The sequence below is a fragment of the Cinclus cinclus genome, chromosome 16 (assembly GCF_963662255.1).
Source record: "Cinclus cinclus chromosome 16, bCinCin1.1, whole genome shotgun sequence".
In the NCBI taxonomy this organism is placed as follows: Eukaryota; Metazoa; Chordata; class Aves; order Passeriformes; family Cinclidae; genus Cinclus; species Cinclus cinclus.
Window position 1 is genome coordinate 7,949,304 of NC_085061.1, and position 119,754 is coordinate 8,069,057.

The following is a 119,754-nucleotide window of genomic DNA, read 5'->3' on the forward strand; positions in this document are numbered from 1 at the left end:
AGACAGTGCATGACAAATGTTTATAAAATCTGGTTGTCTTTTAACTATCAGTAGAATAAAGTAAGAAAGGGTATAAATTATTTTTTCCCCACCATGTAAGGCTTTTGAGACTTCTGGACGTTTCATTTCCTTATTTGTCACACACGGTGTTATTTTCACACAAAAGGCAATCATTGTTACAAGAAATAAGTCTCTCTAAGACGTTTACTACAAGTTCACGCAAAACCCACTCTCGCTCTCAGATGGGAAAAAAGATTCAGCATCTACTGACTTTACTCACTCCAGTTCACATCAAGTTTTCACATGCAAGAGTAAAGCTGTGCTGTTTCCACTGCAGCCTGTGCTACTGGATCCAGTCACAGAACAAGCTGGGAGTTCAGGCTTGTGACCTAACGAGAGTTGTCCAAGTATCAGAGTTTGTTTTTACAGCACCCAACACCAATACTGACGGAAGGCATTGAAACAAAACTTATTTGCAAGCCAAACGTCGGTGAGAGATGCCCAACAGCCAAAACACCCCCAGCCCCGCACCTGGGATGCGGGAGCCCCTTCTAGTGGAGAGGGCAGGCTGGTGGCAGGAACCTCTACACCCTGCCGCATATCTTCACGGAAAGTTTAAAACAAGCCTGGGGTAAGAGGAACAGAAAGCCTCCGATGTCCCAAAATGCGATCCCGTCGGCTGGGGACGCCCCCGACGGGCGTGGGCCGGGGGAAGGCGGCCCCGGGGCAGCCTCACCCCGCCCGCCAGCCCTGCTCCCGACTGCCGCCGCCCCACGGCCCCGCCGCGCCCGGAAACGGCAGCAGCGGCGCGGGGCTCCGGCTTCCCCGCAGACATGAGCGGGCTGCGGGCCGCCGCGGGGCCGGGCTGGCAGCGGGACAGAGGCGGTGAGAACGCGGGGCAGGCGGGGCAGGCGGGACGGCGGCAGCAGCAGCACCAGCACAGGCGGTCCCCGCAGGTGGCGGGGGGATGGAGGGACGGGAGCGGCGCTGCCCCCGCCTCGCCCCTCGCGGCGCTGCGGGCTCCCGGCTGCCCTGGTGCGGCGACCCCCGACCCGCAGCGCTTGTCTCTCCCTGGCAGGGCTCTCTCTCCTTGCCGAGGAGCCGCACGGCGCCGCACCTGTGGATTTCCTGCAGGAGCTGCCCAGCTACCAGTCGGCGCGGAGGCGCCGCGGGGGCACCCAGGAGCGCCGGCCGGCCCTGCCGGGCACCGCCGGCAGCTGCGGGACCGCGGCCCGGGCGCTGCTGCGGGAGAGAGGCGAACCGGGTGATCGCCCTGCCAGGGAACACCCGAAGTGCATGGCGGAGAAGAGGAGAATAAGGTTAATCTTCACGCGTTTCTTCCTTGGTGTTTTTTTTTTTTTTTTTTTTTAATTACTATTTCCTAAATACAACCCAGGTGCCATGGAAGGCTGAAGCAGAACTGAGTTTGGCTGTATCTGTTTCATCCTGTGGCGTGTGTTTCTGACAAGGTACCCGAGTGCTCTTGTTTGGCACACGAGGGAGTCGCTGACTGGGGGCAGAACCAGGTTGCATTGGAAGAAATTAGTCAAAATTGGGAATTACCTGTAGCAAACAAAGGCATTTCTCACTACTTGCCGTTTTGTTTTTCTTGTAATTTTTTTTTTTCTCAGGGTTTTGTGCTTTCAAGGGTCACTGTGAGTTATCTGCATGAACCTCCCCCCCTTCCCTCCCGCTGCTATGCAAGTACTGCTGCTACACAGTGTGGTGTGCTCTCTCTGCTGTGGCTCTGTACACTTGATAGGAAGCTTCCCAGGCCCTTTGTTTCTTTTTATCTTCTCCCCCCGCCCCATTCTTTTTTTAATGACTCTTTCCTGTGCGCTGTTTCTGCCCCTCTGGTGGTAACTCCCCGGTGGGAGGGATTGCAAAGACCTTGCTTTGCCCCGCCTGAATTTCAGTGCTTGTTATCTCCCGTCTCACTGCTGGGCTGAAAGCTGCTTTGAGGACAGAGGATACAGGATGTGGTTTTGCACTGTCAGAGAACAGCTGCACCTTTAAACCAGGTACATTGTAGTTCTAGTTATGAACCAGGAGAGAGGTGGAAGTAAAATTAATGTCTGGTATTCCAGATAGGACAAGAGCTACTCTATTGCAAGAGCAGTGGCAAACAGCCTGACCCTGGAGTTTAACTCTATAGCCTGTACACAAGGAACAGTAGATTATCTAGGTCATAGTAAAGGAAAGTACTCAATACCTTGAATTTTTATTCGAAGTTGAGTATCTAAAGTTCATTTCTTCAAGAAAAAGGAACTGGAGGGAGGAGTGGAGTTGCAATGTCCCAGGCTTGTTTACGCATGTTAGTACTGAGAGATTCTGGTGGGGCTTCTTGGTGCTTCTACAGATCAGTGATCTGCATTTGTGCTGCAGCTGCCAGTACAAAGTGCTTGGCATAAGCTGAGAGCTGAATGCTCAACTTCTGTAACTCAGATGAATATGCAGCCCACGCTTCTATTTAAAATGCAAACTGAGCATAGGCCAGACAGTTCTACAGAATTTAAAACACTGCAAACTGCAGCCTGTAGTTTCCACAGAATGAAATGTCTTGAGAGGAGCTGTATTTGCTCTTAAAGCTGAGGTCATTAGCTGCCTGTTTGATTGTTTGTATAGGTTTAATTTGACTTCCTGCCAAAATGCTGGGAGGATGAAGAAACAGGCAACACAGAGCACACATGGCAGTGCATCCCTTGGGCACATGAGTAGGGTTGAGTACAAGTCTTTTAAGACTCAAACCTTGGTACCCCAGCACCGTGTCCTCATGGGTACTTACTTCTGCCCTTCTTCAGTGGCATCAGAGGCTGGAACTGAATTTGCTGCATACAAGTCCATTTTCAAGCTATGTTTCTGTGAAGTTTTGTCTGGTTTTAAGGTCTCTTAAAAGAAACAACAAAATGAAAACTCTAAGCCACTCAGAATTCTCCTTGATACTGTTGCTGATCAGGCATCAATTTTTAAAATGCAAATGTATTCATAGAGTATGAAAATCCATAAGCGAGTGGTTGAAAATTACAGACAGTAGCACATTCTCAGTGTTTGTTTGCAGCTTGTTATTAGAACAGTGCATCCCCAGAGGTGTTGGCAAAAAATATTTTCTCAAATTCATTGAATTGGCACTTTCCAGCAATTTTTTCAAAAAGCTATTGTCAGTTATTGGGCTTTTTTTCTCTAAGAGAGGTGAGTGTTTTTCATGAGAGTGCTTGCCCTATTTCAATTAAGTTGATGTTGTCATTACCAGCAGGATCAATTGGGGAGAGCTTGTGTGTGTTACTTTAGCTATCCCCTTAAGGCTGCAGGCTAGCTCCATCCTGCTAAGCCCTATTACATGGAGAGAAAAATTAATTTTTGTGCTCAGTAACTATTTCTGGATTCTTAGGGACTCCCAGCAGACTGATACAGAACATTTATCTAGATGGAAGAAGTGGAGAAGAGCTAGCAGTAAATCATTGAAAAAAGCACTCAGTGAAATCAAAGGCTTGTCATCTTACCTGGTGCTTTGGCGACATGATATTCACAGCATAGAAGGTATTTCTTGTCTGATGTCCATTTCTCCTTTAGAAAGTTGCTTCTGTTATTGGCAGTTTTACCTGTGTGAGCATAGTTTCAAGTAGAACTGCATGTGCTTAAGAAGTTACTTTCTTCCCTTATTATTGCTGAATCCATTATATGGTAGAAGGAAATATATTGGAAAAAGTTATTAATATGTCCACCCTGCATTTCAGTTATATTGCTAAAAATCCATAGTACTTAAAACTAGCATTAACAGCATTTCTTCAGCTCAGTGAAACTGATTTTATTAATCAGCTCTCTCTGTATTTTCAATGGTTTTATCATCTTAATTATTGACACGTTTCTTTTATTCCCAGGGAAATTTGGTACTGGCATCCAGTCCTACTTCTCCTTCCTGCGCTTTCTGGTCCTGCTGAACTTTGTAATTTTTATCCTGATGTTCAGTTTTGTTACACTTCCCACCATAATTTCTGAATATGAGATATTCAACAGTACCATAGCTTACATTTCTCCAAAGAACATAGGTAAGCTTCTTCTCTATGTACAGCTGTTATAAGATCCCTCCATTCCCTCAGCTTCTTTTCCACCTCCCAGAAAAAAAAGGAAAGCCTTTTCATAAGAGTGTGATATGATTGAATTAATGTGATCTTGCAGTTCAGTGGGCATTATTATTTGAGTGACTTTTCCTGCCTTTCTTTTGACAGAGAATATCTGCACATTTTATGAACCTAGTGGTAATAAGGGACTAGTTTATTTCTATACTTACCTCAAAGATTTGCTCAGTGGCACTGTAAGTAATTAGTGGGTTTTTTTGGGTTTTTGTGTTTTTTTATTAAGTGTCTCACATAGCATTTAAAATGTAAAAAAAAAAAGTTACTTGTGGAATGAAGCTCTGATAATTTCGAAAAGTAGTAAGGCATATGCATCACTGTGGTATGTTATCTCTGACAAGGGCAGCTTTCAAACTGACTTTTACTGAGCGACCACAAGGCCTGGCTGGTCACGTGCTGCAGTCTGTGCCTCTCCTCCCCAGCTGCTGTCCCTTATTATTCTCGAGCACACTGCCTATTGTGCTCTCCATGTAGGGTCCCAGTGTCTGTGTCCTACAGCTCTTTGATTGGAGAGGGGAGGGATTTTAAGCACCCAGTGCCTGCATTACACTTTGGTAGAGGCAATGGCGGTATTTAGGCTTGTAGCTTGCTGGGGGCCCTAATTTTAAATTTACAAAACGATTGCTTAATGCCAGGTTGGATTTAATGGGACAGTTGTTGCTGCTGTTACAAATTCTATTTCAACTTCATTTTCGCAGGGATTCCTTGAAGTGACAAGTTTGTTTTATGGCTATTACTCAATAGATGCTGTATGGATCAGTGTCATGAGGTACAACTTGCCACTTGCATACCTGCTGGCTACATTTGCTTATCTTGCCTTAAGTTTTCTGTGGATAATAAAGAGGTAAATATGTTGGTGTTGTTTTTTTACTGTTACTTGTTGCACAGTTTACCTTGTTTTCCTGCTTGAAAGGAACATACTGTGTTCTAGAGCCCTTCATGTGGAAATGGGGAGTCTTTTGCTTAAGGATGCAGTGTCACAGTAGCCTTTAGTGTGCTTGCGAAAAAGAAAACAATTTGAATTATCAGTTTTTCATATGTATGCATACCTATAAGTAAAACCCCCTCAACTATACTGAATTTGTTGGAGGATTTTCTTTAGGGTTTTTTGGTTAAGTTTTATTTGTGCGATCTCAGTTTCTTTTGGTGTTGTCTGGGTGAGGTGAGAAGGTGTGACTGTGGTGAAGTGCAGGTGGGAATAACCTGTATCAGTCAGGGTCAGCTGCTGCAGAATCTCACACTGAAAGTGTCCTAGACACTGGCTGGTACTAAACAAAGGTGACAGTTTGCTCATAGAGGGGGTCATTTAATCTTTGATCAGCCAGATTTCTTGTGTGTGTTTTTCCTGTGTATGAAATACATCTTCTCATGAATTTTTCTCCAGGTCTGTGGAAGGCTTTAAGCACAATTTAGTGCATGATGCAGACCCATTTCAGAGTTACTGTAATAAAGTCTTTGCAGGCTGGGACTTCTGCATTACAGATCCAAATGCAGCCCGGCTGAAATATCGCAGCTTGCAATACGAGCTCCAGGTGAGTAACTTCTGTCTTTTTGTGATTATGGTTTCATACAGCTTAGATGGCTAAAAAAAGAGATGTGTGTAATTTTGCAGATAAGGGAATAAAGTTAAGAAGGATTGAGGTACCTTGTTTTGGGGTGTAGCCCACAACCTCTTGCATGCTTTCTAGGTAGGTGGAGTCGTGGTGCAACGTGAGAAGAACTGGCACGGATTTTGTTGGCTCTTCCCCCATCCATTGGGGACTCACGCCAGCCTGCTAGCTGCTTCTCTTATCTGCCTCTTCCTCACACTCCAGTCCTGCTTCCTGTGTTAGTTTCTGCATAGTCCGACAGGAAAAGCTGTCCCAGCTGTAGGCAAAACCTGCAGGGATTAGTTGGAGTGTTCTGGGGTTTAAGTGTGCAGTGCAGTAAGCAGTAGTTTGGGGAGAAATAAAATCCAGTTGGTGCTCTTTGCATTGTTTGAGATTATTGTTGCTGTAAGAAGATACAGAAAGATTTTCACTAGGTGTCTTTGGCACACATGCACATACAAAATGCTGATGCAGTCATAGATTTCCCAAACCATAAAGTTCTGAAAAGAGTCCGAAAGGCTCTTTTGGTTAAACAAGGACCTTCTTTTTTCTCTCTGGAAGCAGGGATTTGTGTAGTGAAAAAATTACCTTTGAGAAGATGATTCCACTTCAAACCACAAAGCAGTAATTACAGATTTCATAAATGACAGTGAGTTGCTTTCTGCACTAATGAAGTTCACAGCCATCTTTTTTTACCACAGAATCAGAATCTCCTTCACTTGCTACACTTTAGTCTTCAGGACACACATCTTAGAAGAACTAGCCCCTTCATATTACTGTTTGGTAGACAGAAGTCCTCAGAAAATACACTCATATGGCTGTTATGTGGTTTTGCCCAGGTTAAATTGTCTTCACAGGAAATAGTGTATTTTCATGTCAGTTAAGGTGAAATACACCAAGTTTACATGACAAGCTGCTCAAGACTGTATTTCCTTCTTTCAGTGCCATCCCTCAGTTTTTCTTCATAAAGAGTAGAAGCAATTTTGAGCCACAGTAGTGAGGGCCAGTTACTTACATGCAGAAGTAATGAGTTGAGTGACTGGTTTACCTATTTCAGAGTTTAATATCAAGCTGATGTCAGTCTTTCTCAACAAACAGGCAAACTGTCTGTCCTCAAGGAAATGTGTTACTGATACAGTAGAGATAAGAGGATTGCAGGACACTTGTCTTTGGCTACAGAGCCCTCAGCTTGAGGGGGCTGAGCACACAGGGGCTTCCATTCCTGCATGGACCTGTTTTGTCAAAGAAAACTCAGTTCTGTGTGCTTGGGTGGGAGCTGGAGTGACCCTCCTAGAACAGGCTGCACATTTGCACTTTTCAGGGGTAGAAGACATGGTGTTAAGTGTTGTATGCTGTGCCAAAAAAATACATCTCTTTTTCCTTTTCTTTGTAGACAGACTTGCAGGAAGAAAAACTGAAGCAAAAAATAGCTGAGAGGACAACGAAAGAAAAGCTATGCATCTACTCTCTGAGAATATTTATAAATATAACTGTCATTGGCATTTTATCAGGATGTTTTTACTCTATTTATAGAGTAACTGTCTTCTCTCAAGAAAACTCCAATGTGAGTATAAGAAATGACACTAGGACAGATTTGGTGAAAGCTGGTGATTACAGCCAGAGGAACTATTGTGAAAGAGTCAAATATCTTAATATAGCACCTTTCATGCAGGCATCTGAAAATGCTTTCTACAGACTTCAATTTTTTTAGTAGATGAGAGCAGGGAAGATTAAGAACCATGTGCCAAAAAAGCCTCCCCAGTAATGTCTCCCATTGCTGCAGAGGCTTCAGCGTTGATTGCCTTGGAGCTGACAAGAAGAGCAGCCCTCACTACCCTTTCCTTGTAACTGTGCTCACCTCCCAGTGATCTGCTGGGTCTGGGCAGTGAACTGGCTGGGAGAACTGAGCTGGTTAAATCAAACTTCATAATGATCACTTTCACGTGATCTGGTTCACGTCAACTGCAAAAATGCACTTCAGGGGAAGGCAGAGTGAAGATTGTGATCTGTCTTGTGGCTTGAGTTACCTCTGTGTGGGGAAACAGGAAGGCTTTGAACACAGAACGGTTTTCAGAACCAAAGTTCTTGCATCACTAGCAGAAAGAATCAGATTGGGTGGGTTTCACCACTAGCAGGACAGGCAGATGGAAAGAGTGGTTCAGAAGCAGAGCAAAGCAGACAAGCTTCTGGTTGTGACACCTTCACTAAAGTAATTGACTTCTCTGTAAGACCCCAGGGTTTGATTAGTCTGGTAGAAATGGGGACCACAATTTTTCTCTCCCCTGTGTAAGTTGCTGGTGTGATGGACTTAGCTGTTCACAAGGAAAGTTGTGCTCATGGTGTACCTAACTCTGAACTTCTGTAAACTGCCAGGATTGCACAGACAGAAGCAGGACATGGAGGCTAAGTGAGTTTGTGTCAGAGGTATTGTTTGAGGGCAGAGGACCACATTGAATAAATTCAAGAACAGCTTCACTTAATGTGGGGCTTAAAGTAGAAGGGTTGATATCTTCACCTTGTCTTAATGACCATTTAGAGGAGCTTGTCAGGATGGTAGGAAAGTCAAGGGAGTTGCTTGGCACCGGTAAGAATAAATTGAAGTGTCTGCACTTGGAATAGTTGTAAAACCTGGTAGCCTCGGTGCTGGTTAGCAACAGTCAGACACAAACCTTGGTGAGTTGAACCTCTTTAAACAGAAGCTTTGAGGAAGCACAGAAATAGCCTTACCTGGAGGGGGGAGGGAGTTCCTGGTGAAGGGAGCAGGAGAAAGCAGGGATGTGTAGCAGCAAACTGCAGAGATTGCAGTGATGAGGCTTGTGTAAAGAATAGAGATTTGTTTTCCATGAAACTTGCTTGTCTAGAGGTATTCAGAATCAGCCCTGGATTTGCCATTCATGTTACACCTGGTGTTGATTCCTGTTGCCTGGTGCAAATGTCAGTGAGGGATGAAGATGGAGTAAAAGGTGCTGCCTGAATCCTGGACAAAGCAGGGTGCTGTGTAGTTGGAGACAGCACACTCAGGAAGGTGTGTTTCTCCAGGCATTATATTCCTCTCATCTCTTCTTTTGCAGGGCATTGACAATGTGAACTCCCAGGTTAATCTCTTAGTGCAGTATTTGCCTTCCATTGTGATCACACTGGCCAACTTCATTGGTCCTCTGATCTTCTCATTTCTGATCACATTTGAAGACTATACACCAGCCTTTGAAATCAAGCTGACTCTCTTAAGGTAAAGATGTTTTTATTGTGGCCTTGGATGTTTCAACAACTTCTTCTTGGTAGGCTATGTGTACTGTAAACATTGAAACATCAAGAAGCAGAGAGGTTGGCACTGGAAACCAAGGAGGCATTGTTTGGCCAGTGTTTAGTTGGAAACTTTAAATCTGGGAACAATCTGTTTTGATGACAGTTCAGTGCAATCATCTCAGGATCCAAGTTTTTCTCTTGGTCCCATTTAGCTGTGTGGTCTGGACATCTTCAACTTGAATAGTCAGTGGAGAACTTGTGGCTGCAGAGCTGTGGATTCACTGCTTTGCATGCAGCAGTTCCCTGAATGAGCAGAAGTGTGTGTACAGCAGTGACTGAAGCACAGCTTTACTCAAGGCAGAAGTGAAAGGCTTTGGGATAAAACATACTTCAGTGTAAGAGTTGGTGCTTGGCAGCTTAAGGCAGTAAGATATGGGTTGAAATACCTGAACTCTGCAAGTCCATGCTTTGTATTTCTGATTTGGCCAAGTGCCTGAGAAGGCCTGAAGCTACATGAAATGGAAATACTGCAGAGAGAACTGTACCTTAGGGAATTGCAACCCATTGCAGCATCAAATCTACAACTGAAATGACTAATCTAGATACACTCCTGAGGAAAGAAACAAGGGACTGTAGCCTAAAGCTGGGAAGGTGAAAAGCAATTTTAACTTATTACTAAGGAAAGTAATGTGTTATTATCTGGCTGGCTGGCTTGTTAAAGGTCTGCATGACCCTTTTCTATTTTAAGGCTTCTTTGGACTCGTGTACAAGGTGAGCCAAGTGTTAACATAGCTATTTTTTGGCATGTTTACAGTTAGGTTTTGCCTTTCTTCCAGATGTGTCTTCATACGATTGGCCAATATTGGTGTTCTCTTGTTCTCACTGTGGAGTCAGATCTCTGACTGTGGTAGTGACAAGTGTAAACCCTGTGGATACAATTACAAACTCTATCCTGTAAGTAGATTTATCTTGGTCTTTAATCATCTGAGCTTGTGAACAGAGATTTGTTTTCTGTGAGAGCTGCTTGTCTAGAGGTGTTCAGTGTCAGCCTTGGGGTTGCCAGTCATGCTATAACTGGTGTTGATTCCCACTGCTCAGTGCAAACCAGTGCAGTTGTTGCACATATATCCTTTGTTTGTATAAAACTGATTAGAATTAATCCAGTGGCAGATGATTCCTTAGCACAGGCTTTCTGTCCACCATGAGGATTGTCTGAGGTAGCTGTGTTTTGGAGACGTTGTGCTACTGCCTTTTGTGGCATTAAGGCAAATGGGTTTTCCTCAAAAAGAAAAAAAAATTAAAAAAAATAAAAAAGAAACAAAAAACCCCAACCACCAAAACCAAACCAAACATACCCAGCCACCACCCCCCACCCCACTTCACAGAAAAACCCCAAAATCAAAACAAGCAAAAGCATTGCAAAGCTTGGCACAGAAACTTGAAACACTTGAATATTTTAGACATTTGAGTTAATAGCATTTGAATGTCATGGTGTTAACTGAGACAATCATCACTTTAGTGATAGACAGATTTTTCACTTGTTTATTTAGACTGCTAATCTTGTTTTTCCTGACTTGTTTTTATAGTGCTGGGAATCTGATGTTGGGCGGGAAATGTACAAACTGATGATATTTGATTTTATTGTAATTCTTCCTGTGGCCCTCTTTGTGGACTTCCCCAGAAAGTATGTATCTCTGCTTTTTAGACATATTTTTACAAATGACATATGAAACACATTTTCTTTTTTCTGCTTTAAATTCCCCATATTTCTAACCAAATTACTATTTTTAAAATAAAGCATAAACATAATTCTGGTGGTTCGAGCACCCGTTTGCTATTCAAATGGCTGTATATGTTTTGATATTTCAGAGCTTTATTCTTCTGACATTTTCTGTTATGTTGTCTAATGCTTGAATGCTAAGTTTGATGTGTTTCAAATGTGTTAGAATGCATCTAAACTCTATAACTTCAATTTAGGACTAACAGTATTCTCTGGTTTCAGGTTGTTAGTTACTCATTGCTCTTGCAAGCTGGTTCAATGGTTTGGACATAAAGAATTTGAAATTTCTGACAATGTCCTGGAAATCATTTATGGGCAGACTATTTGCTGGATTGGAACCTTCTTTTCACCACTTCTCCCTGCAATAGCAATTATAAAATACTTTATCATCTTCTACGTTAAAAAGGTAATGAAGGCATGTGGTTGATAAAGGACTGAGTACATCTCTGTGGATTTTGTAATGCAGGCATATAGATATGCAGCTGATTTAAAACCAACAATAAAACTCTAAAACCTCCTGTGGATGCAATGGATGGAATGAGCTGATGATATTCCATTTGCAGTAAGGTTTTGTGCTTTTAACAGAAGGTAGAATTTTGCTTTGAAATCAAGCAAAGTCACATTTCAATTACTACTTCACAAATTATTTTTCTTTTTTTTTAAAGAAAAGCTTTTTAAGTAACAAGGCTAGTTTATAACACTTTTCTGCAGTAATCTGTTTTCTAGCAACATAACTTAGAACTGGATAAAATTTTGCAAAACTGCTAAAAATTTGGGAGCCAAATGGAAAATCCAAGCAGGGTTGGATATTTGTGTGATTTCTCACTATCAGAAGTTTTGTTCAGTGACCACACAGCTCCTTCTGTGCAGCCAATTCTTGCTGATACTTTAGGTCTTACAGGAGGGGAGGTATCCAGTGCAGATGTGGCAGAACAAAGCCAACAGCAGTGCCATGGATCATACACCAAATGGCTCTGTGCAAGTGTGTGAGGTCCTCTGGATCAAATTCTTACACAAATTAGGAGACACTGACTTACACCAAAATGTGAGGCAATCTTGTCTTAGCACTTCTCAGCCCGTGCACATCAAAGGAGGTGGTTGTGTGGTAGCTGGTGGCATGTTTGAGAATGGAAAATCAGTTGCTGGGGGAAGTATATTTGGATGTCTATCTATATAGATTACTGATAACAGTTTTACTGACCTTCACTTTTCAGATCGTTTTGATACACACACGCAAACCTGCAGCAAGGCCTATAAGGGCATCAAGTTCCAACTTTTTCTTCCTGGTGGTGCTGTTGATTGGGCTCCTCTTGGCTTTTATCCCTCTGGGAGTTAGCATAGCACAGTAAGTGACAATTTTAAGTTCTGTGAAGTTGACACTTGTTCTAAGGTTGTCAGTTCTGTAAAAGTAGACCCAAGTTTAGAATGATTAATGGAATAAAATATATAGGGTGTAACACATAAACATATAGCTTAGTTCATATAAACAAAAATTACAGTTTGATAGACATATAAGATACTTTTACTGCATCACCAAACTGGTGTTTGGCTTGTGCTGGGTTATTTTATCTTTACATTTCAGTGTAACATCTTTCTATTCTGCTTCTTTGACAGTATCCCCTCTTCCAAGGCATGTGGGCCATTCAGGAATTTTAACACTTCATGGGAAGTTATTCCAGATACAATACTTCAGTTTCCAACAGGTCTGCAGAAGTTCTTTTTTGGCGTGGCATCAGAAGCCTTTGCAGTGCCTTTTTTTGTGATCCTTTGGTGAGTACTGTGGAGACTTTATTCACTTATGCAGCTTCATTTTCTTGCTTACTGAACTCATACCAAGCATCTATTAGACCAAATTTTCCATTTGCAGTCCAAAGCATCAAAACCTGTATGAATCCTCAGTCTTTGTCTTTTCCCATGTGTTCACACTCATCAGCTTTGTTCCAGTTCCTCTTGCACATCCCATATGCAACAGTGTCCTTCTCAAAAATGTTAAGTGTGAATCCTCTGCAAATTAGTACTGTAAGCCTTGTGATCACAATTCCCATCCACAAACCCTAGTCTGAAAAAAAACAAATAAAACTCCAAAACAGCCATTCTGTAAGAAGAAATTCAGTGTAGAATCATAGAATTTGGAAGGTTGGATGTCACTTGTAGAGAGAAGCTAACCCAACTCTCCTATTCAAAACAAGGTCAAGTAGAGCAGGAACTATACCCAGTTAGATTTTTAATATCTTCAAAGATAAGGAGACTCCACAACACTGTTCCAGTGTTTGGTCAGTCTTCCAATAAAATAATTTCTTTGTTGTTGTTTTGTTTTTTGTTTTTTGTTTTTTTTTTCCTTAAGTTTAAATGGAGTTTTTTGCATTTCAGTTTAACTGAACTGTTAGCAAATTTTGGAGCCTTATTACCTGATGCTTTCTAGAACTTCTGTGCTTGAAAAACCATGTGGCTTATTTTGGACTCAACCCAGCCCTTCCTTTTGTAGCCTTTCCAGCTGTTTATGTGTTGTCCTGAACCTTCTTATTAAGTACATTGGAAATCTCAAGTCTTCCCTTTTTGTTTGTTGTTTACAGCATCGTTATGTTCTATTTTATTGCCTTGGCTCGAGCCCACAAACAAGTGGTTGAACGGCTGAGAGAACAACTGGTTCTGGTAAGATCTGACCCAACACTTTACTGACGCAATGAAGAGAACTTTTAGGGTTACGGAAATGAGGCGTGGAGAGAAATATTGGTTTTAATAGTATCCTGGATATTTGGTGTTTGCTAAAGGCAGTGAAGAATGTTTTACAAATTAGCCAGGAAAAATAACCAAAGCATTGTGGTATTTCTCAGTGGAGTTGATTTTCTTGGGTACCAGCTGCAACTGAAACAAGGTCTGGTTATATCAGGTAGCACACATACAGATCTGCTCCTGAGAAGCTGTGTCCCTGTTTTTCATCCATTGCCTTGTTCAAATCCATTTATCTGCATAGGTTTTTTCTGCCAAAGAAGAGCCTGAACCCTGTGTTTCCTGTCTCCTTTACCATCTTGCACAACCTCCACTTCTGTTTCCTTCTGTGCCCTCACAAACAGGCACCCAACTCCCTACCCTTCCTTCCAGCCTGCATTCCTACTGCATCTTTTCTGGTCTTGTTCTTGAGTGTAGGCCCAGAACTTCTTGAGCAGGTACTGCAAGGGGAACAATTCACCACTAAGCAGCCCTTTGGAGAAGGGTGCCAGTGCAGAAATGTTGCTTTGTGGCCATCAAAAGCCACTTCCAGGTTTGGCAGCATTCATGTGCTGCGGTCTGACAAGCTGCTGGAGTCAGAACTCAGTAGTGAGACTTCTCACTTTCTTATGAAATAGCCCATCTCTTGGTATGTGCTTCTTTTAGATACGGCATTTAACAACCTATGTGCAGAAAAACACTACTGGGGGAGATTTTTGAGGAGTTAGGAATTCAGGAACAAGAGCCTTCCTGCTTTTTGAAGGGTTCACAAATCAGCTGCGAATTCTGAAAATTCTTCCATACTTATTTTTGTTTGCTTGCTCCTGTTCAACTTCCTGGAAGCATGATTTTAAATTTTGATGCGTGTGAGATGTTTTTCTAGGCTCAATGCAGAACTTTTAATGTGTGATGTGAGGTGAGCTAAATGAAATCGAGGCCATGGTAAACTCGAAATTGTTCAGGCAGTTGAGAGTGTTCTGGGGGAGTACAATGTGGTGAGTGCACCTATTTCTAATGAAGAAATGAGCTGTTGTAGATGGCTTGTATTCATACTGTTTGTGTGGAGCATACTTGTTATTCTGTCTTTCCAGGAGAGTCGTGACAAGATGTTCCTAATCAGAAAGATAGCAGAAGCTCAGAGGTATCCTTGAAAACCACGCAAACCAGGAGAACTTGACTTCCTGAAACTCCCAGAACAACAAGATAACAGCAGAAGTGTTTGCAGCTTCTAAAAACTGAGAAACTGACTGGCATGCTGGGACTGTGACCTAAGTAATAGGTGTTGTGGTCTGAATCTTTGATTAAGCTAATGATGCTTAAGGTTTCCAAAACTTGGAAATTCAGCTGATTTGTACTGTGTTAGAGCTGTTCAAAAAAGGATACTTCAACGTTGATACAACTTCAGGGTTTTTGGGATTTGTTACATCCCTATTTTTTCAGGGAGTTTTGGTAAAATATGATCAGAACTGAAACTCTTTTGTACTTTTTTTTACAAATTATGCTATAAGAATCATGAGAGAGGGGAAAGGTATGGTTTTACATGTTTTTGATGCCTTTGGTTTGGTTTTTTAAAAAGAAGTATGTATGGAAATACTTTGAAATAGTGCATAGGAAAAGAAGATATGGAATGGGTTCGAAATCAGTTTTCTAAATATCTTTAGAGGCAAGGGTTTGCTATTTATGTGGCTCTGAAGCAGCAAGAGCAGTTGAACACTGGATAACTGGTCACAAAATGGTTCAGAGAAAACAAGCTGATAAAAAAGAGCTCTGAATAAACACTCCGAGTAGGAAGAAGCCAGCAGGCACAGCACTACTGGGGCACCAGCCTTGCTGCTGTGGAGGGCCCTTTTTGATCTGTTTTTAAAATGTTTTAAGTCTTTATTATTTGTGTTTTATTCTTGTATGAACATCTTGAGTACTGTTCTGTGTGTTCTAAAATGTGAATATTTCAGAGTTAAATTATTGGTTGGCAATAATGTGTGTCAGGACCCCTTAATTTCACATTTGCTCTTACCTGAACCGCTGGGACCGTGTGTCTCAGAGAACCTGCAGTGTGTCCCTGTAACACAGTCCTTTATTTAAAGATTGTGGTTAAGGATTTTCTGTAATAAATGCGTCTACTGTTTGAAATGTGCATTAGTGGGCTCTTAGTTAATGTGAGACACTATTCCTTTTATATAATGTTTTGGAATGTTTTCTGTGCTCATTTTAAAGAAATGACCATTCAATAAACGGTATTTTTTTACCGCACCGCCTACCGCCGTCCGCTCGCTGTGGCTGAGGGGGGGCCCGGGGCCGCGCCCTCAGCGCTGCCGCCGCAGTTCCCGCCTCGCTCGCCAGGGGCCGCCCCTCGTTACCATGGCAACCGAGACGCTGGCTTTGATTGACGGCTGCGCCGTCCAGTGCGGCGGCGGCGGGGGCCAATCGGAATAGTGAGAGGGCGGGAGGGCGGCGCGCGATGATGACGCGTGCTCAGCGCCATGGCGGCGGCCCCGGGTCTGGCTCTGCGGTGCTCGCTGTTGCAGCGCCGGCCCCTCTGCTGCGGGCCGGGTACGGGCTCGGCTCCGCTCCCTGCCCGCTCCTCAGGCCCGCCCGGGGCCGCCTCAGGCCGTTCGGCTCCGCGGGTGGGAGCGTGCACCCGCCCGTCCCGAACGGGGACCGGGCGTCACCTTTGTCTCTCCGACAGGTCTGCGGCCTGTGCCCGGCACGGGGGCTTCCCTCAGGTTGTGCAGCACGCGGGTGGCGCGGGAAGGCATCAACAAACACGTCATAGACCGCATCATCCGCGTGGACCATGCGGGGGAGTACGGGGCGAACCGCATCTATGCGGGGCAAATGGCCGTGCTGGGCAGGTCGAGCGTGGGACCCATCATCCAGGTGAGCGATCCCCGTGGTTCTGGTTAATTTGAAGTTGATTAACAGAGGCCGGGTGACGCTGAAACATCGTAGCCGTCATGGCAAAATTACTGTCCAGTTTTTTCTAAGCACTTCCAAACGTGCGGGTTTATAAAGAGTGGTGGGAGTACTTGATAAGTGAGTAATGCTACAGTTACTGTAGTGTTGTCCTATTTTGCAAATGTTTTTATGTTACCTTTTTGTAACTATCCTCATCTGTCCTTTTTTTGTAAGATCTGCACCTGCCTTTCTGCACCGTTTCTTCTCTGTGGTGTTACAGTGTTACAGGATTGCCTCAGCTGTTAAGTCATATGCGGCTTGAGCTGTTCTGGTTTTTAGTAGTTTTATTAGAAATGTTTACCTCTTGTGGTTTTATGCTTTTCTGTGATCTGGCTCTTTTGCAGCAAATGTGGAATCAAGAAAAAGACCACCTGAAAAAGTTTAATGAGCTCATGATTGCCTATAGAGTTCGACCTACTGTTTTATTGCCTTTCTGGAACGTAGCAGGTTTTGTTTTAGGTGAGTTCATATAATTATTATTGATGTTGTTTTGTGAAGTTTTCAGTTGTGTTAAATTACTTGTTTTGCATCAGATATCATTGTATTCATGTATCTGGTACCCCAATCCCAGGGGCTGGAAGTGCTTTACTTGGAAAGAAGGGTGCAATGGCTTGCACAGTGGCTGTGGAAGAGAGTATATCAGAGCACTACAACAACCAGATCCGAACTCTAATAGAAGAGGATCCAGAAAAGTACAAAGAACTATTGCAGGTATTTAACTGTGACTTAAAAGCAGTTTTAACAAATGGATTGAATTAGCCAATGTGATTTAATATTTTAAAAATAGTATGCTTTTATTGACAGTGGATCTTTTTATTCTGTCACTTAGAATGCTGAAGTCAACAAAAACTATTAAAATAAAAGGATGCTTTTTCCTTCAGCAGTACTAAATTGATTAAGCACCAAAGTGAATACATATGATGGAATATCTTCAGCATGCTTTCAGTAATGCAGTGTTTCCTTTTCAAGTGGAAGAATTATGCTTTAAGTTAGATTAATTTAAATTGAAAGGAAGGGTCTAGAGGGGAAACAGAAGGAGGAAATATTGATTGCACAGTAGCTGTGTTGCCCTTCTCTGAAGGCATTCAACAACCTTCATATGCTCCTTAACCTGTAGGGCCCAGAGCTACACACAGTGCTTAGGGTGAGCTCGAGATGACCCCTTCTCTAGCCCCTCTGCCCATGCTGTGTTTGATACACCCCTGGGTGGGGTTTGCCCTCCTGGCACTGCTGCCAGCCAGCATTCTGTTCTTGTTTTAGTCCTGGATACTCTCAGAGTGTGTAAGCAGCTGACGTTTGCCAGCTCTATGAGAAAACAATTTCCCAAACATTTTAGGTATCAAATTGAGACACATGCCTGTAAGGTGGTTGTGGAAGATTGAGCTGTTTCCACAGGCAGCATGTGGAAGTGGTTCGTTTGGAGCCTTGCTAGCTACCAGTGTGTTCAATTGGGCATAGTGTAACATGTAGCAAAATCTGATTATTCCAAGGCATCCTATTGTTACAGAAATTGTATCTGAAATAACCGGGGTTGGGCTGAGATGCACCAGGGGACTACCACCTCTGAAGATAATGATGTAATGACATAGATAAAGATGGCACAAAATGAAGAGAAAAATCCAGGCAGTGAGTTTATTCACAGTGCCAATATGAGAACTAGCGAGGACACCAAAAACAATGCAGACCTGCTGGCAGGGATGGTGCCCATGTGTCTGTGAATGCTGAGCTCTTCATTAAGCAATCCTGGTCATCTGCAGGCATCCCAGAAAATCCTATAAACTTTTTGGCCTAGTGAAAAATTAGAAGATAAACAATTGTTCTTTGGAGTATGCTAGAATAGGCAAAAGCCTGGTTATCTTACAGGGAAATACCCGTCCTGATTGGCAAGGCAGGGACCTTAATTCCTTCATTCGAATTGTCAGAATAATGTGGGGGTGTGAAACTAGTCAGTGTTAAAAGTTAATATTAGACTATAAAGATAGTGATAGATTAATTAGACAGCAGCTTGAACCTAAAGGCTTCTTTGGAGACTGCTAGAAGAACTTCAGGTTAGGGGAATGCTGTAAATAATTCCCTTCTTGCTGAATTGGAGGTTCAGATCTTTGAGGAGTTTTTGAGAGACCCTGGCTTGCTGTGGTGCACACAATGGAAAACAGCATCTAGTTTTGTGTACTGGCTGCCTTGATTTCTCTGCAAAGTAGGCTCAGCAACTGCTATTTTTAAAGGTAATAAAGCAATTCCGGGACGATGAGCAGGAGCACCACGACATTGGGCTTGAGCATGATGCAGAAGCTGTGAGTAGAATGTTGACTAATTGATGCTGTCAGTGAGCATGGAGATGTGCTGCCCTTACCTTCCTTACTTAGACATTAGGATGTGCTTCTTTGAGAAGCAGAAAATAAGGCTCTTGATACTCTTTCCCAAAGATACATATAGGAATGTCCTTCATGTTATAACTTTCATTTTTCTAGAACAGAACTGAATCTGTTGAAATTAATGTCAAGTGTTAAAGTGTTTTGATTTTTTTCCTAAGAGGTGTCCTCTGTAAAATTTTAGATTTTCTTTTAATTTCAGTTTAAATTAAATATTTTTGAAGTTAGGCTAATAAGTGCTACCCATGCATATATTCCCAATGCTGGGGACTGGAGGCATCACCTTATTAGAAAGTGTATATGAAGTGTATATGTATATTAGGAAGTGAAATACTGAACTAAATTTTGAGCTCCCTTGGATACTCTATGGGGAATGTGTATCTTCTCTCCTATTTTTTCCCTTGACTTACATTTGTGGAGAAATGGAAATATTCTGAAAAGTTGATAAATTTCAGTTTAATTTTCTCTGGGATAGATTAGACTGCAACTGCAGTTGGGGTTTTCTTGGCATGCATGTGTTTTTACTTTGATTTTTTTTTTTTTGATAGTGTTTACTATTCCTTATCACAATCTGGTTCAAGCAAAACACTTCAGTAGATGTATTTAATATTTTATTCTTTTTACAGACACCAGCTTATTCTGTTTTGAAGACAGCCATACAACTTGGATGCAAAGCTGCAATATTTTTATCAGAAAGAATTTAGTTATATTTTCCATAATAATTGTGATAATAAATTGTGACATAAAAGCATATGGAAATTGTGGAAGACTCAGCTGTTTTATTCAGCTGTTTAAATTTTTTGCACTAAGCACTTGATTTAGCCATCCTTTGTCACATTGGGTCCCCATTTAAAAAAATGTCAGTTGAGCTAAATGTGAGTAAAGGTGGCAGAATTGAGTCTGTGAACTAGACCTTTCTATTCAGAGACTGTTCACAAGGTGGCAGCAAAATATGTATATACATGGTTTATGTATACAATATTTGTGTATTGTAAAACACATAAAAATGATAAATACATTCTCTGTTGCCTTCAAATTTATATGACTTGAAATAAGCTGGAGCAGCTCATTTAAAAATAATTAATACTGACAAAGAAGAATATTTTTTCTGTTTTCAGGGTGAGTGAAGTAATTATAAGTATTTCTTTTCAGTCCATCTTGAATAAAAATCGGTATTATAACACCAGTTTTACTTAACGACTTCTTTGTGTTTTGGGGTGGGCTTTTTTCATGCACAGTTCCAAATTCTTTCAGTAGAATTTTACTGACTATGAGTTGTTTTTGGGTTTTTTTTGGTATAGTGGGGGTATTTTTGTTGTTAGGTATTTTCTTGGGTTTGTTTGGTTTGCATTTTGTTTTACCTGAGCATGTAAGGAATTGATCCCTGCCATAAAGCAGGTGGAGAGAGCAACTTGGAGCACTGTGGAATTGCATTCAATATTCTGTTAAAGCTTTCAAGCTTATCTTGCTTTGCTTCAGATAGCATTTAATCCAGGTATATCTGAGCTTGCCTTTTTAGTAGCTCTGTTAGTGTTTGTAGGTACTGATTGGTGTGTAATTTTGACATTAAAGGCTTCCTAAAGAGGATTATTTACCCCTTTTTTGGGTGAAGGAGCTTAGGCAGAAGGTTAAGTCTTAATACAGAGAAATTCCTATTCTGTATGATTTTGTTATGACTGTCACTTTGTATGTTCTTTAAAATTAATATCTCCCAAACTGTTACAAGTTTAGGTTTGTTAGACTCAAACTATTGATGTTATTTACTTTGCTCAATCAATGTAGCATTCAGTCCCCTATCTATGATTGGTTTGCTCACTCACTGGAATAACTTGACTGGAGGAACTCAAAGCTAAATCACAGATTCTCAGGGACTGCAAAATCAGAAGATATGGAGTCTAAGGGAGTCTCATTTGACTTGTCTGAGCCCAAGACAGTTGTGAGCAGTGTGCCTGGAAACTCAAGTTTACTAAAGGTCTATCTTATTATATTAATGCAATATCTTCCCTAATTTGACCAATTCTCTGAACAAAACTTATGTTTAGCAGATTTCTTGCCTTAATTTCTCTAAATATTCAATATGCATGTGGAAAATTCCCAGGTAATTTGGAGGAAAGAGGAACCAGCACAAAAGAATGACTAAAGTGGTTAGAGGGGTAACAAGTGGTGCTGGAAGCCTGTGCAGTGCAGTTGTGTAAGCCATGGGCTTTAATAATAGAGTAAAAGAAAGAGAAAAGATTGCATGATGAATAGTCCATTGTAAAGTCTTTCACACCAGGGGCAGCATGGGATGGCATCTTATATAAGTCTGTTATTGCAGGGGGGAGGACAGGGCATGGTGTATTGACTCAAAGCTGCACACTACATGCCCATACATACAATGGTCTTGTGACATAAACTGGAAACTGAACCAGACAGTTCCTGGTCTTTTAGCCATTACATCAGGATTGAAAGCTGGACAAGGCATCTGTGGGGGTTTCCTAGAGAGCTGGTACTCAGCTGAAGCCTTATATTCTCCAAGGCTATGGTTGCAGAGGTTCTCTGAAGGTATCTGCTGTGGTGTTCAGCAGTGGCAGGATTGGCTTATGACAGAGTGACATGCTCATGTGATGGTCCAAGATGTGGGTGGCCTCTGAGACCATCACACACTGCTCACCTGGGGCAACAGCTTTTAAAAAACAAATCTCATGTTAAATGTATTTGATTTGGCCGAGGGCTGGGAGCATCAAATACCAAGAAATTGCCATGTGAAGCCTGTGTTTGGTCATATCTGCTGTAATTGAAAGTGCTCATAGAGAGTTCTTTGTCTTCAGCAGCTGAACACATCCTGCACATTCAACAAGGATATCGAACAGTAACACTGTCTCCAGCTGCAAGCATGAAATGTGAACTGAGAGATCAAATCTGCTTTATGCTCCTGAGCAGGATTTGTTTGTTCTTTAATGGAGCAGCAGATTTCTACCCATCCATTAAAGTGTGTGTTGGCTGTTCTGCCACTTCTAAAGCATGTGCATTTTCCTGCTCACTGGCAGTTTACTCTTTTTTTGTTGTCATTTTACATAGAAAATGGAGTTGCTTTTCCTTTTTCTCATGTAAAAGGGAGTTCTTTTTGTTTAAAAACCAGTTTCAGATTTTGAAAGACTAAAAAAAGGGGTAAAAGGTTAGAAAAGAACAAGAGGTGCTTAGTGCTTACAATTCTGTTGTACAGCTGTTGCAAGGCTGTAGTTACTTTTTTATGTTGAGGCAGAACTGAGCTGAGTAATACCGGCCATCCCAGCAGGGACTAATGGCAGACAGAGGCCAAAGTATATAGCTTATACAAGTCTGTTATCATAGTGATCATCAATGAACTCTGGTTGTGTTGACAGAGGAAGGGGAGCTTGGATCAGAGAGGCTGTGGAATGCTACGTTTTCAGAACAGGGAGTGGGGAAGATGATGGGGTCTTCACTGTGCCTTTGAGTTTTGTGGCTTCCTTGTAAATGATAAAATACACACATAATTTGGGTTTTATAATATGCAATGGGATTAAATCCTTCCCCTCATAGTAAGGAGGTCTTTTGTAGCTTTTGTGATAATCCAGGGCTTGATCCCAGTCTTCTCCTGCAGAAGCAGTTGTATTTCTCCGTGAGGAGGAGCAGCAGGTACCTATCTGTGCGTGTGCAGGGCTATAGGGCTGTTACCTGCTCTTTGAACAGCATCTCATCTCTTGCTAATTTCTTCTGCAGTCTGTGCTGGGGATGACCTGGTCCCTGTTCTCCAAAGCTGCTCTGGGTCAGAGATAAAGGTAATGATGGTGCTTGGAGGGGAGTGACAGATGGTGCAGTCCCCGTGCTGAGCACTGGGGCTGTTTCTGGAGCAGTAACTCTGCACTGTGTCTGTAGGCACTGCAGAAGGCACGTGTGATGCCTCAGACATGCAGCACTGGCTGTGCCAGGGCACGTTTCAGCAGCAGCCAGGCAGAAATCAAAGCCCCGTGGCTGGGATTAATGAGGTGATGCTGACACAAGCTGAATGGACTTTTGTCAAGGGCGTGTAGTGATAGACAAGGGTTTATGGCTTTATGGTGATAGAGAGCAGGTTTAGATTAGATGGAAGAAATTCTTTGCTGTGAGGGTGGTGAGGCCCTGGCACAGATTTCCACAGAAGCTGTGGCTGCCCCATCCCTGGGAATGTCCAAGGCCAGGGTGGACAGGGCTAGTGGAAGGTGTCCCTACCCATGGCAGTGGGCTGTGCAATGAGGTGAACTTTAATGTCTCTTCCAACCCAAACTACTCTATGATTCTGAGATTTACTATGCAAATTATGTAAAATGAGACTCATAGGATTGTTTGGCAGAGAGCAAAATTGTTGTCTGGGTTGGGCTTCATTTTTGCCTGGAGTAAATCTGTGTGGCCCACTTAAACACACAGAGCTAGGCTTATGATCAGCTGAGGATGTGCCATACAGTCCCTGTGCTGGGGATAACATGGATTGTACATCTCTATTTGTTCTTAGTATTACAGGAGTTATTTAATCTATGTACATGTGCCTTGTAACTTGACTTTAGGGTAGACATAATTTCAAATGGCAGTCATTTCTTGTCACTACCTTCAAAGTTGTGGCATGTCACTTGCATTGAATTCTGCACATTTTTTTTTAGCTTGGGAGGCTTAAGGGGCTAAGGCAAAAATGTTGACCAATTTAAAGGAGGAATCTGTGTTGTAAGGGAGGAGATAGTTTAAAGGTACTACCATTTTTCTATTTGCTACTTCTGTTTTCATTGTGTCTGACATGAAAAATCTGAATGGATTTAGGAGAATGACAGCAGCTTTGCAATTGTACTTCCATAGTGGCAGAACTTGTGTTGGAGAACACTTGCTGATACTCTTTTTTAGAGTTGTGAGGCTAATCTAAAGTTGAGTAAATGAATTAACAGTTAGGTTCAGTGGGAAATGCATTTCCAAAAGCTCGATTGTGTTAGAATGAAAATTCCAGTTGTTGTGAGGTGCTTTCAATAAATGCAGCTTCCTGCTCACTTCAGGTGTCTTTGAGAAGTACCACCTTATTGCTACAGTTTTGCAGAGCAGGGGGTGATACCTCTGCATCCAGAAATTCAGCTTATGGCAGCAGCAGTGTTTTGTTGTGTTGGGATGCAGATTTATACACCTATGCTGATATTTTAAAAAATGGGGGGGGGGGGGGGGGGGGGGCGTTGGTTCTGAAGGTCTTTTTCTCACAAACTCTGGCCATGGCACTGCCTTGGCAGTGAACAACAAGAACTTGTGCTTGTTCTTAGCTGGAAGTAAATGATGTTCTGATGGAAGCCCAGGAGTCATGCAGCGTTACTTGGAAAGGAGCTCTGGAGGTCATCTTGTCCAGCCTCCTGCTAGAAGCAGGACTGTGGCCAGCACTAAAACAGGTCAGCCATGATTTTTTCATCACTAGACAGGTGATGAAAATCTCCAAGGACAAAAATTTCACAGCCTCTGCTCAGGGCAGCCTGGTCTGGTCCTGCATTACTCTACCAGTGGCCCTTTTTTTTTCCTGATATGTGTCCTGAATCTTCCAAGACTGTTGAGTAGTTTTAGGCAACTATTAGATCATTCAGATTAGCTGTCCTTGCAATGCCAGGTTTCTGAACTGGCACAGAGGGAAGGAAGGGATGCATCTAATGACTACCTTGACAGTCTCATTGTCTGCTTAAGACTTCAGGCTTCATATGTCTTCTTTCCTTGCAGGTATTTTCCACCCAACTGTTTGTATGTTGGTGATTTGTCTTTCAGTGTTACTTGTGCCAGATGAGGCACAATGGGATGGATTGATTGATTTTATGGTACAGGTGGACATGTGTATCCCAAGATATTAATGAAAGCAAGTCGTGGGTGGTTTTCATATTTAAAATACTTTTTCTGGACTGTAATAAAAATATTATTTCTGGCACTAAAACTGCTTTTCTGTTTTCTCTGTGGCTACTGGCCAGCCACCTGCCTGGGCTGTCCAGGTCAGAGCAGAGACAGCTGTGGGTGAGGGGGGTTTGAATTTTTTTGCAGTTCATTTTGAAGACAAGCTCTGCCAGCAGTGTTTTAGCAAGCTGTCAAGAATTCATCCCAATCATGTGGCTTGAGGGCACCTTTATAGTCAGAGGCTTCTAACTATATAAAGTGGATAAAATGTTTAGTGGATTGAAAAGCCTTTGCTTATAGGTGCAGACAGATGTGCAGTGTCGAGGCAGATGACTTCAGTCCTGTTGATCTTTGTTGCTATCTCTGCATTAAAGTGAGCTTCCCTTTTAAGCACTAGCCCAATTTAAGGCTGTGTCTCATCTTGCTGATGATAGATTGTTTCCTCCCTCCTGTGGGGCATAGCCATGCTCCTTCCAGGTCTGTAGCAGAAATACACTGAAAATATCATTTGAGAGGAGCTAAATCTGGCTTGTGGCTGAATTATTGTCCCTAACCATACAGCACTCCTGGTATGTGAAAATGTGCTGACCTTAGTTCTCCTAAGTTGGGTTTTATCCAGCAAAAGAACAGCAGCAGGATTTAAAATCACTGGCGAGATTATTCTGCAAGTGTAGCTTAATGGGTTGATTCCAGCCCTGACCTGCTAGTGACAAATGAGGAGCAGTCTTCTACTTCTCAGCTCTCCTTGTTCTGGCTTTGGCAGGAAAAATGCTGTTTGCTTGAATACTTAGAAGGTGGTTGAAAGAAGACTTTAGGCATGGTTGAAATGTGATTTTTTAAATTAATAACTGTCCACTTTTCAATTCCTCCCACCCAAATATCACAGCAGTACTTGCTAATGAGAAATTATTATGTCTCAATTTTAAGTGACACAAGTGCTATTGTTTACACAAAATGTGAGAATCTTGTGAGACATGGGGCATATGCTTAGAGGGATAATGCATGAGAATCAGTTCTGCCTTCTCAGGGAGCCAAGCCTTGCAGAGGAAGATGACAGATACATGTGTTTATATACAGACTCTAGAGCTGGCTGTGTTTGCTTATCATTTGTCATAAATGCAGAGACTTGCAGCACAGAGCAGTAGTTCAACATAAGCTGGAACATATGGTCCTCTCCAGCAGATGTGGCATGAATTCCAGCAGTCACTGGATATTTCAGGCTGATGACCAGCAAGAGGATTTATCCTGGTAAGCTGGTATGAGTATTCTTGAAGCTTTCCTGTGGACTGCTGCTCCATTTGGGATTTTTCCATGGATAGGACAGAAAAAGTATGGCCTGCTTTTCACCATGTACTGCTAGCAGCTCACAGCTGCTGAAGCAGCTACCTGGACTCATCTGATAAATTGCTTGGATATGATGCTGCAGACTCCTGGGATAAAAACCCTTACATGAAGCTACTGCTTTGGAGTGACCTTATAGCTCATTCTTTCTTTGCTATTGACTCATCATTCTCCACAGGCTTGGTATTCAAACAGAAATAACTCATCAGACCCAGTGGTGAAAGCCCTATGTGTTGTTTTCCATGACTTTCCAACTAATAAAAAAAATCATGGTTATATTCTTCCCTCTTTAGCTCCCTACCCTTACCAAAGTACGTGATACTGCTACAGCCTTTGCTGTATGTGGTATGACACACCCTCCATGTGTCATCTCATACTGACCTGCAGTGACTTAGGAATAATCAGCAGAACTCTTAACATATTTATCTGTTTCACTAAAAATTCTCAAAAAACCTAACCCAAAACAGCCTTATTTTATTATCACAGCCAAGAGAAACTAATGGAACAAATTACACACATGACCTGCATGTGTTATGAAAACTGCATAAAACCAAGAGAATAAATTTGCAGAGATTTCCTAGAGAATATTAATTGACATTGTAAAAACAATGATAAATTTTCCTGCATCTGGCAATTATTATGGCATACTTTGCTCTTAGTCAATGTTTCACCCTGTTCATCTTAGGCAACACTTACTCATTCCTGAGTTCTCTCACATACCAAGATATTAACCTGCTTCTCATACAAACAGTCAATGATCTGAAATTGCTGCAGCACACCAGCACGGACTTGATTCAGTATCTGTTTTTGTTTGCTTTCTTTAGTTTGTTGTTAGGGAGAAAGAATCCTAAGTGTATCAAAGTCCATTTGGTCTCTGGAGCTGCACCCTTGCCCCTACTTACCACCCCTATGGTTAGACTTGCATGCTCTAAGGTTTCAGAAGTCATAGCCATTACTCCTCTGTATTTACCTTAAATCAAACAACTTCTTAAATGAATTTTAGGTGTTTCATTTTTCCTTGAATTCTTGGACATAAGCTGGATCTGATTTTCCTGTGGGCTTTGCTTTCCTTGACTTCTAAAATAATTTTATAAGGTGTTGCTTATTTGAATCATGTGGTAGTTTGCAAGTCAAGCTGTGCCCCTGACATAGCAATGCTTTGCTTCAGGGAGCTACACACAATCAAAGTCTGCTCCAAAGGTAACAAATTACAAGTGGAAGCATTATCATGATAATTGACTGTCATTATTGATGGGTTGGTGGAAGTATCTGTGCAAATACATTATCAGTGTGTGTTTCTTTATCATAGAGTTCTGCTGACTCAAGGCATGGGTGATGTGCCTTTGACTCAGAGCCTGCTCCCAGAGGTAAGTGCTGCTATGGCCTGAGCCGTGTTTGGGGTGGACTCAACTGCACCTGGAGAGCTGACAAGGGGACAGGTGGTGACTGGAACACACTGTAGTATGAGCTATTTACATTTAGGAGGGCTGGCAAGACCCTTTTACTGGCCCATCTTCAGGACTGCTGGGTGCTCTTCACTGGCTCTTGTAGCATGCAGTGAGCTCACAGGTGTATTTACGTCTGTGCTGGACTCAAAAGGGTGAGCTTCCACTGCTGAGCAGGAGCTGGGTTTCCCTGGAGCAGAGGAGAGGTGGTTTCATGCTGTCCCAATGATCTGCAAGCATGGCTGGAGGCCAGGAGAGGACAACCTGTCTGCCACTGGGCTTCCACATAGTGGGCCACTGTATGTTCAGGTATGTTTTGAGCTGGATGCCTTGCCTTTTGCTGATGGATGAGGACGGGCACTAAAGCTAAGTTATGCACATTTCTGCTCCCTGTTTTTGATCAATGGAGAGGTTGTAAATGGACTTGTTGCCTGGCTGTTTTGGGACATACCTATTTTTTGTAACATTCATCTACTTGGGGAGCTAAATCAAAGGAAATAAATTCAGTGAAGCACTCATTCATCATAAATAATTCATTGTTCTCTAATGTATTTAGGAGTGATATTTAAAATATATTTATTTGGCTTATAATTTATAAACCTGTCAAAATATTGGTCTAGAAAGAGAGTTTATTATTTATTCCAGAGCCAAAGGCTAAAGTGCTGAAATTGTGTGAACTGAAATAGTTTAGCAAGTTCAGATGCAACCCTTAGTATCTCATACTACTGAAATGACTAAAAATCTTCCCACAGAGATGAGCTGTTGAAGCTCCCCTAGAGCAGATCCCAGAAAAGCTGGAACCAGAGCAGAGCACAAGGTATGGACATTTCAAATGTATAACTTCCAATATCAAAGTGCTCTCAGAGAGAGCTTGAAATTTGTGCAGCCTGAGGCAGCTCTCCCCAAGCCTCTGTCATCTGTCATGCTGTGGCAGCAGGCAGAGCAGAGAGATGGAGGGAAAAACACATTGATAGGAGGACAGTGTTGTGTCATTTAGAGATGCAATCTGAGCAGAAGCTTGGGTTTGGGTGGGTACAGTTCTTTGTTTTTCAGTCCATGCTCTTCATTCTTTGCCCACCACAGATATCCTTTTTCTGTGCTACCCTGGGGATCAGAAAATTATTGCAGGGGTGGCTGGCATGCCTGTGCTCAGTGCAGCATCATATCCACAGTCCCTAAAGAGGGATGCTGCAATGGATTCAAGTTTTTTACTGCTCCACTCTTTCTTTAACATTTGTGTCCTCCTTCAGTTTTAAGCATATTGTTTTCCATTCAGCTATAAAGATCCCATGGGCACTGGTGACCCTCGGGTTAGGGAAGGGGCTGGTTCTGGGCACTGGAACATGAAGCCAATGCTGATGAGATGTTTGTAAAGCCCCCAGTGTGGGATCCATTCCCTTGCACTGGTGGGACCTCAGCCAGGTCATGGGTGTGTCTGTTCAAACAAAAGCTGAGATGGGGAAAGTGAACCTTTTGCATTCACCATTCTCCTCCCCCATTTGCAGGTACCACTTTAGGGTTATCAAAGGGAACAGAAGACAGAATGTGTTCTGGAAGTAAAGAAATATCATTCAAACATGAACCAGGTTGTTGTAAAGACAGTTTGTTCTTGACCTCAGTCTCCCTTAGGGGAGCCTGGGCCATTCCTGTTGTTTCAGTGGGTTTGCTTTGCATTTGTATCTATGTGAGAAACTTGTATTTTACAGTTCCAGGAAGTAAATGTGATGCCTTCTGTATCATACATTTTTTAAAAAGATATTTAAATTGAATTAGGTAGAACATGAAAGATGCTCCCACCTCTGTTTAAGTGCTTGATGCTGTAATAATGAAACCTATGACACCAGATGTAAAAATATCTGTCATTAAATGAGCTCATCTGAATGGCCTTAAAGATAGATATATGCTGCCCTTGCTGCCTTGCAAATGAAGTAGTTGTGTTGCTTTGCATTGATCTGTGGAAAGTTGAATCTTAGTTAAAGCAACACAGCCTGAGAAATCACTGTGGAGAGATGCTCAGAAGAGATCAAATTTAGCCCTCCCAGTGAGATTTCAGGCTCCATCAATGCTCATCCCCTTACAGGGCAGCCAAGCAGGTAAAAAATGTACTTTGAACCAGGAAGATTACATGAATGAGGCTGATTTTTAGCCATGATTTCAACAACTCCATGTGCAGATGTTTCCTAGACCAGGCAGTGTGCTGCAAGATTTTAATTGCAACCAATACTGAGCAGTGCTTGCAGCATCCCCCCAGCATCTTTCCACTCAAATCGGGTGGGCCAGGGCCGTGCACAAGGCACTACCCTGTGTGAGCTAGTGTCACTGGGGTGATGTTTCCTGATGGAGATAGTCCATCTGGGCACTGCTGCCAGGCTCCATGTGTGGGTTTGGGTATGGTGTGAAGCCTCCCTGAGCCCAAGGACCTCTGCTCCTATCCCTCTGCAGTGAGAGAATGCAGTGAGAAACAGTGCTGGCTCAGGTCCTTTGATAGTTTGGGGTTGCTTTGCCTTTTCTGCAGGTCACTTTCCTTTCAAGCCATTAGCTTTTCCCTTCTCTGTCATTGGCAGGATAAAGGTGAGGGTCTAGGACAGGGCTTCCTGGAGCTACCACTGCTCTCCAACCCTGTGGAACAGGTGCTGTGAGCCAGAGCATCAGCTTTTCCCACCCTCATTGCTGAGTGCTGATAAGCCAATTTCCCCAGACAGATCCTCCCTCACTCAGGTTTCCTCCCACGCTGTATTTTCCCTCCTTTTCCCTGGGTGGGTGATCCAGCTCAGGCTCATCAGGAGAGTGTCAGCTGAGCCAGGATCATCTCATTATTTGGGGCTGTAAGCTGATAACAGAGCTTGTTCCCTGTTGTGTGCTTTTCTTTGATTCTGTGAGCTGTATCTCATCACTTTGTGCCTAAACTTCATCTTTTAGCTCGCTGCTGCAGGGTATTTGTCAGGCACAAAACCTCTTCTCTAATTTCATGGCAATCTTAGGGGTACATACACCCAAAGCTGAAAGATCCAGTAATGACAGTCACTGGAGGGGACAGGGGCAGCTGCTGCTGCTTTGCTGCTCTTTGAAAGCCACCAGTGACACTGACACAGCCCTGCTGAAACCAGCACAGAGCTGGGGGACAAGCCTGGTGGCTCTTCTCCAGCTCCCTTGCACTGGTTATGAAAAACAGAAATGGCACAACTCAAACTGGTATAATGAAACTGTTACAATCCTCATTTAAAATATTCTGCTTTAATCAGTAAATTAGGGCTCAGCTATGCAATCACTTTTTATTAGTTAAGCAAGTTCTGGTGCAAATACACATTTCAGTGACTTATCATTAAGTTAAACTGTTTCAGTCAGTGATGAAATTTACATTTGAACACACACAAATGTGTCCAAGTTTAATTACATTGGTATTAAACTGTTGGGGTTTTTTTTTGTTAACCTATTTTAATTGAAGCACATCCAAGGTTTGGATCTATCTGATGCTTTTTAAACCTGGGGATTCCATGGTGGGGATTCTCAGACCCACAACATCTGCTGAGTCCTGAGGGTGGTGGGGAGAGGGAAGGGCTGAGGAGGGCTCCTGCATGGAAGGTGACACACTGGGGCCTTGTCTCCAGCACAGCATGATCACCTCCTCTGCTGCCCTGGGAGAGTTAGCAGGGCTTGTTGACTGGAGTGTTTAGATACAGAACTAGAAGCTGTGACTTGTCATTCAAATGTAAATTACATCAAAAAACTGAACTTAAAAGAGCAAGTGCAAGATTTTCATGTTTCCATTTTCAGTGTATGAAACATTCTCCATTACTGTTAAGAACCCTTCTGTGTGATGGCTGTGTACTTGCACTCTCCTTGCTGAGAGATGTTTCCTTGTCATGATGCTGTGGTTGGAATTCTTCACAACATGAGTCACTTCAGCTTCATGGAGACCATGGGACAGCAGAGTGCCACTGTCACAGCTTATCAGACAGAACTCAGCGTGCTAATGACACTGATGCAGATGGGCTGAGGGTTTTATTCCTGGTTCATTGCTTAACTGGAAACACATAGACATGTCTTACTGAATGGCATGTAATGGATAAGTATAAATGCCCTGCTCAAAGAAGTTTCTATGCAGAAAAGTAATCCTTGAGGGATTATTATATCCCAAATTATATGGGATAAACTGGAATGAACCAGCTGATGCTGGTACTGATCACCAGCATAGAGAGAGTTTGTGATAAGAACAGGCTTGGACAAGAGATTGTTGTATGAATTACTCAGGAAGCCATCCTTCTACAGAAAGGAAATCCTGTATTGGGCTGTGTGTGGTTTACAGCAACCCAGTCTACTTGCAGGCTCTCAGATGAAGAAGTGCTTCACCCTGCTGACAGTGAGCAAACAGACTGGCAGAGGTGGCAAGCACATCCGACTTAGTAAACAGAAAGTATTTTAAGAGAGAATGTGCACTAACACACCTTTTCCCCAAACTCCTTCATGTTCTCATGTACTGCTCTGGAAGTTTGGCTCCCTCAGCTGTTTGTGGTAGCAAGACACCCTCCCATCCCCTGCTGCTGTGACTGGCAGAGATTCATTAGTCCACAATAAGAAATGGATTTATGTCTGTCTGATACTGTTGGTTTGTATTGTAGTTAATAGTGCACCATAAAATCTGGGAGTCAGAGGAATGGCAGGCAAAGGATGTTTATTTTGATCATGGCATCTCCTTGGCTGGACCATCCAGTGGGTTGTAGGAGAGATGTGCTGGTAGCTTTGCTTTCAGAGGAAATAATTAGAATAATTACTGGGACATGAAGCCAAATGACCAACCATTCAGACTTGTATTTTATTGTAATCAATTATTGTACTTTTCTGCTATAGTGCAGAAAACCCTTTAATAATGCATTATGAGAAGATGGAGGTATAACTCACTTGCTGTAGAGATGCAGCTGTACAGCTCTGGTGCAGGTAGGGATCCCCAGACTTCCTCCTGCACCTGCAGTAGAGTGTGCAGCTCTGGTTCAACAGGGCAGATACCAACCTGGGATAGCTGGGAGAAAATCTCAGGCTTGTGTCTCAGGTAGATCATAGAAGCATAAGACAGATATCATCACCTGTTCTTGCCTTCTTTCAACCACTTCCTTCTATCTCCTGAGGTGGTGTGCTCTGCCTATGTCTCCAACAGTGGCTGGTATACTGTAGCATGAACAGATCAGTCACACAGATGTATGAAATACTGCCAAGTGGGGAGCAACTTTAATGGATACTCTGACCCACTGCTTTCTTTTGCCTCTGCAAATCTCCCCCAGAGCTATCAGGAGCTATTTTTAGGTCAACTTGTTTAAGAATAACATTATTCCTTATTTAGTGAGCAGGATATCCTGTATATGGGCTATTTTGGAGTGAGTGTTTAGATAACATCAATTTAAACAATGGTATTAGAATTGATGTTATGAATTCTCTCTGGTCACAATTTTGTGGTCATATTTATTAGTGTACAACCCATTATTTTTCTTGAGTATGCAATTGCTATTAAAAACTTCATAAAGCTGAGCACTTCTGGGACATCTCCCACCTCTGATGTACTCAGCATTTTTCCCAGAGACTCACCTTGTGCTCAGGGAGTCATGAAGCAGCCAAGGTCCCAGAAAACAGGCCACTGGCCATCTTTTATCAGCCCAAGGCTCTACAGCTTTCATCTTGCCTCTGGCTGAGGAGGAGAGAAAGGACTAGCTAGTAATTTAAACAGCAGTGGTAAAAGTCAGTGCTGTGGATTCATTCTGGTTCTGATGTTAAGGTCACATCATTAGTGTTCAACCTGTTACACTGCAGCCTGACAGAGTCTGTCCCAGCACCACCTCACCTGGGCATGTAGAAGCACATGCTGAGCTGTGTTTGCACTGCCAGGTCTGGTGTGGCTGCTCACATGCTCTTGGCCAGCTGGACCCTGGGGCTGTGCCACTGGCTGGGGTGACATCTGCATTTCTTCCAGCCCGTGGGGCCCACGGCTGGCTGGCAAGCTGTGGCACTGCCCTGTGCAGAAGTCCCAGGAGGTAACTGCTGTGCTGTTAAGCTCTAGGTCCTTCCGTGGGCAGCAGGCATGAAGGGCTGTGCCAGCTCCTGCAGATGCAGCTGTCTGTCTCCTGAGCGTGGCTGTGCAGCTAATCAAATCAATCCTGCATGAAAAGAGAGTGCAGTCTGTCTTGGAAAAATCAGTGTGCCTGGAGCAAGGCCCAAAGGCATGTGAAACATGCTGGGCTTGAGGATGAAAAAATCCCACAGGCTAGTAAAAATTGAATGTATGAGCCAAGGGTTCACAGAGTTCAACAGTATTTTCCAATAAAACATCTTGAAGGATTGGTATAATACCAGGACAGCTGTGTTATTTAAACAGTTTGGAGTTTTGGGGGTGCAGGACAAAGCAAAGGGATAGGTCAAAGGCAATAAGCAGAACAATGAATGTTTTTGTCCCCTCATCCAGCCTTGTGAAGAAATACAGGAAAACATGAAACAAGGAGTGGGAAAGAAATATGCTTTTCACTTCCTGGGTTTTCTTTGCAAGATATGGCTGTTGTGGGATATTTCTGAGTAGCAAGGCTATGGACTTAGCTGACTGGAGCTGTCAGAAAACATGCTTTTGGTTGTAGGGCATGGAATATTTCACTGGCTGAGATGTTACAGAATTGTCTGTGGTTTCTTGCCTTTACATCTGCTTTATTTTCTAATTTAAAAAACCCCAAATCTCCTGATTGTAACTCCAACAGTTAGAGTTGGAGTGATTAGGACTTCTGTTTGTATCTCTCAAGTGTATTCTTGACTATCACCCTAGTTTGGTTGCCTGTGAATTAATTCAGGCTGCTTGACCTTGGTTACGTAGTTTGACTTTGTGCACAGCATCTTGGCTATGCAACATCTGCTGCTTCCTGTCAGGTATGATTTTAATGTACCTTAAGTCATATTTTGTTTCGTATAAACACAGATTACATAACCACATTTGTATGGCGTATCTCTTGATTCTCTGCCCCACTCCTTGTTACAGCGTTTGCAGTTTGCAAAGACTCTTGTGTTCAAGCACTGCTTTTCACTTTCATGGACCCACCCATGCCACCATGCAGATGCAGCAGTAGCAGGAACTTCATCACCCAAAATTAAACCAAGCTGAATGTTTACATAGATGGTCCTTAAACTTCACCAAACAACTTCAAAACTCTGTAAATACTTATTAAGCAAACATAAGTTGAGGATGATGACCTTGTCTACATCAGTATTTGAGACACTTTAACATACTTCCAGCTAACTATGTGTTTAAAAATTATCTCAGTATCTGTGTAGATTTAATCCCCGGGGTTACTTCTTTTCTCTTAATTTTGGCACAAGGTAAAAGCCCAAGGCTTTTTAATGATTCTATGACTACAGGCAGCTGGTAGTACAGCAGCAGCTCCTATAAACTCCGGTGCACTGGCACTGATGGCTTTGGTGTTTCTTTGGCACCGAGACCCTCAGGCAGAGCTGGGAAGGGGAGGGAGTCCCCTGCAGTTGGACAGGCCTTTAACACTTACTTGAGGAAAAACGTGCAACGTGGAGTTTGTGACACGGCACCGCAGCCCGGGCAGCAGTGCTCCCCCTGACATCGCCGTCCCCTCATGTGGGGGTATAGAAACTCGCAGTTTTACACCAAAACAAGCTGCAGGGCGCTGTTGCGGCAACGGGGGCACGAAACCGGACTCTCGCTCCTCTTTCGGTGCCGGCGCAGGCAAGGCTACGGGGACCTCCGTCCGTGCCGGGGACAACCGCGGCTCTGCCCCGCTGGGCGGGAAAGCGGGAGATCGCGAAATCGGGAAAGCGCGACCTCGCGGGCGGCGCCGCTCCCCGCCCCGGGCCGGCCCCCGTCGGACAACGCCCCCGGCCCTCGGGCCGCCGCTCGCGGCATTTCCTCTGAGCTCAGCCGGCGGCTGACGCGGGGCCGCGTCCGTCGGAAGAGGAGGCCGGCGGCGGAGCGGAGCGGAGCGGCGGCCGGGCCGGGGCAGGCAGGGCTCGGCGGGGCGAGGGGCAGCGGCGCGGCCCGCGCTGGGGGCGGCCGGGGCGGAGGAGGAGGGGGCCGGCGGGGGCGGGCGCTCCCCGCCCGCGGGGCTGGGCGGCGGCTCCCCCCGCGGCCCGAGCCCCCGCCGCGCCCTGCCCGTCTCCCCCTTCCGCGTGCGGGGCTTCTGGCCGCTGCTTACCGCGCTCTGCACCGCGCTCCTCTGCTTCTACCAGGCGCTGCGCGGCAGCGCGGCCGGCGAGGGCGCGGGGGGCCCGGAGGACGCGGAGGCGGAGACGGCGGGGTCCGGGGTGCCGCTGCTGAAGGGCTCGGCGCTGCTGCTGCTCGGCTGCCTGCTCGCTCGCTGCTGCGGCGCGGCGAGCGGCGGCCCCCGGCGCGGCGGGGCGCGGCGGGCGGCGGGGGCGCGGCGCGGAACTCTGGAGCGGTTCTACGCGCGGCAGCTGCGGGTGTCGCCCCACGTGCTGGGGCACAGCAAGGCGCACGTGGGGCGGGTGGTGGCCGAGCTGGTGCGCGCCGCCAAGGCGCAGGGGCTGCACCCCGGCCCGCTGGCTCTCAGTCTGCGCGGAGACTTCGTGCGCATCGGCAGCGCCTACGAGCAGCACAAGGTGCGCAGCCCCGACTGCTTCGACATCCTGGTGCCCCTGCGGCTGCCGCCGCACCTGGAGCCGCAGCCGCGCCGTGCCCACGGGCTGGGGGCGTGCGGCGCCTTCGTCTGCGGCCTGCGGGCGAGGAACGGCGGGACACGACGCTGCCGGCCCTTTGCCGAGGGCTTCTGCGTGGAGCTGCAGGGCCGCAGCCACCTCTCCTCGGGGCTGGTGCTGCGCTGGTTCCAGGGCCATCTGCAGCGGTGCCTGGCAGCCGTGCGGTATCGGCTGCAGGAGCGGTGCCGCGTCAGCCTTTTGGCGTGCCCCGGACACCCGCCCACGCTGCGCATCCTGCCCTGCTCCGACTACGTCTGCTGCCACATCTCCATGGCCGTGCGCCTCATCCCAGCCATCCCTCTCGGTGACGCGCTCTACCTCACGGCCCTGCCGCCCGAGGGCTCCCACGGCTCCGCGGCCCCCGAGGCGCTCTGGGGCATCAACGCCTCGCGGCAGGAGCAGCGACTGCTGGGCTGGCTGAAGGAGCAGGCCCCGGACACCTCCTGCCACCTCAAGTGCCTGCAGATCCTCAAGGGCCTGCGGGACCTCAGCAAGCACGGCCTGGAGGAGCCCTTCAGCTCGCAGTGGGGCCGAGTGCTCTCCTCCTATGTCCTGAAGACAGCCCTCTTCTCCCTGCTGCTGCAGGGGCCCTTGGAGGCCTGGGACGAGCGGTTCCTGGTGGAACGGCTGGAGGACCTAGTGCTGTACCTCAGGGACTGCCTGCGCAAGCAGGTGCTGATGGATTTCTTCCTGGGCAACACCAGCATCCCCGAGGCCGTGGCACTGCCGCGGTTCCTCAAGGAAGCGGCCCCCGTGAACTTGCTGTCCGCCTTCGACAGGCCCACGCTGGACCTTGTAGCCTTCCAGCTGATCAGCACCTGGATCCAGGCCCCGCACATCATCAGGATGTACAGCAGTCCCCGGTACTTGCGCCCTGTGCCTGCCCCGTGCCGGCACGTGGCTCAGGCCAAGCAGGAGGCACCGGCAGAGTGAGTGAGCTGGTGGCTGGGACAGCTGCTGTCACCCAGGGACTCCCCCGGGCATCGCACGCTCCCAGCTCCCTGGTGCTTCGAGAGCCTGCATCTGCCTGAGGATGGTGGGACTGATGAAATGTGCTTCTCTGATTTTGTTCCTGACCTAAGAAGACCAGGCCAAGACTTACTGAAACTGTGGTTGTCATTCCCGTTGGTTGTACATGGGGAAAATTTTGACATTTCTGGGGAAGCTCCTTAGTTGACAAGCGTTGCCTTCAACTGACAGTTTGTAAACTAAAAGGCTCAAACTGACATTTTTAGAAATTCATGTTGACTTTTTGTCTTGGTGGCAAAATGGAACTTTTTCCTGTGATTTTCTTTTTATGATGCAAAATCCATGTTGGATTTAAAAATCTTCTAAGTGCAAACAGCCCCCCAATCTGTCAATGTACCAAGATGTTCTTAAAATGTGATAAGCACTAGAGCATGGGTGTGGATCACAGTTTGGAATGCTCAATGCCATGCTCTAGATTTCCTGGGTAATTGAGCACATTGTGCTAAATAGAAATGTAACACATGTTAGTGTAAATTGGAGGGAATGCTGTGATAACAGGATGAAGAATCTAGTTTAACAGTTGTGTTCAAGGGAAGGTTATAGTGAAGGATTGAAATGCAGATAGAAGGAAACAAATAGCACTTTATTTTCACAAAGTTCTTACTTTTACGATAATTGGCTGCACTAAATATTGCTGTTGAGAAGGCATTAGTATTTTGTTAGAGGAGTGGTGTTTGAATTATCCCAAGGAAAGCCTTTTAATGAGGTTCATTTGTTTGTGGGTTCCAGTTGAGTTTTATTATTTGTTTCTGTATTCAAGTATTATTTTCTTAGAATACGCTTTACCTCAAGACCAACATCAAAATAAGAAATTCTGTGTTATATTTTGGAATAAACCTTAAAGCAGTCCAAATCTCAGTGCCATTAGCTTACTGTGGCACCATCCTGCTCCCTGATAGGAGTTTGGTGGGATTTTTGGATGACTGCCTAACCAGTTATCTGATTGTATTAGTGCTTGAATCAAATAACCTTGATGGGATTTTCTAGTGCTGTACTATAGCAAATTGTTATTTTGTTTTGGGGCGAAGGAAGTGAAATATTTCAGGGTACTTCAGAAGTATTTAGCACTGATTTGTGGTACAGTGGCACTCGTGGGCTGCAGATTCTTGTGTCCTCTGAGTATAAATATCAGGCAGATAATTGCCACGTTTGTCTGGTTATGTCCCAGTTGTTGGAATAACCTGTTGAGTTGTGATGCAGACAGGTTTGCAGATGTCCTTAGCTACTACTGCAGGTGTGCCAGAAAATTCAGAATTTCAAATCCTTGCTTTATTTGGTTACCTGCTCAAGTATTTGACTTACTAAGCCCCAAGATGTGTTGCTAAATTGCTGATGCTCGGGAAGTTGAGCCATGTGCCTTATTACCTGCAATGCTGTGTCCTGAGTGAGCACTCTCAAAATGTGAAGGACCAAGTGTAACTTCTGAGAAGCTTTAGGATAGTCTGAAGTTACTAACCTGCTCTTCCTCTCTGATGTATTGGTGTGCCTTTACTCACAGTTCTGTGCATCAGAACATGAAACAAACATTTTCAAAATCCATTAAGCTTTATACAAACCAATCTTTCTAAATGGAAACACTCCCTAGGCAGATGTTTGCCTACTTCTTTAACTGCTCTTGCAGTCATATTTTCAGATAATTATGGCATAGGTCACACCCACAAGCTGGGTTATTTTTGTATTCGAAGCACTGTGCTTCTTTCTACAACTACAAATAATGTATTTATAGGTAGAATTGATCAAATGTTCTTTGCACATGGTATTTAAGACTAAGTCAGCTACATTGGTGTTTCTGGGTTGTTGGTGGGGTTTTTGTTGTTTTGGGGTTTTTTTGTAGCAGACCATGGTATGTACTATTTTTGTGGGCTTGTGTTTCTTGGTATTTAAAATAAGATGCTATTCTGCAATCAAAGCCATTGAATCTTTTGCCCAAAGAACTAGAAGAGCTAGGTGGCTAGCCTAGGATATTGTGGCTGTCTGAACTCTGGACATGAAAACCCTTGAGCTGTTAATTCTGGCATCGTGATCACTTCAGTCAGCTGTCTGTCTGTTTATATCACTGCATCCCTGTCTCTGAAAAGGGATCTTTTCTCTGGAAAGGGATGTGCATTTGTTCAGTATTGCCACAATTCATGGAAACCTGTAGTGGACTTGGTAAGGACTTCCTCACTAAAATGTAGTAAGGTCAGGAGAAGAGAATTGCATTGGAAAAATATATGACAAGAAGAGATGGTGAAGAATGTAAATAGTTTAGGAAATGAAAGTTGGGCTGAGGAGTGAGTGACAATGATGGTAAACTCTCAGTGAAGATGCACTGCAAACAAGCCAAAGGACATGGGGTAAAATTGGAGATCTATTGAAAGCAGGTGGATTTGGAGTGTAGGGTAAAGAGATTTAAGTGGGTTTTATTTTGACAATATTTCCAAAGCAGTTGAGTCCATCAGGGTAAAAAGTGAGGCAAGCCCTCAGTTCATTAGCTATGCAGGTAGATCTTCAGTGCGAGTGTTTGCTCATCAGGGCATGTTTTGAGTTCATGATGGAGTTTTCATGATGCGTGTGTTTGCTTTCACCTTAAGCTTGGGTGAGTGTTCTTGAAGTGAGGGGGCATCCTGCCATGAGGCAATGTGTGTGCACTTGGTGGCTTGGGTGTACAACTGAGATTTTAAATGTATTCTCCTTATCTGCTCTACAGCATGCATTCATGAATACGATTGATGAAAGGAGCTGAGAGAAGTTGGGTTTCTGTTACAGCATTCATCTTATTCCACAGAAACATGACAGCACTGGTACCTGCTGAGTGCTGGAGCTGTTACAGGGCTTTATCTGCAGGGATGTGTACAGAGAACTTGACCCATATGAGTAATCCTGTGGTCCTTTTGCCTTCTTCCTCCTCTCCCAGCCCGTGGATACACAAAAAAGTTATGAATACCTGTTTGCTAAGGCTGTAGCTGTTATAATGTACCATGGATTCAGTAGGGTTGCCTGTGTGTGTGTATGTAAACAGAAACACAAACACAGAAAAAAGAGCCTGTTATTTAGCACTAACGTGGGTTCTCTTCCCTGCAACCTAATTTTGCAAAGACTGTACAAATGAAATTGTTTTTATTGAATGTTGTTTGGGAAGAGGAGTCACACGTGCAAGAGAATTAAGTTGATTTACAGTACCAAAATTCATACATGTAATTTCATGTTGTATAGAAAAATGCTGTCTGTTTCTCAAAGGCATTATGTTTTATTTGACCAAATATCATGCAAACATTCCTCTTTTGATTTTGAATCTCTGTGGAGTTATGTAAATTTTAAGTATCTGTAATGGACATGCCTGGTACAACAATTTATTGCTGGTTAATCATAAGACCAAAGATAAAACTGAAGTGTTCAGCTGCTATTGTTTTGGTTTTTTAAAAGTGTTTATAGGTTCAAAGTGTCAGCCCTTTTTAATCAAATGTTTATAAATTCATTTCTATTTAATTCCAAACTACAATTGCACTTTTATTGTTTCCATAAAATGTTGGTGGTTTTATTTGAATATTTCACTGTAATAATAAACAACCGTGTTAAAGCATTTGTGCCTCAAGATTTAAATTCCTTGTTGCCTTTTTTTCACTTAATGCTACCAGCAGCCACAGGAGTGTAATTGGCAGCTTTATGTGCTCTTTAGGAGGAGACTACTAAAGTGACAAAATGATGGAAAAGCAGGAAGTCCACACCTTGGGAGTTGTGCAGAGGAATGTGGAGGAGAGATAGAAGAGAGTGGAGCATGGCTGGCACCGTCTGTGGTGGTGCTGACTTCTGAAATGGAGCGTGCTGGGGTTTGTGGTTGGCTTGCTTAGATTTCTTGTTTCCTTGGCTCCAGTGTTGGGTTGCTTCAAAACTGCTCTTGCTGGTGCCTGATGAAAAGCAAGGATTTCTTTTCACAGTATGGTGTGATCCTTCAGCATGGCATGTCCAGATACGTCTCTGTTTCAAACCATGTAGATCATGCTTTTATTAAATATGGGAAAAGTCCTGCTGAAGCCAGCAGGAGTTTTGTGGATGGGCCAGCAAATTACCTGTCCTTTGTCAGTCTTTGGTAAGATGCAAAAACTATACACGTGGCTTGTGCTGGTGTTCCCTATTAATGAAATAAAAGCAAAGACCCTGAACTTTTAAATCATTGAATCAAAGCCAGGCTGGAAGTGGCTTTCTCCAGGACTTTGTCTGCCTGCCTTTATCTTGCAGGAGCTGCTCCTGTGAGAGGGGCAGCAGTTGCTGGCACAGTGTGGCTAACAGGCTTCTTGCTGGCAAAGTCGGGAAAAATGTCAACATTTAGTAACGACACTCAGCCACCCAAGTCAGCATGTTGAAAATGTATTTAGAACTTCACCTCTAATAACATTATCTCTTATTAATGGCTTCCTTAAAAGCAATAGCCATCCTCTGGTCTCCATTCAATCCTTGCTCTGAAGATATTTCTCTGTTTGAAGCCAGAGTTCATATTCAACAGGAAAGAAACACAGTACTTTCCTTTTGTGATAAATCTATTAACAAAAAATTCACTGGCCTAAGGACTTGCATGCTTAGTGTTTAAAGAAAAGCCTGTTTGCATCCAACTCATCGGATAAATTGTTTAAAATCTTTCTATCCTTGTGCAAATACTTCCTTGTAATGCAGCCAAAGTCAGCAGTGATTTGCTAATTAAATACTGCTAATGCAAGTTAAAGCTGTCTGGAAGGGAATGGAGTCTTATTTGTGCATCCCATTTTCATAAGGCTCCAAAAGATTTCAGACATGGGAAATTTCCTGTTCCAGGTTTATTTCTTGTTTTATTTCCTGGTTTATTTCTTGTCACTTATTTAAATGTCTGCCTGGTCAGTCTTCCCTGAGGTAAGTGACATTATTTCAGTGGCTGCCAGAAGAGCAGCCAATCCTGCTTTTCATGGGCCTATAGCATTGGGAAGCTGGTGGTTGAGGAAGGGATAAGGACTGGCCCCCCTTATAGCACAAGAATTCTCCTTCAGTGCTTGCTGATGCTTTGGAGCACAGTGCTGTGCTTACTGGAGAGGCTGAAGTAGCTCCCAGCTCTAAAATAAGCAGGATATGGAAGGCTGACCACGGATAGATGTGTCTGGGTTTCTCAAACGTGAGGTGGCTAATTAGGAGACTACCTCTGCTCTTGTGCATCTGCCTTCAGTGTCCTATTTTAAATAAGTAACGAAGAATTGGCATATTTGCAAGTGCTTCATAAGAGATCAGCAGCAGAGCTATATAGGTAATGTGTGTTCTGTGTCTGTAAACAGCCTGTGGCTTCAAGTAACGATTTATATGCAAAATGCTTAAAGGTTGTTACCAACGTGTGTGCATCAAATGTCATCGTGTACCAGGCTCTGTGTTAAGCCTTGTTTTTTCTTTCCTTTTAAAGGATAGCAGTGGTGATTCAGAAACTCTGAAGAATTTGGTGTACTCCAATGACAAGCTGCTTTCCTTAACACCCCTAGGAGTTACTCCCCCACCCCCAACCCCCCAAAAAACACCAAAAACCCCACCATCAAACCCCTGAAAAAATGTGAACAGAGTGCATAGAGGATACTCATGTCTCTGGGCTGGGCTGGATGTGGCAAGAGTTTGTCAGTGATTTCATGATACTTGTGATTGTCTATTGCCTTTTATCCCTGCCACAGAGTCCCCACGATAATCTGGGGGAGGGGGAGGAGAAAAGAGGATGTAAGGAAATGAGCAGACAGGCTTGATGGAGATAGTGCTGTGATGATTACCAGCTATCAAATGAAAGAAGTTACCAAAAATTACCAAAAATTTATCATGGATTCCCAGGGGAGAAAGTGAAAAAATTGCTTTGAGAAGCAACTGTACTGACTGAAAACAAATAGCTGTAGAAACAGGAAGAACTGTGGCGCAGTCCAGCCAGTAGCCCATTTCTCCCCAGCAATTTCAGTCCACTCCTTTTAGTTTCAAGTAGGGGAGAAGAGAAACTTGGAGTTGAATTCACTGGCAAATCCATGTGTGTACTGCTTCAGGGGAGGGCAACAGAGAAGGCAACTCTTGGCTCTCTCTTTCAGGGTTTAAGCCTGTGCAAAATTAAAATGGTGAAATACAAAACTCCCATCGAGAGAGGGAGTGTTTCGGTGCAGTTTGCCAATCTGCCTCCTGTGCTCGGCCAGATGACAATCAGGGATCACTGGTTTGGAAGGCAAGTAAAAATTCAGTTTGGTTTACACACGCTGGAAACTGCTCTTGAGTTTCCCAGTTCCTCCTGACATGGCACAGGGAACTGCTCCACTGCCTGTGCAAGTGAAATGCCGGAGCAGCCACTACAGAGGAAATGAGTCATTCCTCTATTTCTGTTGCAAAAGACTTCTCTGTGCTGCGCAATGCATTTAGGAATATATTCCTACTGCTTCTTGGAAGTTCTCCTAGGACCACGTTTAGGCATAAAAACAAATGAACAGGCACATTACAGACTTTTTCTTCATTTAAATTGGCCGTGCAGGCTTGGCTTCTACAGGAGGGATTTTCAGGAACCCTGAATTTTGTGCAGTTCTCACCTCTGGGTCTGTTTGCTGGTGAAGGGGCTGCTACCCAAGAGGTGATTTTATAAGGGTGTGAGTGTGTCTTCTGAGCATCTCTTTCCATCATGCCCTGTTGGAAGCTTACTGAAGTGTGTTTCAAAAAAGAGAAACTTGCTAGTCATAGGGAGTGTGAATCATGGGCACTTCTCCAAAAATTATTTCTGCATGGAGCCTGTATGTTTTCCCCAGAAGCCACTTGAGCTCAGCAGTCATTCAGGCCCTACCAAAAATAATGACATGTGAATAGTAAAAAAAGGGGGAGAGGGGAGGAGAACAGCAGCAGCGGACTGTGAGAAAGCAACAGACCCATCTCTCCCCTTTTATTTCAGTGTGGTGTTTTCCAGAGTGCTGTGAGCAGTCACTGAACTGCCTGTTGGAACAGTGTGGATGGGGCAGTGCCTGAGAAGCATCAGGCCTCTCTGTCTCCTCACTGCTGCCCTGGCAGATGGATGATTACATAAAGTGAACTGGCACTCAGTTGTAACTTCTGCTGTGGGAACCCTGGAGATCTTGATAAGAATTTGGCAAATTGTCCATTTCCAAATCTCTCAGGAGTCTGACTTGTTCAGGAATGAAGGAAGTCTTGGCTGAAGCTTTGTATGTGCGTAAGGATGAGTTTTGTCTGACAGTCTGTTTATCTCTTGGCTCTTTCAGTGCTGCTGCCTTGAAATGCAGACTCTTCATGATGTGCTGCATCTGGCTGGGGGCAGTTCCAGCAGAGCAGCAGCAATGAAGCTTTACTTTGACATTAACCCCTTGCATTTTACAGGTGCTTCTTAAAATGTTCCCACTTTCAGTTACATGACATGACTTTCAGACATGGTGAGTGCATGAGGGAGGGACAGAGGGAGACTGGTAGCAAAACACTGACTGCTGTGGTTTGCTCCTTGAAAATGCTACTAGTGCTCCAGGAAACCTTATAAATCTAGTGTGCAGAGCTTGTGTGCACAGCAGTGATTTAAATTTGCCCCTTGAAATAGTTTTCATTACCCAAGGGTGTATAGGGGCACATAACGAGCTTTTAACACTCAGTTCCTCAAGGAAGAATTGTTATGGCCTTCCAAAATGGTCCCTGTGTTAAGTGGCAATTAAGAGCTAATTATAATGAGATGCTGTTGGATGAGATTAGTGTCTAACTTAGAATGGCAATAGAGACATCGACAGAGACAAGCTGGAGGAGAGATGGTGGGAGAAAGGGATAAGAAGGGTACACTGTACACAGCAAGTACACTGCAAGGAGGGACAGGGGAACGTGGTCACTACCTGGATGGTCATCAGAAGAGTTAGCCCTCAATGGACACATGACAGTGTTTCTGAGGGAAAACTGGAGGATTTGCATGAACCTCTTCAGCCAAAGCTGTCAGGGCTTGTAACTCTTGTGTAAGATGTGGTGTGAGCCCTGCTTCCTGCCTTCTGAAATGTCAGCTGGTGAAAGTTCTGGTTACCTGTCTCCAGCAGCTGCAGGGACTGTGAAAAAGGGTCAGTTCTGTGGTGAAGTATATCTCTTTGGTCTATAAAGACCTTCATAATGAGACTTTCATTCCAAAGGGTTCTGGCAGTGCAGCAGTTTGAGTATCTGTTTGCCTGACTGGCACTAGAGTAACTGTATGTGAAGTGCACAGGTATTTTATTTGTATAAAACTGCTCACTCTCAGAGGTCAGCAAACACAGCTACCCCAGAAACGCTCAAGTTGCAGAGCAGAAGATTAATTTTGAATGAATAAGCAGCTTCTCTGATTGAACACAGAACCCTGCTAACACCAGAATATGCTGTCCTGACTGCGCTGGCACATCTTAGCCCCTCGAGAGCACCTAGGGTTTGTTTTCAGCAGATCTCCCTGGTCCAGGCTCACAGAGGGAGCCTTGCAGTGAAGGGAGCAGATGGATGCCTCCTTTCTCTCTCCTGTACAGTATTTTCATAACCTTTCAATGGCATCCCTGTGGAATGGGGACAAGATGGAAGTCACGTGCTGGCCACAGCCGCTCCCGTTCTTCCAGTGGGGGAGGAAGCCGGGATGAGATCAGATTTACTCTTGTCCCTTTTCTGCTTGGGAACTTATTTGTGTTGTTAATGAGGTCCCCAGTCCAGTGATGTAAAGGGGATGCTGCAGGGAGGAGGACAAGTAAGCTTCCAGCCTTGGGAGAGGGCCAAGGCAATCCTTGACTCATATAAACTGCTTTGCTGGGGCCAGTGGAAATAATTTGTCACCCATCATGGCAGGTGACACAGACTGAGCTATTGGCACAGTGGGATGAGGTGCAGGGTGGAGCTGGACCCACACCAAGACATTGCTCAGGAGCAGGGACATCTTCCCTGACAGCATTGCTCCATCAATTGGAAGTTACTGGGCACATCATGGGGGAGGAACATAATGTGCTGCTACCTATGTAATATAAGGAGCAGCCCCAAGATCCAAAGTGTTCCCATCTGATCTGTAAGAGCAGGGTTTTCAGTCAGACACCCAGGCGAACTCCCAGCAGCAAGAAAGAATATTATCACCTGGATTTTAGCAGACTTTTGCATAGGAGCCTGCTCCAGTCTGTGATGAAAACACATTTGCCTTCCAAGCTCGGCTCTGAATGGCAGAGAGCACAGTGTGTGTTGCTCTCTGTGTAGTGATTTTGGTTTCCATTAATGTCCAAAGTAGAGGTTACTTGTGAGAAGGAAATTTTAATTTGGAAATGTCTCAGTTCCTTTATACTGATTGCATTTAGCTGGATTTGTAGCCTCCCTTCTCAGCAGAGCTGTGTCCCACTGAAAATGCTACAGGGTAAATGCATAGAAGGGGAGGAGGGAAGGAATTCAACAACAGAAGCAGACAGGTAGAACCGGGGTCCTTTCAAGGCAGAAATATCCAGGAATTCCATTTATTTCTCAGCTACAGCACTGCAGCGCTTTAGAATGCAAAATACTCCTTTAACCCACCAAGTTTAGCTCTACTGCACTGATACAGGACTTTAGACATCTGCTTAACGAGATGTGCAAAATGGGAAAACCAGATGTAATGGTCTCTGCTACTTTGAAGAGATGAGTGGAAACAGAACCTTTTGTCATAAAAACAGTCATGGCCTTCTGAACCTGTTGAATTCTGAAGCTATCTTGGGCATAGTTTTGCAAATCATGATTTGGTATTTGCAGGTGAATGATCCTGAACATGTGCTTGTAGCTGTTCTTTGCAGCTCAGAAGTTTTGCTGCTGTTGATATTGCTTTTTTTTCCAAAAGCTTTAAGCAATCTCTATTTTTCTGTTTTGTTAATTTGTTTCACATTTTAAAAGCTTTTCTCTTACTAGCTATATTTAAATGGTTTTGATAACTTTTCCTATATTTCACAGCTGTATGGCCCAGGGCTCAGTTGTAAAGCCTTGCTGTTTCAGTAGAAGAAAGTGTGCTTGACCACATCTGTTTCTGTGTTAATTTACATCTTTAAGCCACTGCTGGAAAGAATGAACCTGTACATTCTTATTCCTTCCATGTCCACTTTCTAGATTTGATGTAGTTTTTGATGCACCTATGAATATTAATTGTGACTTGCCAAATTAGTGTGAATTAAATGGGAAGAGTCATAGCACAGTTATTCAAACAACTTCCAGGGGATGAGACTGCTCTTCTAAAATAAGTCATCCACGAGCCTGTAACACAACCAAAGCTCTCAACATTTATTTTACAACTCTGTCCCTGAGTCCGAGAGAGATGATGTTGAGGCAGTGTTTGCCTTATTCTATAAAATCACATGCTCTGGCCTTTTTAGAAGATATTATATCACTTTTTAAGGTGGGCACTGAAAGTATCTTGAGTATCTTTAAAGTTGTGTCACCTTGAAGCCTAGGTTCTGTCCCCGTTTGCTCAGCCCCTTCACCAGGATCACCCTCAATCCCCCAGGGCATGGGAAGCTACATCTGCAGCTCCTACCCAGCTCCTCTTGCTAGAAGTGACTCCCATTCCACTGAGTTTGGCTTCCTGAGAAATGGAGACACTGCTTGGCTTCAGACTGATGTTCCTTGTTTCTCAGTCATTAAATTAAAAACAAATATGAAATAGAAATTTACTTCTAAAATAGAACTCTCTTCCTTAGGAATTTGCTTCAGTGGGGACTGTGAGATATTCTCTCTGTAATGATTTATATTACAAAAATAGCTCTGTCCTATGTCTGCAAAGAGTTAGAAATGTGAGCCTGGAAAAGAAATCTAGCAGCTAACTCCTCAGCCCTACAGCTTGAATGAACCAGTCATAAACAAAATGAATTACAAAAGCAACTGAAGAACTAAACTTCCCTATAAATACAATGTTCTCTCCTCGGAAGTCTGAAAATACTCTAGCCTGACCCAAAGCCTGCCGTATCCAAGCTTTTCTGGCCTCAATGCAGGGAGTGAGTTCCAAAGCAGAAGAGTCTCAGAGGCACTGTGCCTCCTCCAGGCTCTGTCCCCCACTGAGTCACAGGTCACAGAGGTCCCATCTTTATTGCAAACGAGGTCGTTGAAAGAACACAACCTCAAATTTGTATTTATACATCTGACCGAGCAGTCACCATGTCCCTTCAACACGTTCTGCTGGTGACACTCAGCTCGCACAAGTGACACTGTGCCAGCCCCAGTGCTGGGCCGTGGTCAGCGTGCTGGAATGGAGCATGACCTCACTGGGCATGACAGCTCCCTCCTGGACAGCTTTCCTTTGAGCAGGAACTTGGACTGGAGTGCTTGGTACAATAACATATGCTGCTTGCTTCCTCGGAGCCTGCATGCCCTTTGGCTGTGTTTTATCTCTGTTTACTATAGAAAAGGCTTTAGCAGATTATGCTGTGTCATTCAGTTCCCTGCCAGAGTGTATGTTAAAGAGAAACTAGAAAGTGTGTGAGTTCAAAAAAAAAGTAGCTGTAATTTTTTGTGGTATAGGCAAGGTCATTAAAAATTATATAAGGCAATGAGAATGTGAGGAACTTTAGATCAAATTTAACTGCTTTATCTGAAGACTTAAGAGAAAAATGTGCTTTCACTGATGTTGCCATTTAGGGAGCTGCCAGGTGGCTGGTTAATAACCCAGAGGTGCTGCAAGATGCAGAATCAGCAGAGGCTGTTTGTGAAGTGAAGCAGAGGAGAGTTTACCAGGGTGCAGCACCAGCCAGTTCTTCCTGGCCACGCGTGTGACTTGGGTCAGGGAGATGTGACAAGATATGAGCCTGGGGTGGGTAATGCCAACCCTTAAAAGAGTAAGAGCTTAGGAAAACTGCAGAGAGGAAGAAGGGAAATGCAATGAAATCTAAAGAGCAGCTGACCACAGGCAATGCAGAAGCCTGGAAAAGTCTTGACTCCACCATCACACAGATGCACGGGTGTCCGTGGTGTTGAGGGGCTGATTTAGAGACAGCTGAGACTAAAGGCTGGGTGAGTAATGGAAATGGGTTATAGCGCCTTCCCTTTTTGTCACTAGCTGGAATCTGTGTCTGTCACACTGATGTCAGCCCAGTTCCTGCTGGAAACTGCATCATCACTGGCACAAGATCAGTTGCTGTGACTCTCTCATGCCACAAGGGACCAGAGCCTGAGACAGAGGCGCTGGAGCCCAAGCTTCTTGCTGATCCCTGAAGTACGCCAGGAATGATGTAGAAGAAGGGGGTAACCTTGCACTACTCCAAACTGAGCTGTTTGGGCATGATGCCCAGTGGGAATTTGGGATTGAGGGGAGCTGCACGTGAGGCAGCTAGCAGTGTTGAGCTTGCAGCTTTGCCATCAGCTGGAAGCAAAGCTCAGCTAGCTCACTTCAGGCATTCCCTGCCACTGAGTCAGTCATAGAGCTAGAATAAATACAGGTCCCTATGGCACAGTCAAAGCTAATCCTTCCTGCTGAAAGTCTGGGGGAGGTGGGGAGGGGGGGTGGTGCCTTTCCTGGGTACAGGTTGTAGAAAAGAGCTCTGCTCCTGGTTGCCCAGAATAAACCCCCTGGACTTGCCTCTTCAGAGTACAAACCCAAGGCATAAAAAAGTCTGAAAATGACACAGGGAAAGAAACTGCATATCCATGAAACCCGTAAAGAGACAAACATTGCTGGTTTGAGATGAGACGGTTCTGAACAGTTAATTGCAGATACCTTCATTAGAGGGAACTGATGTCAATTCTGTAATGACAAGAGAAGCTGGACCTTTACCAGCTGCCAACAGCAGCGGGGAAGCACCAGCTACAGTTGCTTGTCATTTACAAAAACATCTGGAGATAAGAAGCTTATTTTTAGGCAGAGTGGTAGCTGTCAATTCCAGGAGGCTCAAGTGTTGATAATAAGTATTTGGCAAAAGAACAGCAGAGGAAGACACCTCATCTTACCTTGTATAGCCTTTGTTCTTCTTGCTTCCTCCTGGCAGCAGAAAGCACTGCCAACTGTTTTAGTAGGATTCAAATGAAAATGCTCTGCAATAGCCATCAGATTTCCTTCCTTTGCTTCCTTTACTTTTTTCAGAGTGATGCTCTCTTCTCTTAACTTCAAGGCACAAAGAGACTGAAAGTCTTTGGGTAGGTTTGAGCATGGCATGGTATTTTGAATACCAGTATGCCTGGTTTGGTTTGTCTGAGAAGCTGCTGAACTGATTTGCTGGAGGTAGATTTTGCTAATTGCTGGGCTGGTTGTAATGATTCAAGTTCATGCTTTGGATGTAGCTGATGTTATTCCCAGTGTGTAAGAATAGAAATCTGCCATAAAATCACATTCTGCAAAAGAAGTATTCATTTCCTAGTTTTCTGCTTAAAAATCCAGCATTTGCAAGCCTCGCCATCTGCATCACAGCCATTACATGTGGGAAGTATGGAATGTGTCTTATAATACACAGAGTGTGCACAGCAAAGGACATCCAAAGGTTATGTTGTCATCATGTCAAATGGATCTGTTTATTCTGAGTGCTGTAGAAGCAGAGCTTAATCAGAGCATCAGCCATATGCAGATTTGAAATTAGATTTTACAATAACCACCTGTCTACTGTTTTGAATCCTTGTCATATTTCTTGAGTTAGAGCTGTGCTTGCTTAGTGAATGTGTGTGCTGGGAGAAAATAATCTAAAAGCCTTCATGCCATGATGTAAAAAGCACTTAAATGCATGTATATGTATGAGTATTCAAGGGGAGCATGTGTATCTTATGGCTTTGTGCTACAAGCTGCTACCAAAGCATGTGAAAGGGGAAAGAGGGCATTCCTTTCATGTAAAAATCAATAGTATTGGCAACTCCCCATATAAACTTCTTTTGCTCTTCTCTTTTGGCTCATAATTTTTATGTGTGCTAGCCAAAAAAGTCACTGTGAATTGATGCAGCATTTGATCTTTCTCTTCAGTAAAAGTTTTTAAAGGAATAAGTACAAACATGCACATAATGTTTGTGTAGTGCCTGCCACAGTTTTGTGACTCACAGCATTCTGCCTTTAAGGAGTAAAAAAAAAAAAAAAAAAAAAAAAAATCAGTCTGAAAACTGAAGCCTCTCTCCTCATTATGTTGCAACATGAAAAAAAATAAAAAAGAAAATCTGTGTGTTTGGTTATTGCAAACTGCATCAAGGCGGTGGGGAAAAGAGCAACAATATTCAAAGTAAAGGTTGACATTTTAAACACTGGCACTTGGAAAGAAGCGTAATTTAAAAGAATTTCAGAGCAAAAAATTGACAACTAACTTATACCACCACTTAATCACATGCTCAACGCTGACTGAAACAAGTAAGCACTACAGGCTTTTTCTTGCTTATCTCCATTGTGATAATTATTCTTCTAAAGCAGTAGCTGCTCTCCCTGGGGAAAAAAGAGATCATTTTTTAAAAAAAATTCGAAATATGGCCCTTCCCACGGAAGTCAAGGCAGTTTTTCATTGAATTCAATGAGAACTTAAATGGACCATTAAATGAGATCAGTAATGCAAGAGCTTTCCAAAGACATCCTGGCCCAGATGCTCCCTCCTTACCACAGGGAGCAGCAGTCATCAGTGTTCTTAGGCTGGCCAATATCTGAAGCTGTAGTGTCCCTTTCTCCAGAGCAGATGTTTCACCACTCATCCCAGTAAACTGGAATGTGGTGAGTCTGAGCTGTTGTGAGTCAGGGAGGTGCCTTGACCGTGCAGCTCGGCTGAGCTGAAAGCTGCTGCCCCTCTGCCTCTATCCAGGGTTTAGCATGAATCAATGTACCAGGAAGGTGCCAGAAGTGCAGCCTGAGAACTTCCTCCAAAACCGAGGGCAGAAGCCTTTGTTTACACCAGGATGCTGGGAAGCCTCCAATTTGTGTGGCACCAAGGTAGTGATCCAGAGAACTGCTGAAATCTCCACTTTTCCTGTGCTTTCCCTTTCAAGAGTTTGACCTCGGGAGTGTTTTGCTACTTGAGTTCTCCAGTTCCAATCACCCCCGTGGTGGGATTTGCCCATTGCTGGACCACGTTCCCTCCCCCCCCTGCCTCTGGCTGGACCCAGCACGTCAATGCAGGGACAGGACGCTCTCTGTGGTCTGTGGGCTACAAGCTCACTCCTCGCTCCAGCTGCTCGTCTCAGCTGGGGAAGGTGTGAGTTTGTACGTTTTGACTTCGTTCATTCAAGCTCACAAAACAACAGCATCTGTCTCGAAACTCAGGTGTTGTCTTCTCATCCAGCGAACTCTTCGCGGGAAAGCGCTGCTGCGAAACCGCTTTATCAGCCACGGCCACCGCTCGCACCTGCCCAGCCGTGCCTCATCTCCTCCGGCACCTCCCGCGCCGTGTCCCGAGGGCCAGGAGGGGTTCGCATCCCTGAATTTCCGCGCCGGGCCCTCTGGAGGTCAGTGTTCGCCCGCGCTGCGGCGGACCTGTTGCGGGCCCGCGGAGGCTCCGCGGGCAGGGCCGGGCCGGGCGGGAGCTGCCCGCCCGCTCGGAGCTCCGGCCCCGCGCCCGCCGCCCGCCCCATCGCCCGCGGGGGCGGCGGGGCCCCCGCGCTGCCGGTGCCTGCGCGGCGGCAGAGCCGGCGCTGCCCGCCCCCGTCCCCATCCTCATCCCCATCCTCATCCCCATCCCCATCCCCGTCCCCCCGCCCGGGGCGGTGCCGCGCTGCGGCGGGCGGTGCCCGCGGAGCCCCGCGGAGCCATGGCGTACATCCAGGTGCGTGCGGAGCGGAGCGGCGGGCCGGGGGTGATCCCCGCGGGATGCGGAGGGGTCTCTGGGCCGTCTGCGGGACGGGCGCGGTGCCGCGGCGGGGAACCCCCGTGCTCCGTGCCGGAGGCGGGTGCGCAACTTCGGGTTAACTTCTGGGGAGGAGTTCCCGGAGGCGACAGCAAGCCCCGGCGAGGGGCCAGGCGGGGCCGGCAGCTGTTGCTAGCGAAACACCGGGGCAGAAGAGGATGCCCGCGGGGTTGGCGAGCAGCCCTCGGGCCTCTCTTTTCTCGGGGAGCGGGATGGCCCCGGGGACGTGGAAGCCCGTCCCGATCCCGCACAAGGGCCACGCACGAGGGAGGAGGATGCTGAACCCCGCGGGCAGACTGAGATGCCGTGGGCCGCCCCAGCTTGGGCACGGTCCTGCGGGGGGGGAGCCGCTGGCGCCCTGGGCTGCGGGGATCCCCGGGCTGTGCCGTGATGGATGCGCTCTCCCAGCACTGTGGGGCTGAATTTTTGTTGGGTGGTTCAGACGCTGAGCGACCCCCGAACCGCCCGCTTCCCGGCCATTGCCGCCCAGTTCGCGATGAACCAGAGCGGGGGGCGGGGGGGGGGGGGGGGGGTGCATCTCCAGCCGGGCGGGCGCTGGTACAGACCCCGCTAGCGACCCCACCCGTGCCCCCGTCCCGCGGGGCCGTGTCCCCTCCGCCCGCCCAGCCGTGTCCCCGCGGTCCCCTACCGCTCGAGGCTGAGCCGCCGCCGCTCCCGGCGGATGGGAGCGGGGATGCTGCTGGAGCTGCCCTGGGAGTCGGGCTGGAGCAGCCGCGGGTGGACCCCGCCCGAGGTGTCCTGAGGGGCGAGGGGCTCCCGGCGGGGTCTGGAGTGGGGCCAGGCCTTCAGCAGTACGGCCGTCGGGGCCCGTGGGTATAAAGCGGGGACATTAACACCCCGTTATTCCCACTCCGGCGTCTCAGTCATGGTGGGATGGTGGGGGATGTGTGGCTGAGAGGACCGCGCTGTCCCCAGGCTACGGTGTCCGCTGCCGATGGAGCTTGTGAGCCTTTCTTGGAGTGTAACTGCGGGGGCAAAACGCGGTCTGTGACCAGCGAGGATCTCACCCTGCTGCAGCATCCCTGGGGATACTGCCACGGTGGTTTGTTGTCACTGGTCTGAGGACCTGGATGGGATTGGCGGTTCTGCTGACTTGGAGCAGGTAACCCCCACCCAGGGTCCGTGCAGCAGGTTGTGGAGATGGAGCCCTGCTCCCAGCCTCGCCCTTGATGAGGGTTCACTCGTGGCTGGAGGCTCCCATCTGCCTTGTTCTCTGCTCGGCCAATTGGGATGACGTGGCAGAGCAGGATGGTGCCTCCCTGACCCGGGAGGCTGAGCCCTTCCCCAGGGGTTGCTGCGCACACCGCAGCTGCTGTGATCCCGGGGATCCCCAGCCCTGCCCCTCGTGCCTGCTGTGAGCGAGGTGGGTGGACAGGTGGTCGTGTTTGCTTGCCTTTCATGGGCCCCTGCATTTCGGCCCTAAATGGTGCTGTTGACTTGTTTACCTCTTCGGCAGTCTAATATTCCGTTCTTATCCCTGCCCTCCCGTTTGTGGCCGGTCACAGGCTCGCTGTGTCACGCTGCTGTGGGATGGCTGTGTGTGCCCTCGGGGCTGGTGGCACACGGAGCTGGCCTCACGTCGCTGTGAGTGATGGTGTCCAGGAGGGCTGTTCGATGTGAACCTGCCGTGGGTCCCCGTGGGCCTTTGGAAAAGCCCTCTCTTTGCATGGCGTGTGCTCCAGCCTTCGATCCTGTGGCACCGATCCAGCCGCTTTGTTTTAGAGCGATTTAAATATCCTCCTTGCAGCTCTGCTAAACCACTGTAGCTTTGGCTGCAACCGTGTATTAATAAGGAATGATAAAGCCCTTTTAACCGTTTAGCATTTTCTTAAACAGTTGGCCCATGGGTATCTGTAATCACTGTCCTGTCACATTGCACCGCAGCCCTTGTTGTCTTTCAACTGCTCCTAACAGTGCTGGCTATTTTGACAAGCACTGGCTTTCAAGAAGTTTGAAAGGGAGGCTTGCACCAAAACATGGTCCATGGGAGAGTTCTTGGAACTAAAGGCAACTTCTGCATCCCGGCTTCTTTAGAAAAGACTGCTGGTGTCATGTCGTGAACGTAAAGCTAGAACCAAATTCTACATTTGGAAGAGTAGAATGGAGTTTTCTGTGGGGTTTTTTGTTTGTTTTTTGTGGTTTTTTTTTATTTTTTTTTCTGTGCTTTTGTATTGGTTTGGGGTTTTTTAGAGATTCCCCATATACAAATACAGTCAGGACAAATAGGAAACTTCTAGACATTATCAGGGGTATGCAATAAGTAAGACATTTCAGCAAGCATCAGAAGTGCTAGTGAGTCTCCAAAGGAAATGGGTCCATTATATGCATATATATAATGTTCCAAGGGTGTCTTTGTGAATAAAAAACTGGTTTGTAATGCCTTCTTCCTTTGCTTTAGATTTTCTCTGTGGTTTGGGGGAGGTGGCTGCAGTGCAGATTTTTGAATGGGAGTTTGGGACTCAAGCCTTTAACTTCTATCTTTTGTCTTCTTCAAGTCACCTCTGAGGATGAGGCTGAAGGTGCCCAGAGATGTGTGTGTAATGGAGAGTATTCAGTCTGTACCCCTTCCTAGAAATGTTGCTTTAATGAGTTGGCATTTGAATTGCATTGATAGGGGCTGAATGTGGAGAAAAGCCTGGGGTTTTTTTTCCAATGAAAAATTTGGATATGGTTTACTGTCAGCAAGTATTTGCTGCAATTAGAGGCAGGTTACTAAAGAAAACAAAATAAGTGGTTGCATGTGATACCCATTAGCAAGCAGCAATAAACAGGATTTTCATGCTTCAGAACGGGCTTCGGAGTTTTGCTTGTGGGAAAGGAGGAGTAGAAGGAGCTTGGTAGGGACAGATTGGAAATGGCAAAAGCTGATGCCTGGTCAGACCTCTCCTTCCTCTAACACCTACAAGGTACTGTCTTGCCAGAAATTCAAACTCATCCCAGGCTGGGGCATGTCATGGCAGAAAATTTAAAGTTGTTTGAGCATTGCTAACTTGTTTTTTGTCTTTTTCATTTTGTTCCCCTTTGCTTCATCCTGAATGTCTAAAAGGACAGTTGGAACCAATAAATGAGGTGAGTTAATCTGATGATTCACTCCCTGCTCTGTCTCCTTGCTCCATCCTGAGGGGATTGTCTCGTGTTTTCTGACTCTTTACTGATGTCCTAGATATAAGTAATGTACTGCATTTTGGGCTGGTAATTTTTTGGTTTGCAGTCCCCAGATTTTGTTTATGGAAAAAAATGTGTGTTTTACTGTGGCAAAAAGCCATGTTCCTCTGTCTTCTCTGCAGATCAGGTTCCTCTGAGGAAACCCCCCCACATGGTCCACACTCATGAATACTGCAAATGTCTCGAGTATTTTGGGGAAATAACTGTGGAGAATCTCTCCTACACTTTATTTCTTCAGTTTCTCAGGAGCATTTCAAAGTCACATACAGTTGTAAAGCAGTGTGACCCTGGATGCAGGTGCTGTGTGTGCCCTTGGAGCTGCGTGTCTCCCATCGTGCCCACAGGGCAGTGCCCTTGTGCTGCTTAATGAGCCCTCCCATGAAGGGCAGAAGTTGGGGCTGGTGTGGGTGGGAGATGAGCTGAGGTTTGGCTCTCTGGTCCTCTCAAAGCAAAGCTTTGAAGTTGGGGGAAGGCTGTGGGGATGCCATGGAAATGGGGCCACAGGGTGCTGCTGCTCCAATGGGGAGCTGGCACAGCACTGGTACAAGTGGTGCTGCCAGAGCCACCATGGAAACCTAAGAAATGGAAGACTTTTCTGGGTCAATTATTCTTCTGAAAAATATCATTGAAGGTTCTTCATTAAATTAATCATGGTAGCAGAGCAGAAGCATGAGGATAGTGTGTTCTGGCTAATCCATTTTAGTGGCGAGTTTGCTGGGCTGTGATGCTCCATGTGTATGGATTGTACAAATACTACTGGTACATCTACAGGGATGAAGTGTGTTCACGTAGCTGTGTTAATTAAATAGATCCTTGCTGGATTAAATTGAAGCTTTCACTTACCCTCTGTTTTTAATTCCTTCTGTTGTATGTTTGCTGATTTATTAGATAGATTGTTGATGTGTGTGGAGGAATATGCATGTTTCTACTCCACCATATTATTGTGCCACAGTGCTTTGCAAATCACCCTCTTGCCAACCTACATAATAATACATTTCTACTAGAAGGGAAAATACCTGCAGAGAATGCTTATTTTCCTGCCTTGTTATGGCATCAGTGGGGTTGGGCTGGTGACAGCATAGCACTTGTCTGTTGGTATAGATGAAATAAATATATTTCTTAATGTGCTGTTACAGAAACACAAACACAAATACAGCTGAGTGTTTTTTCTCAGTAGCTATTGATGGGTTGTGATCTTGTACTTTGGTTTGCAATGGCTCCAGGGTCTGCTCGCTCGAATCTCGGATCTCTTGCTGTGCCGGTGGACCTGCAGAAATTGTTGTCAGAAGTGTTTTGACTGTAGCTGTTGTCAAACAAATGAAGATGAAGTTGAAATTCTGGGACCTTTTCCTGCTCAAACTCCTGCCTGGCTGTAAGTTTAGATGCATGATTTCCTAGCTTTAACCAAAGAATAGCACTGTTCAGTTGTGATGAGAGTATTGGTATGAATTGCAGTGGGACATTCAGAGGATGCCACTTAGAGAGCATTCCTGAGGGTGGGAATGCAGACTACTCCTGGCATGGTGAAAAGGGCAGCTCTGTTAACTCAAATAGCAAGGTTAGTCCTTGTAAAACCTTTTCTGATGGCCAAGACAGAAGTTGTTTTGTAAGCTGGCATAACAAGCTGACAACTGGTTTAGCTGTGTCCCCTTCTCTAAAGATGCCTTTCATCTTCACTCCTATTTCCTCTTCAAATGGACCAACCCTTTGGAGCACTTCAACTTGGCTGAAATGCTGATGAGGTTGTTTTGAAATACTTATCCTAGCGTGAAGGTGGTTATCATATAGGCAGATGAAAGGCATAGCTCCTACGTGCTCTGAAGGGGAAATTCATTTAAAGTTTCATTTAGCAGAACTTGATCTCCTGTGTCACCCCGTAGTACTCTTCAGAATTTCTTCTCAAATCATTAAAGAACCACAGGACCAGGTCTTATCTGAAGCTTTGATTAGTATGTTTGCAAATCCACTACAAAGGAAGTTAGTGAAGTCTTCCCTCTTTTACTCCCTCTCAGTCAGGAATCTGCAGCACAGGGGTGACCCTGTGGAGGCAATAGTGAAATCAAGAAGGGAGCAGAGCTCTCTGGTGTTTTAGTGGCTGCCTTGTCAGCTGGGCTGGGCTGGCTTTGTGGAGCAGACTATTTGATGGACGTGGCTTCAGCATGTCCAGAACACCTGGCACAGGAGAGGCCTGTTTGGTGCATCATGTGATGCTCAGACTTGGGTGCCTGGGCACTGAGGCACTCAGGTAACTTTATCTACTCCTGTGAGTATGTGCTGTTATTCTGTGTCAGCTCTGGAGGGTTCATGTGTTGGTGGCACACGAAATAAATGTTCTCATGTTTAAATCGCAGTCTTGTCCATGTACACTTTTGAATTCAGGTAGAACAAGATGGTAATGAATACTGAAGCAATAAAAATAGAGCTGTTCAAGATGTGTTAGAGTGGTTTTTAAATGTGGAGCAGCATATTTAAGAGTCTGATATATGCTCAGAAACTGATTCACCTGCAATTAATGGGGAATGGAAACAAAATCAATGCTAAATAGGAAAGCATCAGGCACAGGAGAGCACAGTGATGAGGTTGCAGTATTGGATGTGGAAGGATTGGTGCAGGAGCAATTATATCTTGGGAGCAGGGAGCTGGGCTTGTGGTGAAAGGCTGATTCAGAGCTTACCTGGAGTGCTGAGCAGTGGTGTGTTTTGGGGTGTGGAGTGATTGTACCAGGGTGTAGTTTTTGACTCTTGGATTCTTCTGTCTGGCTAAAGGGGTGAGGTGGGTGCTGAAGCCCTGTTCTTATTATCTCAAATCTCAGATGTATGGTGGCTTTGCAGATGAGGTGCACTTTGCCACAGGCAGAGAACATGGAGACCTTTGGACTCATAAAATGCTCTCTCCAGCCTGTACTGTTTCCCCCTGGTCCTGCTCCATCTGAAAGCCCCTACAGTAACTTCTTGGAATGGCCATAAGCAGAGGACAACACTCTCTGGTAAAAACCAACCCAGTTCTTAAATATGTTGCACTTTATGCTTCACCTACAGGTGCTCACAGCCCTAGGAAGGGTCCCTGTGACCCCAGCCCAGGCCATTTATCCATCTTTCCATCCAGCTCTGGGTGGTTTGGTGCAGCTAGGGTCTCCCTGATCTGCTCTAGTGCTGAGAGAAGGTGAGTTCCCAGAGGAAAAGCCTGAGAAGGGCAGCAGGCACCAAAGAGGAGGACACAGGAGAGAAGTAGCTTTGCTTTGCCAGGAGACCTGGACTCTGCTATGCCTTAGGGTCACTGAAGTCACCATCTCCTGTGACACCATTGCAAACCTGTGATATCTAAGGATGCCTGTTGACACACATCAATGTATAAGTTGGAGGTAAATCTTTGTTTGCTGGAAAATGCTGTGGGCTCCTCTTGAACTGGCATGGACTCAGTGGTGCCAGGCAGTGTGATAATGCTTTGTACTTCCAGGGTGATTTTGCTGGAAAATGGCGAAAGAGCACAGAAATGACTTAAGTGAGGAGGGCAAAGAGAGCAGAGGAGAGAAGTAGAGGACCCAAAGGGATGTGATTGAGGGGAGAGGGGGAGAAAATGAGCCTGTAGTACAGCAATGGTCTGGAGGATGAAGAGGAAAAGAAAGTTAAAAGCAGGAGCCAGATCTGGTATATTTTGTTTGCTGAGACAAAGAGGAGACCCAAGCTTTTTTGTGTGCATGTTTAAGGTGGAAATGATCCCGTGTTGACTTAGAATTCAGAAACCAAAGAATTCTGTCTTCACTGTGTTGATCTTATATTTTTATATCTCTATATGCATTTTTGGATATAGGGAATGATCTCGGGAGTTACATGTGTCAGCAGAATAAGAGTTTGTACTTGTTCTTAGAATAAAGTTTTTAATGTTCTTAGGTGCTCAGAGATCTGTGTATGCCAATTGAACCCCCCCCCCCCCCCCCGCTTTTTTTTCCCCCTCCTATTTTTGAAGATGGGAATTTTGTATTTACTGGAAACCCCTACAATGAAAAACAGGTTTGATGTCACCTTATTTTGCATTTAGATGCATGCATTGAATTTGGGAACAAATAAATTTATTGTATTCCCTGATTGCAACCTGAAAGTATCTTAAAAAATAGATCTATGTTTTCAGCTGAGATCTTTCCATCTTGCCTATTCTTCATGGGCATGAGACACTGGTGTAATGCAGAATGCATTTTGTACCTTCCTCATCTTCCTACTCTCTCCCCAGGAGAAAACTGTTTTTATGGTCTGCATTAGTGAATGAACAAACATCTAAATGCCTGTGGTTGATGACCCATCCTTTATATTTTGGCCCTAGGTTTTCCCTTTAGCAGCTCTGAGACACCTTATTGTCCTGGAAATTCAGGAGTGGACGATAAAGCTGCAAGTTTAAGCCCTTCCTTGTGGGAGAATATGAATTTTTCTCACTTTCTGAATTTTTTGCAGTGGCAGTTTAAGGAAAAAAAAAACCCTTCCTGCAATGAGTGCAGTTGCATTGACCTGAGTGCATGGTAATTTCATGTTATTTCATGAGGAGCACTTGCATCCTGGTCCTTGCAGAAAGGGCCTGGGAAGGAGGGTAGATGTTTGAGATGCTTGTTATAGAATATTCTACACAAACCCCAAAGATAAACAGTGCACACTGTGAGACTGAATTGAAATCAGGACACGACTCCTCTTTCCAAAGGTTTGGATTAAACAGAAACAGAGCTGCTTTAACCAGAGCCAAAGTTTATTTGAGGAAAAATTATTGTGGCTCAGTAGCAATTTCCTTACTAAAGGTCATCTGTATGTTATTAACTCACTATTACGTTTACCCATTGTAGAACATCCTTAATGCCTCTCTTCCTGATTCCCTTTTCACCCTGCCTTGTTCTGTGCATTTGCTTCTCAAACACAAGCGTATCCAAATGCCACCTGTGATTGTGTAGACCTACATTTAGGCATGAAAAAGCTATTTGTGTTCCAAGTACTGATTATATATCAAACTGTATAGTTTGGACTGCCTTTAATGGGCTGCAGAACTGTGCAAATATTGTACACCTTTTAGCAGAGGGTTTGGTTTTGATTATTAGTAGATTTATTTTTTTTTTTTTAGTGTGAATGAGTTGTGTGAGTCTGACTTGGTGAAATTTGCATGGATCCTGCTGTGAATTTTGTGGGCTTGGATAAGAATAAGTTGATTTTGAGGGTTTGTTTGTTTTTTTTAATGCTTGTTGGGTTTTTCTGCAAGTTTACTGCTTCTTGCAGAATATATGAATTGCTCTGCTCCAGTCATTGGTTACTAATGGAAATGATTCAATATATTTCATTTATACCCAGCTGAGTTGTGCACACAGAAAGGGTGGCTTGGAAGCAAAATTCACACAGAATTCCCCTTTGGTTTGCTCGTTTTGTGCTGATGCTTTGCTTGTGATCTGCTGCTGTTTTCTGTCTCGTGGCCTGGCTGCTTTGCAGGATGCACCACACGTCATGCACCCAGTGTGTGACTCCATTTCCATCGGCAGCGCTCCCCTCCGAGCACGCAGCTGCAGACCTCACCTCCTGCAGTTTTACTGCCTGCTCCTGCCCTTCTCTCAGTCAAAGCTGGGAGATCCTCACTTCTTTCAGGGGCCACTGCAGCTGTGACATGTTGGGCTTTTTAACCAGAATGTTGTTTTTGTATAAAAACAACTTTTGTGTACATAAGTACATTGAAACAAGCTGAAAGGGGAGTTACGTGTGGACTTCTCTGTGATGCCAGCCTTCTGTGGGGCCTTCTCAAAGATGCTACAAAACTTGCTTTGTCATTTAGATCCTGCACTAGGGGGGACATAATGCCTTGGGTTTCAGCCTTTATAGTTGTCAGATTCTCTGCTGCTAGTGTGTAAGTCTGAAACTTCATACCAGGTGTTAGTCAGTTCTCTTCTCTGGGTGGTTAGACAGAACAATCCCTTCCCAGCTAGAGAATCAAGGACACCTGGTACCCAAAAAGCAGAAACAACGGCAAAGGGAAGGGGGCAAGGCAGGGGACTGAGACTTCATAGCCTGGGGCTGTGGTTGGACAATTAACCCCAATGTGTAGATGAACCAAAATTTATAGAAGTGTGAAAACTCATGACCAGGATCCATCTTGGGTTTGATTGGAGTGTAGACCTGGCCAAGCTCTTGCACTGCCCAAGGTGTATTCTTTCAATAAATTCCTGTTTTATTCCTTTTGGTCTGTCTACTCTCTGTTCCAGGTCAGACTTTCCAGGCATCACCAACTTCCCTGCTCCCACCAAGATCCCTGAGCAGTAAAATTATTGTCTGCATCTGGTTTGTAGAAGTGGATAAAAACCAGCCAAATATTTTAAAAGGCATGGCAATAAATAGCACATAATGAATTGTGTCTGTAAGATGAAGTTTTGAAACTTTACTAGCAAACCTGCAATATTTTACCAGGAGGTGTGTGGTAGGTTTGGAGTATCTGAGCATGGTGATTTTCTGTGCTCGTTCATTCCTAGTGAAGTCTGTGCTTCCAAAGTGTAGCTGTGAATTCAGCAGAAAGTACTATTGGAGCTATGTGGGGATTTTGTTTGATTTTTTTCCTTAGAGAGAAGTATAATATTTCTGATCAATATCTGAGTTATATCTGCTTGTGTCATGCTCTAATACTGATAAAACTCTGCTTGAAAGACAGGCAGAAAGGTGGATAATCTGTTTTTTACATAGGTCTGAAGTCATTTGCTCAGCCTTTTCCTTGCCAGATAGGTCAGGAGATACCCCACAGTATCTAGGGATGAGCACCGAGATCAACCCCAAAATGCCAGAACACGTTGTTATTCTGTATACGCTCTTTGTTCTGGGTTGAATCATCCAAAGGTCTCTCATTATAACAGGATAAGCAGCCAAAATGAGGACAAAGATGGAGACTCTGATAATACAATCAGCGAGCTGCCTCCCACTCTTCAGGATGTTTCCCCTGACAGAAGGCGGTCGTCATCAGATACATCACGGTCCACTTACAGCCTCACGCGGCGGATTTCAAGTAAGGTCGTCCTTCCAACATTAATGTGATTCTTGTGGGGGAGAAAATCCAACTGTAGTGCTTGCTCTTTCATCTTTTAGACAGGGAGCCAAGTCAAGTTGAAGGCACATTGGTTAAAATCTCATCCTGTTTTGCAGGAGCACAGTGGAATGGGCCAGCCCTGTTTTTCTTGCTGAAGCATGAGCATGGTAATTGCACATGCAAATGGACAGGGAGGGAAAAGTGCAGGCAAGCTTGTGCTTCAGCATAGTTGAGGGTGCTGTTCATTGTTGGCAGTGCAAGGGGGAAAAGCCCCACTGTGGAGCGTGTGCTGGCACTGCACAAACACTGAGTAGCTGTACCCAAAGCTGATGTGCCCCTGCAATTGCTGTAGTGGACTTCCTAACAATCGTATTTGTGTGTTTCTCTCGTTCAGGTCTGGAGTCAAGGAGGCCAAGTTCTCCACTAATTGACATCAAACCCATCGAGTTTGGAGTAATAGGAGCTAAGAAAGAAATAGTTCAGCCAACTATCCTGCGGAAAACCTACACCCCAGATGACTATTTTAGAAAATTTGAACCAAGGCTGTATTCTCTTGACTCAAATAGTGATGACATGGACTCCTTGACAGATGAGGAGATCTTGTCCAAGTACCAGCTGGGCATGCTGCATTTTAGCACACAGTATGATCTGTTGCATAATTATCTAATAGTGCGAGTCATTGAGGCTAAAGATCTGCCTCCTCCAATTTCTTACGATGGTTCAAGGCAAGACATGGCTCACTCCAACCCCTATGTGAAGATCTGCCTTCTTCCTGATCAGAAGAACTCCAAGCAGACTGGAGTGAAACGCAAAACGCAGAACCCAGTGTTTGAGGAGAGGTACACATTTGAAATCCCCTTTTTAGAAGCCCAGAGAAGAACTCTGCTTTTAACTGTAGTGGATTTTGACAAATTCTCACGCCATTGTGTTATTGGCAAAGTGTCAATGCCCTTGAGTGATGTAGACCTTGTGAAAGGTGGACACTGGTGGAAAGCCCTTGTGCCTAGTTCTCAGGTAACAAAATTTATCAGATTATTGCCACAGTTTTTCTTGCTGTTTTGGGAGTTTTTGTGTATGTGTGGTTCCTTTGCCTGTTGGCAAGCGATGCTGCTTCTAATTAGTAATTGTCATCTTGTTAACACAGCATCTGCTGGGTTGGGATTATGTGGGCCTGTGACTGGTTTTATAACTAACAACATGAGGTAGAGGAGCTGTCTTTTATAGTCACAAGCAAAGGTCCTATGTCAGTTTAAACGAGAACAACTCAAGACTGCTCTGGAAGTCTGCACCTTTGGGAAGGTGTTTCTTGTCACTGCAGTGACCTGCATCCATTCTCAGGGATGCTGTGACACTGTCCCACTCAGGTCACTCCTGTGCTTGAGGACATGAGGGGAACAGCTGGTGCCAGTTCAGCAGTAATTTGATTCAAGAAAATATGTAGAATGTGAAATCTACCCAGATCTGTGGCATAATGCATAAGCAACAATCTGCACAGGAGTGGTAGATTGATTTTCATCAGATTCCTGAAAGAATTGAATTTGTCATAAATATTTGTCTGATGCAAGTGGGATGTTGCACGCATTTTGGGCATTTCAGCCATCTAGTGGGATGAGGAGATGCAGAGTGTCTGTGTGCTTTCACCTCTGTTCTCAAGAAAGAGCCACCTCCTTGCCAGCCAGGTGAAAGGCTGTTCAGTGGGAAGATCTGAGCTTTGCAGCCAGGAATGGTGGTTACCTACCAAATTTGCCACTAGTGGTGTCACCCACATAGCTAGAGGCATGGAACCCTGTGAAAAACCAGGAGAAGAACATAGTGTGAACAGCATCTCAAATGTTTGTACCGAGGACAGGAGTATCACATGAGGTTGGTGTAACAAGCTTGCCTCTCCCAATTCCTTTCCAGCTCACAAACTGCAATTTCCAAGGAGTCTTTGCTGAATTAAACCTTGTTGGATGGTTCACTTTTTCTTTGATTTTTAGATGTTCACAAAAGGGTGCCATAGCCAGAGATACTGGATGAAATGAGCAGTAAATCATTGGCCTCACCACTGTTCTACCTTGTAGGTTCAAGAGCCTAATTTGGAGTGGAAACTTCTGATCAGACACATATGGAAGGGAAATACCCCAAGCAGTGTTGGGAAGTGCAGCCAGCTGGGGCTCTGACTCTGCTTTGCCCCCTGTGTGTGCAGAGGGGCTGGGAGCACTTTCTTCTCTTGCTCAGACCTGCTGCACTGTATGGTGGGGAGGAGGATCAGGGCTCCAGGTAACTGCAGGAGAGCCAGCTGCATTTCCTGTTACACAATAGGAGTGTTGTGGGATTAGCTTGAATGGTGCTCAGACAAGAAAGGAAAGTTTTGGAAGTTGTGCACAGTCCAGTTTTGGAAGTCCAGTGCACAAGTCAAAATCACGGGGTCCCTGAATATGTGTTTATGTAGGGCATGTCTTTGCATGTCTTTCTCCTCCTGTGATTCCAACCATGCAGTTTTGCTTTTCCCCCCAGCTCCCAGCTTTTGCATGATAAATACTTCTCTGTATTTTGCATCTCTTTGAGTAACATGGACTCATTCCACAGCTAATACAGACCTTGATTAGAAAAGATCATCTCTGCCTTCATGTGCCAAGCTCAGAGCCAGCTCTTCCTTTCTCCCTCTCCAAAGTTTCATTGAAAGCTGCTGCTGTTTTCAGCAGTGCTGTCTGCTTCACCAGCATTCAAGATAAATTATTTATGCAGAAGTTGGCATTTCTGATATTTATAAAAGGAAGGAGAAAGACAAAACTCCATTTGAATGTGCAGTCTTAAAAGCTTTTTGCATTTATCCCCTTGCTATCATATGGAAAAACTTAGGCAAAAATTCCTCCACGCTTTGATCAGTAAAGTGGTCCTTTCATACCTTTTTGCTGCTTTTACCTCAGCTGGAAGACTGCAACTGTAAAGGGAACAACAGTGCTTGTACAGCACGTCCAGGGATGATGTTTGGCATCATCTTCCCATATTTTCTCAATGATAAAATTTTTAAAGTTCATTGAGTAAAGCATGTTTCATCCTAGTGGTGATTAAATTAATTTATCAAAGGGTTAAGATAAATCCTGGAAGAAGTAAAACAATAAAGCTCATTGCTTTGAAAAAATATCTTTTAATGTCTTTTGATAACAGTGTTGTTCATGCTAGAAATTTCTAGGGGTTTTTTAATACTAGTTGGAACCTTCTCTTCTGCCTGTGGAATGAGAGATTTGACACGTTGACAATTTTTTTATACTTCTCACTTTTTTGTATGATTAGCTGAGGGACAGACAGCCTTTATCAGTTTCTTGTTGGATTGAACCTGAGCCTGCTGAGGACTGCTTTGTGTTGAGAGATGGTGATAGACAAGGACAAAAAAAACGTATCTACCTGCGGTTGCATTTTATTTTTCAGAAGGTGTCCTTGGATCCTGGAGAGCACCACAAACTGCTGTGGTGCAGTTCTGATGGTTAGTCAAGGAAAATTTGCCAATCTGGGTTGGCTGCCCTGGGGCTGTGACACAGAGCAGCAGCTGGCAGCACCCCCACAGCCACAGAAGAAAAGGCTGAAGCAGGTGCTTGGAAAAGCAGTAACAGGAGGGAGAGAAACACAGACGGTCATAGACATGATATGTGAAGATGAAAGACACAAAATATGTGATTTTTTTTTTTTAAAGCTGGAATTTCTAGACAGAAACATCGTGAGCTGGAGAGAGATGGAGGAAAGCGGATCCAGATGGCAGGAGCTGTGGAGAAGTTTTCTCTTCATACTGGTGGGAGTGGGCGGACAGCAGGCATTGTGAAAGAGCAGAGAAAGTGGCCAGATGACATGAGCTAAGATGAATATCTGGTTTCCACTCGCTGTCTCCACCTGGAAGCCATTGACACAGAGTGTGCTGATAAAGTCAGGTGTCGAGTCCTTGTCCCACCATCACACTGAGTTCCCTCATCCCAGAGCTGGAGCACTGCCTTAGTACAGGGCTGTGCCAGCACTTGTGAGCTGAAAAAGGTGGGGAAAGCCAGGAATTTTTGGTGTGTGCAGCGTCAGCAGGGACAGTGAGCTTCTCCCAGCTGAGGCAGGGTCCAGCTTCTACAGCCAACAGCTCTGTTGGTTCCACTGGGAGCTGGACCAAGATCAGCTCCTTGGGTCTGTGGATGGGATGTCCAGCTCCTCATCGTTGGCGGAATTTCTTCATGACCAGCTCACAGAGCTGCTGTGAGTGACCAAGCAGAGCACTTTCCTTGGTGTGAGGAGGTGGCTGTGCAGCACTGCCCTGCTCACTGTCAGCAGTGGGTGGCCAGAGAACAAGAGCACAGCTGAGCAGCGGGCTGCTCTCTCAGCCTGAGGAGCCAGAGCTGCAAAGAGCTCGGTGCCAAGGCTCGGGCAGGAGGCTGCACCTGCACACAGGCACTTGGAGCTTGGATCGAGCGTTCGGTGCTTGGGGGGATCGAGCCCAAAGCAGAGGCACGGGGGAGCTGCTGCCCCATGCATCATCAGAGCCAGCAGCTGAGCAGAAGGACTCGTTCCTTATTCCTTGTGCAAAATGTCAGTGCAGGTATTGCCAAATTCTTTACCTTTGCTAGTTCTGGGAGGTTTTCTCTTGCGGGGTTATTAATGCCTTTCCAAAGTGCAGTAGCTGCTCCTGGAAAGGCTCTTGAGTCCAGTCCCCATAGGAACACTCTGCACTCCTTAAATATCCCCTGAAATGTGTGTGGCTTTGCTTAATTACCATGAATGAAGTTGGCAGGCCTATGCTGTAGCAGGGCTCAGATTCGCATATTTCACTGCTAAAACTAATTCTGAAGCACATGTTCAGGACCCCAAGTTTTATTGACATATGATTCATTTCTCTTTTGGCAGATTTGAGTGGGCAGGAATAAATGTTTTAGACCAGCAGTAATGAGAGCTTGGAGATCATTCTGCAAAAGAAAAAAAAATGCCTAGTTGTGGTGGGAAAATAGCATTAAATTCCTTCCTCCCTCAAATTAAGCCATTTTTATAGTAGAGGGGAGTGTGTATTGGACTTGCTTTTTTAACTTCATACTATGAGTGCACTAGAATGCCCTGTCAGTTCTGATGTTCCAGATGGTATGAGGTGGTTACATGGGGCCATGTTTGCTCATCAGCTGGCTGTTAAAATCACCCTGGAAGTTTACCTGTGGCCAGTGGAGGAGATGCCCTTGGCGAAGCCTGGCAGAGGGCAGGATACCCCCACCCTGCAGGTGACTGGAGTTAGAACTGTGATGGATGCTTGTCCATCACGATATCAACATTTTTAGCTCTGAGCCTGTGCGTTGTTTCCATATTTCAGCTTGTGATGTTCTACTATCTTCTTTTCTTTCACTCTGTATGTTTGTTTTTCCTCAGTTCCATTTCAGTGTTCCCCCCCCCCCCTTTCCTTTTTGAGTCTTTAAAGAGCCAGCACTGAAAAATTTTTCTTCTTGACTATTCTGTCTTTATCCTCATCTGTCTTCTTGGTCCCCTCATCCCTTCCCTTCAGTGCTGTTCACTCCTTGCCCTTCCTGCAGAGAACTGGGATGCTGTGGGGTGTATTTTGTGGAGGAAGACCCCAGAGGAGAGGCTGGTCCAGGAGCAGGACCTTTCCATAGAATATCTTCTTCCCAAAGGTTTTTGCACAGCAGAGGCTTTGTCATGGCCTTTCAAACTGATGCAAAGGCAGTTGGCCTTTAGAAGGGATTTTGTGACTTTCTTCATCATACATCCAGTTGGTGTCAGTTATGTAGGAAACACTGCTCCTATTCATTGGTAAGTGTATTTTTTTCTCAGGTTCTGGTCCTTAATAGCTCAACCTTCTGGAAACAATGGCTATGTCACAGGATGCTATAGAAAACCTGTTAGAACAAACTATTCTGAACCATCAGTTCTCTGATGTGCCTGGAGGTACCAACACAGATAACCTTGAGGAGGAAAATCAATCTGAAACTTCATTAGCAGCGATGCGTAGATGTCAGTGCTGATGTCATGTGCTCTGGTTCCTGTTGGGAAGGGTTTTAGCTGCAGAATTTTACTGGTGCTGTAGCAATGCACAAGGAACAGTCTGGGGGGTTGTGAGGAAGGAATTACCTGGTCCAAACAAGATGTGTGAGTGGCATTAATTGAAAGCTCATCTTCCTTTGGGGGGAGCCTCTTTGTGTTTCAGAGATGACAGAAAGGAACAGAAAAAATCCTGGTTCAAAACTTCTGGGTTCAGCCCAGTCGGTAAGTGGGGAAGGTTCTGGATCACAGGCGAGCCAATGCTGCAAATCCAACCTGGCAGTGTAATACAGCCGGGAGTGCAATGTTAATCAGAGCTTCAGGAGTCTCAGACATCCCAGACTTGGTGTCACTCCGGCATCTCATCAAACAGGAAATTGCTTTTCCAGGGTCATCTGGGATCTCGGCAGGAATCAGCTCGTCATCAGCATCATAACGGCACTGAAACGATGCCTTAGCACGGGGTGCTGAGGGGCACCTCTGCACGCTGCCTGCCAGGAGCAAAACATTGAAGGCAAAACCAACAGCACTGTAGTTTCCTGGTGGAAAGACCTAGGAAACGTAAAATGGAGGCACTTCCTTGCCCTCCGGTGAGCAGTGTGCTGATGGCACCTCCTGTGCAAGAACTGGCATCTCCTCTGCTCAGCCCAGCCCCTAGAGGAGCCCGGGCTCTGGGGATGTCCCAGTGGCAGACAGAAGAAGGGTGATGTTTTGTCCCCCCACAAGATCCCTCTGGACACGGGGCTGGGCTGGGGTCCCTGGTTCTGGCAGCACAGAGTGGTTCCCAGCTGTGGGTGAGCAAGACTGTCACATCAGCTAAGGGAGCCATGGCATGAGCTTGTTGGGGAGCTAAAACCTCCTGCCTTGTACCTCCTGCTTCTTGGAGCAGCCTGTGAATTCTTTGCTCGTTTGTTAATTATGGCAGGTGACCGAGCTGGTGAGTGTGGTGTAACATGGCACAGTAGGGCACTGCCAGCCTGGGTGTCTGCCAGCCACTGGTTCATTTTCCTGAGTGTTTGACATCCCCTGAGGCAGCGGGCTGCGTTTGAAGCGTGTTTCCCTGATCCTCGTGGCTGAGCTAGAATAATGCATTTATAACATCAGAGGTAGTCGGCTGCTGGCGTTCAGTGCCTTGAAAAGGCTGAGTCACTTGTCAGGGAGGTGAGCTATCCGGGAATCCGGGCTTCCTTCTGGAAACCCCTCCTGGTACTGCTGCAAGGGCTGCTGGTGCTCTGCCTGCAGCGGGGCTGCTCCTCCCTGCTGCCTCCGAGCATCCTGCCACGGCTTTGGGACAGGGGCTCTATGTGCCTTCCCTCAAAATAGTGAACACAAATGTGGGCACTTTGAAAAGCATGAGATGGCAGAGGGTGCTGCTGGGATTTGTGAGTTCAGGCTTGATCTGAGACTGATTAAAGCTACTCATAGTCTGCCTGCTGTCTTTGGTGGATCACACTTAGAGATTATATTATTTTCTATCTCTCCTTACACAAATTTAAGCCTAGATTGCCAAAAACATTTTTCAAGAGGTTATGAAATCCCTGTTAGGTTAGGTCCTACAGAACATTAGGTCCTGCCTTTACCTGTGGAAGGCTGGGTGGGTTGGGCAGCAGTGTGATGGTTGCACTGCAGTGTCTCCTTCCATGATCTCTGCACGGATGATGGGACGTGCCCAAGTCCCATCCCACGGATGTGATGCCAGTGCCTAAGTGGGTGTTACAGATCCAGCCTGACAATGTCAGTGTACAACATCAGGCACTTTTTTATTTTTTTTTTTTTTTTAAATAAAATGAATTGGAAGCATGGAGGTCTGTCTTCCCTTGCTGAGCTCCATGGCTCTTCTCTGGCCCAGGGAAACATCTTATTTCCTGCAATTCTTGGATAAGGTCAGCAGTGTCCATCAATTGACAACTCCACAAGTAATTATCCCAAATCTTAATGCAGATTTTCAGCACTCTAAGCCTGAGGTGACTGGAAAGTTCCTGCATCACTGCCCTATGCCAGCCTGCCACCTGGCTGTGCCACAAGTTTGGTATTTGCAGCTGGAGCTGTTTGTCTCTCCCCAGCAAGTAACAAAATCATGGATCAGTTTCCTAATTTGTAGTGTCCAAATGCACCTGAATTTCTAGGAATTTAAACCTGAATGGAACCAGACCAGCAGTGCAAGTTGGAAGTAGGACTGTGTCTGTTAAAAAGGTTGTTTATGTGTTATAAAAAATGAGCTGGGATGGAGGGCTGCCTCATGTGGCTCCTGTTGAGGGTGGTGGTGTGGGCACTGTGATGCTTCCATTCTGTCCTGGTAATAGGATTAAAAATCACTGACTGTTCTTGATGATAAACGTGTCTGCAGGCTGATCCAGCCACAGGCCTGAGAGGAGCAATTTTTGGCAAAATCAGATGAAAAGTGGTAGTTTAAGTCAATTAGATGGTGTTTAGACCACCTTGGATGTGAGACTCTCAGATCCTTACGTTGGTGCAACCACAGGGCACCACACAGAGTGTGGATGTAGGTGTAGCTTAGCCTTGCCAGAGTTGTGAGTATTGTGTGCATATTGGGTCAGGCTTGTGTTGGGGAGTGGCTTTCTGATGGAAAGAACTTAAAACACCTTGTATTGAACAGCACTGTGATGTGGGAGCTGGCCCAGGTTGATGGAAGAGAAGTTCTTTCTGGGTGAGGCAGAAATACTGCAGCAAAAAAAGAAAATGCAAGTAGTAACTGTGAGTGTGTGTGCTGTGGAGTCACCATACTGTTCCACAGTGTGACCCACAAGATGCTGTGACAAAAGGAATTTGAATTAAGAAATCACATGCTTTTCCTGGTTGGGTTTTCCAGCAGCCCCAGCCTCAGTTTCCCCGAGCCACTGGTGTCTTGGCCAGGGATTGTACCTGGTGTTCTGGCCCATCTGCTAATGAGCCTGGTTCTTTGGGTCAGTTCAGGCTGTACTGTTCTGAGAGCCTTTTACTTTACTGTCTACCCGTAGTCTCTGGTTTCTCTAATCAAATATTTGGGGCATCAGTAAAGATATTTAAGCCTTTTGTTATTATTGCAATACCACTGCAGCTCCTTTTCCTCTTGGGAACGGGCTCTGACACTTGATCTAGGTTGGTTTTGGAGTGTTTGACTATTTGGGATGAAGCACTAGCTCTGCACTCCTGCGTGGACCTGGCACTAGGCAGATGGATCAATTCCCTGCCTGGACTGGCTGGTGTGTTTCCAGTCTCCAGGGTTGTTTCAATGTGTGTATTTTTCATCTGACAGTAAGAGCCTCTCAGAGCCAGGTCATGGCAAGGAAGGAGAGGTTATTTTAAACCCTCTGAGAGTCTGATGTGGGTTCTCCAGCTCTTTAATTACTAGTTTTCAGCGTCATAAAATAGAAGGAAAATAAATGAAGAGCTGCACTGATGTGGAGCTGTGGCCATGGTGCAGGCTGGTGAACAGCAAGGGCACAGTCAGGCTGTGCTGTGGTCTCTGGTAGATGCCAAGGGAACGTTTCCTCTGAAGTGCCTTGCTGTGACCCAGGGATCCATTAACCACTGCATGTCTGCACTTCCCAAGTGGCTGTGGGGTCTGTGGGGGCTGGGGAGGAAAGAGAGTGTCTTCTCCAGTGGGTCTGTGTTCTGCACATTGGTAAGACCAGAACTACCTGGAACCATTAAAAATGGAGCAGGTGGAAGCTACTGACCTTGTACCCCTGCCTCCTTACAGATCCTCTTTGCATGGCTGCTGGGAGGCTGGTGAAGGATTGGTGATTACAGAAAGATCTTCATCTGGGGATGGTTTCTTGTTTCCGCTTAGCACGAGCTACCACCAGATGGTTCTTGGTTGCAGTTCAGAGCGTGACTAAAATTCATTTTTCAGGCACTTAGACAAATGGGATTTATTTAATTTCTCTCCCTTCTCTTCCCCTCTGAGCTCTGTTCTAAATCTTCACACTCTCTTTTCCCTGCAGAATGAAGTGGAGCTGGGAGAGCTGCTATTGTCACTAAACTACCTACCAAGTGCAGGAAGACTGAACGTGGACATCATTAGAGCAAAACAGCTTCTCCAGACAGATATGAGCCAAGGTTCAGGTAAAGGGCAGTGCCTTTCTCACATTACTCATGCACAGATTATATGTGCCTTTAAAGCAGATCAGTGAGGCTGCAATTTGTGGGAAGCCCAGGGGGATTTGATGCTCAGTTCCTGTTAATACAAGGCTCTGGATGTCTGTCTTGTATGTATAAACAACAATAATGAAAGTATTTGGAACACTTACTCTGAGATAGAATGGAGGGCTTGCCAAATTTAAAGTAAAGATCTCTGAGCCAGGCTGAGGTGAGGACCCAGGAGCTTTGATGCCCCTGTGCTGTGGTCTGTAAGGCAGCCCATGGGCATTGCTCCCTGCTGGCTCTGGGCACTCTGGTTGGGAACTGCTTCGTGCCTCTGTCCTCAGGTGGTTTTCCCATGTTCCCACTCCAGCCTCTGCTGCTGCCACAATATTGGCATTTTCCAAAAAGAGCAGCATGCTTGGTCTCTGTCAAGGTTGACATTAACTGTGGGTTTGGCAGAGACTGTTTTTAATCTGGCTGCCTGACTTTCGTACCCACTGCAAATCTCTGGGAGCAGCGTGGGGGTACAAATCCCTGCCATTTCCAAAGGCCATTTCCCATCCCATCCCTGTGGTGCCCAGCCCTCATGAACAGGAGTGCTGATCCCTGTAATGCAGAGCCTGTGTTTTGTGCTTTTTGCCAGATCCCTTTGTGAAAATTCAGCTTGTTCATGGGTTAAAATTAACAAAAACCAAGAAGACGTCCTGCATGCGGGGCACAATAGATCCCTTCTACAATGAATCCTTCAGCTTCAAGGTCCCACAGGAAGAGCTGGAGAATGCCAGCCTGGTGTTCACAGGTAATTGTGGTGGTGGTATCAGCTTGGCATGGTCGTGGTTGGCTCCGAGGTGAACAAAGCAGCAGCTGTGGCTGTGCAGGAGGCTGCTTGTCCCACTCTACAAGGGGTGCCCATCGCTGGAGTGTCCTGGGGAGCTTCATTAGCACTCTGTCCTCTGCAGAAACTGTCCCCAGCATTTCCACTCAACCCTTGGATCTGACTGGGAGCCGGTCCTGTGCTTAATGGGTCCCATTTGAAATGCTTCTGTGCAGAGGAAGAGGAGGAACATTAATTGCCCTTCTCAGTGGCCCCCAACCTGAGCATAAAGTCAAACCTGAGAAGAATGGGAGGGCAGTAGTGAACAATCACAGAGCCCAGGCACTGGCAAAATAGCTTCTGGTACTTGATGTGGTTTGCTGGTGAGAGGATGCACCTAAAGGTTCCAGACTGACCTCAGCTGTTCTGTGAGCAGGGCTTGCTCATGCCTTTGTTTCCAAAGGGCTGGGACTCAGTGCCAAACTCTGCATGGCACAGCTGAGATGGACTCAGACACAGACCACAGAGCCTGGGGGCCACGAGCAAGCTCTGAGCTGATCTCACTCGAGAGCTTTGTCAGCACTGGAGATGCTGGGCTGGGATAGAAATTTTTCTTTTTGAACAGTTTCTGAATCTCCTATATTTGTTCTTGAGGCATGAAGACAGGCAGTAGAACCTTGGTGCTGTGAGCAGGAGTGGCAGAGCACAGAGATGCTCTGGCTGCACTGCACTCCCAGGCCAGGGTCTTGCTGAGGCTGGTGGCATTCTCTGCCTTTTCCCACCACAGAAGTCTGGAGCAGGGCTGCAGGGAGCCCTGTGAAGGGTGGGGTTCCCCCCCCTGCCATGACTTCACCCACCCAATGGAGCTGTGGAGCTCAGGCACCATCAGGATCAGAGGGACTGGATGTTGAGGACCACACTCTTTTACCACATTGGGCTCTCATGCTTCACAAACGCTTTTTTGGATAACCTGCCACCCGTTATCCACCATTTCTTTTGATGAAAAGAATCTGCTTCTGAAAGGATGTATTTTGAAGTATTTTTTAACTTTACCTTTTACATGGAAGATACACGTGTCAAAGCTGGTTCACGGAGCTATTCCAACCCATTAGTTTGTTTTCAAACATGTTATAACAAAAAGTGATGCTGATTAGCAATTTAAATTTTGCCCTTCATGCCTCAGCAAAACACCTATAATTAATCACTGCTTTGCATGCATGTCACCCTGACTGTACCTTGCATGTGCAGTGATGAATTTGTTCTTGGAAGCTTCTATCAGGTGATCTTTTGACAGGTGTGAATCACTCAGTTCCTCGTTTTCCCCTTTTCCTGCTGGAAGCAGAAAAGGCAAACAGAGTGGCAGTTCTCTGCAGTTGGGAGGGTGAGGGGAGCACTCTGCTCCTCACCACAGTGGATGAAGTTAGGATTAATGAGTGGATCTCTGAGTATTTTTTTCCTGTGCAAAGGGGTGTATTTCCAAATGAGCCAATGGGAAGCTGGCTGATTCATCACCCTATGTCACACAATTGGATTTCAGCGCCGAGCCTCGTAAGTGAGGCTTCATTTTCTAAGTGACATATTGCTTGCTTTGAATGTTGCAATAAATAATGCCAGGCCAGAAATGTCCCCATCAGCTCCAAAGCTGGGAAGGAACGTGCAGAGCTTTGGGAGGAGCAGTGGGGCCAGGTTCCCCTGGTTGCTCTTGGGCTGAAGGGTGAGGTGCAGCATGGGCTGGTGCTTCTGCTGCACCTGGGACACTCAGGTGTGAGATGTGTGCTTGGTGTAGCCAACAGAGAGCTGGAGCCAGGGGCGCTGGTCATGTTTTTGTGTGGACAGCCTTCTGCTGGGTCGGTGCCTGCACTGTCTGCCATGAGGACCGCAGGATCAGGGGCCATGGTGTGGTGAAGATGCTGAGCCACATTCAGTGTCCATCCAAGTGACAGATTTGCTCCTCCTGTTGGTGGAGGTGTGTCCCCAACAGGGAGTGCAGCACCAGTTTATTCCTGTGTGCATCTGTGGGGTTCTGCTGAAATGAGTTTCTGCAGCTCTGGGAATGGGGTTGTGGCGTTCCCCACAGAGCTCCTTCTTGGCACCTTGCAATACTGTGCAGCTTAAGGACTCGTGAAGGGCTTTGGGATCTTCCTTTGAAACATAATCAGGAACAAATGCTTGGCAGTTTGGGTATCTTGCAATGTGAGGAGCTGTATTTTGCATCTCTGCACAGCAGGAGTGTAGTTTTGTTTTATTGTTTTTTTTAACTTAGGTGCTTTAGGATTCTTTTTTGTTGCAGTGGTGGTTCTTTCTGTTGTGTGTTTTGTTTGGAATTGTTTTTTATTTATTTTCTTTTAATCCCCATCTCTAGTGCATTAGGTCAGTAAATTAAATTTAGTCCAATTGAAAAGCAAAATAATTCTGCTTGAAGGGTGGGTGATGATGCTTTGAATGGAGAAAGAGAGCTGTAAAAGCAGTCATGGAAGCCAGAAGTGAGTATGTCTTCAATAATTTAAAGGAACCTTTATTGTGGCTTCATATTTTGGACCCAGTCTGCATCTATCTTTACATTGGCTTGGCTTCACTGAAAAGCCCTGGAACTCTGCCAGTTCCCATCAGCTGGGGCTCCTGGCTCCCAGTGGGGCTAGTACCACTGCAAAGTAAGGCACTATCCAGGCAAAGTAAGATTAATTTTGTTTCCCCCCCCCGTGTTTTTCTCCCGTGCATCTTGAATCAAGCTGTGTTCAGAGCACTCTGGTATAGATTTCTCCACTGTTTTGCTGTGATCTTAGCAAGGACTGTGTGTGCAAACAGTGAAGACACGGTAAAGCACTGTTCCTGCTTTCCTGGTGGTGCTCTGGAAGGCTGAACTCCAGACCAAGCTCAGGGCTGAAGCCCAGCTGGATTTGGGGAGGGGCTCTCCAAGATGCTGTGCACAGGAAGAGCTCTGCATTAGCCTGGGCTGGAGGAGGGGATGACTGGGCTGGTTCTTTGAGCTTTCCTCCTCCTTAGGCACACAGAGATTCAATACTGTAAGTTATTGGCATTTACAGACCAAAATGCTTCTCCTTCCCCACTGGTGCAGGACACCTTGTACCAGCTCCCTTCCTGCCTTCCCCTCTGTTCCTTCCTCAGATGCTTACTGGAGCTGTCACTAACTCACGTGTCCCAGCTCAGCGCCCAAACTGAGGTGGGATGAGCTCTGGTGGAAGTGTCCTCTCCAGGAAAAAGCATCCAGGGTGGGGGTTACTACTGCAAGTATTGTCTGTTAACAGCTTCCCCCTAAAAGAGACTGAAACCAGGAAAGCCGCTGATACTTGTAGCAACAAGTCTAATGTCCTGACCGAAAAAAAAAAAAAAAAAGGCAACAGCTGGTGGAGAGGTTGTTTGATTTTCATTTACTTCATCAGACATGTCGTCTAGGTAATGAGCAGCCATATACATATTGTAACAGAAATGCACTCTTTTGGGTGGGTTTTTTTCCACTTTCTGGGGATTTTTTGGCATCCTGACATGTATCCCCCACATGTCATGTGCCATCTTCTGCTTGAGTGCAGGCAAGTCATGGACTCGCTTCCTGCAGGTGGGGAAATGGGGCAGGCTCTGAAAGGCAGGGTGTTCTCCTAACCATGTACACCTGTGAACAGAGGTGTTAGTTACTCTGTCTGGTGGAAAGGGAAAGGTGGAGTTTGGCCCCAACAGCAGCACTGGCAGCTGCTGCCCAATGTCATTTCCATGAAGAAAAAAGAGTATTTGAGATGCAAGTGCAGCCTCTGTGCTTGGGAGGGCTGGATGATGGGCACCCAGAGTCCCTGTGCTCTCTCCAGTGAGGGATTTTGGGCTGTCCTCTAAATCTCAGCCTGTCAGAAAGCTGGGGCTGTGCAGCAGGAAGGCAGACAACACCTGAAACCTGAGCACTGTAGTATTTTGTTAATGATTATAGTGTTGTTAATAACAATCATCAGTAATGCTGTTTGCACTGCAGTAAAGCCCAGATGGTCCAATAAAAACAACCAGCACTCCAGGGCAAACTGTGTCTCAATGACTCCTTAGCATCTTTTCATCAGTTGCCATAAAAAAGACAACCTTCATCACTCCCAGTTAGAGGATGTTTGTCTCCCCAGGGTCCTTCTGGTGACTGTGTGTCTTTCCCCATTTTAAATGAGTTCTTGGACACATTTTCATGGCAGGATTTTTAGGGCTTGTGACACAAGCAGAGTTCCCCAAAGAGGGAGAAATCATCTCCATGCTCTGTGTTCTCTCTGTGTGAAGGTAAAATCTGCTTTGCCCTCTGTTGTGGCTGAGCTAGGACAGCGCTGGGGCTGGTGGTGTCTGATGGAGAGAAGTGGTGAGGCTCATCCCACTGCTCCATTCCTGTCTGCAAGGTGACCACGGCTCCAGCAGGGCAGGATGCTCTGCCTGGGAGAGGGAAGCAGGCTGAGCCAGGGTGTGCTGGTTGGTAGAGATTGCCTGGGTACATGTGTGACCTTCAGTGGTGACATTGTCACAGTCAGTCGTGCCTGAGGGTGCAGCTCACAGGCACTCTGTCTTCTGGTAGGATTTGGTGATACTCCTAACTTTCCAATATGTTTTAAAAATTGGCAATGTCTCTGCTTTCTGTAATAGATTTTGCGACCAATTTTTCCATTTTGTTTATTTTTAAAATATTTTTGTTCCTGAGAGAGTGTTGAGACTTTGCAGACCTGTACCTGTGGTTTCAATGGCTACAGCAGAGGGGCCCTGGCAATGCTATCAGCCACCTCCATGCCCCAAGTGCTGTAACAACTGTCTCCAGACCCCTGGAAAACTTCAATGCTTTATTCCACGGCTCTAATTAACTTCCAGTTAATAGGCAATACTTGATTAAAATAACAGACTCCTGTTCTATAGCAGTATACCTGTTTCCTCTGTTGGGTCATTTTCAGTTTTCCTTTTGGAAAATATGGGGACTATTTAATGAAGTTTGTATTTTGAAAGGGGGGAAAAAAAGTAATTTTTGATGTGTACTGATAATTATGTAGTTCTGGGTTTTGGGTTGCTTTCATTGAAATGTTTTCTTTTTGAAGCAATGCTGCCTGTTTCAACAGGATGCGGAGCTAGTGGGGCTTTTTAGTGGTATTTTTTTAAATTAACAAACTGATTTCCAAATGTCCCAATTAGCTGAGCAGGTTGAAGGCTGATAAAATGTTTGTCTTGAGGCTTCCTCCAGAAGTATGTCTGAATTTTGATTTCCCTAGCTATGTGGAAGTATGACCTTGAGATACCAGCATCACCTCTAGCTGCTGTTGGCAGGGATGGAAACCATCATGTGTCTGGAGTCATCACACATCTACATTTGGACTTGCTCATCTCTCCTTTCTCCTCTTGCTTTAGCTTTCCCACAAGAAAACCCAGCAAACATTCAGGCACTTTGTCTGTTGTATACAGATATAGGGAAGAAATCTCTAATATATGAGTCAAATTAAACTGTTTTTTTCCCATGCTGGAATGCAGGAGGAGGAGAAAGTGTTTTCCCTTTTGAAATACTATCATGTTGGGCACCATAACATCTCTTAGGTGGATGGATAATTAGACAACTCACTGCTAGAAAATTGTTTCTTGTCATCTATTAGACATGTCTTTTGGAAGTATTGGACTATCTGTATATTTCCAGTATCTAGAGCTCAGAAGCAAAATCTAATCCCTGATTAAACCTGTGTAATCCTATCTTAGCCAAAGGAGAAAAAAAGAGAAAAAACCCACTGATGTCAGCACTGTGTTATCTGGGGATTTATACCTGTTTAATTCAGATCAGAATTTGGCCTTTGTGTCTGGTGTTATAAAACACTTCATTCATTTATGCAGCAGACACCATATGGTCCATGGCCAGGTGTGGGGAGAGCAGTGAGCTCCTGGCTGGTGCCTCCTGCCCTGCCAGGTCTTGCTCCAGCTCTGGTGGCCACACAAGCTGGCCCAGCACCCTGAGAGGACAGAGGGAGGGGGGATCAGGGAGATGTGCTAGCAGGGCAAACCCCTGAAGCCCAGCCTGCCTGGCAGAGCCTCTTCACAGTGGCTCTGTGAGCATTTCCAGATGTACAAACCCCTTTGGGAGGAGAAGGGGCCCCACTGCTCTCCATTCTCAGTCCCCTCTGTGACTTGCTGGTCCCCATGGTGCTGTTGGCCAGCCTGGAGCAGCAGAGGGTTGGTTGGAGATGCTGAGTGGGGTCCTGCAGTCCCAGTCCTGTTTTGGGGTCACTCAGGAAAGATGCTCTGGGGCTGGATTTGGCTTTTTGTGACAGACTGAGTGCTTTAATGAGGAGGAGTGAAATGTCATTAATCAGGGTGAGAGCAACAAGATGCTGACGCTTCCTGATCTGATCTGTTGCTTGCTTAGCAGGCAAAATTAGATTCATCAAGTGGTCTGACTTTAGTTAATAAATGTACTGCATCTGATGTGGCAGAAACTGCCTGTCCTGGAGTTCTCTGGAATCTTTTGATAATCTTTTTCTCCTAAAGAAAGGAGCAAACCCTCCTCTCCCCAGGCTGATGATAGGTGCTTGCTCCTTTTTCCAAGCACCTTAATTTAAGCAATGTCATGGCTGTCCTACCCTCAGCCCTTCATCTTGTTTGGCTCATGCTGTAGTGAAAGGAATTGTTCAAACATCTTGCAAGGCCATAATCTGTCTTTGTATCAAATGAAGAAAAGTCTGGGTGGCAGGAGCTGCTGTGGGCAGCAGAGCAGTGTCTAGCAGTGGAATGCCTGTGCCTGGCCCCGTGGCTGTCACAGGAGATGGATGATGATGATGATGCAGGCAGAGGCCACCTCTCCTGCATGGCTGTCCCTGCCTGTGTTTGCAGCTGCTGTGTGGCTCTGCTGCTGGAGCCTCTTCTGTGAGGTGTATAAATGTGCATGAAGTCATCTGTGTTCTTTGTTGGATATGGGACTCATAGTGCAGAGATTTAAGATGCAATTTTTAAAAAAGCGGAATTGGAAGTGGGAAAAGCCAGCCACAGATGCTCCTTTTCTGTATGCTCTGGGCTGTTGTGATAGATGCATCCAGCCCATTATTCCAGTTTCTCCTGATGAGGCAATTTCATGAGGTGTCATCCCTGCATGTCCTTGAGATCTCTGCAAGACACACTTGTGCATTTGCACTTCGCCTGCACCCTGGATCCCTGCTGTCTGCTCCAGGACTTTCCTCTCCCTGTCTGAGAGCAGTCTGTGATTAGGCAATGCCTGGTTTGGGGTGTGTGTGCAGGGAGCCCCAGCCAGAGCACAGGGGCTGCCCTATTGGGGGTTACCAGAGTCTCTCCCCGTGGGCAGCTGGGTGCTGGGTCCATGTGTGGCTGTGCACTCCAGCAGTTCCAGTTCCCTCTGGAGCTGGGCAGGTGCAGCCACTGCAGGGAGTGATCGCAGAGAGGAAGGCTGGAAAGAGAGTTTAATGTGCCCATCAGACCCTGATGGAGATTAAACTGATAAATGGGAAGCCTTGGCATCTTCTCCCGTGCTTTCTCTCCTCTCTACTAAATATGACAGGCCATGCTGGAGGAGCAAGGGGCAGGATTTGGGCCATGGCTGTGACCTTCTCAGTGTGCATCATTAGCACAGCTGCTGCTGCTCCTCGTAGCACCTCTTTGTGCTAAACAGCCTTTTAATATTGATGTCAAGCAGTTCAAAAGCAGTTTTCAGTCCTACTTAACCTGGCAGCTCTGCCCCACTGGCTGAGGCAGTGCTGGGCACGGAAAGGGCTGGCTACTGGGCACTGGCTCCTGCCTGCCAAGGATGGGGCGAGGCACTGCCTGCCTGAATGGGCAGCTGGGTGAAGCTGGCACTTTGAGACCTCACCAAGTGCTGAGGCTGAATGGGAAGTGCAGGAAGTGTTGATGGGTCAGTGCCAGCAGGGTTGTGGTTCTGCCAGAGAGACCACACAGTCCCATGAGATCTGTGTCCTCAGGGGATCTCTGCCCCTCAGCTGCCTGTGTACAGCCTTGGGCATGGTTTTGCTAGTTTTTCTTTTCTCTTAGTTAAGTGGTTCTAATTGCGTTGCAGGTGCTGGTGTAGGGGACTGAAGAAGAGTTAATTATTTGTGGTGGAGCTCTCAGCTGTTGCAGCACGCTGACATTCCCCTGCTGCTCCTCCTCGAGAGGTGCTGTGTGGCCATACCGGGTGGTGCAGCACGGTGTAAATGCTGAGTAACTGCTGAGTAACTGCTCAGCACACCTGGCACAGGGTTTGCAGAAGATGCAGATGTTTCATGGCTCCAGCTGCAACGTTCAAGTTTGTCCCCATCCTGTACATGATACTGATAGCCTTGAAGTTAGCTTAAGGAAATTTTTAGTTAGTGCTCCTCCCTGGTCATTCCAAGGATGCTACTATGTTCAATCCAAAGATGAATTAGTTCCTGAAATGCCAGCTTAAATGTTACCATTGCACATAATTCATAGATGAAAATGATCTGCGGTTGTGCTCTGCACAAGTACTCAGTTTGCAAGTGTCAGGGTAGAGGCAAAGGAGAGGGAAAGGTGGAAGGAATTTTGGCTTGGTGAAAGGAATTTTGGCAAAAAAAAATTTGCCCATTTTCTTGCCTCATGACTAAATTACATAATGCCATGGAAAATAGCTGACTGACAAAAAGTGGTACTATGTGACTGTACTGGTTTGAAAAGTAAAACCAGTGAGACTTCAAGTCAGTAATACAATTTTTAATAGGGAAGAGAAAAAGGAAAAAAGAAAATACATGCAATAATAAAAAATAAAACCACTGACAGAGTCAGAATACAACCTGATACCCTGTCAGTCAGGATGCTGGTGCAGTTTTCCTCCAAAGGGTCCAGCGATGATGTGGAAAAGAAAAAAAAAAAAAAAAAAAAAAAAAAAGCCTGGTTCTTCCTCTGGAATCCAGTGGCAAAAGGCTGCCTTTGGCGCTCTAAACCTCAGTTTTTATCTAGGTAGGAAAGGCTTGGCTCGTCCTCCTGGCTGGAGCATCTCCCAATGGGATGATGTAATCTTATCAGTTACACAGTAGGACTCAGTGGCCCATTAACAGAAGATATTTCCCCACAGAGATAAGGATGATCACCCTTCTCAGTGATGGCCCATTAACAGAAGACATTTCCCACAGAGATAAGGATGATCAGGGTAATAGAATATATATCTTGTATTGCAAACCAGGACAGTGACTGAGGCTGGTAAGACACAAGAGAAAGCTCCGGCTGGAGCTGTCCCCAGAGCCAGATGTTGGAGCTCCAAGGGGATTCCACTGAATTCCCTGGAAGTCGCTGTGCTGCTGGGCAGCAGTTCTTGAGTGTGCAGTGCCTGGCATGGCTGTGCCCTCAGCTCTGCAGGAACAGGCAGCCAGGCTGGGGGGCTTAGCCTCCCTTCCTGCACAGGACCCCTGTGGGGGACGTGGCCCCCGACCCTAAATAAACATTTAATGTGGCACCTAGGCCCCCATCAGTTGGATATGGATCATTTAGGAGCACTGCATCAGTAAATGCATAACATGAAAATGTTTTATTTACAACATGTACCTTGTCCTCAAGAATTCAGCCCTTTTAATGGACATAAGTAAACATGATTTTCTTCTGTATTTCAGCATTTCTATTATAAAGAATATCTTTTTAAGAAGTCTGTTTCCAAATGTGTCCCTCTGAAGAGCAGCTGCAGAAGGAATTGGTTTGACCTCTGCTCCTTTAACTGCTTTTTGCTCTGTTGGCCTAGAAATGGATGTTGCTATTGTGTAAATTACTGTGACAGTGGAAAAAGAGCGCATAAGACCAGGTGTGTAGTTTCTGTCAGGAAAATATGCTTCTTAAATGGAAAGCAGCATCTACCAGTTCATAACCAGAGTCTGGGTCAGTCTGAAAATCCCAAATGTTGATTACTTAATTTTCTGCTATTGAGCAGCTCCATGCTGTCATTTTTTTTGTGGCCAAAGGCAGATTGAATCTGAAATTTACTATGAGCTCCTTTCAGACTCTGTCAGGGGATGTTCAGACATCAGGGAACACAGCTCAGTCCACTCGTACAGTCCCCTGGACTCAGTGTGTGGCAGAGTGCTCAACTGCTGCCCATGGAGTTTCTTCACCTTCACCTGTTATGGAACAAGCTGGAAGGAAAGAGCAGGAGCTTTTTACCCAAGCCCAAGGCTGAAGGTGTGAGTTTGTGTGGAATTGGCTCCACTGCAGGTGAGAATGCAGCCGTGTCGCTGTGTGCAGAAGCAGTGGGCTCTGGTGCAAGCTGCCTGTCTGCTGCTCCAGCTCTGCAGACCTTTCCTGCCCCAAGGAGCTCCCAGGGCTCCCCACGGACACTGCTGCACCAGCAGGGCAGGGGTGAGTCCCACAGGGGAGTGCAGCTCACCTGGTGTCCTGAGCCCCACAGGGGAGTGCAGCTCACCTGGTGTCCTGAGCCGTGTGACTGCGGGGCTGTGCCTGAGCACGGCAGTGCTGCTCAGTCCCTGGCAGCTACAGGGCTCTGTGTCTGCATGGGGGCTGTGCTGCTGCTGCTGCTGCCCTGGAGCAGGCTGAAGGGTCAGACCCCAGTGCGGACAGTGCAGCAGTGCCCAAGGACGTGGTTCCTCCCCTGTTGGAGCAGTGACTGCTGCAGCCAAGGGAGGGCTGGGGGGCTGCTCCCCTCCCTGGTCAGGACAGGAGCTCCAGTCTCTGCCTCCTGCAGCTCGACTGGGCTCCTGCCGTTCTCTTCTCCGAGCTGTTCTTGGAAGTACTGGAGGCACCGGCAGGGAAAATGGTGCTCCTGAATGTGAACAAAGGAAAAGCTTTATTTTCTCAATACCAACTCCAGCCACTTCTCGGCTAAGGTCTGTTCCACAGCTTGGTGAACTCAGCCACCAGCAGATTGCTCAGTAAATCTTGGCCATTTAGCAGTGCAATACAGCAGTTAGCTTCCCAGAAAGGCATGTCCTTGAGTTTAAGAGGTTTCTGAGCTGACAGGTAAAGTAGAATTTTTTGGTACACGAAGACCTCTCATCTTTTGAGAAAACTGCTGTGGAGAAGCTGTGTGTTTGTAAACCTGAGGTCAGTCTAGTGCTACCTCTTATGTCTATGTGTGAATAAGCATTTGGCCTTGGCAAATGTCTTCACTGTTCCTCAGCAATAAGTCTCTGTGCTATCTACAGTAGTTAATGATAGAAGCAACAATGCTTGTATAATTAGCCCATTAATACCCCAAAGGACTCAGCATGCTAATTACCTGACACAATGAGATTAGCAAGTTGCATTACAAGAATTCAAAATACTTGGATCAGCAGTAGCATAACAGGTGCCCTTAGTTAGCACACCTGCTTCTTTTACAGTCCTGGCATGGAGTATTTTTGAAGAATTGGTATGCCTGGGGTACTTCTCCACTGTTAATTTATCCTGTGATTAATTGATGGCCTGTAAGGCTTCTTGGTTTAAATTACTTGGTACTGTCTCCCAGGATTAGGCTTCATCTTCTTTAATTTTACCAAACAAACAAACAAAACCCAAACAACAAAAAACACAAACAAAAACCAAACAAACAAAAACCCCCAAAAAACCCCCACAAACCAACTCACTCCCTCCCCCCCCCCAAAAAAAAATCTCCTATTGAAAATTTTGGTTTGGGGGTATTTTTATGTGGTTTTATCACAATACTTGCTTTCTGTATGCTAATAAATCATAGCAAAACATTTAGTATAGTCCTGCTAGCTACACCTGTGATCCATTGCCTTGTAGAAGAGCTCATTAATAACCCTGACAAGCTGTGTATTAGTTGGAGATTGATGGCTTAGAATTTCTGACTGTGTCCTCAGAAGGTGGCCTTTCCAAAAAGCACCAGCCTGGCCTCTTGACAGGGACACTTGCTTGGCAACACATCCTGATGGCATCAGCCCTAGATAACTGATGGTGACAGGCAGAAGAGATGGAGTCTTCCTGCTGGGATGGTGAACCCCAGATAATTTCTAAATGTTGATGGAAGATAGACTTACAGGGCTCCGAGTTGCAGGGTAGATTTTTTTTTTGAGCAATTATTTGAACAAATTACTTGGGCATTTGAAGGTTTGCTGTCATCTAAAATAGCCACATGTACTTTGGTGAGCAGAAGCATCTCTGCCCATAAACTGTGTGTTCTGACAGTCCGAGCTGTCAGAAGGGATAAAGTGAGATGTAACCTGGCACTGCTTGATTTCAGGACTGGCAGGTGGTGCCTGAGTCACCCAGAGCAAGATCCCAGACTGGTACAGAGGTGAGGAGCCAGCCTTTGCAGAGTGTGGAGATGGCAGAGGGGCAGGTTAATGTAATGCTGATCAGTTGGAGGGTGTGTTATAGCAGGAAATGCACAGCCTTGACAAAGGTGTGTGGTTAAAATGAGGCTGTGTTGTGCTTGGTGTCCTGCCTGCCTGTGAAGGTGCGCGCACATCAGGGCGATGCCATGGGGGTTCCCAGATGTTGTTTTGCTGCCAGTGCTGTTTTCCAGCAGTCCTGGAGAGCTGGTGCTGCTGGCAGGGGCTCCATGCCAGGCTGAACAAGCTCTGACTGCACCAGCCCAGCTGGATTTAGAACTCCTGTAGGCATTTGTCCTTAAAAACCCCTCTACTTCCTGAGGAGATTTTTTAATCGCTAATATTCCAGGCAGTGCCTGTGGATATCCTGGCTTCAGCTTCCAAAGACTTTGTTTCAACTTTCTAATGAGTTGAGGCAAGGCTTCAGTTTGCAGCACAAATGGTGCTTTTGCTCCTGTCTGGTGGGAGAGTTCAGCCTTTCCCAGGGTCAGGTTCATCATTAGGGTTTGCTGCTGTCTGTGGTCTTTTGTTCCAGGAGACTGGGCTAATCCAAAGGATGGGGTGCTGGGTTGATGTATCTCCCTGAGTTGCTTTCCTGGACATTTCACAAGAAGCTGCAGTGATTATTATGGCAAATTGTTACTGCATATGCATCCTGCTGGCAGCCTGGACCTGTGTAATTCCTGTCTCAGAGCAGGGAAGGCTGTTGGTTGGCACTGGAGTGCTTTGTGTGAAGAGTGTTTGGAGGAGGGCAGTCTGAGATGTTGCTCCTGCATTTTCCTGGGCTCAGGCTGCTGGGCTGCTTTTGTGATTTCATGATGCACAGGCAGAGCTTTTGGCCTTCTTTACATGATGTAATTCTTCTTCAAGGCCAGGCTGGACAGGACTTTGAGCAGCCTGCTCCAGTGAAAGGTGTCCCTGCCCCCAGCAGGTTGGAATAGGATGATCTTTGAGGTCCCTTCCAACCCAAATAATTTTATGACTCTACTTTATCTATTCATGGTAAATACCCTAGTAACACTGGCCTCGTGTCTTGTTTACTTGAATTGTATTTCAGTCTGTAGTACAGCTTATTTTACTCCTTCTAAGCTCCTGTTTCTCTGACATTTTTCAGACGCCGAGTTACCAAAAATGCTGGCATCTGGCACCTGGACATTTGTAGGACATTTGGCTTCCTGGGGCAGGGTTCTGGGCGGGCGAGCGATGCTGTTGTCTTGACTGTGTTTCTGCTCTCCCCAGTGTACGGGCACAACGTGAAGAGCAGCAACGACTTCATCGGGCGAATTGTGATCGGGCAGTACTCGACGGGAGCCCCCGAGTCCAGCCACTGGCGCCGCATGCTGAACGCGCACCGCACGGCCGTGGAGCAGTGGCACAGCCTGCGCTCCCGCCAGGAGTGCGACCGCGTGTCCCCCGCGTCCCTCGAGGTGACATGAGCTGGGACACTGCCGGCAGCCGCACCGAGCGACGAGATGGAAAATAAACCAACGATTGGAACACCCCACCTCGCACCCTCCACACACCCCACAGCAGCTCTGTTGGATTAAAGCGCCTGCCAGCACCCGACTAGCCGTGCTGGCCTCAGTGATCCGTGTCCCGCTGGGTCCGGCTGTTCCCCTGGGGCCGCACCTCTGGCTGCTTGTCCCCGGCACCGCTGGGCTGTTTGTGTCCCGCGGGAGGAGCGTGGGGCCGGGCTGGGCATGGACCTGCCTGCGAAGCACGGGGTGGGTGGAAGAGCTGGGAGCTGCCTCTGCTGTCCTTCCAGTCCAAATCCATGGCTCATCCTCTCGGAGATATAAGTACCCGTGTGCTCTCATTGGTGAACGTGGTAATTAGGCTAGAATACTTTTTTAAACGGTAGAACCTGTGGTGAAATCGATTCTGACTGCAGTTTTGTCCTTGTACTAGTTTTAACGGAATTCAGCTGCTGTTAGTGTGTGTGTCTGTGTGCCGGGGCACACGTGTGGCCCCATGTCAGACGGACCCCATGTCCCATCAGCGGTGACCTGCCAGTCTCGATAGCAGTCTGTGTGCGTAGTAGATTCCGTGCTGATATAGCAAAATAAACATTTCCAATAGCATTTGTCCTGGGAAAACCAGCTCGCATCCTTTCAAACATGTGCTGTGAAAAAAAAAAAAAAAACAAAAAAACAAACAACCTTGCTCCAGGGATTTTGGCGGTTAAGAAGACCCAGAAAACACAATTTTAATTCTCTCACAGACTGCAGTGGCTCTTTCTGTGTTGTGTGTGTTTACCCTGGTAGTTCTTCAGGTCACCAAGTGAACATAGCTACGGTCAAGCTGTCCTGTTGGTTGCTTCTGTACATTTTATTTTTCCACAGTATGTTGTCTGGTATGATGCAGATTGTATATTTATTGAAAATAAAATTCTATTTAATTGTGCCACATAGATTGGGGTGATACTTGTTGAATTCGTCATTGTGTTGTGCTCCTTCAGTTATGCTTATGGCAGAAGAAGATCCAAAATGTTGGCAGTTACCCCATTGTTACTCACTGCAGATAAGCTGGGAGCAGTTTGAGAGAAACGGGGCACCTGGGGCTGGAAGTCAGGTTGGAGAGTGAGCTGGAGGCCTTGGTCTGGCCATGGTGGTTCCCAGCCAGACCCCACATAACACCCGGGGGGTTGGATGCGTCAGACTCCAGAGTTGGCACGTGGCAGGATGGACAGCACTCATCTCCCTCCTCTATTTATTAAATGAAGCCCAAAATGAAACCCCAGTACCTCCTGTACTTTTAATATTTTGGTTTTTAAAAAGGAAAAAACAACACATATGCCTATTTTACCCCTGTTGGTTATTTAGCTGCTACAGTTAGGCACAAGTGAGTCTTAAAAAGCAAAACAAAACCCCACCACACCAAAACAACCCAAAACAAAAAAGTTCATCGCTTGCTTTGGCAGGTGTCAGTGTGTGGGTCAATAATCCCTGCTGCTGTCCAGGTTTTCCTGCTCCAGGGCAGGTCTGTGTTGTAACTCTGATATCAGCATCCCTTCAGCACTTTGCCCATGGCACCTGGCTCCCCGCTGCTCTCCAGCACAGCTGCTCTGTTAGCAGCACACAGCAGTGGGGCAGTGGTGCCTGCAGGGCTGTCCAGGGCCATCCTCTTTCTGAGCACACCGTGGATGCTGGGTATCAATTCTAACCTGCCTCGCTGCAACATGAAATTTCTTCTCTGTCCTGCAGTGAAGTTGATGGCAAGTCTCTGTTCTCTGGCTTCCTCCTGGTTTATCTCATCAAAAAAATCACAGAGAGGGACCCCACGGGCAGTCCTGGGCAAACGTGCTGTAGGAGGCTGATCTCTGCCTGCAACTCAGGAAGGGCTCAGGCAAGAGGCTGTGGTTTCAGCAGTTACTCTGGTTCACATTAATATTCTTCCATGTGGGGCCTGTGGACTGCAGAATGAACTCAGGATGTCCATGAGAGCAGACACATGCTTTGCTCAGCACTGGGAATGAAATGTGAACAGAAGATAATCTTGCCTGAGTATGTAGTCATGGGGTATCTGTTCCACAGCAAGGAACAGTCATGTACACAGGATGCCAAAAATTGGTGAGGGTGCCCAGAAGGAAGGTCAATAAGAACAGAGCAGAAGCATACTGCAGAGCAAACAGAACAGTGTGGGAGGGAGAGGAGCAGGAGGGATGAATTGTAGCCATGCTCCTGGGTCTGCAGCCAGCAGGTGAAGTGCATCTTGTGTTTGGTGAAGTTGGAAGGTAACCCAAAGTGCAGCTGCAGCTCCAGCTGGCACTGTGTGCACGACGTGCCTGTGCTGTCCCAGTGCTGGCAGCAAAGCTGGTGCCCAGCTGCTGTGCCAGGCTCAGGGCTGTGGCTCAGGGGCAGCACGGGGCGGGCTCGGTGCTCCCAGCTGTGCTGGGGGATGCTGCTGCCGTGAGTCTGGTTGGTAGAAACCAGCATAAAAATAATTCAGGATCTCTGCTCCCTCTTTAAACATGAATATTTGTGCTTTGGGAGTAGATTAATGTGCTCAAAGATTTCTGTTCCATAGTTTGCTAGAAGTTGTTTATAACACTGGCTTTATCTGTGGATGGCACACAGGAAAGAAGAGGCATGTCTTGACTTCTAATAATCCAAATTACTTCATTTTCAGTGCTCTGCTGTAGCAGTAGGCTTTTCCTTGAGCCAGATAATTTCAGATCAGTGTATGGAAGGGGGGAGATGTTCTTAAAAGGCTTTATTTCATACAAAGAAAACTTAAAATTAAAAAGTTGATTGAATGAGTTACTGTCTCTGGAGTATATTTGGATGTTTTACTGTACTGAAAGGTTGGTGTCACCCCAAATTATTTATAATTGAATCTCTAAAAATGGGTCCAAAATGCTGAAAATTTTATTCTGCAGCTAAGAATAAAAAGGGAACAGCATTGCAAGTGTTCCTAAGCAGTTCCTTCAGTGTCGATTTAAGGCATACATTGGAAATTGAACAGGACCACAAAATTGTATAGTATTTGTGCCTGTACTATTTCCCTTATGAGTGTAACAGTTAGAAAAGGATTCTATACAGTGTTTTAAAAATCTGAAGTTTATGTCTAACAAAATGTTGACCACAGGAAGGAGACACGCTAGATTATATTGGTACAGACTGCTGTATCATATCAGGTTTTTTGCTGTAAGTTGACAGCATGGACCAAGTACAGACCTGGCAGATGAGCACAGAGTGAATTCCTGAATTAGCCTTGGAGCCCCGGGCACAGCTGGGGGTTCCTTCTTCCAGGCTGTTTAAGTGTTTAAGTGTGTCAGCCCATTGCCTTGCTCTGGGAAAAAAAATCCCAAGTTAAACACAGGAAAAATCCAACAAACCCCACCCCGTAGAAACTAAACCAAAAAAAAAAAAAAGCAAAAAAAAAAGCGCGGTACAATGGGGCACGGACGTGTTGAACCCCACTGCCCTGGGAGCCTTTCCCCTGCCTCCCTCCCCGGGTGCCCGCTGTCGCAGCGGCCGCTCCCCGGTGTCATCACGGCTCTCGCCCTTCGCCGCCGCCCCCGCCCGGTCCCTGCCGGCAGCCGGGGTCCCGTCTGTCACCCCCGAGGGGACGGGATGCTCCCGCTCGGGCTGCCCCAGCCTCCTCCGCCCGCACCCGAGGGGCGCTGCGTGATGGGGACGCTGAGAACCGCCTCGGGATGCACCTGGGAGGGCGAGGAGGGATGATGTCCTTACCGGCCCGCTACCCCGGCGGCTGACACCAGCTCTGCGGGAGCAGCGTGCGCCCGAGCGGGGCTGGGGGCAGCGCACGGGACCCCGGTCCGGTGCGGTCCGGGCGGGATGCGCTGAGCGCGGGCGGGCTCAGCCGGGGGCGGGCGGGCCGGGGGCCGCGCGTTGGGCGCGGGTCCCCGCTGGGACGCGCTGAGCCGGGCCGGGGGCGGGCTGCGGAGGAGCCGGCGCTCGGGGGAGGGGGCAGCGCGGCCCCTATATCCGCCCCGTCCGGCGGCCGCCCCAGAACCCGCGGGGCCCGGCCCGAGCGCGACCCCCGCCGCCGAAGGGACCCCTCCCCAGGCCGGCCGGACCTCCCCGGGACCCCCGAGCCCTGCGCGACCCCCGAGCCCGACGGGACCCCGCGGCGGAGCGGAGCGGAGCGGTGCCCGGCGCTCCGGCCATGGGCGGCGGGCGGGCGCTGTGCGCTCTGCTGGCCGCCGCCCTGCTGGCCGCCCAGGCCTTCCCCCAGACCAACATCAAGATCAGCCAAGGTGAGTGCTCGGTCCTCTGATCGGAGGTGGTGGCGGCGGGGAAGGAGCGTGACTCTCGCAGGGCTGGCGGCTGGTTTCCCCCTGTTCCAGAAATCCCCGACTTTCTTTGAAGTCGACTTTGTTCTTCACCGTAGGGACGTGCCGAGGACAGCCCCGGTCCTTTCTTCGGGATGCCAAAGGTCCGTGGGCCGGCTTTGTTCCCGTGTGCCGGGTCAGCCCTTCAGCCTTTGCCAACACGCGCTGCCGTGGGTCCGGGAGCAGGAATCACTGCACGGGGCACACGCGTGGAGGGTGCGGGGTTTTGGCCATGCAGCCCAGCAGGACAGGCTCAGGGCCATCAGGTCCCCTCGTTTATTTGCACTTACTGCGTGTGAAACAAATAAGGGGCTCTCCCTTACTCCCCTTCTTTGCTCTGAGCTCACTCCTGTACGTCACTTCGGTTCCTTTCAAACTTTTCCACACTGTGGGTGCGAGAGGTGCTGCACCAAATTTGTTGGAAACCTGTTAGGTTTATTGGGATTGGGAGTGGAAAGGGATTTCTTAAATGCTGTTTGGTGAGATCAGGAGAAAAAGGATCGATACAAGCCTGGCTTTCCTGCCAGACACCTAATCTGTGGGAGCTTTGCCAAAGCTAATTAAGGAAGAAAAAACTCTGCAAGATAACTTCTATCTGTCAGTGCCAGCTGCAAGAGTGTTGCTGCCAGTATTGGCTGTAGCCTCATAGCTCCAAACATACCTGGCAGAGGATTTGAAGCTGTAAAACCAGCTTGGTTTCATTAAAGAATTTTTAAAAGCAAAGCCCTTGGTGTGAGAGGATCTCTCTCCCAATGTGCTGATGATTAATATTTCGCTTGAAAATTTGTGACATATGCCTGAAAAACTCTTCAGGGTGTGTAAAATATTGCCCAGATATGAGGTTCATATCCATCAGTGGACATATCATCCCCTGCAGCTCCATACAAGCCCCAGATACACTGAGCCCAAGGTCCCTCCCCATATCACTTCCTTGGAAGGTGGATGCTCAGTGTGAGACTCTTTCATCTGTTAAGGAAAAACAAATATTGTAAGTAACATGAAGGTGGCATTGTTTGCCCATGGTGACTATAATGTCAGGACTTAAGGACTTGCTTGTAAAGCCCATGGGTGAGTTGAGGCATCCCAACATCACACAACAGCACTGTCACAGTCCTGCCCTCCAATCCCTGTTTAAATGCTTATTCTGTGGGTTTACTTAATAAAGAGGATGTGGTGGGATGGACACCTGGCTCAGCTGGCACCCCCATCTTAGCCACAGGCAGTTTCTGCTGAAGTCATCCTGGGGGTGGGTTCTTGGGGTCCCCTGTCCCAGCCCTGTTGTCTCCCCCATTGCCTCTAACTCCTCACATCTCCAGCTGTGCTGAGCCTGGGTAAAGCCCTGCTGCTGCCCTTCCCCGTGGCCTGAGCTGGTGAGAGGTGACTTGTTGCACCAGGATACTGGTCCTGAGCCCCAGCTCAGCCAGCTGGGACCACTGCCCATCCCTCTCTCTTACCACCACAGCCCTTGGATTCTGGTGGAGGGCTTCTGCCCTGGGAAGGACCCAGACTTCCACATGGCAGGGACCTCCTCAGCTCCTCTCTGTTGACATTAATTTCAGATGTGCCTCTAAACCCAGCTGCTTGCCAAGACCTGAAGAGGTTCACTTGCCTTTTCAGGTCAGATGGCAGCATTAGCTTCTGGATGTGTCAAGGAAGCTGTCTCCTAGCACCTCTAAGTTTTAAGGAAAGCTGTCAGTTGTTGATGAAATTGAGTTCTTTGATTCTCTGCAACAAAAAGAGCATCTGCTGCCAGCACTAACCTGAGCTGCTCTGCTGTCCCAAACCCTTTGATGGAGCTGCAGCCCCTCAGGAATCTTCCTTGCCTGGGTGTCTCTTGCCAAACTTGTCCTAGCCTCAGATTTCACATCTCAGACCTGCAGGTCCCTGGAGGTGAGGCAGCATTGCTCCTTGGGATGAAGTTTCCAGGAGCAAACCTGCTCCTCGCCACCTGAGTCCAGGGGAGCCATGCAGCTGGTGGTAGGTTTCTTTTCCAGTAGCATCCTGAAATTAAACTGAAGAGAAACCCTTGTGAAACTGGCTAGGATTTTCTCAGTTATTTCTAGTTGGAAATAGGCCAGCTGGGGAAGTGAAACTTTTTTGGCAAAGCAGTGCCAGCTTCTGTATGATTTTGATAAGTGATTTTCCTGGTAGTTCTACAATGGGGCTCAGCGAGCAAATAGATAAAAAGGCTCCAATTTAGCACTGACACAAATGCAGAGAGCACAAAACTTTATTTCTGACCCCAAATATTTGTTTTTCAGCTTTTCTGAGTTAGTAACAGATGCTTGATCTGAATTTTATCCTCAGCCAAGTCTTGGATATCTGTTTTGCTGGTGTGGTGCTGCTTTAAAACATTGTCCTGCCCTTAAAACTGCTGCATTGTAAATAAAAAAAGGGAGAAAGGATTCCTGCCATCATTTTTCACCAGGAATTTAGGGACAAATGGATGGACTGACTTGGGGTCAGGGGGAATCCCTGTGCTGCAGGCATGCTGTGCTGATCCTGCACTGTGTGGAGGAGCTGAAGTTTTTCTGGTGTGCTTAAAAGTGAGGATCTGGTCTAAAAAGCCCTCAAATGCTTCACCTGTCACCTTCTAGATCAAAATAGCACACACAGCTGCTGACTTGGGTTGTGAGTCTTTCCTGTAGAGCCATGAGTAAGCCCCTATGCTCACAACCCTACATCAGATTTCTTATGGTCTTTCTGCTACAAATATTCCAAATAAAGCAGCTCCCCTAATTGTTCCTGCCTGAAAAACTGGGACCAGTAGTTCTGCTCCAAAGAGACAGCCAAAGCCTCTGATCCTGACCTAACAGAAAAGATGCTAATTAAATGCTGACCTCCTGTATTTTCCTTTTTTGGTATATTTAACCTTAAATTCCTTCAGGCACCTCTGGTTCACTGAAGCTCGTCAAATTAACGCTACCTAATGGGAACCAGTATGGAATAACAAAGAAGGACTGTCTCAATTTCTGACTTGGTTTCAGCTGCTCTGAACAAACATGAGGGTGATTTTCCCTGGCAATTGGGGTGCCCCTGGGCTGGCTTTGAGCCAGGATAGTGGGATGCTTGCTGTAATTAGCACTCAGGAGTGAAGACTCCATTTGCTGGGGATGCTGCTGGGTTAAGCCCTGTGAATTTTGCCACCACACTGCCAGAGGTGAGGATTTTGTCAAGGTGCTATAATAAAATCCCAGTTGCTGGGGCAGCTGGTGGTGCCTTGTCTGGCACAGACCTCTGGGCTGTCCTTGGCAGGAAGGAACAGCAGCCTGGAGTGTATACAAGCCAGAGCCCTGTCCTTAATGGGTACATACCTCACCTGTGACCTGGTGGTAAAGCTGAAGCCTCGTACTGAAGGTTCGACCCTTGTTCTGCTTCGTTTTTGGTGGAGACAAGGAACCCTGGCCAGCATCATGAGGGGAGGAGGGCTTGGCTCCCTGGAATCTCATCAGCTTTTGGAGTTTCTGGTCCTGCTCTATTGCTACAGTGAAGTAATTTGCATCTCCTAGGGCTGTTCTAAGAGTGCAGTTATGACCGAGTGTGAATCAGAGAACTGAACTCTGCATTGCCGCTGAGCTGTTTTTATCTTACCCACTTTCCCCAAAAGCTATTTTACTCTTCCAGCCCAGCAGGCCTTATCTTTTTTTCCTCCATAGCCCATAATTAGTGATGATGAGGATGGGAGAGCCCCCTGAACTCTGTGAGGGTTTGTTGCTGTAGGGTGCAGAGCTGCCCTCAGTCCCAGCTCCTGGAGGGATGGGTTGGGGTCCCAGGGCAGGTTGATGGGGTGACAGCCCCACAGGGTTTGCCAGTTGACTTGGCCTTGCTCAGGAGGAAAAAAAGACTCTGCATTTGTGGTTTGTCACCTGGAAGGGGGGTGTGACAGCAGGGACCCTGTGGGCTGGCTGGTGGCTGTTGGTAGAACGCTCAGAGATCCCCATGTGGAAAGAGCTAATGAAAGATGAAGTTATCACCCAGAGCTGCCAGCACTGGCACAAGGAAGGATTTGGCTCTATGAATGCTCACACAGCTGCTTTGGATTTACCTTGCCTCTCCTTTTCTGCACACTGTTGCTTCCCTTGCCATAGCCACATCTCTTGCTGCTGCTGGCAGGGTTTTGTTCACCCCACCCTCGGGGAAAGCCATTCTATCAGTCCCTCCGTACTGGAGGCACCACCCTGACCTCTCTGGGCTTGAGCCTGTTACCTGCTTGGATAGTCTGATGGCATCTGACATCTGTCCTCACCCCCTGCACACCCACCCTGCCCACTGCCCCACTCACTTCAACAGCAGCACTGACCCCAGACCACGACTCCATGGGCGTGTGGGAACAGGCTCAGGGGGAGCTGGCAGTTCCCTCATGTTCACAAACCAGCAAAGAGAGTTAAGTCTGTGTGCCCGGAGACCTGAGGGTCCCGAGTGCTGCATCCTCCCCACAGTGGGAGAGCAGAACACAGAGGAGGTTGGAACAATGTGTTAACGCCACCGCTGTGTTTAGACAGCGGCAACCACAAAGGCTCCAAAAGGACATCCTGCCCCCACAGTGGCCTCTTTTGGGGCAACTCCCCCACTGTGCTGAAAAGCAGCAGCTCGGTGGCCTGTTCTGTTATCTCTTGGTGGAGGCAGATAGGCTGGCACCGCTCCCGGCACGCACCTGGCTGGCTGTTCCTGGGGCTGCATCCAGTGCCTACGTGCACGGCTGCATCCCGGCCCAGGGACAGGCCATGGGGCTTTCCTTGGAGGGAGGAGGTGCAGGCTGTCCTTGCAGGAGGGCAGAACGCGGCCGTAACCCCGCAGCCCTGGCTGTCAGCTCCTGTCCCCACACACTGGCTCCAGTGGTGCTGATAGAGGTGAGAGGAACCCTTATCTCAGTTTTCCCAGTACCAAATGTCTGTGCCTTTATTTTAAGCATCCTATACCTAAAATTATGTCAAGCTAGCTTGGAATGTCCCTCCTGATTTAGACAGATGCTGAAACTGAGAAACGTGCAGCTAGTTTAAAATGTGTTTTGACTTTTGTACAGGTCCTGCAGCAGTTGGGTTTTCCCTGCATGTGTTTGGTGGTTATTTGCCTGGGTGAGGTGGCAGAGCAGGGCTGGGCACTGCTTCCTCCACCACCTGCTCAGCTTCCTGACCAAGCTGTCTCATGACCAGTTGCTGGATGTCCTCTGCTCTGCCCCCAGCCATGCCTGAGCCTGTCCATGCCTACTCCTGCCCACTCTTCTGGACAGAGTATGAAGGCCACTGCTACCGCTACTTCCCCATCAACAAAACCTGGGCTGAAGCTGACCTCTACTGTGCTGAGTTCTCCATCGGCATCAGATCAGCCAAGCTGGCCTCCATCCACAGGTGAGGTGGCAGAAATGTGTCATCCCATGCTGACACAGCCTGGGGAGGAAGGAAACTAGGGGCAAAATCCCATTCCCACATCACAGGCTCTGTGTCAGCTGCAGGCTCGTGTTCCAGTCTACACATCCCTCTGCAGCAGTGGACCAGTCAAGGCTAATGCACAGGTCACACAAAGGCAATATAGAAAGGCAATAAATGCCTTTTCCTGGACTGGCAGGAAAACTGGCATAGTATTCCGTAAATTTCCCCAAACTGTGTTTTTTACGTTTGAAAAAGAGATAGAAGTGCAACATGATTGCACAGGCTTTTCCCCTGTTCCCTTTCCCATGGCTCTCACCAACACTGTGCTCCTCTTGCACAGACTTTGGAAAGTAACCAAGAGCAGTAAGAAGCAGGGGACACATTTGCCCATGGCTCCTGCTGTCGGGTGAATGTTTAGGGACACACCTGACCATTTGCTGACATATGCTCTTGATTGCCCCATATTGCTCTGTTTGCTAGCTGGGAAGAAAACGTCTTTGTGTATGACCTGGTGAACAGCCGCGTGCCTGGCATCCCCACCGACATCTGGACAGGACTCAATGACCTACGGCAGGTGGGAGCTCCCTGTGATCGTGTGGGAAATGGCTTTGGAAAGTTCACCTCTCTGTGTTCTCCTCCTGGAAAGCCACTTGATTTTCCTCTTTTCCCCTTATACCCCTTTTAATCAGGAGGTGGCATAGCGCCTGTGGTGCAGCACGTAGAGAGAGTTGTTATTTCACCCATTCCAGTCTGCTTTTAAAAGAGAAGTGTTACTAGAATGAATAGATTAATCAATAATTACTCATGTTACATTTTATTACTGGATTAATAGAAGGAGTATTGTACTGCTGGTCCAAGAATAGAAAATAAACTGAAAAGGTCTTCAGTGTCAAAAATCACCAAGTTCCATTGCTCTCTTGTGATACTCTGTGACTTTTGGAAGCTGACATGTTGGAAATATATAGTCCAATATGTTAGGAAGAGTAATGGAGACTATCAGGAGAACAATCTCATGTCAGCAAATTTTTTTTAGATACTAGAAGAGGAACAGAAAATGAAAAGGAATGCAGAACTGGGTAGGGATGTTAAAAAATATATAGATTTAATTTCTGGGCTCCCCCTGGTGAGAACACTGCGAAACCTGGGGCTATTCTTGGCAGGTTCCCAGCTGTAAAACCCAGATGGGCTGTTTGGACTTTGCTGAGTGGTGTCTGTCTGTGTGGCCCTGGGGATGGGAATGGAGTGTGCTGAGTGGTGACAGACTCTCCCCGTGTCCCTGGGCTGTGTGGCACTGGGGATGGGGACGGGGACTCCACGGGAGCGGGCGTCCCACTCTCTGCAGTCACTGCTCTGTGGTGACGCCTTTCTCCACTGGCCTCGTGTCAGGAGGGCCACTTTGAGTGGACAGATGGCTCCTCCTACGACTACCACTACTGGGATGGCAGCCAGCCTGACGATGGGATCCACTCCATCCCGGAGGAGGAGGACTGCGTGCAGATCTGGTACAGACACAGCAGCGGTGAGCGCCCAGGGCACCTTCACTGTTACCTGCATGTCAATAACTTCAATCCACCGTGGCTCCTGCTTTTCTGAAGAGGTTGCTGGCAGGCAGAGGATTTGCATTTTAATTTTTTAGTATTAATTTCTTTTCTTTCTTTACAGTGGAAAGGTGTTTTCCCTTTCACCACGTACATACATGCATACATACTGTCATATATGCATGCATTTTCCCTCTGCTCCCAGCCCATGTCCCTCTCCCATAGTAGCAGCAGGACAGGAGCATCCTTGAAGAATTAGCAAATTTAGTCAAAGGTCAAATTTTTCCATTTCCCATCCCACATGGGAAACCTGTGGAAACACTCATTAGTTTGCCATCTTTTCTCTCCCATGCTTGGGCCGGGACATCTTGCTGAAGTGGGATAAGGCCCTGCCTGTGCAGAAACCCCACTTCACCCCCTCACTGCTGGTGAGACCAGCCAGGTGTGTCCAGACCCCCAGATGTACCTGAGTGTCCTGTCCACGGGCAGCCCATGGATAATATTGGGGGAACAGGACTGTTTGCAGCTGCCCCTCCACTGCCAAGTCCAAGCTGGGGCCCGACCTCCCGTCTCACATCCCCCAGATGAGGATGATGCTGGGAGGAAGAATGACTGTGAATGGCACAAATGGGAGCACATCCAGGGAAAACCTCCCACAATGGCAGGAGGTCCCGGTCCCAAGGGAAGTGCATGGTTCCCTCCTTTTGCCCTTTTTCAGCTAATGCCTTTTTTTTTTTTTTTTTTTTTTTTTTTTTTTTTTTTTTTTGGAGGGTAGCACTGCGCTCCTGGAACGACAATGCCTGTGGCAGAGCTTTCCCCTTTGTCTGCAAGATCCCCTCACTGGCCCTGGACTGAGGCTGCTGGTGCTGCCCACAACCCCCTTCATTCTGGGTCACCTCTCCAGCTGTGCCGGGGAAGAGCAGTCAGGACATGGCAGGGGTTGGGAGAGCCATGGAGCTGCTTGGATCCCCAGCCAGTCCCTGGCTGCAGAATCTCTCCTGGGAGTATGGTGGGGATGAGCCTGGCACTCAGCAGTGACAGGAGCTACCTTCAACTGCAAAGGAGCCCCCCAAGCCCGAGTCTGGCTTAGGATTTCAGATCAACTATCACAGTGTGTTAGAGGAAACCCATGATTTTACCAACACACCAAACTGTTAGCACCCAAAAATAGCCGTGTGTAGGAAATGCTTTTGGCTGTTGATCTGCGAAGAGTGGAGGGAAAGTGTTATTTTCTGTTAAGTTATGCAAAATGCCTCTTGTCCATGTAATTTTTCTCTCTGCTAAAATAAATGGCAAACTGCAGGTGAGGCTCTGCTGTCTTTCTTGCACTGGAGTAGCAGCAATTCCCTGTGGACTTGGGGTTTCATGTGAAATAAGTTGTTTTTTCCCCAACCTGCTCTGTATTACAGAGGTGTGTTGGGGGGGAAGCAGCTGCCTAGGAAAGTTTATTTTATCGCCCTGTTTTTTTTGGGGTGCGTGGGGCAGCCTGTGTGCTCACCCTGCCCTTTGCCTGGCCCCCAGCAAACACAGTCACCATGGAGGTGTGAGCAGTGCCCCACAGCTCAGCAGCATCCCTGAGCTGGCAGGTTTAGCCATGGCTGCTTCCAGAGGACTGAATCAGCTGGAGGGCAGGTGAGGGGCTGGCACACACTGGCTGGGGATCAGCCCACCCCCACAGCTTGCTCCTGCCTGGGGAGAGCTTGCAGTGTTCACTGCAGCCCTGTTTCCTTGGGAGATGATGTTTTCTCCCAAAGTCCTTGCTGATGTTCTGTGCTGCACTGGCATCACGGAAGTACTTCAGTCTCCCAGGTAAATAATTTCTGGGGAGGTGAGTGTGGTTGTGTGCCTTGTTTGAACTGCTCAGTGTGGAGGTGGGACACTCCTCCTTGGAGGAGGGTGGATTTGCAGGGTTTGGGAGTAAGTGGGGCTGTGCTGCTGCCAAGGCCCAAGGGAAAGGCAATGTTATTGAGGGAAGAAACAGGCTTCTTCAGGGGACACAGCTCCAAGGGCAGTGCTGGACCCAGTCAGACACAATAAATCCAGTGGGGTGTGAACTCTGATCCCTCACAACCCTGTAGCATCCAGGTAGCTTTGCAGGTAGCCCTGTGCAGGGGGGCCCCCAGAGGAGCCCCTGACCTTCTCCTGGGAGCCATGAGTTCCTTTTGTCCCTGCTCTGGCAAAGCCACAGGGTCTGACCCACCCCAGCTGCTGCCTGCAAAGATAAGTAAAGCATTGTCATAAAATTGTCTGGTCCCCCACGATGCCACCATCTTAGAAATATAACATTCCAAGACTAAGAATTTCCAGAGTGATTGCACTGGATGCAATTGAGGTCAGGAGCTGAGGCTCCACTGGGAGTTTGGAACTGCTTCCTCAGATGGCGGTGGAGCTTTCAGCTAAGATATGTTTCTACTTGGAGAGAAACTGGAAAATTTGGTGGGGGTAATAATGGTGTTGTAAGTGGAATGTGTGTGCTGGAGCAAGTTTCTAAAATAATACAGTGCTGTCATCCTTGATTTTGTATTTTTATATCTAAAATTGCATATATATATATATATATAAATGGATAATACATATCGATGAAACGATTTTTAATTGGATTTTTTTAAAATTAATATACATACTATTCATATATTTATATGCAAAGTTAGCCATTTGTGTAGTTTTCAGTTCTGGATTTCAGCACTGAGTGTGTTTTCTAGAGGCTTTTGTTTCACCTGAAAATAATAAATTATGTATGGATGATAATAGTGTGTGAATAAACCAGCTGTTTAAAAAGAAAGCTCTTGGATGCAGCGAGCTGGATAAAGTTGATGTGGTTTGTGGCAGAAAAGGGTTTGAAGAGCCAAGTGTGGTGCAGGACACGTCTGATGAACTCCTGGTTCTGAGGTGTGGTCCTGTCTCCTTGCTGGAGCTGAGTCGCAGCCCAGGGAGTGGGGACAGCACAGCCCGGTGTCCCCCGGGGCTGGCAGTGCTCAGAGTGCCAGTGGCAGGGCTGGGGGCTGCATGGGGACAGCCACCCCTGGAGATGCTGCTGCACGGGGCCAGGCTCGGCTCCAGGCTGCCCCTCCCCAGTTTCTTTGCCCTGTTCCTCCCGTGTCTCCTGCTCAGAGGAGCTGGGAGTTCATCACAGCTGGGGATTGGTATGCCCCCAGCCAAACAACTGTCTTTTTTCCCTGCAAGTGGTATGAGATGTTTCAAAAGAAAGGTTAAAACCTTCCCTTGGGAAAGCGTTTGAAGACCTGGGCCCTACTGTGGTTAAAAATATTGCTAATGGGGAGCCCAGTGAAAGCTGTCACTTCCAATTAACATCTTCATTTCCAGGTAAAATATGCATGACCTGAAAGTCAGGACCAAAGTTAATAGGGGCTTTGTTTCCCACCCCCCTGTCTTTCTTCTTTGGCTCCAGGGTCCTCACTTAAAAATCAACCCTCTGTCCTTGCCAGTGTCTTCTATTTCACAGTAATCAAATAAAGTTCAGAAAACAACAGGAGTTTTCACCTCCTTAATGAACTTCTAGAGGATCTGGCTTGATGAAAGATGAGCCACGCCCTTTCTGTTGGTATGGACGGTTCCAGACTCTGCATGGCCTGGAGCAGCTCCAGATTCCAGGCTGAACTTCTTTATTTTTCTGTTCTTCCTGTCCCGTAACCCCTCCCTCCCTTGTTGTCTTGAATTTCTCCCTTCTGACTAGCTCTGTGGTGCAGGAGGGGGAAACCTGGCAGCAGCAGAACTCTGTGACACCTCTTCTGCACATCACTTGCAAGTGACTGATTCCCGAGGGTCTTTTTATGACACTGATTTTCTTAGGGGTTGAACACCTTCTTTTGTAATGCATGAAAGCTGGGGTAAGTATGAACAGTGTGTGATGTATGCTGGGAGTGAACCCAAATAGTCTTTACCCTCCTGTACCCTATTTCTGAGCTGTAGAGGCAATATTGCCCCCAGCCCTGGCATGGCAGTGGGGAGAGATGGACTTGCCTGCACCTCTGACCTTTTGATTCCTTTTATTCCTGCTTTATTTCCTGAGACGTGCTGTTGGATGTTGTGATATGGGAGATGGATGGGCATGCTGGTGCTGCCCTGGCACAGCCTGGTGAGGATTTTCCTCTCCAGTGATTATCTTCACTGTTCCAATGCCTGGCTGGGCCGGGCTGTCCTTTCCTCTATTAATCCGGTTAAGATTATTTTATCCCATAAATGACTGGGAGAATAAGGGCTGCACAGCTGAATCATGAGCCTTTTCTTGTGCATTTCCCTTGGATTTAATTGCCTGAGTAGTGGCTCAGCTCCTGCCCTGAGGCCAGGATGCCGCAGAGTTGTTCCCTTTGACAGAGAACAAAAATATCTTGGGACCAAAAAACATGCTTTGAGCAGCTCAGAGAGTACATTACAGACTGGCTGCAACAGCAATCCCCATCACCAAAAAAAAACCCAAGCCACAAACCCCTATGATAAATGAGGTTACCCATCTGTGAAATGGGGTTAGTGTTAAATCCCACAACTTTAGTGCATCCCAAATGTCTGCAGCAGGGAGAGATGGAGCAGTGGGGCATGGGGAAGGTGAGCAGGATCTGGCCCTGTGCTGTGTGGGTCCCAGGGGATGTTGGTTTAACTGAGATGCTCCTGCTGTTCTGCAGGAGGGCTTTCCCACCCCACCTCATGCCATCTGCTCCCTGCTGCTGCCAGGGAATGAGCAGGAGGGACAGTGGGAACCAGTGGGGACAGACCTGCTGGGAGATGTATCTCCTGGGCAGCCCAAAGGATGCTGGCTGCTGCAGCCATGCCTCCTGAAAAGAGGCATGAATCAGGCTGGATTTATAGAAAGCTGGTGTGTAAAGGCACCTGAGCTAACTGCAAAGGCTCAGTGAGACTTCCAGCAGCACCAGGTCCCCTCGGAGAGGCTCATAGCTGCTGTGGGCTCCTCCAGGCTGGGGGATCCTGGGATGGGGCTGGCTCAGCACAGGAGCCACCTCATGCCAGGGCCCACTGTGCTTTTGATTGTCCCCTTTTGGTACCCCAAAAGTCTCCTCTTCTTTTGTGGCCAAGGATTTCTAGGCCTCCTGAGAAAACTGCCTTGGTGGGGAGAGCTGGCTGAGGGCCAGCACCCTTGTCCCTGTTTGGCACAGGCTCTGCAGCACGGCCACCTAAAAAGGATGTTTATATTTTTCATTTACCACTTTTGCTTTGATGAGTATCAGTAACTTGGCTGGAAATTTTCATTCCTGTGTGCAAATTGCCAGAGCTGCCACTGATCAGAGGTAAAGCACAGACCTGGTGGGAGAGCAATTCCCACTGCAGTGGCTGCTTGGAAAGCCAGTCAGCCTTGAAGGACACAGAGCCAAAGCACAGGTGACATAAGAGAGAAAGGATCCGCAGCTGGCTTCGTGCATGTGAGTGCCTGGAGCTGGTCAGAGCAGGCAGGGCTGCTCTGGGCTGATGCTGAAAGAGCTGATGCTGCTCAGCAATGCTGGCTGCTGTCCCCAAGCGGGGTCCTGGGCACCACGCTCCTGCTGTGCCAGCAAAATGTAGCTGTATTTGGGAATCTAGCAAAAAAGTCTAGTCCAGCTCTCAGAGTTACCATGGCAACTAGATATTTGCTCATTTGTATTTCTTGAAAATTATACTGGGCTGATGATTGCCTCGTTTGTGAGGCTCTTTGTCAGGATGCCAACAAATCCCTGTTTGTCAAGGGTTGTGAGGGTGTGAGTGATGCTGTTGTTGAGCAGATTTCTGAATGGGAACTCTGCTGGAATGTGGGTGTGTTATGACAGCGTCCTTCCCACAGACACCCAGGAACAAACCACTGGCCTAGGAAGAGGGTGCTTGCTCTGCTCATCCTCCCTGATATCCATTTGTACTTGTGCTGTTGCTTGGGTTAACACAAAGTCCTAGTGACTTGTCATGGGAGACAACACTCAGGATGGGATGGCTTGACAGGAAGCTGTCAAGCTGTCTTGCATGGAAAGGACACAAATAAAATATCCTTCTCTAGCTGTTCTTGAGAATCAACCACAGGGCAGGAAGGTAAGAGGTTTAACTGGTGTCCTTTGGTCTTCAAGGTGAGAGCCACACGAGTAGAGGGGCCCCAACAACAGCACCCAGCAGCTGAGATGGGATGGCTGTGATCCTGCTCACGGGGGAATAACCACCATCCTCTGTTTCCAGAGTGCATAGAGACTTTGAGTCTTGGGAAAATGCCAGCTCAGATTAAATTCTTACTGGGTTTTGGTATTGCAAAGTTGGCACTGACTGTGGAGCAGGGGGAAAGGACGATGTTGCTGTGCTGGCTGAAACTTTCAGAGGTGGCTGTAGAAGAGAATAGGGCAGGCTTCTCTTTTTATCCTGAAGGAAAAATTAATTTGATTTGGATGATGTTTAGGCTCTATGGCCCTGGGTTCCTGAAAGTCAATTGACTCAGCCCAGCAGCTGTTTAAGAGCTCAGAATTCCTTGTCAAGTATTTGCTTGGCAGCAAAAAACCACTTGCCATGAGCTTCTCTTTCATTTTGTTTGGATAATTAAATTAGGAGCTTGTCCACGTGAGGATGTAACACCTTCATGGGGTCCCACTCTGCTCAGCAGTGCTGGCCCAGGTGTCCATGTGGAGCACAGGGGCTGCTTGGACCTTATCCCCCTCATGGCCAGCTGTCTCTGTCCTCATACCACCAGCACGGGCTGCATTCAGCAGACACTGAAGATCCCAGGCAGAGGGAGAGGAAGGAAACAGCAGCAGTATGGGTTAAAGCAATTAAATGTGGTATTTCATCAGTGTGGAGGGCAACTGCTTACAGGAAAGGGCCGAGGCCTTTATTAATTTCCAAAGCATTATATGAAATCATGGTCCCTAATAAATGCTGAATGCAAATGATGAATGTAATAATTCAGTATGGATAGCTGCCCTGGACTTAGATGGGTTGTGAAAGTGATTATAATATAGTAATAGCAGTAAGACTAACAGCTCTAATGTAATCTTAAATGCCAATTTTGCAACCTGCCCTTTTTGTTTTGCACTGACTCCATCAAAGGATCAGCAGGAACTGTCTGGGAGCTCTGTGTCCCTTTGCACGTGATCCCTCTGATCCCCTGTGTGCACCTGCCCGCCCAGGATTTCAGTGTTAGGGCCCCATATCCACACAGCTGAGACAGAGCAACTCCTGCCCTGGCAGTAATGCAGCTTGGACACTGAAAATCCTTGCTCAGATTTGATGTTTCTGGGTATATTCTGTGTCTGTATCTATCTATAGCAAATTCACCCTTCATTACATGTTGTCCTGTCCCCTTTGGTGCTTCCTGCTGCAGACATGTCCCTTGCAGGATGACTGCCAAGGCAAAAACCACCAGACTCCCAAGGCATCCTGGTGCTGGTGGCTTTGATCCCTTTAACTCTAGGTACCCCCAGTACATCACTTTTGGGAAAGGACTGGTGAATTTTTGGGGAAGAACTAGAGAGTTTGTGGCTTTGGGTGGAGTGGGGGGAGGTGATGATGAAGGATCATCATTCTTGCAGTCCTGGTTTTAGGAAACAGCCATACAAGGCAGTAAGTGCCTGTCAGGGTGGGATTTTTAACCCCAAAATGCCAGTGCAGGCTGTCACTACTCATGTTGTCTGGCAGCTGCAGCCACCACCTTTTCTCTCCCATTATTTTCTCTATTTTTCTGGTTTAAACTGGGCAAACCCAAAAACCCCTGCTGTTTTGTTTGAAGAGTTCAGTGTAGTGAGTGACCCATTTTCCTTCTTGGATGAGTCATGGATCCTCCTTTGAAAGATCTCATTATTAATATGCCACTTGAGGGATATGTCTGAATTTCCCAGCAGTGGCAGCAGCCTTGTCTGCACTCACCAAGGAGCCCTCACAGTGAATGGCATATGCCAAATGGCTTCATGCAAAAGATTTATGTGAAAAGTCTAAAAAGTCTATGTACTTTTAAAGGATATTGCTTTCATGCTTAACACTTATTCCATATTAGAAATGTGTTGAAATTCCTCTCACAAGCAGGAGAAGGGGATCCCTTCCCAGATGGTGCTTCTCACAAAAGAGAAGCAGAAGAGGAGAAAGAAGGTATTTTATTTTTAGATGTGCAGAATGGTCACGGAGTGGGGCTGCAGCTCAGGGACAGTGACCATCCCACCTGCATCTGGGGTGTATCCCAAAGCCCTGCTCTTTGCTTCCTGCACAGACCTCATTGAGCTGTTGGCAAAATGAATACTTGTGAGAGATGCTCCCTGTAAGGGGAAATGCAGAGTCCAACAAGCAGAGAACAGTGTCAAATTATTTTAGGAAGAGGCCAAATTAACCATTTTGGCTGTCTGAACCCCACCTCAGCTGAAGCCAATATTCTCTTTTGAAATGATGTCTTTATTTATGAGCTGAGATATATTTTCTCGGATATTTGGGTAGATCCTGCCTCCAAAACACCACCCAAAGTGTGACTTTAAACACTCCCTTCCTAATCTAGTGAGTAGTATAGTTACTCAAGGGCACCAAATGCAAGCTGACAGAGGATAACATTCATCCTATTTTCAATTTGTTGTTTGTTTCCATGAACTGCATTTTCAAAACATCTCTGGAGCATCTTGCCAACACTCAGTCTCCAGCAAACCTAGTGAAAACACTTATGGAAATATAGAATGATGTGGGTCAGAAGGGACCTTAAATATAATCTCATTCCAACCCCTCTGCCATGGGTAGGGACACCTTCTACTAGCCCAGGTTGCTTTGAGGCCCATCCAAGGTCACTTTGTTCTCTCTTTCTCCCACCCTGTGCAGAATAACCAGCATCGATCTCTCCCATGGACATTTCTTCTGCATTTACATGCTTTGGAAGACTTAAAGGTGTATTTGGCAAGATTTACACTAAAACCTGATTTCAGGCTGATTGTATGCCACAGGAGGTTGAGGTGCACATCACCTTGTTAGCCTGATTAACTGGCTGAGCTGAACGATGAGCCCAGTTGTCAATAAGATTTTTGGCAGCATGGAGATTTTGGGACTATCCAGGTGCTTCATCAAAGAGAAAATTATGTCAGATTTGACTAAAAAGTGGGATAGAGAGGGAGAAATAAATCACCCTCTGTGGCATTCATCACCCTGGGAAAGCCAGTGCTGGCAGTTTGCATCTCCGGTGCCTCCTGGAGTGCCCAGCAGAGCTGGACAGCAGTTTTCCATTGCAGGCTTCAGAGATGGAATTTTAGCTTGATAAATTGGAAATCCCATCCAGCTGCTCTCTGCTCTGGCAGTCTCTGCAGGCCCTGGAGAGCTGTGGGGGTCACGGCTCTGCAGGGGCTCAGCTGCCACAAGCCTGAGTCTCATTCTCAGAAAGGCTGAGGCTGCTCTAGGCTGTTGTATTATAAGCTATCATCATGCAGACACTGCAGCACATCTCTACTGCATCCCTGGTAATCTCTGACATCAGTGTGATTTCCCCTGCCCTCTTTGAGAATACGGTTTTGAACAATCAGTGTGTGATTTGGCAATAAGAATGCTAATTACATGGCACAACCCCAGGGTTAAATTAGCTTCAGCCATCATGAAGGACTTACTGAACGTTTGTACTCCTGCACAGTTATTGTGATTTTCTTTAAATTATTTAATCCTGAATCTGGGGGGGTTCCCTTTAAACAGGATTTGCCCCAGCTTGTGTTCATGTTGCAGTAGAGCTCTCAGTGGTGGTGCTGAGCTGGAGCCCAGAGTGTTGCCAATGCAGCCCTGAGAGAAGCTACTAAAATATGTAGCAATAATTCCTGAATTGCTTAAAAAAAGGAAAAGAAAAAATAAAGGGAGGGGAAGAAGGCAGACATAATGATATATTGATAATTCATCTATGCCTGCCTGCGCCAGGCTCTCATTTCTAGTGTTCTGGAATGAACCCAGAATACCACCTTTAATGGCAATGGAATTGCTTCTTGATTTATGTCTTTATAGTCTGTAGTTTCGACTAAATCACCTTTGGTGTTTGAGGAGAAGTGAGACCATCCAGAAAAAGAGAAGGAGCTACACAAATACTTTTGGCAAGGTGGAATCTGATCTCTTAATTTACCAAAGGATGCATGATTTTCTGTGGGTATTTCTGGCTTGCATTCCCCATTAGAAAGTCAAGCAGGCTGGGTGTGAGTAGTGCAGCTCACACAGGTGAAACAGTGGGAGAGGGGGATGCTGGGATGTAGGACAGTCACCATCACTTTCCTGGGTTTCACGTATCTCCTCCAGGCACAGAGGGATGCAGAGCCCATCTGCAGCCATGTCCCAGCTTTGTTATCAAGAGAGCCTCTTGCTGCACTGCCTGGTTTGGCACTTGCTGTGTGTCCCTCTTTGCATCCCAAATTTCTGAAAATGCATTGCCATATGTTGTATGAGCTATAGGCCATGGAGGATAAATCACTGCTCCCATTACTGAAGTCCTCTCCTGACAGGATCTTGTTATTGATGATACACAACTATTTAGGGTGAGGATGGGGTGGGCAGGCAGTGCCGTGGGGTTGTGAACAGGCTGGGAAGGTAACCCCGAAGAGCTGGGATTGACTCGAAGCATCTGACACAAAAAGATTGCAGAGCCAGGGTGCCTCCCCTGCTGGGGGCATTGCAGACCTGCCAGATGGGCCCCTGGAGCACTGGAGATGCTCAGCCCTGACTTGGACCTTAAGGTACCACAGATGAGATTATCCTAAGGCAGGGCAGCTCCTGGTGAGCTGCTGTGCCCTGTGACCGATGGGCTTCTCTGCACCGAGTGGCTTCCTCTGGGTGCAGGCATCCACATCACCCATGGCAGGGCACCACTGCCACCCGGAGCCTTTCCTCCTGTGAGCAGCTGCCATCTGAATCTACCTGCAGCGCTTTGCCCTGCTTAGCTCCTTCTGTTTTCACAGGGATTATAAAGCACAGCCTTGCATCTGAAAGCAAACTTCAGGTTCTTCTGTTTACAAAGTGCTGGGATTGAAGCCTGTGATCTTAGGTAGTGGCAACTGCCTGGTGAGGTCTCATGGGAAGTGAGCCAGGTTGGAGCACAGCAGGCTTTTGGGGATGCATCCCAATGAGCACAGCCAGTCAAGAAATAGGGATAGAGTAGGGGAAAAAAGCAAATGGAAGCAATCATGCGATGGACATGTTATTTTGGGAAAGGCTAACACTAAGACTGAGGTTTTTCTCTGAGTTTCTCTGCTCGAGCTCTGATGGTGCACTCCAGTGAGAAGTTGGTGTGCACTGGGAACACTGGCAGCGAGAGTCACTCCAGACGCACAATTTGACAAAGGATGCTGTTAACATTTTTTTTTTGTGCCTCAAACAACCCTCAGAAGATGCAGAACAGGTCACTGACACTCGGCAAACGCCAGGGTGCTCAGCCCTTCACCTGCTCAGGGCTGGAGGGGACGACCATGTGCCCAAAACCATTCCTGCCGTGTCCTCCGTGGGTGCTGCTGCTCGGAGGGGACCAGAGGCTGCACCAGAAGTTGCACCAGAAGTTGCACCAGAGGCTGCACCAGAGGCTGCACCAGAAGTTGCCCCAGAGGCTGCACCAGAGGCTGCACCGGAGGCTGCACCAGAAGTTGCCCCAGAGGCTGCACCAGAAGTTGCACCAGAGGCTGCACCAGAGGCTGCACCGGAGGCTGCACCAGAAGTTGCCCCAGAGGCTGCACCAGAGGCTGCACCGGAGGTTGCCCCAGAGGCTGCACCAGAAGTTGCACCAGAGGCTGCACCAGAAGTTGCCCCAGAGGCTGCACCAGAGGCTGCACCGGAGGCTGCGCCGAGCAGCGGCACCGTCCCTGTCCCACGAGGCCCCCTCTGCAGCCCCACGACAGCCACCCTGGGCGTGTGCGACAGCGGCCGGGACCCAGGACTGTCCCTCCGACGTGCCTCGCCACCGGCTCCCGGCGCCTCCCGCTCGCAGGGAGCGTGTCCAGCCGCACATCCGTGAAAGCGTGCTGCCATCTCTCGGCTGTGCAATAAACGGGAGGCACAGCCGGCTCACTCGCATTGCCGGGAAAAATGTCCCTTAGGCGCTGCTGTCTGTTTTGTGTGTTTTTACCCCTATTCCCTTTACCCTGTGAAGTGACCCTGGGTGCGAGGGGAGAGCCCTCAGCATTGCCTGAGGTGTCACCGTGGTGGCACCTGACAGCTCAAGCTGAGCATCCAAGAGACCACACTGTGCAGTGGGACACCAGCAGCCCTTTCTTCCAAACAACATACTCAAGTGGCTGTTTTTAGTGTTTCAACCCAACACACATAAAGATTTTCTGTAAGTTTGAAAATTATTTACTGAAAGTGATGGAAAGTCTCAGGCTCACCTGTTTGTTTCAGGGGCATGCTGCGATATCTGGAGCCACTTAATGAGCTTTTTCCTGGGCTTAAAAATGGAGCTTACAAGCAGCAAACAAGTGAGAATTCTATTATATATATAGTATGTGGTCTGTGTGTGGTCCAGGTTTGAGTGGGCCACCATTTAACACTAACTACTACAAGAGGTTTCAGAAATGAACTTCAGAAAGTAGAATATCTGATCCCTCTCTGGTGAGCCCCATCCAGAACTAAGCATGACTCCATCCATCCATCCATCCATCCATCCATCCATCCATCCATCCATCCATCCATCCCTGTAAAATCCAGCAATGTGATTTCTATCAAAACAAACAGATTATGCTCTGACAGCTCCAGGGTATCAGCAGCTGTAGAGGTTATTTGTTGGAATGACAGCCCTTCTTTTTCATTTGTGTGAGACCATACAGCTCATCTGTGGTCCTTTGAAAAGGAAAAGAAAAAAAGGAAATTACTGGAAAAATATGAGTGAGTAGTTGTGGCTGCTGAGGCTGGATGTAGGAAATGCATCCTGACAGCTCACTTCCCACACCGGGCTGGAGCTGAGCTGCCACCCACACTGCAGTGGCATGTTCTGAACCCCCCTGGGGTTGGGTTGTGCTGCGTGATACCTTCTCCAGTGGGGAAGCACCCACCAGTGGCACCTGGTTCAGCTCCACCAGTGGTTTGGCTGCAATTGCAGCAGGGCTGAGATGCCTCCTGGGGGTTCACCCTGAGTTAAACTCTTTTGGGAGAACAGCCCAGTGACAGTTGTCCTGACCAGCTATCATGAGCATGTGCTCTACGTGTCCCTCCTGTCCTTCCCATGGTGATAAAGCCAACGTTTGAGTGGCCGCTAAAAAAAAAAAAAAAAAAAAAGATCATGTGGGGAGATTAACGATTCAAAGTATGCCAGGTGTTTTGTTGATGCAGATGTGATCTATTTGTATGTGATGTTTCTGGTAGTGATGTAAGCTGGCTTCCCAAATATAAGGCTCTCAATATAAATTACCTTTTCGATATTGAAAAATAAATTTCAGCGATGCTGCACTGAAAGGAGGTGAGGGAGAGCATGGGATGGGGACCTGCTCTGAGCTAATAGCCCATCGCTGAGAATAAGAATGTTAAATTGGTGCAATTCAGGCTGTTTTTCTTGCCTCTGCCCAAATCAACAGCAGTGAGTCATCACGGCAGACGGCGTCAGCTGCCACGGTGCTCGCAGAGCCTGAGTGAGGCTGCGGAACCTGCTGCTCTCCTCTGCTGCTGACAGCAGCGGGACTGACCCCAGCCACCCTCAGCTCCAAAACACCATCACTCCGTGGAAACATGGTTTCAGAAGCCTGACACCCCACGTTTTCTTTTCAACACCAAAAGAAGCAGTGCCCTGCTCCTGTGCTGGGATGGGAGGCTGTGGAAGATTCCATCCCAGTGGCTGCTGTGGAAGAGGAGCCGTGAGATGGCTGGCTCAGTGCTCCTGCCTGGCTAATGCCACAGAGGCAGCCCCTGAGGGTCTGAGTGTGGTGGAACTGTTGTGATAGTGACACCAGAACCCTGCAAGAGCAGGCAAACCAAAAGTCTGCTTTGAGCCTGCCCTGCGCCACCCGCACTCTGGCCACCCCTGTGCCACCACAGCGCTGCCAGAACATCCCTGTGGATGCAAAACCAGCATTTCAGCTCCCTACCCCCCTCAGGGAGGATGCAGTGCAGCAGGGTCAGGCCCAGCTGAGCTATGCCAGCACTCTTTGGGCCCCTGCAGCTGAATGCCTGCCTCATGGAGACCGGGACATTGCATGAGGAAAGGGAAGTCTGGCACTGTGGTGCCCTGGACCATAGGAATTCAAGATACCTCCTGGCATGTCTCCAGATCCGTGACTGCAGGGAACACCCTGCATGCACCCACTTGCACAGAGCTGATCAAGGCTGGTGGGGTCAGACCCCTTCCTCACCTGGAGGTGGAGTCTCCATCCACAGAGACATTGTAAAGGCACGTAAGTATGACACTTAGGGACAGGGTTCAGTGGTGGACTTGGCAGTGCTGGGTCAACAGTTGGGTTAAATGAAGGTCTTTTCTAGGCTAAGTTATTCTGTGATTCCATGATGAGTGACCAAGGCTCACCATAGCACTGCAGGCACTGTCCACCCCAAAACCTCCTGACAGGAGGACCAAAAGTGCTTGGCAGGATGGAGTGGGCATCCTGGGGCTGTGCCAGGGCTGCAGGCACTGTATGAGCCCTCTCTTCCACATCTGAACACACACATGGCCAGTGACTGGGGAATACCTGGATTTATCCAGGAAAGCTACAGGACATCGATGTGACAGAGCAGCTTTTGCTGAACAGCTTGGTATGATTTAGAAAGGAAGCAGAAAAGCTTAAGTACTTGTCATTTTCCAGGCTTGATCGGCTCAGCTTAGGAAAAGGTCAGTCCACTTCTGGAGCTGACCCATGGTCCTTGCAGCTACAGGTACAGCCCCTAACACCAGCAAAACCAGAAAATGATGAGACATGCTGGCAGGACCTGGGAAGGCGGAGTTTGCTACAGAGGTAAATATTTCAGTAGCTTTTCAAGGACAGTGGAGATGCCCTTTTGCCTTGGAAGTCCTTATCACCACAGATCCTCTGCCTCTTGCTTTGGAATGGAAATGCGGCTGAAGTTAAAAAGATAGAGCTGAAAGCTGCTGCTTCAGCTGGGGCGGCTGCTACACACAGAGCCATGGGGTGGGGAAATCGTGAGCCTGCATAATCACTGCTACCAACACATCAGCCTGACTGACTGCTCTCCCGAGCACTCTCCCTTGAACACCAACCTGTCAGATATCAACCAAGCAGCAGGCACACTAGGTTAATTGGATTTCTGCATCTAAAGCTGATGCTGATGTCCACTGATTGGAAACCACTCCAGAGCACAGGCAGTTAAACAGGAAGGTGTTCCCCGTTTGTTTCTCAAAGGAGATAAGGGTACATAATAAGAGGAGGCAGACGAGACCAAGCAGCTGAATTAACAAGAACTTTGGTATGCTTCTGGTCTAAGGGTTACAACAGCCTCAGGAATTTGCTAATTAGCTGTGTCAGATCATAATCTTGCCAGCAGTGAGTGAAAAAGTAATTCAGTTTAAGCGCTCTTGTTTTTTGGGTTTTTTTTGTTTTTTTTTTTTCTCCTTGGAGGTGTACTTGGCACTTCTGCTCCTCCATGTGCTCTTGTGATGCTGCCCAGGTAGCAGGTCATGGACCCCTCGGGCTCTGTGGGACACAATCCTGAGGTGACACTGTGTGCAGCCTTGCCTCTTGCTGCTGCAGGAAAGCAAATGAGGAGAAAACACCAGGATTTGGGAGTTTTTGGTTGGTTAGGTTTTCTGTAGTTTGAGAGGAGTTTTCTTTGGGGAGGGCTGTTGGGTTTGGATTTTGGTTCTTTTTCTTTGTTTGGGTTTTTTTGTTGTTGTTGTTGTTGTTGTGGTGGTGGATTTTTTTTGTGGAATTGTTTTTTGTTGGTTTTTTGCATCCAACAGGCCCCTGGATTACATCCCATGGATGGTCTTTAACTGCTTTCAGTCATAAAGGACTACATGTTTTGGATAATACTGAATTATTTTAAGAATACATCTTTGGTTTTCTGAAGGGGACACTGTGATAGATTAAGATCACAACTCCCAGTGTCTCTAGGTCAGGGCAGGGGGGGTGCCCAAAGGAGGCTGTGACCCCATGGGAGGCCCAGGCTGGAGCAGACTCCTGACAGGACCTGTGGAGAGAGGAGCCCAGGCTGGAGCAGGTTTAGTGGCAGGATTTGTGAGCTCACAGGGAACCCACACAGGAGCAGGCAGTTCCTGAAGGACTGCAGCCTGTGGGGACGCACACCGGAGAAGTTCATGGAGAACTATCTCCTGTGGGAGGGACTTCATGCTGGAGCAAGGAAAGAGTGTGAAGAGTCCTCCCCAATGGAAGAAGGAGGAGGAGGTGCTCCAGGCACCATAGCAGAGGTTCCTCCATGCACTGTGGTGCACAGTGAGACAGGCTGAGTCCCTGCAACCATGGGGACCCATGCTGGAAATTGTTCCACACAGGAACACAGAAGGAACTCCTTGCTGCAGCCAGGCTGGGAACAAGGGGAGGAATTCAGTGCCATGTCCAACCCCACAGCCCAGCCCAAAGGGACTGGGGATGACATCCTGCTCTGCTTTCCCCTGACATACAGCGTGGGGAGTTCTCAGCTGAAGAAGCTGAAACAATTGCTTTTGAATACATTCCAAAACTAATTTAATATACGATGTCTGCTGAGACTGGGTGAGTCAGAGTGCTCTGACGGGACTCCGAATGTGCTGCAATTTATTTGTACTGAAGTTTAAATAAGATTGATGGTTCCATAAAACCATTATTGAAGAGGCTTCATGGTGGAGTCCAGAGGGAAAATGAAGTATAGCAGCAGGGTCTTGATGCTGTGGCATCCTCCCACCTCACTGTGGGTCTGTGATGGTGGTAAGTCTTCTTTGTTGGCTGGGTTTGGGTCCTCTGAGAGCTGTGGGTGGCTGTAGAGTGGTGTGGATGCCTGGGACTTGTGAGAATCACCAGAACTCTGCAAGAAGATTTCCCAGGAGATGAGAGGTGGCTTGTAGAGTTGTATCTAGTAGAGTCATGGAATAGCTAGGGTTGGAAGGGATCTCTGGAGATCATCAGTCCAATCCCCCTGTCAAGGCAGGTTCACCTGGAGCAGGTCACACAGGAACACATCCAGAGGGTTGTTGGAGGTCTCTGTAGAGGGAGTCTGCACAACCTCCTTGGGCAGCCAGTTCTGGCACTCTGCCATCCTCAATATACAGAAGTTCTTCCTCACGTGAAACTCCTTGTGTTTTAGTTTATGGTCACTACTCCTTGTCCTGTCTCTAGGCACCACTGAAGAATCTGACACCATCCTCTTGGTACCTGCCTTTGGGATATTTACATACATTAAAGTCAGTCTGGATTTTCTGGTTTGATATGAGATTTTGTCAAAGATTTGCCTTGAGGAAGAAAGCCTTCAGACCTGGTGAAGTCTGAGGTCAGCACAGTGGGGATAATTGCTCAGTGGTTCCAGTGCCTTTGCCCTGCAATGAACCCCACCGGCAAACCCAACCAGGCTGGAAGTTGTAGACTGCCCATCTGCCACCAATGCTTTTAAAAGCAGAGCAAAGGAAATTGGATGGATGGTATAGTAAAACTAGAAAGGATTATTTGCTTTGGTTTGATTTTCAAAGATTAAGAAGCTCTTTCAAGTGTCTTCATTTATCACCTAGATATAGACCAGCACAGACAAATACATTTATGGTGCAAGATATCTCTAAAGGTCTCTATACTTCACAGCTGTGAGGTATCAAACCCTCAGCTTTTTTGTGATGATTCATTCAAAATAAGCTGTAAAGAGCAGCATCAAATATAAGTGAAGCTGTGGCAGTCTGCAACCACAGGCTGGGCATCTGAGGGTCCCAGGCAGATCCACTTTCCCAGGAAGTGCTCAGTGTGTTTGAGTGGCAGGGATGGTCAGGAAGGGTCACAACAAGCCTGCTCAAAAATGTTTACAGACCTCCTATTTTGGCTGAACCCTCTCCATTCGGGTTTTTAGAAAGGTTTAGTAGCAGCTGCTGCCTTGAGGTTTCCAATACTGCATATGTGTGGCTGACATGTATGGTATTTCGCACTTGGAAATCTGTTTGCAAACATGCTGAGACCTCAGCTTCAGGGCAAGAACAAGAAAGACTGGGGATGCACCAGGATTTCCAGATGAGATATGTCTATCACTACTAGATAAAAAGTGCTGAAGCAGAAAGCTTCTAGATAATTCAGAGTCTGCAACTGGGTATGTGTGAATCACCAATATGTTGACACGTACTCATTTTAGTAAAATCTGATGTTTGTTTCACTAGGAGTGTTGATGTACAAAAGGCATTGAAATTGACTGCTGCATGTTAAAGATCAATTAGGTTTTACTCCCTCTGAAAATGACGTTGGTATTTGGAAGACATATGCACCCACATTCCCCTTACACTCACAGGGAAATTTATGGCCCAGCTGCAGAGAGGTCATTTTCTCTACAAAGAACATCAAAATTTGGTTTCTATCTCTGCACTTTCTCCATTTGAGTATGTTTTTGTGTGCTGGGAGGATGGTCCTGGGAAGACCAAACAGTTCAGTGCCAGCTGGGAGCCACCTGCTGCTCGTCAGACCTCGCTGCCTTCTCCTGGGGCTTCTTTTCAGTGACCAAAGGAGCTGATCCCTGTCGTGTGTGCTGGCTGCAGGTGGAAACATCACCCTGCCATAAGAGCTGGGCCCTGGGGTCATAACAGCAACTTAAGGGGAGAAGAAAAAATACCATCCCAGGTACCTCCAAGGGAAGTGATGTGGGAACAGTTTGCAAGGCTGGTGCTTAGGACTTTGTACTGCTTTTTTAGAAAAAGACATGAGGCAGGAGAATGTGTGGTAAAGATATTTGTCTGGTTTACCAAGAACACTGAGTTAAGCTGTTCCAGCTCCCAGGGGGCACCCCTGTATGCCCCTGCTCATTGCTTTTGTGCTCCTTTGCTGGTTTGAAGCTCTTGCTGCTGACTTTGTACTCAAGCAACTTTGGATACAACTTACCTAGGATCTTGGGCCACTACTTTAAAAAAAAAAAAAGTGATATTTCAAGGAGTTAAACACATCTCTTGGATGCATTATTCAAAATAATCCTTAAGTGTGGGGTAGCACTTGCCTGGAATTTCCTGTTCCTGCAGTTGGTGTTGCAAGGAGGTGAAAGATGCTGTTGCTCAATGCCTGTGACTAACCAACCCCTCCTGCTCACAGCTCTTGACAGGAGCACACTCCCTCCATCCCACTTCAGCCCTGCTGGAACCCTGCTGGAATCCATGGCGCTCTGAGAGAGCAGACCTGGGCCAAAATGCCCTGGGGGAAAGGGATCTGGGAAATTATTTTCACCCTGATAATTTCCCTGATGTGGTTAAGGGGGCTGGAGAGGGGCTGCCCAGGAGGAAGGGTGTGCTCAAGAAATACCTTGCTGCTAAAAGGGTGGAGAAGTGGACAAAGTGGGGTGATGCTTGCATTGCATCAGCTCACTGGAGTGGTTCTGCATTGTACCTCCCAAAAAAAAGGTGTATTGGCCCACTTTGGGCAGGACTAAGCTGGTGGAGAGAAGGCTCTGCCCTTGTGATGAGGTCAATGTGCTTTTACCAAACAGGTAAAACACAGGGCTCCTTCCAGGCTTAGAACTTCAAACATTGCTGCATAAAATACATGGACACCTTTTCCTGTGTTTTGGCTTATGTTCTCTGCCATCCCTGTGGGAGGAGAGAGGAAAACTGGGTTTGTTGCAGATGAGGTACAAAAGCGATTTCAACCTCTGGGAACAGCAGACTGAAGAGACAGAGGAAGGTGTATACTCTGCCTCCTGTTTGTACTTTGCAGATATCATTTGTCATTTCCAAAGGTGTGCATGATTTTGTCAGTTTAATCCAATTGCTCCTTTTAACACTAGATTGGCCCAAGGGCTTCTTTCCACTCCTTCCTCTGTTAGGTACGGATTCAGTGTGGGCAGGGAAGAGCCCAGCTTTGGGCACAGGGCAATATTGCTGGGGCTGGGCACAGGGCAGCCGTGTCAGGGACTGCCAGCAGCGCCGGTCCCTGCCCGGTGCTGGTCCCTGCCCGGTGCCGGTCTCTGGGCAGACCCGGGGCAGTTCTGGGCCATCAGAGGTGTCTGTGGGCAGTGGCACAGGGGCAGCAGTGAGGGCTTTACGTCACTGGCTACGGCTGCTCGGCTGTCTCGCCTGCTGGGGACTATTTTTAGCATTATCTCGAAAGTGCCTCCTCGCTGTCTTTAGTTGCTTAGCAGCCACCGTGCTGGCGTGAGGTGCACGGGAACGGATCTGATGGATGCACACGGGAACAGGTTCCAATGAAGGAATACTCATGGGAATGGGTCTGATGGGTGCACAGGGGAACAGGTTCCAATGAACAAATACTCATGGGAATGGGTCTGATGGGTGCACAGGGGAACGGGTTCCAATGAAGGAATACTCATGGGAATGGGTCTGATGGGTGCACACGGGAACGGGTTCCAATGAATGAATACTCATGGGAATGGGTCTGATGGGTGCACACGGGAACGGGTTCCAATGAAGGAATACTCATGGGAATGGGTCTGATGGGTGCACAGGGGAACAGGTTCCAATGAACAAATACTCATGGGAATGGGTCTGATGGGTGCACAGGGGAACGGGTTCCAATGAACAAATACTCATGGGAATGGGTCTGATGGGTGCACAGGGGAACGGGTTCCAATGAACAAATACTCATGGGAATGGGTCTGATGGGTGCACAGGGGAACGGGTTCCAATGAACAAATACTCATGGGAATGGGTCTGATGGGTGCACAGGGGAACGGGTTCCAATGAATGAATACTCATGGGAATGGGTCTGATGGGTGCACACGGGAACGGGTTCCAATGAACAAATACTCATGGGAATGGGTTCCAATGAATGAACACATGGGAA

General features: G+C 46.8%; 5 protein-coding genes across 5 annotated transcripts; all 5 read left to right on the forward strand.

Annotated features, from left to right (window-relative positions):
• Positions 1-824: 824 nt before the first annotated feature.
• On the forward strand, positions 825-15,687 carry TMC7 (transmembrane channel like 7). Its single transcript, XM_062503726.1, has 16 exons — positions 825-885; positions 1,079-1,319; positions 3,389-3,537; positions 3,879-4,046; positions 4,227-4,312; positions 4,832-4,977; positions 5,518-5,665; positions 7,116-7,286; positions 8,794-8,951; positions 9,805-9,922; positions 10,555-10,652; positions 10,971-11,154; positions 11,963-12,093; positions 12,363-12,518; positions 13,322-13,400; positions 14,549-15,687. Exons 1-16 carry the CDS (start codon positions 834-836, stop codon positions 14,606-14,608), a joined length of 2,145 nt encoding a protein of 714 aa, XP_062359710.1. The 5' UTR covers positions 825-833; the 3' UTR covers positions 14,609-15,687.
• Positions 15,688-15,937: 250 nt separating this feature from the next.
• On the forward strand, positions 15,938-19,895 carry COQ7 (coenzyme Q7, hydroxylase). Its single transcript, XM_062503575.1, has 6 exons — positions 15,938-16,007; positions 16,144-16,334; positions 16,757-16,871; positions 16,984-17,123; positions 18,638-18,706; positions 19,411-19,895. Exons 1-6 carry the CDS (start codon positions 15,938-15,940, stop codon positions 19,486-19,488), a joined length of 663 nt encoding a protein of 220 aa, XP_062359559.1. The 3' UTR covers positions 19,489-19,895.
• Positions 19,896-35,060: 15,165 nt separating this feature from the next.
• ITPRIPL2 (ITPRIP like 2) lies at positions 35,061-37,089 on the forward strand. The gene is made up of 2 exons (XM_062503890.1): positions 35,061-35,305; positions 35,397-37,089. The coding sequence occupies exons 1-2, from the start codon at positions 35,061-35,063 to the stop codon at positions 37,087-37,089; spliced, it is 1,938 nt and encodes a 645-aa protein (XP_062359874.1).
• Positions 37,090-52,814: 15,725 nt separating this feature from the next.
• SYT17 (synaptotagmin 17) lies at positions 52,815-87,688 on the forward strand. Its single transcript, XM_062503728.1, has 8 exons — positions 52,815-52,829; positions 55,983-56,000; positions 57,320-57,468; positions 62,956-63,104; positions 63,520-64,139; positions 73,067-73,187; positions 73,849-74,004; positions 87,492-87,688. Exons 1-8 carry the CDS (start codon positions 52,815-52,817, stop codon positions 87,686-87,688), a joined length of 1,425 nt encoding a protein of 474 aa, XP_062359712.1.
• A 4,195-nt stretch (positions 87,689-91,883) lies between these two features.
• On the forward strand, positions 91,884-100,251 carry CLEC19A (C-type lectin domain containing 19A). The gene is made up of 5 exons (XM_062503891.1): positions 91,884-91,974; positions 97,232-97,397; positions 97,899-97,992; positions 98,805-98,937; positions 99,732-100,251. The coding sequence occupies exons 1-5, from the start codon at positions 91,884-91,886 to the stop codon at positions 99,809-99,811; spliced, it is 564 nt and encodes a 187-aa protein (XP_062359875.1). The 3' UTR covers positions 99,812-100,251.
• Positions 100,252-119,754: the final 19,503 nt, after the last annotated feature.

Coding starts and splice junctions, on each gene's coding strand:
- TMC7 (XM_062503726.1), top strand. CDS start 834: ATGAGCGGGCTGCGGGCCGCCGCGGGGCCGGGCTGGCAGCGGGACAGA. Junction 3,538..3,878: donor TGATATTCACAGCATAGAAG/GTATTTCTTGTC, acceptor TTTTATTCCCAG/GGAAATTTGGTACTGGCATC. Junction 4,047..4,226: donor CATTTCTCCAAAGAACATAG/GTAAGCTTCTTC, acceptor TTCTTTTGACAG/AGAATATCTGCACATTTTAT.
- SYT17 (XM_062503728.1), top strand. Junction 57,469..62,955: donor GCTCAAACTCCTGCCTGGCT/GTAAGTTTAGAT, acceptor TCATTATAACAG/GATAAGCAGCCAAAATGAGG. Junction 73,188..73,848: donor AGATATGAGCCAAGGTTCAG/GTAAAGGGCAGT, acceptor GCTTTTTGCCAG/ATCCCTTTGTGAAAATTCAG.
- COQ7 (XM_062503575.1), top strand. CDS start 15,938: ATGGCGGCGGCCCCGGGTCTGGCTCTGCGGTGCTCGCTGTTGCAGCGC. Junction 16,008..16,143: donor GCCCCTCTGCTGCGGGCCGG/GTACGGGCTCGG, acceptor TCTCTCCGACAG/GTCTGCGGCCTGTGCCCGGC. Junction 16,872..16,983: donor CGTAGCAGGTTTTGTTTTAG/GTGAGTTCATAT, acceptor CCCCAATCCCAG/GGGCTGGAAGTGCTTTACTT.
- ITPRIPL2 (XM_062503890.1), top strand. CDS start 35,061: ATGTGGGGGTATAGAAACTCGCAGTTTTACACCAAAACAAGCTGCAGG. Junction 35,306..35,396: donor CCCGCCCCGGGCCGGCCCCC/GTCGGACAACGC, acceptor GTCCGTCGGAAG/AGGAGGCCGGCGGCGGAGCG.
- CLEC19A (XM_062503891.1), top strand. CDS start 91,884: ATGGGCGGCGGGCGGGCGCTGTGCGCTCTGCTGGCCGCCGCCCTGCTG. Junction 91,975..97,231: donor CAACATCAAGATCAGCCAAG/GTGAGTGCTCGG, acceptor CTCTGCCCCCAG/CCATGCCTGAGCCTGTCCAT. Junction 97,398..97,898: donor AAGCTGGCCTCCATCCACAG/GTGAGGTGGCAG, acceptor TCTGTTTGCTAG/CTGGGAAGAAAACGTCTTTG.